At 42.8% G+C, this 121896-nt stretch overlaps 1 protein-coding gene across 2 annotated transcripts; it reads right to left on the bottom strand.

Moving 5' to 3' along the window:
• Positions 1–2136: 2136 nt before the first annotated feature.
• Positions 2137–103418, bottom strand: Agpat4 (1-acylglycerol-3-phosphate O-acyltransferase 4). Of its 2 annotated transcripts, none has more exons than XM_003466380.5 (9): positions 103228–103418; positions 76363–76629; positions 18425–18594; positions 11507–11668; positions 11164–11317; positions 8949–9051; positions 6067–6142; positions 4752–4950; positions 2137–2666 (listed from the first exon to the last, which is right to left on the bottom strand). In XM_003466380.5, exons 2-9 carry the CDS (start codon positions 76538–76540, stop codon positions 2572–2574), a joined length of 1137 nt encoding a protein of 378 aa, XP_003466428.1. In that variant the 5' UTR covers positions 76541–76629; positions 103228–103418; the 3' UTR covers positions 2137–2571. The 2 variants fall into 2 exon arrangements, with proteins under 2 accessions (XP_003466428.1, XP_005002229.1); XM_005002172.4 differs by lacking the exon at positions 103228–103418 and adding an exon at positions 102669–102828.
• Positions 103419–121896: the final 18478 nt, after the last annotated feature.

Genomic DNA, 121896 nt, shown 5'->3' with positions numbered 1-121896 from the left:
ACCTCTGAGTGACATTTTCTCAAATGACTGACGAGAAAGCTGTCTGGACCTCTGGCACACTACATTTCCTTGAGTTCTAAGGCAATTTTAAAATCCACCAACTTAGCTTTCTTAGCATTCTTTGACCTGGCATCAGAGGCACTAGCAAACAGCCTGTTAGTTTGTTGTCTTGTTTAACAATTCAGGAAAAATGTAGAAAATTCCAGGGCTCTTTTTAAGTCCTAGGTGTTAGGAGTGTGTGTTTTCTGCATCATATGTGTTGGGGACCACAAGTTATAAACTGATGTGGAATCTGTCTGAGGCCTTCTTGGCCTTGCCTTGGCCAGTTTTGGAATGTGGAAATCCCATTTCCTCTTGGTCAGTGAGGCAGTGAAACCTCACAGAGCAGTGAAACTCTGAGATAAAATCTGCTGAGGACAGTACAGGGAAAACTAGTACCCAGGTGTAGGGATCAATCTTGACTCGTTTCCTTTATGATGTTAAACTTGCCAATTTAATCAGTACCATGCTGTTCCAGGAAAAGCACCTTACCCCTCCCCCTGCACTGTGACTGGGCAGGAGGCCAGGGACTCACGGCAAGGGTCTCTGATAACTGGTGCTCTGGAAAGTCTCTCCCGTGGTGTGAGAAATGACAAGGAGAAGAATGACACATTTTTTACCACCACCAGGTAATTGATGAACATTTTTGAAGACTGGTAACATGGAGACAGCTTTCTAGTCCTTCATCTCTTTTATTTGGTGCTTTAGGATTCTCAAAGTATGTCTCAGTTGTTGTGACAACACAAGAGGTGGCCTGAGAGATAGGATGACTTGCCTCAATCTTTCTGCAGAACTGTGTGGGTGAACTGTGTGCCTTGGCTAAGACTGGCCCTCCAGCATCCTTGCTCTGGACCTAGAACCCAACGGCAGTTCTCCAAGCACTCACGCAACACTTGCACTTTTGAGGGCACTCCCAGTGTGAGAAAGTCACAGCCAGGCTTTTGCCTGTGGATCTCTGTACTCTGGGCCCCAGGCAGGTGAGTAGATGTGCTAGGCTTGTTGCCACCATGCTAGTGTGTGTACACTCAGGTTTTCTGATGCTTTCCAACAAGCAAGCTGAACTATGTTCCTTTTCTACTTTTGTAGATTCAAATTCATTTGTATCAGTGATACATTATTACCCCTTAACTAGAGAGCGTTCTAACCCTCTCTTGCAAACTGACTCATCTAGGTCTGTCATGCTTGGTAAATGCTCAGTGGAACAAACAGCTGAGAACATGACTGAGTGAGATGTGCTTTTGGTGGGCTGATGGGCAAACTCCATAGCTAAACAGGACATTTGTGCTAAGCAATGTGTAACTTCATGTGGAGAGCAAGATACCTGCTCACTGTCATCAGCATATCAGCCTACGAGGACACACTGCCAGGTTTTAGTTAACATCACTGCCCTTTTTTCCCTCCTTGCTTTGAATCTGGCCTCACTGGTGACCACCATCTACAGAATTTCTACCCAGTGACCCAGCAGAACTCTTTAATGATGCAACATGAGAGCCAAGTGGGGGATCAAAAGCAGACAGAATCCCAGGAAACCTGTGACAAGGATTGGGTTCCTTGGCAGCTGCACCACAACCTGGTGCTGGGGAAGGGAGAGATAGCTTTATCAGTGACCTTGTGCTTGTTTTGAGGAATCCAGTTTCTTCCATTACTGCTGAGCTAAACAGGAGGTACGAGACCATCTCACAAATTGCTACAGAATGTGCAGGCTTTCTTTTTCTGCTTTAGTTTCAAGATCAGCTTCAGGAGTTGGGTGGATCTTCAGGACTTAAGTGACGGACTCTGTTTTGGTGAGAGAACACGAGCTGCCTTTGGATTACCCTTCGTGGTATCACAGGGAAGCATTCAGCTGTCTCCCAGCACCTGCCCCTGCCTGCCTGCTGATTCTGCCTTCTACTACTGAGGGGATCTCACATCCAGTTCTTGTAGGAGCATCACCATGTTACCATGCCCACTAATAGCCAGCATGTGGGGGTCCCTTGTCCCAGGCTTCCAATAGTCCCTGCCATGAGGTTGGCCCATCACTGCTACCTTCTGGAATGCCCGAGCACAGGGCAGAGGGTGATGGGAGGGTCAGTGGTCGGTCTATATATACACCACAGATGACCAGACAAACACTTTAATTTGTTTTTGTAGGCATAATTTAGTCATCTTACCTAAAGCACTTTTCACTCTGGCAATCAAGGGTTACAGAAGACAGCACCAAAGGGTGACAGGGAGCATGTCCCTCCTGTTCTCCAGCCCTGCCCTCCCTTGCAGCCACATAACTCTTTGCACTGTCACAGGGCCAGGCTCACACAGCTATCCCGTGCACGTGCACACACACACGTGCAACTGAAAAGAAAACCACCACCCACTAAATCACACGGGAAAAAGATTTAAGAGTGTCTTCCTCCCCGTTTGATTCTGAGACCAAACTCCGTGGCTGGAAAGGCCGTGACTTCCACATCCCCAGCCTCCATTACTGTGTCCTGCTGAGAAGGCTATGCAGAGCCACCAGTTCCCCAAGGTTCCCTTTGGAGGTGACATACACCCAAGTCAGTCACTCTGCTTGTGTCTGTTGTCACTGTTACCATAGGCAGAGCCCTTGTCGATTTCTGTCACGCCGATCATCCATCGAACTCCCATAGAGGCTGCAGAAACAAGGGAAGAGTAGAATTAGGGTTCTGAGCATGATCCAGGGCCACAGCTGCTTACAGGGGCCTCTAAGATTCCTTTGGTGCCAGCCCATCCGGACACAAAGGACTCTTCTGCAAATCCCCAATGCACAGTTACAGAGCACCTGAAGGGAACTTAGATTGGGAACATACCACAAGCCTAGAAGGACAAGAGTTCTGGTGTCTTATCAAGGACACACAAGATCTAAACACTGGCAATGAGCATTACAGCATGGAGTGAAGTACTGAGCCTCACGGAGTGCCTTTGATCCAAGGACATGGCCTACGACAGAGAAGGTGCCAGTCCCATGCAGAATGCCAGTGAAGCACCAGGAAGCAGGAAAATGGGACTGCTATGCAGAAGTTGCTATGGGAGCTACTCCCTCTGGAGAGGGCAGGCTTGGTGAGCTCCTTGGCTGGGACCATGTGTTAACCATGCTGGAGCCCATACAGGGGCCGTGCAACCACCATTTATGATAAATGTTTAATGATGGACAGGTAAGTGAATGAAGTCTCCCAAATCATTAGCATCAGGCTCTGTAAACCATCACTCATCACCTGGAGCAGACTGGGACAGGAAGCCAAGCTTAGGGGAGTGGGCACACAGAGCCAAAAGGTTGATTAAAGTGAGAAGGCTTCTGCTTGAGGCCACATCTGGAGAGGCTAGAACATGAGCCCCGTCCTAGTCCTAGAACTCCCAGATAAGACCTCATGAGCAGAGGAAATAATGATCCTGCAGGGAATAAAGAGGTGAGTGAAACATGGACTCCTGCTCAAAATGTATGAGGAATGAGAGAAAGCCATTTAGGTGCAAATCAGTGAGTCTCAGGTTAGAGAGTGATACAGCACGGGTATACAGGACTGGAGAGACAGCTCAGGCCTTATAGCGGGGGGACAGGATGGGGGTGGGGGGTGGGAGGGAGGCCTGATCATTCCTGTCTCTGGTAAATGAGATGCCTTCCTCTCCATCCTCTACATTTTTTCCTTACAAGGAGTAGGTTTTGTTTTAAGTTTTATAATGTTAAAATGTATCTCCTATGTTTCAAAAGACTATAGTGGGGCCTATTATAGGGATGAGAACCAGGTTGCCTGTTGCAACTATGGAGTCTAGAATTGGTTACCTTGACACAGGAGGCAGGTTTATGTCTTATGATGTATTTAGGTGGTCACACTTGATTAGCAGGGAAAATCAAGTTAAGAAAACTCTACCAACATGGCTTTACCTATGCATAGATGTTTGAGACGAACAGTGTATACCAAGCTGTCAGGAACGGTTCTCTCCAGGGACTGCGTCCCAGGCAGCTACACCCTGGGATGCTTTCCATTTTGTGTATTTTTGTATGGCTTAGGTCTCAAACAATAAGCACAGAGCATCTTTGTGTTTCTCAGGAGTAGCTGCAGAACACACACAAGGCTGTGCATTCCTGGACTCTACCATACCACATCACGGAAAAGCAAATAGACTACCCATTCTCCAAAGCCCCAGGAGAAGACCCTGTCCCCGGAGGACATTCAGCTCCATCTACTTTAGTTCCATTAAGCACTGAACAGCAGAGGAGCTGTGACCCAAGAGCCCTGCCTCACAGAGAAGCAGCGATGTGCACACAGGCTCAGTGTGCAGAGGAAACAGCAGTGGTGGGAAACACTGCCAAACAAAGCCACTGTGGGCAACAGACACAGATTACTGAGCATCCCTATCTCATGTCAGACTGCTTAGTCATGAGGGAAAAGGCACTTTAGCGGAAGGCGAGACCTGAAGCCCCTGGGGCTCCAGTTAGGGTTTCCTGTGACAGGAAGTGATCAGAAGAATGTCTGTCTGCAGAGAATGAGAGGGACTCTGACTGGGAAGAAGGGTATAATTACTTTGTTGCCATCCTAAGGAATGTCCAGAAACTGCAGTTTTGGGCAGAAGCTGCATGAGCAGACCCTGCAATTCTTCCAGTCCAGGTACCTATGACTCCTCTGGGAGTTCACTGGTCTACACAGAACTTGGACTTATCTCTGCTCTCCCCATGCCGGGCAGAGGTATGGCCCCACTTTTGAGTCTCACCCTCCACTCACCCATGCAGAAGACAATGATGAAGCTGGCCAGTGTCACAGAGGAGCCACTGCTGACCATGCTGACCAGGAACCGGAAGAAGGGGTACAGCAACAGGGAAGCCCAGAACAGCCAGTTGAGCAGCGCCCAGGGCCGCCGGGGAGGGACTTTGGGGGTTTCTGGGAAGATTCCTGTCCTGTAGTATTCTTCTTGAAAGGCATCCTAGGAACAAAGAAGAGACATCACACTACACTCTGGAGGACCATCTGGAGGCCCCACTTTTTCTTGAAAGAGCTCCGCGACTCATGGTGCCACTCTGGCTCCAGCAGAACCTTAGAGGAAGTACTTTGCAGGTAGCCGCCATTGTCCTCAGTGTGCTTGGCTGTCTCCTTCCTACAGGTCACATAGAGAAGCTGCTACCCTGGCACTAAGTGCAGAAGGGAGAAGCCCAGGCCATATCTACCTGACTGTGTAGGTGCCGGACCTGAGCCAGGCTGTCAAACAGGATGGTGATGCTTCCCAAACCAGGTATAGGAGAATGAGCTGAAATGCAGCAGTGCATCTGGCCCGAAGCTGGTACCCCAATGAGTGGCCTACCGGGACCCAGCCCAGGACACACACTGCACTGTCATTCAAGCTTTGAACACACACATCCCTGGCCATTCCCATTCGCCTGTTCCTATCTGCTGCTCTGGAGCTTCCTAGGGACCTGGCCTTCAAGGTTGCTCAGGTGATGAAGGATTGAGGGCTCACAGCTTGTTGCCCTCAGGTGGAGACAGAGCATGCTCAGGACTAATCCTTCCAAAGGTGTGTGCCTTTGGAGAGAGAAATCAGTGAATGCCAAGGCCCTGCTCCAGAGAAGGAAAAATCAGGGACCCCTGTGGACATGGACCACAAATGGGCTCAAGATGAACCAAGAGCCTGTGATCCTCATAGGGCTCCATCCTGGTGATGTTTTGAGATCATACCGGCAACTAAACTGTTGAAAGAGAAAAAATTAAGACTATATCGATTGCAAAAGACAGCTCTCACATCACGGGCGCATTCTGCCTTAGGGCCACCAGCAGAAAAACAGAGTGCTGCTAGGTCATTAGTTCCCTTTTGCTCTACCCACTCATAAAATAGCTTCATCCTTTCCTTAAAGCCCCTGTAAAAATGTATATTTCTATGCTCTTTGCCCTACTGCCAAGTAGAGCATTTGCCGCAGGATTGCCAGTAATTGGATCCATGAGATCTCCCCGATGAAAAAGGCTTGTTGCCATGCTCAGTCCCTAGTGGCCACGTGGTACATTCACAGCTGTGGCATGAAAGGGATTCCTGAGGCCCTGGTACACCCACCTTCTCCTGATAGAGCTTGTGGAGCCAGACTGAGCACTGGTCATCATCATCTGGGATGTCTTCCATCGGAATCCGCCTGCAAAGGCAGAGGACAGCTAGCAGAGGAGATCATACTGGACACCCAGACAGTGTTGGCTGTCCTGGGGTTTTATCTAGGTAGCCTAAACAGTGTACATGGGGAAAGTAGTTGGGTAGAAAGAAGCCAAAATGCGACAGGCCTCGGCAAGGACAGGCAAGAGCTTGATGCAGTGACACAAAGACGTGGTTGATTCCATGTCTGATTCCACCTTCATTCCCAACCAATGGAAAGGACCCCAAATCTGACAGCCAAAGAAGAGCATGATGTCTCAGTTTCCATGAGACAATATATACAGAATCCATACCATATGATCAACAACTCCAGCGAGTATTTACAGTGTTAAATTTACTGCACCAAAAGACACATTATCATCACTCCTTAAAATGTCCCTCTGGCCTCACATGCACACATCGCTTCACTCTTGCCATTTGCTGAAGCGGTTCCAGAATCCTCCTCCTGAAGTATCTTTGGTTGCATTGTCATGTTTTCCTCAACGTCTTGACTCGATTGAAAATATTTACTTGTCATAATCGTTTTGACTTTGAGGAACTTCCAGAAGTTGCATGGTGCAAAATCTAGTGACTGAGGTAGACGAGAACGTGCCGTAATGTTTTTCTAGCTTGCTTTCCTGTCGGATGGCACTGCATTTTCTTTATTACACCTCATAAAGACACTCAAAAAGGAGACCTTTCAAAATTGCTTCAGAAAGTGGCAAGAACAATAGGGCAAGTGAGTTTGGCAACGGGGAGTATCTTGATTAATAGCAATGTGTCTTCTATTGTAATAATTTTTTGTTTTTTGATCCCGGGGATTGAACTCATGACCTTTTTAATAGCACAAATCAAAAAATACTCAAGCAAGAAGGAAAATGTGCTCAGCGATAGATTAAAATAATTAAGTGAACACCATTGTAGATTTCTGGATATTGCTATATTAATGAAAATTTAAAAATTGTCGATGCCACATATTGTAAGCTGATATGTCACTGAACAGAGTATGTGGACACCTTTTCACCTCAATAAATTCAATAGAACTGCTTTTGTCCACAGAAAAGTCTATCAGTCATGACTTTCCATGAGTCATTTCACTCCCCACTGTGCCCAGAAATGTCTTGGGAAGAAGAAACACTTTTAGAATTTACTCCCCACACTACAGATAATAGACTTGTGGCATTTCATTTTGTAACATTATAATGGGCTTCACTATTAGAATAATAGCTTCCTTCTGAGGCAGTATTCCACAGAGGTAAGGTTTTCACATAATTAAAACATATCTCACAAGATCCTCTGGAAATATTCTTTCACCTTTTTTGTCTCTTTATATATTTATTTCTAGGACTGTTTTTTATTTTGCTCTTTCTCATCTACCTTTGATTTGCAAATCACATGTTTCATAGAAAAAGAAACACCTGAAAATCATTTGAATGGTGGAAACTTAGGGGATTTTTCTCTTTTCTATAATTTACTTGCTACTATTACCTTGATTTTTTAATACTTTGTATTGGGGTATAATACATAGGGAAGAATGTTTCCATCACCTTAAATGGGTCACCATAAGAAAACCAGTGTCGAGCGGCAGAGGTGATCCTCCTCCGAGGCTATGACAGTGAACTGGCTTCACTCTAATTCCCACTATGCTCCAGAGCTGCAGTTACTGAAGAAAATTGTGTTGTGCAGGTAAAATAATCCTGCCCATTGCCAGCTCTAGCTGGCTACTGTGTGGGGCTTCTGCCAAGCGCTAAAGAAACTCGGTGGGGGGGGGCACTTCACCCCCGGGAGGACTCCTTTTCTCCTGGTCTGCCTTGCAATTAAGTAATAAGGCAGCTCATCAACCACACCATCAGAAAATAGCAGTAGCGATGATCTATGTATATTTGGGGGGTATAGGAAAGCCAGTCGTATTTCCAGGTAGGAAGCAATTTAAACTCAAGCTGTCAATTCACTAAAACATCCCTCAGCAAAGTCTAAACATCTTTAATAGCCCAGTGTGAAAGATCAGCCACTGATTCTTCCCTGTGCAATGGGTTACTTTAGCATCTGTAGGATCTTTAAGAAGTTGTGTACCACTTGACTGGTTCTCTGTGAGTATTTCAGGGCTCTCAGCCTTTAAAACTGGCCTGCAGTACAAGAATGCAGTCCCATGCCTGACCTCTGTCAGACTGCATTTTAATACATAATCACTGATTTATAACGTGTGCCATAATCTTTGTGCTTTATCGTGGACATCGTTCAATTCTGTTTCCCACTAATCTTGGTGACATTTTGGAGACTAGGTGTTATACTAACTATGTAAACCAGTGAAAAGAATGGGCTTACCTAATATCTTTGGGAAATGTTTTCAAGAAAATTGGGATTAGCCTGGAAAGAGACTTAAGTGAGCTACTGCAAAAGTGTTCTTCACTTGCTCCTTGTAAGTTACGTATGCTGTTATTTGTGTGTCTTTTTATAGAAAAGACTCATCTTTTAAGGTGTTAATAAAGTAATCACTATACAATCAACCTTCAAATGATTGATTATAAAATATTTCCAACTGTAAAAGTGTTCTTTCCTTTGTTCAACCTGAGCCCTGTGACATGAACGAGCTGGTAAAAGAGAGTCAGAGGATTGGGAAGGAGGAGTCTTCCGCAGATTATTTCTAAGAGTTGGATGTGTCTCTTGAGTTTATAATATAAATATAGACTGTAAACAAGCTCCTTGCAAAATAGACTCTAAAATGCTAACTAGATGCTTGTGGAAGGAGGTCTCCAAGTTTTTTTTCTGATTTATTTCCTTAGAAATGAGTTCTTTCTGGAAAAGAAACTTACCTAACATAACAATCAGCATGGTATTTCTTTCCATTTAGGACTCCCAGCAGCGTTGGGTTTTCATTATTTCTGAAATTGAGTGTACAGTCATATACAGCTGGAACTATAAAAATAAGACAAACACAAAGCAGTATATAGCTGGTGAACCCAAGTCTGTTCTGTAGATACACATACTGGAAGACATAATCATGTCACTAGTGGCTTGTCTGAGTGGCTCAATTATAGATTTCTTCTTCATGCTTTTCTATATTCTTCAGATGGTCTACACTGAGCATGTATCAGCTTCTATAACCAGAAGACCCCACTATTGCCTAGTAATAGAAACCAGAATAGTTACTGAGTTCAGATCAGTTTTAGAAGAAGATTATAATATTGGATCTAGATGCATGACAGCAATGATTTGTAGCTGTTTAATATGCAGCCTATCATATTCAACAAATGCTAATATTTAAACAAACATAGATAGGAAACAAATTAATCGAAACTATATGATGCAAGGATGTGTCTAAGTTACAGAAATACAGCACTCTCTAATGCTTATTTCCCCTAGAAAAACAAAACAGCTGCAAACATGGGATAAGTTACTATTAAGTCCTTAAGGTACTGAATTATAGCCCATAGAAACACAGCTGAGGCAACTATCTGTGACTTTAATGGTTCTACTCAGCGGTGAGTTAATCTGTCAGTATGATGGACGTTATGCCAAAGTCACTGCTGTAGCCCCAGGCCCTGGCTCATACTCAAGAGGTGTTTATTGGATCAAAGAATGGAAGGTTACACTGCACACTAAGGAGTGAGTGGAGCATACAAATACACCGTGGAAGTCTGCTGATGTCCAGGACAGGCGTGGGCAGTAGAAAAACTGGAGTTTTGGAGTTAGGCAGAGTGTGGATGCAATGGCCACCTTCTCCCAGTGGGGAGGGGTTGCTCAGGCAGGCAGCTGAGCCCTACAAGCCTGACTCCTGGAGAGTGGGTTCGTGGTGCCTTCGCCATACAGTGGCACTTACTAAGAGCTCAGCACATAGTAGCATGGGCCTGCCTTTCAATGAGAGCTGCGTGTGATATAGTTATTATCAACAAAAGGAAGGAGTGGGGACTTATAGGAAAGATGGAAATGTATTTGGTCCAGATGGGAATATGAAGAACCAAGATTCCAAAATGATAAAATTGCTATCCATTTTCTTCCTGCCGCTGACCCCACGTAGAATTTGCAGGTCATTATCCTTGCTGCTGGCAGAGGGTCCCTGGCAGAGGACACAAGACCTGGCCTGGGCACAAGTACCAAGCCTGCTCTACCTAGCCTAGAGAGGTTGGACTGCCCAAGGGCAGAGGTGCCAGGGTAGGCAACACCGCAGATTGTAACACCGCAGAATGCCCTAAGTGCTGGTCTCAGGCCTGGGGAAGTGTGCGGACTCTTGACATTTGCTCCATGAAGAAGAGAGAAGACATCAAGACAAGGCTGTGAACTGGTGGCATGAGGCCAGGGGCCATGTCTTGGCCGAGGCCCAGCCTTGCCACCTCTCCCCACAGGATGGAGCCCAGCCTCTCCTGAACACACCTGAGGAAGGGTAACACTGAGGACGCCTGAGGAAGGCTAGCACTGCACCTCTCTAGAGGCTCTAGAAGCTGTGTCCAGGCCCAGGGGTTGGGGTGCAGCCCCCTTCAAGAGCCCAGAAAGCTAGGAGTGTGAACTTGAGAGCAGGGGTACAAGGGAAGATAAGGAACATTGTTTTAAGCTAAAAAAAAAGATTAAAAGGAGCCAAAGAAGCACATAACAGGTGGCCAGAGGCAAATTGTTGCTGTTATTTTCTTGTAACCTACAGAGATTTAGGACTCCAAAATCACTGGTCAGCAGCCACAGACCACAAGTCCAGTTCATCATTTGCAGGCAGCTGATGGCAGCAGATTGGCAAAAAGTGCCCCTAAAGTCTCAGAGGGGATCCCTCGATCTACATTCCTGTGGCCAGACTGACCCCAAAGACCCTATTGGCCAGGGGGCCTCCAAGAATACAGTGCATACCGTGCAGCCCTGCAGTGCCCCTGATGAACAGCAGAGGGCAGTGTCTGTTGGCATGTACCTGGCCTAATCCCAGATTCTGAATCGACTTGGAGGCCCAGTTTAAGAGTAACTCCTAGTTTCTGGGCAAAGAAAGAGAAAAGCCTACAGCTCAGAAGGTGCAAGAAGCAGAAGCACAGGGACAGTCATCATCCTTACCTACGCCTCTCAAGCACTTCACAGTGATGGCAAAGCCTTTGGTGCGTGGCAGCAGATGGTGCTTCAGGCTGGGCAACCCCTTGGCTTGGGCCACCTGCATGCTGATCTGGTGCTTCTTCTCTGTGAACCGTGTGCCCTCACAGTGGATCAGGAACTGGAAGGCAGAAAGTGACAGTCACACAGAGACCCTGAGATCACACGCAACCTTGGTCACAGAGGGTTGTACAGTCACACACACCCTGGGGTCACATACAGTTGTACGTCACACACAGTTCCGTGTTCACCCATACACACACACGGTCCCACAGGAGGTGGTAGGGCGTGCTGCTCTTGAAGTACATACAAGGTACTTCTCGGGGTAATCCCGGAGGTGCAGCAGACTCTTGGCGACTGTCTGACGATCTTGTTCCCACTTGCGTGTACAGAAGATCATTTCTGTGAAGTACCACATCCAACCAATTATTGGGACATAAGCCAGCTCCTTCTTGGCTAAGACTTTGGAGTTCTGAAAGAAAGGAAGCAGTCAGGTGTTTGTGAAGGTGACGAGAGGGTCACTTCCTATGGCTGTTGGAGACCTTAGTGGAAAAGAGTAAATGGTCACAAAGGCTGTAGGGATCGTTCAGAACATAGACCTTCCCACTGTGACACTGGACCCTCCCTACCATGCCAACTGGGTGTCAAGGGTTTGCTCATTGCTGAGCTCCAGTAGGTATCTAAGGTGGCACAAGGTATGAAGTGCCCACCTCAATCCCAGACTGGACTTGCCAATGGACTTGAAGCCCTTCATTTTGTAGATGATCAAACTGAGTAACTTTCACAGAATTACATATTGAATGGCTAACAGCTAGAAAAGCCGAAAACTTTAACTAGCTGTTTGTCTGAGACACCACATCAGTGACCCTGGAGGCACTGAGCAGACAAATTAGATATAAAATAATTTTCATTGAAGAACTAGCTTATTTGTCTGGTAGATTGAAAGTATTTTTAAAATTCTGTAGACTTGTACACATTCCAAAAATCACGGCACAGGAGTTAAAAGACCCTCTAGGGAGGAGTGTCACACTTTCCAAAGTGGTAGTCCCTGGACTGGGCACAGAACAGGTCTCATACAGCTGGTCGTAGTTGTCTGGAGGTAGACAAGCACTCACAAGTGTATTTTCTGTGCATTTCTTAGTTGTGTTTCTTCCCCCACAAGACTAAGGTGGGTTTTAATGATTGGCTTTTGATGACCACTGCGGAAGGGAAAGAGGTTCCACATGTGATGTGGAATCTTGGTATAAACCCGAAAGAAGGGACTGCAGAAGTCCAGATGGGCACACCTGCCCTACCTGCCTGCTGTGAGCGCAGCTTCCCTGGCCCATGGCCACTGTTTCTCACTTTTGTATTGCCTGTGGCTGTTACAGAGAAACTGCATAGTTGTGATGGAGATGGTGTAGCCACAACGGCCAGAATAGTCTTTTTTTTTTTTTTTTTTTTTTTTGGAGCATTATGGAGATAAAGTTTGTTAACCTTTGATTTAGAGCCATTAAAATTTTTTTCTATGAATACTTAATGGCTTGGGAAATGCTTACTGTATTAACACTAAATTTCCTACAGATCTGGAGCAAAAGTTGTCTATAGCATGAATATGACTGTATGAAAAAAAAAATAGTAAATCAGAGAAAAATAATAGCTGTTGTTGCTGGGCAGTCAGATTATAATCTATTGTGTTAGATTTTCCGGTTTTTATCAGAAAAATAATAAGCAATTGACATCAGCATGTTTTCACCATTTGCTTTGGTAGCACAACTGACATTTTGGATCAAAAATGATCTTTCTGTCTCTGATGATGAAAAGGAATAGAAATTTCTGTTTTACATTGAAGTTTACCTTTCAACCTCAAAATTCTAAACATCATCAATAGGCTAGATATCAAGATTGGTTAATATTAGTAAGAAATTTGTTAAAATATTAAAGTAGAAACTTTTGCCTTACAGAGCATAGAATTTCGTGTCTTTCTTGCCTTGGCAAGACTTTACAGGAAGCGTTGGAATCAGACAGTTTGCTTTTAGCAAGATTCTTACATGAGCCAGCTGTGTAACTTTGGTCAAGATAGCTAACCTTCCTGAGCTTTGGTGTTCTCGGTATATTATAAGGAAAATAATACTTATAGTGTTCTCATAGAAATCTCTTAGCATATGGTAAGCTACCAAAGCACAGAGTTAAGATATTTACACAAAAGCATTCAGTAGCTTATAGCCAACATCATCACCACCGGGCAGGTGGGATGTCTGGAAGCCTCTTTCCACTTAGCTCGTTTCCCAAGCACAACAGCATCAACAGATCATATTTACCCAAGTACCACCAAATAGGCACTATAGCAAGATTTACGTAAGTGAACTCATCATGACTAATTTACTAGAAACTACTATTAAAATGTGCTTATCGTCCTCTAGGTAAATGATCAGCAAAGTATAAACATCATGTCTCTCTGAGACCAATCAAAGGTTTCTATGTGTGGTAGCAATGGTTTTGACAAAACCTACCAATTTCACTGATTCTGGATTTACTTTGCAGGTAGACCTAACAGACTACTGGTAAGTTAGACATTTATACAGATCCATTTGGACAGAAATATCTAGAAAATCTGCAGTACAGTGTCATCTGCCACCACAAAGGACTGAATGTCTTGTCTAACCATTTTCTGGTTGTTGTAGGGTCACTGTTGTCATAGTATGTCCCACAGTAAAATACATGTGACACTTCTGAGAGCAGAGAGAGAAAGAGACAGAGAGACAGAGACAGAGACAGAAACACAGAGAGAGACAGAGAGACAGAGACAACAGAAACAGAGACAGAGACAGAGAGACAGAAATAGCATTCAGGGAAGAATGACAGGGCTGCTTGGTCCACCCAGTGAAGTAAACAGAGCCAGGCCCTCCCATCATTCAGAATATCCAAGCCTACGAGCCAGGAAGCCAGTGCCTCAGCCAGCAGGGCGGCTCCAGTTGAGAACCCTTTTGGTGGTAGGAAAAACTATTTGCGGGGATCTATCTGGTGTCTTCAGCCCTGAGACTCCACAGCCTCTGAGTGAAGTGATCAGAACAAAAGGATTTTCTCCATTGTGGTCACTGCCAAGTGGGAAGATGGAAATATTCACTGCCAGTGTCAGGCAGCCCCTGTGCAACCTGGTTTCTATGATTTTTACCCCACTGGTGCACTTGCAAGGAAGGCGCTTATGCCGCTGAGCTAAATCGCTGGCCCTTTTATTTGATTTTTAAAACAGGATCTTACTACTGGGCAGGCCAGTCTGGCCTTCAGCTCACTATGTAGCTAGATAGACTTCAAGCTTGCAGCGACCCTCAGCCTCCTGAGTGCTAGGATTACAGGTGTGCACCACTACATCTGGCTCTTTCCTGGCTTTGAAATGGTCATTCCTAAAAGTTTATTAGTTTGGCCACTATTTGAGCCATTGTATGGGTTCACCCGTGGCCATTTATTTCTATAAATATTTGAAATGTGGTATTTTAAGTGGAACTTTGAAATCGGGTATAATAGTTGTTAAAAATAAGCAGGCTAAAAAGTCCATACTTAACAACATCCTTTCATGTTTCTCCCAACTACAGCTAGAGGCAAAGTCTCTAGCTAGAGTGGAGAATGTTAAGTCTGGGGGAGACTGACTATACTGCATAGCCTGATCACTGCAGGGGATCAGCAAGTCAGCCAGCAGTCCAGCTTTTGTTTCCACTCTCTACTTGAGCTCTTTAACCTCAGATTGCACTGTCTGCAAAGATGTTTAGTGAGGACCACACTAAGCCAGGCATAGTGCAGGCACTAGGACAGAGGGTGGATGGGATGATCCATGTCCTGAGGTATTCAGAGTCTAGCGACCAAAGAAAGTGAAAGGTACAGATTTCTGTTACATCCTTGCCCCATCCCTAGGGAACCAATCTTGAGTAGATGCTCTGCCTTGCAAGTGAGTTGCACACACACAAGAAGACCTAAGGGAACCAGCAGTGGTAGTGAACTTATGGTGCGCCTATCACAGTGGGTTGTTCATATCATTGAAAGCTCTAAATTGTTCACCATCTCTGAAGAGTGTCTCTGAAGTCTAAGGGCCTAGCCAGAGTACAGTGGTGCTCAAATGGACCAGGTATGTGCATGCCTCTGTGTGTGTGTGTGTGTGTGTGTGTGTGTGTGTGTGTGTGTACCTGTGTGCATCAAAAGGTGAGACTTCCTTTGTGCCAAATAGGGCAGCTGAACGTGAGCCAGTTTTGCTAACATTGCATTACCTTCTCAGGCTTTGTCCTCTAATGCTCCGAAGAAAATGCTGTAGACTCTATGCTACCAGAAAAATCTCAAGAGAGCCCCCAAACAAAATGAACTCTGTTCCACAGTTAGTCACAGCCACAGGGGAAATGTACAAACCCAACATAAAACAAAGGTGCTCTCTAAGAATCCGTCTCTCTGGGACTGGAAGTAACCATATATCATTCATCAAAGTCTGGCCGAAAGCACAGAGCTCTGTGGCTCTGATAGCATCTTACCATGTAGCCGACTCCCTCCCCTCACCAAGCCCCAAACCAGCCTTTGTTGGTGAACAGATATGCAGAGGGGGAAGCAGGAGCATTTGGGGATCCACAAGAAGGCTGTGGCCAGCAGGAAATTCATCACACCTGACTTTCGTATGGAAATGGTGGTGGTCAGGACAAAACAGATGGAGAGGAGCTCCCTCACAAGCGTACCCCACCCATCTGAGTGCCTGGCCCAGCTTCCTTTGGGTGTCCTCAGGTCTGAGCAGATGGGAGGACAGGCAAAGGGTTACAGGATGGGTGGGAAACAAAGCTCCCCAAGGGCAAAGGTAACCTGGGTTTTTTCCCTGTGCATGGACCAACAAGACCACAGGAGTTTGCTGAATATCTGCAGCAGCGCAGGTGAGGGACAGCTCAGAGGGAGCAGAGCTTTTCCGTGTCAGGAGCAATGTGCTGAGGGCCAGGAGGTGGCTCCCTGTTTGGTATTGCTGCAAGCCAGCCTGGTTTACCTGGTCAGGGAGGGGCAACTTTGTTTTGTTAAACACACTGCCCTCAGCTTTTTGCAATGAAGGAAGAGACCCTGGTGAAAAAGAAGACCTGCTACATAAACTCCACTTCCGGGCCTATGCGGGCTGGAAGCCAGGTAAGGTACTGACATCTACATGCTTCCCTGTGTGCTCCACCTGGTAAGGTCCTATGGCTTGTCCCTAATGCAACTCCCCTCCTCGGAGGTAGAAGGGAGCTAGAAAACTTGTCCCTTTGTAGTTAGCCTGTCATTTCTTGTTCTCAGTGTGTCATGAGATCTAGACCCCAGTTTTTCTTCCCAGCTCTATCTGGGGGTGTGGTGAATGAAGCTTTGGAATCACTCATGAGCTGCTGTCCCAGGGTAAATCACTTCTCAGTGGAGGCTCTTTTCTTTTTAAAAGGTGATTGATAATGTATAAGAATTAGAAATGACACAGTGAGGGACAGGCCACCCACATGCTCAGGGCTCGCAGCTACAAGGACTGAGCAAGAGTCTGAAGCTGCCTTGCAGCCCGGAAGCTGCCACAGGGACTCCTACCTTGCAACTATACAGGTCTGCAGGCCTGAGCAGGAATGTCACAGAAAACAGGGACTACCACCTGCCTCTGTACTGCACCCGGGATGCCAGAGACCCTGGCAAGCCAGAAGGTGAGTTCTGTGACAGCTCTGTTCTAGCATGTCGGGCACTGTGTGCATTCCCCAGAGCAGAATTGCCTCTGTTACTAATAATGTGTGTCTGCAACCAGTGGGATCAGTGACCATAACACTTTAAGGGGTGATCTTGCCTCAGAGAGAACATAAGCCAGAATATAAATAAGACCTCTTATCTGAGGTGCTAAGACAGAAGAAGATAGGTACAGTAGCTCTCCCTTATCCATGGTTTAAGGCATCTGTGGTCTGGAAACATGGAATGGAAAATCCAGAAATAAATAGTTCATAGATATTTAATAACTTTTATTATAATGTACCATTATAATTATTCATTCTGTTAGTTATCATTGTTAATTACTTCATGTGCTTAACTTATAGATTAGACTTTATCATGGATATTAATGTTTAGAGAAAACATAACACATATACAGTTCAGAATAATCTGTGGTTTCAGACACACTCAGAATGTCTTTGAATTCACTCTAAGGATAAAGGGAAATATTGTGTTAGACTTTTTGATTTTGTTCTGCAAATATATTTGAACACACACACAGATTTAAAAAAAAAAAAAAAAAAAAAAAAAAAAAAAAACACCACTGGAATTGCGGATAGGATAGTAAAGGCAAAAGGTTCTCTTCACCTGCCTGGAGGAACCAGACCACTGACCGCTCTAGCCCCATCTGTCCTCTGTGATCTTAATCTTCTAGCTCCTCAATGCCATGATTTCATCTTCAAGGACTACCACAAGCAGGTGCGAGGTGAGCGGAGCCATCTTGCCTGCCTGTAAGGGAATGTTTCCCGTTTCCCAGTCTCTAAGTTCTGGTGCAAACTGCTAGGGCCCTTCCTGCCTGAGGCTGTATACCCTGTGGCTTCCTCATCAAGGGCAACAACTGAGTGCCCTTGATGAGTTCAACTCACTTGTGTGATACGGGCTCAACTGTGATATGCCTTGATGTGTCAAAAATGGCAAAGGTCAACTGAGGAGACCGAGCTCCAAAGGCCTGCAAGCTATGTGCAAGAAGTCAAACTGACTGGGGAGCAAAAGAATTTAATATTAATTCTAAATTCAGTGATTCAAACTTCCTCACTTATGGATATAACTTTCAAGCCTATGGCTATCAAAATTCAGAGGTGAATTGTGCCTGCTAGCCAAGCAAGCAGTACAGTAATTAAGAGTACGAGACCATGTCAAACTAGACAAGCTGAAATCCAATTACAGCTCTAGGACCCTGAGCAGAAATTCAGACTCTCTATAACTAGTATTTTAAAGGCAAAAGTAGTATATCATCTAGGTACTCCTAAATGTTTCTGTAAAGACTAAATAACTACATAAAATAGATGGTTAGGTAATAATAGTTGAATACCTCTTGCAAATGTTTCTAAGATGTTAATCCTGACCCTAAGCAAGAATGTAAAGCAGTTTTAAAGAACATTTCATTTTGTAAAACAACAACACAAAACTCTGCTGATTCTTCTGCAAATTCTGAATGATCAAGAGCTAAAAAAAAAAAAAGGCAACTTAGAGCCCTGACTCTCAGAAATGAGCGAGGCACCCGAATGCACCTGTCACTTACCCCTAAGATTCCAAGGCGCTCGGACAGGCTCCAGCCACAAAGAAAGTCGATTTCAAACTTGTGGTTCAGAATCACGATGGCATTTTCCTTTCCATACTTGGGGTAGGCATGCGGGTCTGTGTAGATGGTGCACTCTGTGCCTGACCACCACTCCAGCAACATCACCAGCTCTGGAAAAAACCACAGCAACAGGCAGACAGGTGTTTATCTCACCAGCCTGCGATCTCAGGTCAGTTCTTCTGGGCCATAGTGGGAGGGAGCAGTTTTTAGGGTAAAGGTCTGGGTTATTTAGGCCCGGACTCCAAAGCATGAAAGGACTTAGAAGCAAAAGGAACAATGAAAAACATTCCAAGGGATAAGTGGAAGCTTTGAGACAGCCAGTGACTAACATTCCTTGGTTCAGTACCTGGGGAGAAAATACATCACAAAGTCTAAATCCACCGAGCATCTGTGCCCTTGGGTTGACAGAGCTTGGCAAGGCAGTGTGAGGTGATATGGAAATGACTAATTGGTATACTTATAAACTCCATCAAAGAACACTAAGTGCCTGCTTTTTCTCCCCCTTGATGACAGTGGGGGACACCAGGTCTCATGGAGGATCACACTGTGGTAGTGTAAGTCGAAGCACTGGAAGGTCAAGAGTACATCAGAGTCATCATTCTGAAGGGTGCACTAAAACTACTCTCAAGGAGCACATTCTCTGAAGGAGCCTGGGGACGGGCAAAAAGACCCTTTGAGTATATTCTTCTGTGATGCCTCTAGTCTGACTGGAACTCTCCTACCTGGTGGCCACAGGAAAAACTCATACTGCGAAAATTGTCCAGAAATACAGCTGAAGGTTGCTGATCATGTAGCATCCAAAATGGATTTTGGCTGCTCTTGGAACTGGATGTGAACACCAGAACCCTCTGGAAGTCCATGATCCAGCTTCCAAGCATTGGCACCAGGGACCATGGACAAGCCAACCCCAAAAGCTACAACATGCTGGCCTCTGAAGTAGGGTTTCCTCATGGGGTTGGAGAAACTGCAGTGTGGGCACTTTGGACATGGCACGCAGTAAGCTCCCACAAATTGAGAGTATTTGTATCGTTCCAAACAAAACCGCCCTCCTTCTGTCCTAGAAGTGAGTGATAAGATGTGTCTGCCTACGCCTGGTTATCTCACTGGGTAATGATTTTGGTGGCAACTAGAAATGGCAAGTCAGGAACAAAGAGTCTGGGAAGAGGAGAAGGGGCTAGAACACAACATGCAGCCAATCAAGGCAGCTGATGAAGGGATCTGTCATCCCCACTGGGTGAGCAGAGGATCCTAGCACTGCACGAATTTCTTCTAAGAACCAGGACGGGTAGGAACCACCTACTTCATTATTGGTACATGGAAGTCAGGGACTCAAAGCTGAGTGGCTTGTGTGAACTACATTTCCAATGTACCTTAGCCCATGGTTTAATGTCTCCATGCTCTTCCTCCCTGCTGTAAGCCAGTTTGCATCTCCACCACACACAGCACTCTCCCTAAAGGCTCCATTAGGTCTTGTGAATACAGCAAGAGATTGTCTCCTCCATCATAGACCACAGGCGCCATGTGACTGGGCTCCAACATTTTGCAAGAACTTGCACACTGGTGCTTTTGAACAACTGCTGTATGTTTACCTAGCTGTTTTGACAGTGGATACCAAGGACTCAGATTAGAACCTTGTCCTCTTACAGAATGCTGCCAAGAGCAGGACAGATCAACAATCCCAAAACAGTGTGACAAAGAGGAGAAAGATCTGTCAGGGCATTATTGCAGAATGTCACGCTCAGGGAGCTGAGAGTCAGACCCAGGCAGGTGCCATACCTATTTGGGTCACACATTGTCCTGAGACGTTAGTATGTTTCCCAGTGTCCCCTTGTCTGTAAAGTAGGGATAGCACGTGTACAAAGCACCCAGAAGGATATCAAGCATGAGTAGGTAATCAATGAATAGCCAGCTTTTATTACTACTGTATACATGGCAACTTTATCATACCCAAAGCTCTGTGACTGCAGAAGGTGGGCTGGGAGAAGATAGAGACTCATGGAGAGTCCTGCAGACAACTCTGCAGAGTTTGATGGGTGCTTTCATCCTAAACGCAATGAACAGCATTGGAGTATCCATGAGCAGACCTGCATTAGCATCCAATTTGTATTTTGAAACATTACTCAACCTGAGCTGGGGTCAGGTTGGTACAGGGAAATCAGAAGCAGGAAGGCCAGTCAAGAGCGGACCTGGCAGCTCAGTGGCGGGACAGTGGCTAGACGAGGTGGGTAGTAGTGAATAAGGCCAAATTCTCACTCATCGAAACAGGCTGCTAACCGTCGCTGAGCTCCAAACCTCACTGGTTAGAAGAGCTTCATACCCCTCCCTTCATTCCCTCTTTCTTTCTTTCTTTTCTTTTCTTTTCTTTTTTTCTGTCTGTCTCCTATAAGTTTTCCAGATCTTTTAATCCCAAGAAGCATAATTATATAGTCTCATTGTAAAAAAATTCAGTGAACCCAGAAGAATATAGAAAGAAATGCAATACTCTCTTTGACAGCTTTGAAAGGTGGCAGCTGTTAAACCCAACTGCATTTCCCAGGCTCCTTTTCTCGTATGTCTTGGGTAGAGGGCACCACACTGATGGAGGTCTGGGAAGTGGAAGGGAAGGAGTTTTGTAGAAGGTTTGTAGTTCACACAGGCTGTTACTGATCTGGTGGTTCATGGCTTACATGCATGTAAAACAGCTGCCTGGCCTGCAGCTGCTTTTCTTTCCCTAGATTCTTCATTAGCTTCTCTGACTTCCATGTCGGGTTCCTGGCCACGACACTTACTGCATCAGTGCCACATTCGATACCAAGGCCGGATCCCCACCATCCTCATCAGTGCCAGATGCAACAAGAACCGAAGCACGTTTGAGCCCATTCTCATGGGCTCCACCTCATGCTTTCAGGCTCTAACCCCTTGCTCTACCTTGATTTATGTCCCTCACCCTTCTTGACTACCTGCCCTTTGGACTCCAAGCTCCAGCACCTGATGCAGCAGGACAGCCTTACGAAGCTCCCTGATAAGCCCCTGATAAGTCCCTACAGAAACTCCCTTGATAAGGCCAGTTTCTTGGGACCAACCCTTATGTAGCTGTGCATACGCCATGCACTTGCAGTGACTCTGCCTCTGGGCTGAACCTGACTGAGATATTTCCTCCTTACCGTCCCACCTTCTCCCTTCCTCTGGGTTAACCATTAAGAACAGTGCAACTAGGGCCAGGGATTTAGCTCAGCAGCACAAGCGCCTGCTTTGCAGCTGTGGGGTCGTGAGTTTGATCCCCAGTACCAAAAACAAAAAGAACAGTGCAAGTGTGAACATTTTGGAACAAAATCTCTAATCCTCTTCTTAGGCACACCCACACACACATACACAACCCCTTTAAGTGTGTTAATGTTTTCAAACAGTGTATTTTAGACCATTCCCTATTGATAGACAGATAATCAGAAAATACTTATTGAACACTCTTACCACTATAGATACTTTATATGTGTTACTGCATTATATACACAATGTGAAACACTGTATTATCCTCCCCACTTGAAAAACAAAAAAAAAAAAAAAAAAAAAAAAGGAGAATTTCCCATTATTTGTTCACCGTATGGAAGTGCCATTTTCAAGTCTAAAGTGGCCAGAATTGCCATGTGGATGGAATCTGGGTGGCTAATTCGTTACAGCCACTCAGAGAGCATCCCAAAAATTGAGACAAGAAAAAAAAAAGTAGTCAGAATGGCCGTTTCATAAAGTCTAATGCAATAGCTACATAGCATTTGGTGGCATGAATGTAACCTGATGTATTCAGCCGTTCTACTGATTATCACTTTTGCTTTTGTTTTTTCTTAAAACAAGGGATCTGTTATAAATAATATTGTAATAAACATCTTTGAAAATATATGACTTTAAATATATTTGTACAAACATTTCTCCAACAGATATACTAGGTGTGGAATTATAAGTTTAAAAATATACAAATTGTAAGTTTCTAGATACTTTCAAATTATCCTTTAAAAATATCTTTCTAAACTACGCTTAAGTCAACAATGTACTAAGAAGTCCTTTTCTTATTTGGTAGATTCACAGTGCAAGCTTTTTTAGGTTGAGACCAAGTGTGTCTTTCTGCCCATGTTCTATTGTGGACAAAGTTCTTGACCTCCTTGAGGCCAGGCCTGCATCTGGTTCATATCTGTTTCCTTTGACCTTGCCCAACTAGCCAACACAGGGCAGGAAGTCAACTTCTGGCTTTGAATGACTCAGCAGCTTTGAATGACTCAGGGGTTTTAGTTCAATGCACCTATGCAAATAATTATGTACAATTTAGAAATACTTTTATGAGTTCAGGTTTCACTTACACTCCTGCAGGGTTGTCAGCAATGCTGCCTGACCTCAGGTTGGGTGCCCTGGGTTCCTGGGGCTGTTGTTAACTCCATCAATGCCAACACAAGTTTCAGCCTGTCCTGCCCACTCTTACCACCCATCCATGGTAGCAGATCTCAAAACTGCTTTCTCCTCTCACCAAATTTCATCATTCCATTATCTTTCAAAGGACACATTAGTTGGAATTTGCAATTTAAATCAGGAAGTTACCAAAAGGCTCTGGAGTGACAGATCCTGACCAGGAACATTAGGCAATTTCTCTAGCTATAATAAAATACTTGAAGTAAATCAACCAAAAGGGGGGAAAACAAAAGGTTTACTTTGGCTGATGGGTCTGTGGTTGGCTGTTGCTTTGGGCCTATGGCAGCAGGTAAGTATGTGTTGGAGCAAAATGGTTTTCCTCATGGTACCCCCAGGAAGCGAGAGGGGAAGAGGGGAAGAGGGAGAGAGATAGAGTAGGGTCCCAACATTCCTTAAATGGGACTTAATGTCCTCCTTTTAAGTCTCACCTCTTAACATTCCTCCACTTCCCATAGTGGACAAGCCTAAATCTCACAGGCCTTTCAGGGACAGGCCAGATCCTAACTGTAGCTAGCACAAGTGAACTTGAGGGGCCTGGAAGAAAGCAGAGCCTCCAGTGTCTACTTGGCGATGAATCACTGGCCAAAAGCTTGGAGTTCAGAGTTCTCCATGGAAAACATCAGGTAACAAGCACTGTAACATCAGAAGCCAGCAATCAATCTCCAAGGGCAAATCCAAGAGAAGCAAAAATAAACCTTTGACCTGAAGCGTTTTGCTTCTTGGTTAGCATCCCGACTAATTAATACTAAAAGCAACCAAAATTTTTACCTAGTAAGAACTGGAGCCATTAGTTGAGCAGTTAATTGAAAAACAATAAGCCTTATAGTGAAATAATTCATCCAATGAAAATTGAAAGAGAGGGGGCAATAAGGGGATGCTCCTATGTACCCACGGCCCTGAAGGGCCCAAGGACTGCAAACGAATTTCCCTGAGAGGAGCTCTCTGGGGAGAAGTGCAGAGAGGAAGCTGGAACAGCAAAGTTCCAGGAGTTGGAGACACACAGATCAAGCACAGAGTCTGTCTGCTGCTCATCGACCCAGGGCCTGCCTGGCGTGTCTACTGAGCACACAGGATCATGCCATCCGGGTCTGTGGTACATATGAAGGGGCCTCACATGGGTGGAAAGCACCTAAAGATGTGGAACTCACAGGGAGTCAGGGTCGCCAGGTCCTCACCCAGAAAGTCTATGGGGGCACAGTCAGGTGCTTCAGGTAAAGACACACACACACACACACACACACACACACACACACACACACCTTGCCTTATGCCAACTGGATCATCCCCTGAAGCTGTTATCCAAGTGGGGACCTGCTGTCCTTAAGACCACCAAATAGAAATGGCAGAGAGGAGACTAAAGAGACAGCCTGAACAATGGAGAAGCATCTGTAGTTCCCTTGATACCATTCCACGGAGTGACACAACTGGAAACTTTTGGTGACCCAGACGTTTTTTTCTTTGCTCATTCTGTGATTCTGACTTTGTGAATGATGCCAACAGCTGTCAAATCCCCTTGGCTGCTAGGTATTTGGTTTCTCTGGGTCCTTGCCTTGTTTAAATGCATGTCAACAGCTTGAATCTACCAAATGTGTAGGTAGAAGAGCCATGGGACATGTTCCCAAGAGCGTGGGGTGGGGGAACCCTGCACCCAGCCTGAGTTTGTAACGTGACCTGGCCAGTCAGCCCTTCCTGAGGACAGGAGTCATGTGCTAGGATTTGCGTGTGAGTCACACAAGGTCAATAGCATCTGATGGTTCATCTTCCTCAGGTCCCTGGGGTTGGCTTTTCTGACTGGGCATCTGGTGTATGTATGACCCGATGTCCTTTCATAACTTTCATTTTTAGGGCTTAGATTAGCCAGATAGCTATCAGTGAGAGACCTTTGTTCCATGACCTAAGAAGGAACCAGGTTGGAGGTACATACCTCCTCCTTCATCTCCAGGACATGGCTCCTCCACCAATTAGGAGGCCTCTCACTCTAGTGCCTAAAATCAGTTTCTTTCAGTGGTGTTGCCCAAGGGAAAGGATTCAAAATGCTCTGTTCAGGACCTCACAGCAGCTGAGCAGATGTGGTGACCAGAGCTGGTGCTCAGCTTTTGTGGCTATTGCCAGCTTGCCAAACCCTTACCAAGAAGGGTGTGGAGCCACTCAGCTTATGATACCTCTGGCTGACCAGTGTGTGTGTGTGTGTGTGTGTGTGTGTGTGTGTGTAGGATTAAGCGATGTCCCAGACTTCACAATGTACATTTTAGCCATGCAGTGCTAAGCTACCTTTCGACTGTTTTTCTTCATCCTCAGGAACATTCCCGTATTACTGGCAGACAGCCTGACACCCTATTCTGTGGGACCCCACTGCCATCCTCCTGCCACTTTATCCTAGATTCAGAATACACTGATACAGAAATGCCTGCATTTGTCAAAGAGGGACTGGTGGGGAATGAGGCACGGTAGACAGGAGAGAAGGGAGGGCTGCCCTCACCGAGTCACCCCCACCTCAGGTCTCCCACAGAACACAGCCTTGCTTGAATTCTTCGTCACATCCTTTACCATATGTGGCCAACTGTATTTTTCCTGTGGCTGCTCCCCAAGTGTGAAGCAGGATGGGGCGGTGAGGTCTATTTCTCCACACAGCACTGCTCCTTGAGGCCACGTCTGGCTCAGGCGCATGGCTGCTGCCTGCTTTGCAAGCTCTAGTAGGTGACCCCATAGAGCGAGTCCCAGTTCCCCCAGTCCTAGCCAGGGAGGAGTGTGTGGACACAGCATGTGACCCTCAGTATAAAACCCCAGACTGTTACCTACTGCTTCATCAGGGACCAATTGAAGGACAAAACCCAGATGGCTACAAAGACATGGCCTGAAGTACAGATTCAGTCCCATTGTATGTGCTCCTATCAGTTTAAAGGAATTAGAGATAAGAAAGAGACCAAAGGAAAGCAGAAGGGAGCGCACTGGTTTCCTTAGTAATAAAGGAGGAAATTGATAGCAACTGTGAACTCATGACCTCCTGGGAGAGCTGCGACCAGTGTCCCTCTTTGACAGATGAGGACAGCGAAACACAGAGAAGTGAGACCACAGTCCATGGCCTCAGACCATGGCTCAGCTCTCGTAAGATTGCTACAGATGCAAAGGAAAGCGGGGAAAGAGGACAGAGGGTGAGAAAGAGGAAGACCAAAGTGGGATGACCACACCTCGGCCACCTGCAACACAGAGGCGAAATATCAACCCAAAGGTTTAGTATGAAGATTAGATATGTTAAAGCAGGGGTCCCCAAACCCTGGCCATGGAACACTACTGGTCAGTGGCCTGTTGGGAATCACTCCCCAAGACTAAGTGACTGCCTGAGCTCCACCTCTGGTCAGATCAGCCGTGACTTCAGATTCTCAGAGGAGCTCAAACCCTACTGTGAGCTATAAATGTGAGGGATCTAGGTTGCATGTTCTTGTGAGAAACTAATGTAAGTAATAATAAAAATAAAGTATACAACAGATGTAATGTGCTTAAATTATCCTACAGCCACCCTGCCCCATCTGTGGAAAAATTGTCTTCCATGAACCTGGACCCTAGTACCAAAAAAAGTTGAAAATCGCTGTGCCAGAGTACTGAAAGCTTTGAACACACGTCCAGCACACAGCCAGTGCCTTTTCCCCCAAATGCTGCTGCTCGTAGCAACAGTGAAACATCCACAACACAAAAGAAATACGAGACAGAGAAACTCAGTCAAGAAAGAAATGGGAAACGCGCACTGATCTGAGGCTGTGATCCTGAACCCTGCTCTCTCCTGCCCCCAGCCTCCACCTCACAGAAGCTAAGGAGCCAAGAACCTAGATCCATGCTGGTCAGGACCCTTGGTTCCAACTTCTCCCTGCAAACCCCAGTGACACTCCACATTTGCAGACCCGTCCCTCTCAGGTATAGGTAGGCAGCAAGGTCCAGGGCCCCTCATCCCCACTGCACTTTCTTGGGTTCCTGTGCACCTGCAGGCTCGGAGAGTTTCTTCTCCTTTCCTTCCCCTCCCCTCCCCTCCCCTCCCCTCCCCTCCCCTCCCCTCCCCTCCCCTCCCCTCCTCTCCTCTCCTTTCTTCTCCTCTCTTTAGCCAAGTTGGTAGAAGTGCTGAAAAAAAAAAAAAAATCTACCAAAAGAGGAGGTGCAGATCCTACAGGTAAGACCTGAAAATCTACAGACTGCTGGTGGGAGCCCTAAAAAACGGAGGGCTCATATGTGGGTCCAGGAGCAGCTTCCCAAGGGAGATGGCATTTTTATCATTCTCTTTATCTAATTTTAATAATGCCACAATTATATAGGTAATTATAGGTTACATTTAATATGATAAGTTTGTGTAATTATATATTTATAATAGCTTTTGATAGTTTGACATACTATCAATAATAAATTAGAAATTAAAACTCTCTTTCTCAGAAGTCTCTAAAATACAAAAAAAGCATAGCTAGAAATATCACAGTGCACGAGCTGATCATTCACCGTAGGAACACAAGGGGCAAATGTTACTGGTTCTCTCCAAGGTCAGAGGCCTGGAAGAGCCAGGCAGCTGTACCCCTTTTTCCCTGGGGCCCATATCGCCACCTGACATCAGTTTGCAAATTATAGTGCCCACTAGATCCAAATGCCTGGGGCCATATAAAAACATTGAAATGAAACCATGTAATGAGACAATTAGTGGGAGCTGAGTAAACAAGAAGGCCTGGCCCCAAGTTGGGTGCCAAGGGTCCTTTACACAAGTGTAAAGCCACATACCCCAGAAGGGCTGTCCCCAGTGAGCCCAGAGAAATGACAAAGGGTGCACAGAAAATCCTATCCATCTCTTGTGATCTGGCGCTTAATGCAGAGTCTTGATTTTCCATCCAAGATTGGCCCCCAAACTGTGGCTCTGTTACAGAACCCCAGTCTCCCTGCCTGCCTTCCCGAAGCAGCTCCACAGGTGGCTGAATGGGACTCCTCACTGCTCTCCACACCCTTACACTCCATCCATCACTTCCTCCCTTTTCCCTATTCTGTCCTCTCTACCAAGCCTGACCCAGCCCCCTGGGCTCCACACATGCTCTTGTGCCTTTAGGACTTGCTCTGAATGACAACCTGCAAGGACATCATGTCTCCCTAACTTCCTAATGCTAAGATTATTTTGCTCATCTGAGGACTCACCGATACTTTATTTTGAGCTATTTCTAGTTGACTCATTATTATATGCATCTTTTTTTCTACATTTTCACCCTCCATTTGCATCTCTGGGGGTAATATCACTTCACAGAGACTGCTTGATCTATCAGAATAAATCAAGTCTTGATGCTGTTCCAGGACATGGAAAATTATTTTAAAATAATGGGAAGTTAGAAGGATCCTCTAGAACTTCAGGCTGGGAAATTCCCATTAGAACCTCAGAGCAAGACTCCAGCTCCTGGCAAGAAACTTCCTGTGTTCTGCCTTCTTAGACCTTGGCTGTCCTGCCTCAGTGTCAGTGTCTCTCTGTGGTTTGGGCAAGTTAAGTGGGAAATGCAGATGCTTGGAAGATCCCAGAATGGAGATGAAAATTTTGCATATAACCCTGGGCTCTCCATTTGGCGTCAGAGGAAGAATACATTGAAGTCTGTTGTTGAACCTTGGCAGCATCAGGAACGTGCTCTATCATCACTGAGCTAACACCCAGTGCTTATTCTTTCATGTGTAAAGCACATACATACAGCCTGTATATACCACACATAGACTGTCTCTAGTATTAACAGATCAGGGAGAAGATTAGGGGAAAAAAAGTCTGAAAAGACTCTGCTTCTCTGCCCCTGTCCTTCCACCCTCTAGAGGTGCTCAGTCTGCAGGATGGGCTCCTGGAAGGGCTTGGAAGGAGGGATCAGCCTGGTGTGTGCTCTGCACCCCATGGTAAACCAGGACCTTGGTTGAGCCTGCAGGGAGGTGATGGGTCCCGATCCACGCCCACCTCTGTTCCTGGCCCCATAGCACATTCCCATGGAGGGAAGCAGGGCGTGGACTCTAAGATAGAAGATGCAATCAGGAGTTAACTCAGAGTGAGTCATGTTAGGGAAATAGCTCTGCCTCTCAGGGAGCTTCCTTCCAGAAGGGTGCGGTCAAGGTGGGGAATGGCTAGGAATGAGGGGGCATGGATAGGAGTGAGGGGGCATGCTCACAGAGATGGGCTGGTGCTCCCACTTCTCTGTCCAGGTGTTCAGTGTGAGAGAGGAGACAATGGTCAGGTCCCCATCACCCCCTGTCATCATTCAGGCTTCTCAAACTCACAGCCAAGAAGGCCGGTCAGGGATCACTAAGTGGTTACGATGTCCAAGCATCTGGGACCCTCCAGATCTTACTCATGAGAGCATCAACCAAGAGACAGTTCAAAGACATAACAACTCACTGCAGTTTGTGGACCTTATCTAAATCCTGATCTAAACACTCTAAATGTTAGAGAAAGACAAGGAGGAGCAGAAGACACTTTGGAAACAACGAGAAATCTGAATATAACATGATATTACAAAAATACTGCTAAGTCCAATAGTTGCAATAACGACATAAAGATGTTCTTATTCTTCATAAAAAATATTCAGTCTGATAGTTGTGATAAAGACATGGTGGCTACATAAGGATGTTCTTATTCTTATAAAACACATCACATAATTCTAGGTGGTATTCCATGACACACAATGTCTGGAATTTACTTTATCAATTGACATCAGTCAATAATTCAGTAACTACTAGTAGGGTGAAATATTTAATTTTTTTTTAATCGGTACCGGGGATCGAACTCATGACTGCCTGCTTGCAAGGCAGGTGCTTCTGCCACTGAGTTAAATCCCCAGCCCCAAGGGTGAAATATTTAAAGTTAAAGCAAATTGCTAGGAATATGGGGAATCCTTACACTACTTTCTCTGCTCTTTTGTATACTTAAATTTTTCTTAATAGAAAAGATAAAAGAAGCAAGTTGCATCTTCCACAGTAGCAATGAGCCCTCAATCGTGGCTCCTACTCTGTTGCCACTTTCTAGGAGCCACAAAGGGAGGCCAAGGTAAAAATCAGATGGATGGAATATTCACACGTAAACTGGAGGCCAAGGCTAGCTATGGATTTCTACCTTTTAATTTATGAAAGATAGGAATATGCAGATGCAGCTTGAAATACTTGCCATACTGTAAGTGATTAAAAGGCCTAAAGTTCCTCAAGCCTCAGCTCTAGGGAGCTCCTTTTCCCCCAGCAGGAACCTGTAGGTCAGTGCTAAAGGACACTGTGTGAAAGCCAGCTGGGTGCTCTTTAGTCATTATCAGTTTGGTCTTCTGACCTTAAATCTTAGAGCAAGCACAGAGCTTGCTAAGTGATTTCTGTCGGGCTTCTAGGTGTTCTTGCGGGGGAGGGAAGGCAGATGTTTCAGCTTCCAGCCTACAGAAGCAAGGTCAGCAACACACCAAGTTAGACAGAATTGACTGGCATGTCGTAAAGTGTGTGCCACTAAGCAATCCACAGCACAGGTCCCACTGCCTCCCTCCCATCCCTTCACACACGGATGCCTCTCTATTTTATGTGGGCTAAATCGTGTACCCCTCAAAATATGGATCAACCCAGCACTTTGCAGAGGTGCTCCACGCCACAGAATCCTTAAGAGTCTTGCCAGCTGAACATTCCCCCAGCTGTGAGAGGAGCACACTTCTGCACCAACAGATCAGGAACTGCTGCAGGAATGCTGTGCAATGGAAATTCCTGAAGGTTCTAACCATTCTGCACATAGACTGGAAGCTCAGGCTTCTGCTGTGGCTCTCTGGTGGTGTCAGAGGGTCTTTCCACAAGGTCTTGCTAATTTGTTCTGTGGCAGGAACGATTTCTTGAGGCAAGGGCTGTGTTCTGAGATGTATATACTTCATTCTGACCCCACTCCCACTCCCACTCCCAGATCTCCAGTACCTGGTAATCTTGGTGAGCACCAGGTCCACATATCCAATGTAAAGATGAAAGAATTCATTCTTAATAGAAGTGACATTTGTGAAGCTGGGGTGTGCACTAGACACATGCACGATATGGATGTGACCATGCTAAAAGTGGAGACACTGTGTTTAACACAGAACTTCCACCAGAGAACCAGGAAACGGTCTGGATATAATTTGTCCTCCAAGGAGTCACATGTTGGAGGCTTGGTCCTCAGTGTGGAAGCATGGAAGTTGGGAACTTTAAAGAGAATCATGTGAGAGGTGGGGAGGCTGTAAAACTTGCTTTTCCTAGTCATGCTTTGGCTCCTTATTTGGGGACGTGATCCCCTTGATGTCACTTTCCATGACATCTTCCCCAGAACAGAGCTGGTGCCAGTGTCATGCCCTTGAACTCCCACAACTGTAAGAAAATCTCTTTTCTTTATCAAGTAATGCAGCATCAAGCATTTTATTATAGTAGTGAAAAAATCTAATATAGGGTACACGATGACAGTATCAAAATTAAATTATAAAACAGATATTAAAAAACAGTGCAGAGATGTTCAAGAGAGGCAACAGAGAAAGACAGACAGACAGAGAGATGGACCCCCAATCCAAGATTCAGGTATCACTTAACTTAAAGAAATGTGCACATTTCTAGAGAAAATATACCCATGAGAAGCCACACCAGTAGTCATTTAAGTTTGTGCCACTGCTTATTAACAGGAATGAAGCCTGAACAGAGCTCCAAGTGGCCTGACTGCCTGGGGACCCTCCTTTAACCTCTGTCACTGCCTCTTTTGTCATTGGTGATATCAGGAACCAGTGTCCTTCCAACTCCCCCTGCTGAGCCTGCAAATGTACTTATCAATCACAGAATGTCATCAGGCTTCACCTGAGAATTAGATTCAGGGGCAAAAACCTGCTGGTCAGCAAATATGACCATCATATTTCTCTTGAGAAACGGATCATTAGCTGCATTCTTTTTTTCATGCATGAGTGTTTCATAAGATTGCTCAATATTAGTTAATCAAAGCCTGGTTAAAATGATAATATATCAAATTTCTTAGACTAAATTTGATGAGACGCTGGAGTGTGGTAGCTGCTGGGAGGTACAAAGAGTCCATGAGAAACACTGTGCAGCTTCTCCTCTGCCTTGGAACTCTCCTGCACCAGCCCTGTACCACATTCCCAAGAAATTTAACTTTCAGAAATGCAGGGTCACCACTTACATCGCCACTACTTCTAATTGTCATCCTGGCACTGTCGTCCTTCCTCTCTGTCTCCTACTCTCCTTTCCACTTGTAGAATTGCTCCTGCTGACTCCTGATGACCTTCTCTCTGGTCTCTGCCTCAGTGTCACCCGCTCCTCACACTCTACCTTACGTCTTGCTGCCACCCGAGCCCTGTCACACACACCACTGACTGCCCCCCGAGGCAAGGTAACTACCCTCAGCCCAGCTCACTCTCTGGCTCCCCTCCTTGCTACTGCACGTCTGCAGCTGACCTCCAGCTGAACTGCCCACTGTGCCTTTCCTGGCTGTGCATTTTACCTGAGCTTATCTCATGGCCTGGAAGATTCTTGATTTCTATGTGTTGCATGTCCAGATCTTTTCTGTAGCCTGTTTGAGTTCAGATAAGGTTACTCCCCTTACCTCTGGTAGAAATAAATTCTCTCTTTTTTCTCTTCAAAATCCTTCAGGAGAGATAAAGAATTGTACATTGAAATCAAATCCAGTATTGAATTCTCGTCCCATTATTTACTAAGTTTGTGTGTCACTAACATAACTGGACCTCAATGTCATCTATGAAATGGAGCTCTGTAACACCATTCCAAGGATCATGAACATTAAGACTGACATCTGTCGAGTGCTGGTCAGTCAGTCACCTTTGTCCCTGAATCGCTCTCCACCTTCTCTACTTTCTCACATGCTGGTTATGGGCCTGGGTTTTCGGTGGTTGTTTTTCTCCTACTGTGTGGTAGGCATGTAGTCCTTAAAGTGTGAGGGGTGTCTTGTCCATTTTGTCATTGTTGCTGACTGCAGCACTCAGAGCAGAGTTTGCACACAACAAATGCTCAGTGATGGCATGAATTGCTTGGCTAAGAGAAAACTGAATAAAACCCAGAACATCTCAAAAAATCAGCTAAGGATGGTGCAGTCCTAAAGCCCTTTAAAAAATCTTTTTAAAGCCAAGCATGGTGGTGCTCTCCAATGATCCCAACACTTGAGAGCCTGAGGCAGAACGATCACTGTGAGTACAAAGCCAGCCTGCGCTACATAAGCGAGTTCAAGATCAGTCTACACTACATAGTGAGAACTTGTCTAAAAAAAAAAAAAAAAAAAAATTTAAGAAATTACTAACCATTTTAGTGCACTTAAAGCAAAGTTTTAAGTGTGCATTAAAATCTTGGATTTAAGTTTTTATCTGTTTAATATTTTCTCTTGTCTTCACTGGAATATAATTAGGCATATTTTCATAATTCAAATTCATTACTTAGAGAAATATACACCCTCATACACTTACATATTCATCATTATTTTGAAAAAAATAAGATATTAAAAGATACACAACTACCACAATAACTCTTAGGGGCAGAAATATAAAAGAGAACTATCTTGAAATTTTTTTTTTAATCTTTTCTTCCCATGAGACATGGCTTCCTTTTCTTATCTCAGGCTGAGAGGTCTGAGGATAATTAATTTGGTCTTTTTTTCCCATCGAAGACCAACTTCTTCAATAAAGCACTGTTTAATTAAGAAGGGTAATGGATAAATTGTTCATCAGCTGACAGTCAAGATCCTATGTTAATGTCAATCTTCTTTAGTGAAATATTTTACTAAGGTTTTTCAACAAAGCAGTATTTTCTTCCAGTTAAGGTTATTAGATAAAATACAAAGTACCTGATTAAATTTAAATTCTAATTAAAGTACAAATTATTTTTCAGCATAAAGCTTCTATACAATATTAAAAAAAAAACCATACTAAACTGTGAGCAAAATTTGAATATTTGAGACAAATGCTAAAGCATTACAGTGTTCTTGTTATTTGCCTGAAATTCATATATAGCTGGGCATCCTGAATTGATTTGTTAGGTCTGGCACTTGGAGCCCATAGCAGTTCCACGGTAGTCATGGCAACAGGCAATGCAGTGGCATAAGGAGGTAGCTTGGGAGGAAAGGGAAAGCATCCTCTCAGGGTGAAGAGGCCTTGACCCATGAGCAGACTTTACAAGGGGCTTCACAGACATCATTTTGCTCCATAGCTTCTGGCCAACAGGCACCAATATGCTACCTTAGAGATGACAAATGGAGGTGCCATGGCTTTCTCAAGGTCACAGTGGTTGTATTCACCTGCACTACCCCAAGGCCTGCTGGTTGAAGTGACAGTCCTCTTGCTGTGCTGGCCTCATCTGTATGCAAAGCACATGCTTTCTAGAAGCTCAACAGTCTAAACAGTAAATCTGGGCTGTGATTATACCACAGCCTGAAGGTCCCTGGGTGGTCATTTTTCACGGGGATAATCTAAGTTTGCTATAACCAGGTTAGGATGCCTGGGAGTGGACACAGAGACTGTGCTGCTAAACTCCCATTGCTCAGCACTCCTGAGGGCACCCAGGCAGAGAACAGGAGGGGACTGTCCTTGGTCATCCCACTTGGCTGTGTGTGCCAAGGACCAGGCTACATCAGCCCAGGCTCCTGGCTGGCATAGCAATGACCCGGAGGGACAGGTCACACAGCTCAGTGCCACCTCCACAACCAGGGAAAGGACACCATGGCGCTGGAGGAGCAGGGAAGGAGGAGGGAACCTAAAAAAGAGGGGAGGAAGGTGAAGCAACGCTTTTCATGCATACTGTGTCCAGCAGTGCGTGAGACTCATCGCACACAGTCACTCATGTCTTTACCCCAGAGTCACCCTTTAGGGTTACTTTTCCTATTATTTGCAGAGTGTTAGTGACTTGCCTGAGGTCACAGAAAGGAAAGGATCCACGGTCTTTGTGTTTCCATACTGTGGATCCAGGTGGTTGGGATCAAGGCCTGTCCAGCACAGCCCCTTTGTGCCTCTGCACCCTGTCTGCACCTCCATCAACCTCTTCTTCCCTCCCTCCTGAGTCCCTTTCTTTCACCTCCTTATCTCCTTTACTCTGTCCTCACCTACTGCATGCCCAAGCTCTCACTGCCGCCCAGAGAAGACCAATCTGAACTCAAAGTGAAGTTCCCTTAAGAATATGCTTTTGTAATTCCGTGTGGTGGTGCATGCCTCTAACTCTAGCCCTCTGGGAGGCTGGGACAAGAGGATCACAAGTTTAAAATCAGTCTGAGAGACCTAGCAAGACTTTGTTCCAAAAATGTAAGTAATTTAAAAGGTCTGGGGGTGCACAAAGGCTGATGGTGGGTAGCTCAGCATGAAGGTCCAGGGATCAATCCCTAGGACTGCAGAAAAGAAAAAACAAATTTGCTTTTGTTTTCAATAAAATGCTTATTCTGTGCAATTCTGCTCCAAATAATATTTTGTCAACAGTGAGGTACCCACAGTTCATTCTTCCTGCAAGGTGCATCTTACTATTAATGGCGTATTTTACTTTATTTGGCACATTGCCTTTCCTCCCTTAGAGACATATAATATAGATAACAGCTTTTAATCAGTGACATCTAAAGATGAAATATGGGATTTTTAAAAAAACCAAGGTAGTCTTTTATGCATTAGTAAGCTTTCCATAGCTGTGACTAAACACCTGGAATAGTTAACTTAAAGGAGTAAATGTTTATTTTGGTTCATAGTTTTGAAAGTTTCAGTCCATGGGCAGTTGATTCCATTGCTGTGGGCCTGAGTTGAGGCAGCGAATCTTGGCAGAAGGGCCTGGTAGAGAAAACTGCTTACCTCATGGGAGCCAAGAAAGAGAGAGGGAGAGAGAATGAGAATGAGTAAGATACACCCCTCAAAGGCTAATTCACAGTGACCTACTTTCTCCAACTGTGCCCCAAGCAGCAGAAAGAAAGAGGGGCAAACATCTTAGGCATCGTCATCCCAATTCTGGTAGCTCCAGAAGTGGGTGAAACTAGGACCAGACAAGACTAAAGGTGTGTATATATTTTCCTCACCTGTCATCATCCTGGAGACACAATTAGATTAAGAACATAATGAAGGATAAATTGCAGCTGTTTGACTCACTTGTAAAATACAGTGATAAGAACTTTGTCAGATTCAGGTTATATGAGCTGGAAGACTGCCTCTACTCCATTCCAGTTGTCAAAGATGGAGCTTCAAGGAAGAGTTATTATTACTGGGACAAAAATAAGCCACTATCATAGGAGGTCATCATTGCCTTGGCAGGCTAAGATGCAGCAGTCAAGACAGTGTGGTTATTGACCACACCACATTCTAGAATGATTTTAGAGAAATTTTTTTCCCAGTGGTACTTTCAGTTCTTGATTTCTTTCCCTTCATTCTCATTAGGAAAGTACCATCTGATGCCCATACCATGGATGGGCACTGGTGTTCTTGGATTTATAGACTGCCTCAATTCCAAATGAGAACTTTTTATTTCCACACACATTAAAGATGGGGTTGTGTCATTGTTTGACCCTCTCTGCTGTTCATAATTCAGCTGGTTCATCACTCTTTGGAAGGCTGTCTGTCTCTGTGCTTCTGGCTACCTTTACTATCTTCTCCTGTTATCTTGATGTTCTTTGGTTTCACTACTGCATGTCCAAGTATGTTTAAAAACATTTTCCCCATGGATTTCACAGAGCTTCTTGAATTGTTGGATTTTTATCATTCATCAGTTCTAGAAGATTTTCAGCCCTTGCCTCTTCAAATAGTGTCTCTTTCTCCCCAGCTCCTTCTTCTGGAAAGACATACGCAATCTCTTTTGCCAATTAAAAAAATATTGTTCATCTCTGAATTTATGATGTTCTTTCCTGATTTATCTTTGCAGTTCACTAACATTCAGTGTAGCTCTGTTCAAACTTACATTAAGCCCATATATGGAGTTTTTAAAATAAGTAGGTTTTTTTTTTCCTTATGGGCTCTTGTGGTTTATCTAAAAGCCTCCTAGATCACTTGCTATTGCTTCTTTTTCCTAACAGGTGCCACATACCCAGTCCAAGATGATTCTAAAATAACTCTGTAGCGGGGAGTGTTCAAAACACTGGTGACAGCAGTGTGGACTTGTATCATCGTCAGCTCAGCTCAAAAGCAGTATAAACTTCCTTATAGAAGCTCTGAGCCTGAATGTGTGTTCACTCTGGTTGATGTTCCTGTTGAGGTTTTAGCCATCCAGGGTCCCCATTCTGTGAAGGAAGAATATCTTAAAGCCTTTATGTCTCCTTTGTATGTTGCTGGAAATACTGATAATCAAATTTGACTGGTTTAAGATACATCCTCAAAAGCACTTCTAATGCTTTAATCCCCCAGGCTTCTATCTTGCCAAGGTTTCCTTACTATCTTGTTAGCTTTAGTATTTTTTGAGATGTGAAAACATATTATATACAGTATTTTTGGTTGCTTACGGAGGGTTGTACAAAGTACCCTCCTTCAGTTCCATACTGATGGAAATGAAAACGAACTCTGCTTTAAAGGTAGTTAACTGGTACAAATTCTCTATGATGATTGTGATTATTATGAATATCTAAAACGTATCAATAAAATCTAATTTTATAAAGAAGTAGTTAACTTTAGAACCCTTAATTGCCCAGATGTAAAGTCGTTTATTATTATTTACAGCTGCGCTGTCCAATGTGGCAGCTGCACTGTACAGCTACTGATCATCCAAACTGTGGCTCATGCAAAGTGAGGTATGACAGAAGTGCAGAGGACGTGCTGAGTTATGAAGATTTAGAAAAAAACGCAAATCATTTCACTAATAAGCTTTGGAATGGATACATTTTGAAATCTAATGTTAATAGATTGTGTTAACAACATGTTATTCAAATCGATCTCACCTATTTATTTGAAATTTTATGTTACCAGAATATTAAAAATAATCCCTGTGATTTGCTTTATATTTCTTCTAATGAACAGCAGCAACTTAAAGCTACTTGGCAAGGACCCTCTCTGAGGACCCCGTGTCTCCTTTATCAGCCTTGCCAAATGTGGTCACCTTTGCTTTGCTTTGTATTTTGGTGGGAGTAGTGGAGAGAGAGAGCTTCCTCCACCACACTGCTACTTGAGAGGAGAAACAGACTTTGCTCATCTCTGTGTGCCTAGTATGCAGCAGGAGATCTGCACACAATCGAGGAATTACTTGATGAGTTTCCATGGATGATGTGAAAGAGCCTTTTAGAGAGAGAAACACACCTCCTTACTTCTGACCACCCTTATGGGAACTTTCTAGGTAGATTCTTGCACCCTTTTACTTACTTGCCCCGGAAGAGGCAGACTAATTCACAAATTGGTCAATGTGGTGAGGTTAGATTGGCGTTCTGGGCTTGACTCTGCACGACAAACGTAAGTGTGCCCTTATTGGGTGGGGGATTGCTGCCCTGGGTCAGACCTCCCTGGCACTGGATAGACAAAAGTGTTTGGCCTGGGTTTGGGGATAAAAAGCTTACTTAGGCTCCCACTCAGCTATCACCTTCAATTGGGCTTTATCAGCAATCAGACGAAATTTTGGGCACTACCTTCTATGCCTTTGGTTAATTTCTCAAATTGTTCAGAAAAATATCTGAGAATACTATTAATTGATACCCTCTTGGGTATTTCAACATTATCTCAATACAAAACTGAATACAGTTTTCTTTTCTCTGAAAGAATAAACACAGTTTAATATAACATCAGAAACATTGCTCAGGATTTGAAGTAAATTTCCCCTTAAACACAGAACCAAGTTGAAGGCAAGACACTGATTACTATTTTCTAACTATTACTATTTTCTAAGATTCTAACTTTCCATCTTCCCAAATGAAAAGGAAGTAGAACTAGCAATCCTGGGAACTCCCCAGCAGGACAACAGCTGGATGAGAATACAACTTGTGCCATTAACACCTTTTAAACAAGCACTCATGTTGTATCCTGCAATGAATACACAGTCATTCCAAGCTTTCAAGACATGTAGAAATATAGAAAAAGTCCTTGCTAATCAAAATCAGCAGCTTATGCAATAGCCAAGCCTTTTTCAAAGTCCAAAGCATTTCCTTGACTGTACTCAGTGCAACCCTTGACTCAAAAAATGTACGTGTGCAGTAAAAACAACCTTCATAGACTCTCTATAGACAGAAGGAGAAAAGAAAGACTGAGGTTCTAAAGGCATCAGACTGTGTAATGCCTGGGCCATTTTAACTGTTCTGAAGAGGAGCAAATTCAAGGAAGGAACTCTTGGAAAACCATTCTCTTTCTGGGATCCAAAGCACTCTTGCCTAGAAACTTGAGATGCATGGGGAGCTTATCACCCTCCGGGGACTTGCTGACACAGGCAATCATTACAAACTGTCTGGCTTTTGGCAGATGCCACAGCCAGCAGTGAAGTAGCTGGTTGACCCTCCAGCATTTGGCAGCAAGTCTTGAGTATGAAAGCTCTCCAGATCTGCACCAGTTTTAACTTTCCCCCAAACGTTTTGATACTGTTAAAAGCTCTCCTCGATCTCGGCATGACTCATGCAGCTGCCACACTTGACATTCAAGAGCCCTTAAAGGGTTAGAATTGTAGAAATAACACAACTTAATGGCCCTTAACGATACCACAATCACAAGACAGAAAGCCAACCCTGACCCCTTCCTAGAGTGATTTGGCTCATTATCTCAAAGCTCTGTCTTTCTAGGAGAAGAAAAATGCAGCTGTTAAGACACAAGAAGAGGGGGCTGGGGATTTAGCTCAGCGGCATAAGCACCTGCCTTGCAAGCAGGCAGTCGTGAGTTCGATCCCCGGTACCGATAAAAAAGAAAAAGACAAAAAGAAAAAAGAAAAAAGACACAAGAAGAAAGAAGCTGGATGCCAAATGCCAAACATTTGACAACATTCAATGCAGCATCAGAAAACTTCAGCACCTGGAGAGTTGGGAGGCTGGAGGGGCGTGGGGAGGAAGACTGTCTTGGGAGCTAAGAGCACAGAGTGATTGAAAAGTAAGGAGAAGGTGATTTTGTCAAATGACACAGAGAAGTGGCATTAAATGAGACACAGTGCTCTGAGGAGGTGTTATGGATTAAGAACTGGTGGGCAACTTAACACCAGCTGGATTACATCAGCATGGCACTGAGCGAAGATGCTCCACCTGAGGAAAGTTGCCAGGATAAATAGGTGGAGAAGAAGCGAAGTGTTGAGGGTTGAGGCGTTAAGGAGGCATTGTGGGTTCTCCTACGAGTTGCTGTCTGAGCTGTTGGTTCTCCTGGAGAAGCTTTGGTCCTCACATGGAGCATTGCTTCCTGGCTCCTGAGGGGAAGACGTGTGCCGCTTGGTCTCCAGGATGAACTCGTCATGCTGCTTCCTGGCATGTACCCGACTGTGCTTGTCGTTGGAGGAGCTCGGGGGTCCGTGTCGCTGAGGACAGCTGTGGTGTCTTTCAGGATAGCCTGGTCTTTGTTGTGAGTGTGACTTCTCAGCTCCAGTGCAGGACCCTCATCCCACTAACACAGCTCCTTCATCCTGCTGGCATAGACTTTCTGGCTTCCACCGCTGACCCTTGGGTCTTCCCGGCACGCATCCATAAAAGAGACTGGCGTAAGTCCTTCTTGTGGGCTCTGGACCTCCAGTTGAACTCGTGGAAGGCATTGTCCTGAGCTCTGAGTTTTTATCTGAACTCATGTGGGACATTGCCGTGAGGTTTAGGCTCTTGACTAAATAATCTATGTCTTTGGTATTGCGGATAGATTACCTATATTTTCCTGTGTTAACTCCCGGAGACCATTTTAAAAATATTATAAACTCCATGTCCTGAACCTAATTGTTCTCTGTGTACAACCCCTGACTACAACAGGAGGGGTTAATTAAACTAGGGAAGGTCAGCCTGGGAGTGGACAAACTTGGGTCCCAAAGAAGTTAAAAGCAGCCGAGTTAGGATAAAAACCAGAGTTAAGCCATATTCAGTTAAATTGCTAAGACTAGTAGCAAGAAGAGAACAAGCTGGAGAATGAGTAGCAAGCCTGATGTCTGCAGAGTGACATCGAGACCTGAGCAGCATACATTACCACTGTCCCAACCATGAGGACCCCAGCTTTGTGAAGGAAACAGACCCTGTGCTCTCAGAAATTCTATTCTCATGGAGAGACCATGATGCAAGGGCTGGTGGCAGAGTGTTTTACAGGAAAACATCATCTGTCAGGGGAAGGGACAGTTTGAGAGGGATGTTGGGGGTGGCATCTGCGAGCAGACTGAGGAGGCATCAGAGGAAGGGCCTGCAGCAGTAGGACAGAAAAGGCAGGACACGCTAGGCGCATTTCAGGTGCTGTAAGAAATGACAAAAGACTGAAGCCCTCGGGGGAGGTAAGAGGTCCTTGCAGAACCCAGCAGGGACTTTGAGTTTTCCTACAGATGCAGTGTGGAGTCACAAAAGGATTCAGCACAAAACGAGACATGTTTTTAAAAATAGTGCAAGATGGGCATGATAGGAAATGTAAAGCTTTAGAATGCAAAAGGGTAAATGTCTATGTGCCCGGGCTGCCTCCTGGATGACGGTGAGGCAGAGTCAGCACAGCGAGAGGTACTTGTGAATGAACAAAAGACTTCCCTGCAATCCCAGCACAGCAACAGGTTTTTGCTGCACAAGTCACTCCTGGAAAAGCTATCACACTCGATCAAGTACGTACAGACACACAGTTTCCCAAACTCTCTTCCACAGAACTGGATCCAGTAACAGTTCCCCAGGTGCCACTAATAAATGTTTGGGAGATTGGTCATTTGTAAAAAAGCAAGATAAAGCCAGGCCTTCCTCAGTGGGCTTCTCAGAATATGTTCAGTGCTGATGAGCAGTGAATGTAAATCCTAACCTTATACTTCTAGGGATAGTAAAACCTAGAATTCTACTAGAGAATGTGGGGTGTGCTGTTCTGGGGTGTTTTTTGATGATGTATATACACTTACTCATTCTTGTTAATTGCAATTCTGTGCCATGTCCTCTTAGGGAGTATTTTCAAGGTCCAAATCTAGTTGGTCCCTCACTGAAAATTCTTCTACAATGACAATAATTCTTCTCCAACTCCCAGTCCATCTAGGTCTAATCAGCAGCTTTCCATCTTCCTGTTGCAGTGCACAACCTGGACAGATTGTGCGCTGACTCATGCACCAGAATTTCAGGACCAGCATTTACATCTCTGACACCTGGCCTGAGGTGTGTGTCTGGGCATCTTCACATGCTTTCTACTCTTGAATCGAGCGGTCACCTTGTAGTAGCTCCCAAAGGCAAGATGGTTGTGGGGTGGAGGCAGGAGGAAGTGGGAGGAGAGTCTGGGAGTGTGTGTGGCTACCTGTCTTGCTTTTTGGGGAGCTCATGTCTAAGGGCACAGCTGACATCCAGTGCCGGGAATCAAATTGCTCACCAGGCTGAGAAATGTCACCATCTGGAAAGCCTGTTGATTGATTGAAGTGTTGTCTTGGCCTTACTGTCAACAGGAATGAAAAATTAAAACAGGGCAAGCCCAAATTGCCTGGCTCTATTTTAATGCTTGCAGTTTTAGGTGTTTTCAGATGGACCTGATTTAAAATGCTTCGATTTAGGATTGATGATGGTGTAACAGCAATACACAGCCCAGACTGGGCTTGGACTGTGAATCTGGATTTTCTCCCTGTGTGGTCCATACTGTCTGGCAAAGCTGGACAGTTCCATCAGCCCTGAATCACAGAGAAACAAGTGACACTCCACTATGCTCTGGTGCTGAGCTGGAATGTTGTAGATTACGTGCAGTAAATGAATTTTCAACTAATGATAATTTCAATTTATGGGGGATTTATGGTACATGACCACAATGGAAACTGGAAGCACTGACACCTATTTTCTCTTTCTAAATCCCCAAATTTTTTCAGTCTCTCATGTTTTGCTATTCCCTTTATTTTCTTTCTTTTTTAAAAAGTTTATCAGTACAGTTCAGGTATACATAGTGACCACATTCATGATAGTGAATTTGTATCTGTATAAGGTACATCTTTTTTTTAAAAATTGTACTGAAATCAAACTCACAACCTCTCACTTGCCAGGCAGGTGCTATGCCACTGAGCTAAATCCCCAGCCCCGACATGGTACATCTTGATTCCATTTCCCCCACTTCTCATCCAGTCTTTTCAAATCTCTTCCCCTCCCAGTTCACAAAGCCCAGTTTTCATTTTATGCTTCTTTTCTCATGTTTTCTTTTCCTTACTTCCTTTCTCTTTTCCCTAATTCTTTTTCCCTTTTGAACAGTTTCTTCCTATTTCCCAATATCTATTGTGCATTTATGTTCTTATTTACATTTTCAGTTTCTCACAATGCAATACTTACATACATGTGTCCGACTTCTTTCACTTATGGTTATGTTAAGGTCCATCCATTTAGCTACAAATGTCTCAATTTTGTCTTTCTTTAAGCCCGAGTAATACTGTTACCAAAAAAAAAAAAGGTGTTTTTATTCATTCACTGGTGGGCGGGCCCTAGAGTTGGTTTCAAGATTTAGCTATTATGAACTGTGCCACTAGAAATATGGCAATCATCAAGAAATCAACCAATAACAAAGCCAGCAGCTCTGCAAGGGGAGAAAAGAAGCGTTCTCCACTGTTGGTGGGGGTGTGGACTGGTGTAACTACTGTGCAAATCAATGTGGAGATTCTTCAAAACAGGATTAGAGGTTCCATTTGACTCAGTTATTCCCTTTCTGGGTTCCCTTTGATTTTTTTTTTTTTCATATTTTAAACTATTTCCCTTAACTCTTTTATAATAAAGAATTGAATGTGCCCATATAGTACCTACTGATATGCTTATTGAAGGGTTTTATGTTTTTTATTCTCAATTTTGAAAGTAGATAAGTAAAATAATTTATTTCTAAATATAACAAAAACTTCTAGATTATACTGCTGTTGTTTTATCTAGATATAATTGTCAAGTAGTCTCAAATGGGCCTCAGCTGAGTGTGGTTTTGTGCTCCTTATCCTCTCTGTGGGGACATTTAAGTTGTGCATGGAACATATTCCAGCTGTCATAGCTTGAGGAGGAGATGCTTAGGTGTGGGGGCCAGGAAAGGTGCTGAACATTCATGCCACAGTACACAGAATGGCCCTGAATGACAAAGCATCCTCCAGCCCCAAATGTCCGCTGTCCTACCACTGGGAAAAATTTAGCCACTGACTATGAAAAGGACAAAGCATGGTGGGCCACATGGCCTTTGAGGTTGAATCTAGATGCATGATCACTCAGTCTGCGTCTGCATCCTGGTTCTACTACCTCACAGGAGTAAGTCTTTGGATAAGTTACCATGTTTCAGTTTCCTCGTCTGCAAATTTTAAATAAAGGAACAGATGCAAAGGACTTAGGAGAGTGTCTGGAGTTCTTTGTGCATGGTGACATTTCCTCTGTGTCCTTGCAAAGCTTGTTAGTGTTATCAGGGAAGCCGACCTGGAACTTTTCTGTTTTATCACATGAATGCAACATTATAGAATTTGTTCATGGTATACCTTGTTTATATTAGCCAAAATTCCATATCTGAAACTGTAGACAATTCTCCCGCAGACATGCACCAGAATTGCTGCTTATATGCATTCTCCCTCTGGAGTCCTAGAATTTATTTTGGAGATTTGTGGTGCAGTGAGCCTTTGAGAAAGATTGTCTACATTCATTCTAAGCACTTTGCATTGACTTTTATAGAGTATCTGGGTAAAAAAGCCAAGCTTAATAATGCATGTTTTAAAAGGACTCTAGGGGGCTGGGGATTTAGCTCAGCGGCATAAGCGCCTGCTTTGCAAGCAGGCAGTCATGAGTTCAATCCCTGGTACAGATAAAAAAAGAAAAAGACCAAAAAAAAAAGGACTCTAGTTGCTAACTGTGGAGAAATACAAAAACTATTAATTAGCTTTTTAGTCCTTTTCTGTATGAAGGACCCTTGGCATCGGGTGTGTAAAGGCATAAACTCCTCTTGCTGCTCTGCAGCACGCAAAGCCAACCTGCCTTGATCATCTCACTCACACCTGGCTTGTCCTACCCTCTCTTCCTCTACTTCTGTCACTGTCCGAAGCACAGGCCAAGAAGCCCAACATCAAAGGCACAGATCCACGTGAGCACTGTGGCAGGGTTTCAGCCAGGGCTAGTATGATGGTAACGGTATAAGTTTCTTAGACCAGGCTAATGGTACCCAGGGACTTAATCACAGATGAAAGTGTGGTGGTGTTATCTTTTAGATCTAAAATGATCCCCAAAACTCTCATATTCTCACAGGCAGGGTTTCTGGAAAGTGATTGGATCATGGGGGTGCTACACTCAAGTGCAAATTAATCCATTAAAGAGCTCAGTGGCTGAGTGTGCTGTTAGGAGGTTAAGGCCAGCTAGGGGTGGCTCCCTGGGGCTCCCTCCCCATCTCTTCTTTTGTCTTGTATTGCTTTCTGGCCATCATGATCATGAGCAGCTGTCCTCTGCCCAGCCTTTCTATCGTGCCAGTTCTGCCTTGGACACAGCAGATCATGGAATGAAAGCATGAGCCAAAAATAAACCTTTCCTTCTTTAACTGGTGGGTGTCAGGTATTGTGTTTCTAATAACAAAAGTGACTAAGACATGCAGCAAAGGGATCTTTGCACATGTGCCTTTATAGGCACATATTCATATGGAGCACTATATGCACATACATCAGTTCTCATGACAGTCTGAATAACACCACCACTCACAAGGGGCCCCTGATGACAGTGGCAGGCTGGGTGGGTGGTGCCCACACCATCAATACCAGCTGGCTCCCGCCACTTGCCCTTCCTACCCAAACTCCTGCAATACACTAATGCGTGTAAAGATTTCATACGTGGGCAGGGGGTTTAGCTCAGCAGTGTAAGTGCCTGTTTGGCAAACACGAGGTCATGAGTTCAATCCCAGCATCCAAAAAAAAAAAAAAAAAGACCTGATGCTCTGGGCCTCCTAGAGTACCAGCTGTCCCCTTCAACTCCTTTGAATATGACCAGAGTGACATAGGAGTAAGGAGAAGGGGACAGTAAAAGGCAGTGAAGTTTGTTTCTAAGGGAACTAACTTGATTGACTTGGAAATCAACCAGCGGATTGGTGAGATGGGCTTTGGATGTGTTGGGGTGGGCCATGAAGGTATGACCTTGGGTTCTATATCTTGTCCTGCTTCCCAGAAGCCTCTACCTAAACAGCTTTGCTCCACTACCCCCTTCCCTGATGATGCTCCTGCCTTGGAGCTAGCTGAGCATGCACAGATTCATTCCTTTGAAACTGTAAGCCAAATTAAACTTGTTTAACTGTTGTTATTTTGTTGTTGTTGTTTTGAGACAGGGTCTCGCTATGTAGCTCAGGCTAGCCTCAAACCCACAGCAATCCTCCTACCTCAGCCTCCCAAGTGCTGGGATTACAAGTGTGCACCACCACACCCAGCTAAACTTCTGTAAGTCATGAATTTTGGGTATTAATTGTGTCGAACAACAGAAAAGCTGACTAACACACTAACTTTGCATTAGGGTGAGTTTAGGTCAGATGGGAAAGGAAGAAACAGACTTCAGTCAAGAAGGAGAACTTGAGGGATGCCACAGTAGTGCTTCCTAGCAGTGGGGCCCAGCCTGGGCAAGAAAAACTGGGTGTCACTTGCATGAGAAAACCACGGGAGAAGAGTCTGTGCCGATACATTTACCTCTCACAGAGAAAACAGCCAGTAAGTGTTATTATGTTAGGTTAAGGTCTACGTGTCAAGCATTACAGAAAGGGATTTACAAGGCAGGAAATAACGGAGTGGCCTGTCTGGACTCAGTGTTTCATCTTAAATAACAGGTCATTTCATCTCCACATAACCGCAGAGAGACTTTTATCATTCCTAGAAAGCCCTGCCCCCTGCTCATCTCCTGCCAGTGTCTGATAGTGCTGGTCTAGGCACAGGGACACCACGTATTGTATGCAGGCACATACCTCAGTGCAGTGTGGTCTCATTTTCTGATTGCTGAAGCTCACTTTCCAGAGAATCAAGTGCGTGCTTTCTCTTACATGGCTCCTTTTTTGCATGGGTAGAATGAGCAACACTATGGTCCCTTTCTTTCCCCAGAAAATGAATCAGGGACAACAATGAAATCTATGGCTTGGTGGCAGAGCATTTGCCCAGCATGATCCAAGCTCTGATTTTTATATCCACCACCACAAAACAAAACAAAAACCTAATCAGTTGGGTAGGGGGACAAATAGGCTCCGTGCCTGAATCCAAACAAGGATCCAACTATTCCAGGAGCCATCAGGGACATGTAGTGCATCGCCATCAGTGGCTCTGGTTTCTGAGAGGTTATTCTACCTGGCCGTTATTCCTCATCTGCCCAAACTCAATGGCACAGCACTCCTCTACTGCCTCACTTGAGAATAGTGGGTCCCTGCCATGGGTGGGTTCCCACTGACACTGAGGTGACACATCCCCAGGGGGCTACAGGTTGCAGAGCTATTCGTTGAGATCTTCCCGAGAGAAGCAACAGGAAGCACTGGGGCTTCCTGCTTGTACATCAGTCATGGAGGTGGCAGCTTAGCCAAGAGGACGATGTCATAAATCAAGCTGTGTGGCAAAGGAAATCTCATCCCATTGATCAACTCAGGTTCCTCTGCAATATTGATCATCCAGGTCCTTTCTGGAGCAAATCAACTGGCAGAAGGCTGAGGACTGAGATTTTTCAGGGAAGACTTAATTTTGTACCTAATCAGATAAGGCGAAGGTTAAGAAGTCATTAATGGAAAATGACAATTTTCCCTGGAACTGGATTAATGAGCACTAGAATCCCAACGGAGATGTTAAAGCACCTGAAGGAAAGGAAATTACAGGAACCAAGTGACTTTCTTTTTGGGTCTTATTTTCATTCAAAGAGCACTTCAGTTTAAAAATAGAACATGGAAATAAGAAAAGTCATTTATAAGAACCAGGAGAGATGATTTTCTGTTTCTTTTATTAGCCACTTCTGGCTTCTAGGCTGCCATCTAAATTTTCCCACAAGCTCCACCTAGAAGGTGACAGAGCCCCTGTACCCCAGATCAGGGCTTCTCATACTCATGTGTGCATCTGTAGCTGTTAACTTGCTTTACTGTAGAGCCTTGGGTCTGGGGAAAGGGGGCTGAGATTCTGCATTTTTACTAATTCCCGGCTGATGCTGAGGTTGACTTCTGGGCAGAGAAAAATGAAACTGCTGGGCCATGTGAGGGCTGGGTCCAGCTGTCTGCTCCTCCACTACCACCCCCATTAGCTCTATTCATTCTTCAGCCAGCCCAAGAGGAAGTCCTCATTAGATGGACTAAACTTTGGCCATTACCTGTAATTCTCTTCCCACTTGCATTGTTCTCACCCTGCGAATCTAAGTTCACAGTGCAACAGAAAATGAACCCCTTAGCACCCAGCTTCAGTTTCTTAGTTGCCTGAGTAATAGTTCCTATTGTAGTTCCTGTTGCTTCTGTCTCCTAGAAACGGCTGGTTACTAGGATGCATATTATAAGAACCAATCAAAGACAGACAAGTATTCTACCTCTATACTTTCCCTTTGCAATTTCATAAAAACCTTCCTCCCTGAGCCTTTGGGGACTGATATTTTGGGAATGATCAGGATCAGTGCCCATTGATGTAAAATAAATCTGCCTCCAAATCCTGGGTGTTATTTTGGTGTTTCTGCTTGCTATTGCAACATAGCTCAGCCTGCCATTCCAGTCTGAGCCACTAAAGATGCCTCATGCATGTTTGCTCTTCCAGGAAGCCCACCTGACCTGGCAATGCTGGGCCAAATAGCCTACGTATACATTCAGGACATCATCCTCTCTGCCACGTCAGATGGTATACATTGGCATCAGTATCCCAAAATTTAACAACTTAGAATAACAATACACATTAACCATCTCTGATAGTTTGTGGAGGTCAGGAATTCAATCTGACATTCCTAAGTCATAGTGGTCTAGCTGGGTCTCCAGGGAGGTAAAGATGTTAGCTAGGGTTTGATAGGGGCCAACACATGTAGACTGTTGCTTTCAGTCCTCTCCTAAAGACCTCTCTGGGACTTCTTGAATGTCCTCACATGTGAAAGTCTTGGTGTTAGCTTCCCCCATTATGAAAGCAGAGACAGAGATAGAGAAAAAACCAGGCAGAAGGCACAGTTTTTATGGCTTCATCTTGGAAGTCACACAGCATCATTTATGCCACTTAATTTAATAAAGGACAATCTCCAAGTCAGGTCTACATTCAAAAGCTGAGAAAATTAGGTTCTGCTTGTTATGGAAGACTATTAATGACACTGCAGGGTTGGGTTACTGAAGAAACCCAGGGTATCTGCACTGAGCTACAGCCTCAGACATTATTTATTTAATTAGTTTACTTAGATTCTTACTAAATTGCTAATGTGCTTAATTCATAATCCTCCTGTCTCAGTTTCACAGAGTGCTGTGATTATAAGTGTGCACCACCAGGCCTGCCTAAAGACATTTTTAAAGTACTATCCTCAATAAATAACAAATAAAGTACTATCCTTAACAGATTATACATTCCAGAGATGGTTGTAACAATATCACATATCCATGATGTTCTTCTAGCCTGTAGCCAGGTGGACTAGTTTCCTCCTCTTGACCTAGGAGAGTAACAGACTTGCTTGGAGCCAGAAGAAAGTGGCAGAAGTAATGGATTATAATTAAGTCTAGATAATAAAAGGGAGCACTCTCTGCTCTATGAGCTGGGACATTTATTCTTGGAACTCTGAACTACTAGCTAAGAAATCTTACTACCTTGAGGCTGCCAGGCCATAAGGATGAGCAGCCTACATGGATAAATGGCTTCATATGACAGCCCTAGTTGAGATTCCAGTCAACAACTGATGTCAGTTGCCAGACCTGTGAACAAAGATATCCCTGTTGATTCCTGCTCCCTGCAGTCTTCCCACTAAGAAATGGGTATCTTGGAGCTGACTCTAGCTTTGCCCACTATGCTGTCATCAGATTCCAGATTCCAGACACATAAAACTCATTAGCATAATAGAATAGTTGGTATCAGCCACTGTGGGCTAATTTGTGATGTAGCATTTAGTAACTGAAACACAGTCTACATTGTCAGTGTCTTTCATGGTCCCTCTTCCCCAGGAGACTGTTAGATAGTAAATATATCTGGGCATTAGGCTATTTCTTACCATTGTGAAAAAAAAACCAGTACCCAGTACAGTGCTTAGCATATAATGCATGCTCAAAACAATGTTTATTAAGTTAAAAGGAGTTGGAGAAATGTTTGAAGGAGAGGTCCACTGGTTTGAAGTCACACAACAGAGTTACTATTGTCTATTGAACCAGCTGGTCAACCTCTCTCCCTATCCCTTGTGGAGCATTTTGTTTATTTTTAACTGACCCTTCCTATGACCTTCTAAATTCATGCTGAAAGTCTTTTTTCAGAGACTCTGCTGCTTCACACAGACTTGCATACTATTAACATAAACACACAGTAATAATGATCTTAAAGCCAGTCATGACCTTAAAGCTAAAGACACAGTTAATGCAGATTCTATTACAGCCTCAGCCTGTTGAGTTGACTTCATGTTCTCAATTCTAAATACCCAAAGTAGAAAATACATTCTAAAACTTAAATTTTTCTCAATTGCTTTCAGATGAACTTAATGCATCTAATCTTCACAGTAGTAAGTTCAAACAAAAGGGACTGTCCGTTCACAAACTTGGCCTATCTTTCCATATAAATGCAAAATATGTGTGAAATGTGAGGAAATGATTCCTGAGTGCAGACAGTGTCACTGCTGATTCTTAGAATGTTGCTCAGTTGCTCTGATGCCTGATTTGTTTTATTGTATTTAATAATCATAAAAGCCTCTAGTTAATAGTCACATAACCAATTTTATAACCAGCTCCTCCTTTGCGGTTCATACTTCTTCTCCTATCCAAAGTTTCCCTTTCCGGGCATATTTACCTTCAGCTGAGGAAAATGACTTAGAAACAGCACTCAGTTCTCATTACCTCATTATCATCTCATGATTAAGTTTAATTCTGCTAAATTTTACCACTGCTAATTAAATCTTAAAAGGCAAACAAAATGTCAATCAAAACTGATCTACAGTTACTTGTCATCAGGTGCTTTTTAAAAGTTCCCTCCAATTCAGAGTGTAAGTGCCCTAGTGTTCAGCCTGGTAGACACAAACAGTATATCAAGAGGCAAAAGAGGAACACTTTAAAATCAAACGTGCTTGGCTGAAGTCGAGACAGGAAGTTCTTCCCCAGAATTAAGCACACACTTTCAGGGTAGCAAAGCTTAGTGATTCTTTACCCCACCCCTGTACTGCTTTGTAATTATTACTGAGTCAGCTATAAGGATAATTTCAGTTGTAGTTAAAAAGAAAAAGGAAACACAATCATCCCCAAATTAGAAAGATTACCAACTTTTAAACCTGGTATGAATGATTACATGACGCTATGGATTAAAAAGTACTTCAGAGAAGCAGGGATGAATCGGGGCTTGACCTCATTGCTGACGATGGATTAGGATTTTGTCCAGCTGTGGGCACTCTGTGTGTGGCTCTAGGGCAGTGATGGCAAACTTTTTAGTGCTCTGAATTATACAAACATCCCACTATGGCATGCGCACATGCTACAGATTTCCCACCACTGAAACAAAAGTTTGAGAAGCACAATGATGTCAACTTGCTCAGAGTCAAACAAATAATTGACTGGTACAACTGACCTTCAGATGTATACCTTCCACCATCCCATCTTTAAATGTGCACCTTCCACCATTCCATCCTAAAATATGTACCTTCCACTGTCCCATTCTAAAACGCATACCTTCTACCATCCCATCCTAAAATGCAACCCTTTCATCTCGGACCATCCATCTCTCCTGACTGCCCCCACAGATAAGTGGGATACGCACGTCCTTGACCATGGGTCCTGTGCCAAGCAGCTCCAGTTTACTCAGGGAAACTCAGGCAGTGAAGCCAAGTGTTTAAAATCAGTCTATGAGGGTAGTGAGGGCAACCACAGGCTCTTTCACTTGCATGTTCTGGAGCTGAGGTTCACCTTTTGCATCAGTGTCGTGTAGGACCTCAGGCAATATCAAGAGGAAAAAGAGGGACATTTTAAAGTCAGAAAGAAATACTCCCCAAGAGAGTGCAGAGAGCATCTAAAGCAAGTATCATTGCGAATTTAAAATGCGTTTATTTTAATTTTACTTAAGGAACTCCCAGCTACACTGGAAGATTAATACTTGGTTTTAAAGTAAGAAGCAATAGTATTTTCAGGGGAGAGAGAGAGAGAAGGGAACATAAAATGTTCTACTGGCACATCATAAAAAAATCAAAACATTAAGTTGAAGGGAAATTGATTTGGAGAAATGGATTAGAGGGAAAAAAACATTGTAAGAGTTGAAATTACAATAATAATCACAGTAAATGTGCTTACATAAAACCTATTCCTTTCGAGTCTTACTTTCAGAGTTGTTTCTTCTAAAATAGGAGATTAAGGAGATGGAGGAGTCGGTCAGTGATACAGTGTACCTAGTATGCATGAGACTTTGGGTTGCATCCCCAGCACTGCAAAATTAGTTAATTAAAAGAGTACATTGACTTAGTTCTTCCAGACTTCCAGGTCCAGGACAGAATAGACATACTGGTCCTGTTCCACTAAAGCCCACCAAAAACCATGGGCATCAATTTAAAAAATGAACATTCCCTGTGGAATTGTCCTCTTGTGTATTTATCATCTTTCACACATTGGCTTTTCTTTTCTTTTCTGTCCTCTTTTCTTTTCTTTCTCTCTCACTCTCTCTCTCTCTCTTTCTTTCTGTCCTTCCTTAAAGTCTTTGTGCTCTAATACTCAATGAAACACATGCATACACATTCATGTATTCTAGTGTGAATAAACACCAGTCAGTATCAACACCTGCAGGTTTAGGAGTTTTTTTCCTCTTTATTTTTTTCACTATGTAATATTCATAAAATTTAATACAAAACCCAGTAAAGCACATTACTATCCCTGTCTCTGTCAAATATGAATTCACTGAAAACAAAAGTAACAAAAACGTTTGCAATGAGCTACTTGTTTAAAACAATAGCTACCATTCATCACTTAGATTTTCATTCAGAGATACAGAAAAATGAAAGTATAAAAAAGAAGTGCAAACAAGTATGTGTGTTCAAAAGAAAACATTTTGGTGCTGACTGATTTAAATAAAGAACTCTTTCCCAAGTATTTATGTGAGGCACAATAAAACAATATAAATTCCATTAATTCATAATTTATAGCAATTCAAGCAAAAGCAAGGATGAAAGGCATAGCTGCTCCACAGGGAAGCTTTATTAATAATCAGATGACATGATGTCATCAGAACCACCAGTAGGGCACATGAGTAGGGTGAGTGACCCACATCCTAGGGAATTCCCAAAACCATCATCAAGCCCTCCTGGGAATTACAGGGAAAGCACAATGTAACCAACAGGCAAGGCTTGCCTAGCTCAGGAAACAGAAACGTAAAGCAAAGGGAGAAAGTTGAGGCGCAATGCCCAGCAGTCACATTCTACTGTGGCGCTCGAACTCAGGATATTCCTCACCAAACAGAAATGTGACGTATGGAAGCAGTGCCTTCCCTCCAGAGCCCTCTGAGGAACAGCGATGCTGAAAGTCACAACTTGACACCCAGAAATTTAGCTGGGCACAAAGGCACACATGTATAATTCCAGCTACTCTGAAGGCAGAGGCAGGAGAATTGCAAATCCGAGGTCAGCGTAGGTAATTTCCTGAAACTCCCTCAGATAATAATGAATACACGAAAGAGGTCCAAAGATCTACTGACTTCCGGAAAAGAGGACTTCCAGAACTGCTTAAGTAAGAGGAGAGAATAATGGGCTGAAAAGTGTACGTGAAGTGAAGGAAGGATCTTGAGGGGAATTAACGGCAATGTGTCTTCTACTGTAATAAAATTTTTTAATTTAAATAACACCTCATATGCCTTCATTTGTCTGCCTGACCCCTACAACAATATCTGACTTAAGTAGGTGTTCAACAAATGCTTGAGGAAGAAATGAATGAAGTCAATCAAGGTGCACATATATGTGGTGGGTCAGGTACTAGATGAACCCCAAGGCCATGTGTGGCTATCATACAGGGAGCTGGACACTGTAGTTAAGGCAAGAAATAGTGAAGACCCATATGGGTAAACCCTGGAGCTCCTGTGCAATCCTAGGGAGGCAGAAACCAGACCCAGCCGATCCAGCCTGGGCCACATCTCCCTGACCACTGATCACAGTGCCTCAGAGGGGAGATTCATTTCCTTGTCTCCTGTACACCTCCCTACATATGCATTGCAAGCCCTCTGTCCATGCTATTTCTGAATCACTGAGCCTCAGGGGAGCTGTCGGAGGCTTATTTAATTCCAAGGCCCGCAAGATCGCATCCAGTGCCCAGGGGAGCCATCAGAATGTCGCCTGAGTATGTGCCTGCACATAAGCCTTCAAAACTGCACTGCAGGCTTTCCTGGCTTTCCAGCCTGGCCTGCAGGAGGAAGATGAGGGCAACAGGGCCATCCTGTCGCCAACTGCCAGTCCACTCTCCATCCATTCTGACACTCAATTTCTTTCCTAGTGAGGCTATCAACTATGCTTTTGATGTAACACTTCAAACAGAGTTAAACCCCCCAAAGGGGCTATCTCACTGCCTCTTATTCCTGCAGATTGGAGTGCAATTATATTACCCATTATTAAATGTGTCTTCACAATTTGGCAAAATGCACTAATTATCTTATTTACTTTATGATTCCACTCCTACATAACCCAGAGCACTGATTTTTAATCTGTTGCTTGGTTGTAAATGCTTTCACAGAATTAGCTTCCCGCCCATCTGTGGGTTGGAAATGTTTTCACACTATAATGGCAGTATTTGTGCAGAATCGCAAGCTCCAGAGGTCACGGTTCAGTCACTGTCTTTGATTTCTACATCCCTGAACTTTTGGGGCACACATTCATATGAGCAATATGGGGCTGCGAGTTCAGTGTAGTTCAGCTCTCCAGTACCACACCTAAGAATCTTGGTTGTTTACTACGAGTGTTTCTCAAGTCTGTCTATCTTGGGTATATTATAAGAAAAATTCATGTCTCAAAAACAGTGTGATGATGGCATCACAAAGACCTATAGAAGCACTGAAATATTGGTAGCACATGAATAAACCCACACAGCAATGACCTACTTTATTTTGATTAGGTTCCCCAAACCATTCAATGTGGAAAATAGTCTTCAAAATGTGGTGTTTAAGCAAACTAGATGATCTTCATAGGCAAAAGGTAGAATTTGGATTTCTACCTCACTATATATATATATATATATATATATATATATATATATATAAAATTTTTAAAAGTGAGACCCAAATGTAAGAAAGAGTGACAGCTACAAAAGTCTAAAAAGAGAAAATGGAAATAACTTCACAGCACATAAAATGCCAAAATAATAAAATAGATAAATTTAAATCAAAATTTAACAATTTGATGTATCAAAAGATATGCAAGAAAATAAAGACAGCTCCCAATGAGAGCCAATATTGTAAAACATGTATCTAATAAGGATCTGAATATACTACGGGAAATACATATGGAAATTTTACGACTCAAAGCAAAAGGGCAAACTACACAATTCAAACATTAACGATGGACAAGAAAAGTATCCAAATGCTTAAAAGTCCTGTAAAAATACGTGGAAAGTTACAGTCATTAAGGGAAATGCAAATCAAAACCACTAGGAATCACTTACCCACTAAAATGGTGATTATTGTATTTTTATTTTATTTATTTATTTTTGGTGATAATTTTAAAATGCAAAAAGTAAAGTGTTGGCCTCACACTTTGTAGGTGAGTATATAACACAGTCACCACTGTAGAAAAGTTCGTGTATCCCTAGAGTCAAATATAGAATCACCACATGAGTAAGCAAGAAAAAAAATATTTAATAAGGTATTTTTGAATCTCAAAGAATCCAGCACATACTTGAAATACTGGGATCGGGATCTTTTACCAGCTAAGATGGCAGAATGATATCCCCCACCCTCAAAAACAACAAAACCCAAGGTCGCTGCAGGTAGCTCAGACTCTCAAACCACCAAATCACTATCATTTCTCCATTCTAGGCAGATACAGTTTCTCTTTCATTGCTAATACAGCATGACCTCTCAACCTACACCCATAACTGGGGAGAGGGGCCATGCCTCTGTTCCTCTGTGATCTCACATACACTCCTGAGAAGGGCTGCTGACATTTCTCCTGCCCAGAGCTGGACGCTGCTCTCAGGCACACACGCCTGTCTCAGCTGCTCCATGTCCAGTTGACACAGATTAAAGAAAGCAAACAAAAAATGCCATTCAGCCACAGCCAAATTAGAGAGGCTGCCAAGAGCTCCCTCCCAGTGACTTAACAAGGCTCCTTCATGGTCTCACAAAGAAGACTGTAACAGTTTTAGAGACAAACACAAGTTGGTGATATCTCTGTTTCAAGAACAGTTCTGACTCCCCACTGGGGTTGGGGGTTGGGTGGGCATAAATGACCCTGAAGCAATGGACTGGTGTCCTTGAAGGAAGAGCAGTCACACTCTGCAGCTCTCTCGTCCCCTCATTCAACATCTGCTGCAAAGCCTCTTTCGGGTCCAGAGGGCAGACAACCTCAGCACCTCCTTCTCCAGGCTCCATTTAGCCAGCATGGAGAGAGGTGTCCACCAGTCATCCATTCCCTACTTAGTCTCTGCCAGCGCACAAAAGCTGATCAGACAGCATCTGGCCCAACTTCCCAGCCTCTGTCTTACTTTCTATTCTGGCTGCCTCCTGCCTGCCTCGTGCTGCTCAGCTCACCTCTTCCCTCCTGCTGACACTGACCTCCTGTAGCACTTGTTCCTCATGGTCAGGTTTTCCTGTCCTGTTATACTTCCCTTTGAGTCGTGTCCTCCCTTGGGCCTGATTCAGCCATGAAAGATGAGCTCACAGAATGAGACATGCTGAGGAAGAGACTGAGAGAACTCAGGTGTGGGGACACAAAGGGACACATAGTAATCCCACTTGGAAGGCAAGTCGAGGCTGAGAAGCATAACTTCAGTACAGAAACGGCTCCATCACCTGAGTCCAGCACTTACAGTTTGGTGCACGGTAGCAGCAGGTGCTCAGGGTGTGACTTGTGAACTGAGATAAATGTTTGCGTTTTAGAAAACATCCTTGGGTGTCAGGTAGAGGCTGCATGAGGAAGGCTACTGTGGAGCTGGCTCCTCAAACCTTATTGCAATGTCACAATTGCCTTTCCCTGCACCCTGGAGGGTCCTCTGCAAAATCCAGTAATCTCTGGTGTCTTGGAACAGCTGATGCCATTTGCTTTTTATAAGAGAACCACCTGCTCAGGGTGGACAGGTGGCCTGCATGAGATTATTCTAACCTGGACCTTATCCACAGAGACAGTGTACACAGCACTGGGCTGCAAAATAGTCAACAATTAGCTTGGGGATAGGGGTAAGAATTTACAGCCTTGTTGATCTCCATGATGTAAATGTGTCCATCAAGGTTGATGAGCAGCTATCAATATGAAATCACTGAATGGAAACTTGGGAAGAAATGTACAGTACACACTGTCCAATAGCGTTTCTACCGATCAGAAACAATAGCTATCAATAACCTGGAGAGTCAACTTCCTAAGAAGTGGTGCATTTCCAGCATCATCTTTGATCAGCTGGCTTACTATTCATTTATAATGTCTGTTTTTGATAACTGACTTAGAAAACCCTTGACACTGATCACTTGGCTCTGATGAATGGCCCAAGCTGATGCTGGCACATTCCTGGATGTCAGGATAGCCTGTGAGTCCACTGGGCCAGGTGCCAGAGCTAGTAAACCCTGTTCTTCTTGGTAGCAGAGAGGAAGGCGGTGAGAGCTGGCAGCTGCTAGTGGCCAGGCTTTGTGGAGAGGCAAAGAATCAGGGCGTCTGTCTGCACTGAGCAGCCACGTGGCACAGAGAATATTCTGCCAGCAATCCAGGTTCTGAGGCCAAGGATGCCTCAACTCACCACTGGACCCAGCCCAGAGCTAATAAATCCCTGATGCTGGCTGAGCTCATTTGGCCATGCTGCCAAGTGTCGTGGCCCAACAAGCTGCCCCTTTTTCTCTTACTCAAAGCCTGGCTAAAGATAGGCCCCTTCCGAAGACTTCCTGCCCTGTCCAGGTTAGTTATTTGGCTTTCCCTCTGAAATTTTTCAATACTTAATGGGGTCTAATCAAAATACATGGCAAACGTTTAAATTAAAAAAAATGTTTACAATAAAAGACACATTCTCATTAATCCCTCTCACTTTGAGCAAACTTATGCCACTGTTCTTGCCACTTTCTAAAGCAGAGGAGGGATCTTGCTGGTACTGAGAGACTGAATCTAATATACCTTACAATGCAACACTGGATTAACCAAAGCATTTATAGAGGGTTTTTTCTTCCTTCAAAATCAACTAGGATCCAGGTGTGGTGGTGAACACCTGTAATCTTAGTAAAACTCAGGATAGTCGCAAGTTTGAGGCCAACCTGAGCTACATACTGAGTTCAAGGCCAGCTTCAATTACATAGTGAGAACCTGTCTCAAAACACCAAAAAAAAAAAAAAAAAAAAAAAAAAAAAAAAAAAGCCAGGCATGGTGGCACATGCCTGTAATTCCAGCACTCAGGAGGCTGAGGCAAGAAGGTTACTGAGAGTTTGAGGCCAGCCTGAACTACATAGTGAGACTCTCTCACAAACAAACACCTCCAAACCCCCAAAAATCCCCACCCAAAAAAACAGCTGGAGAGTGTAGCCCAGGCTGGTCTTGAACTTGTGGCAATACTTTCCACTAGTTTCTCCCCTCCTTTCTAGAGACCTACTGGGGTAGGATCAAAGAAGGGACATCTCACAGTGTGTGCAAACTTTTCAACTCCTACCTGGGCCCAAAATAAGGTGGAATAAAAGAAAATACAAAAGCCCATTTTCCCATTAGTACTCCCTCTGCTTTGGAACATGTTTTATGAAAACTATTTACTCCTCCCTTCAAATTCTGCTATTTGAATTCTAATTCTAGTATGTTGAAATGAAAATCTATAGTTAATGCAGTCAACTTCAAGTATTTTTGATTATTTAAAAATTAATAAATATACACCACAAGCATGTGAATTTTATACATGTAAAATTTGTATTTTATATACTTTATAAAATGTATAAAATTATTGACTCCTGACGACAGAAATAGATATTATCAAAAACAAAACAAACAAAAGACAAATAGGAGCCCTAAGGTTTTCTTTCTGTATCAGAGAGCTTGCCTTGTTTACCTCCTGTGAATACCACCCGCCCTAAAGACTGCACAGAATTGTCTTATCAAGTTACAAGCAGCCAAAGTCAAAACTACAACCTCATTTGAAAGCCAGTAATTTAAGTCACAAGTGAACTTGACTCTTCCAAAAACAAATGGGCACCTTGGTTGAAAATTATTTATAAACCATACCAACAACTAAGATACTTTACTTGAAGCCCAGTACCTATTGTACAATCTGATATCACATCCGTATTTTTAAGTTTGCTGTTTTGTTATTGTACATGTTTGAAACTTGGAGGATTTGAGGTTTTATTTAAATGTAAAATTATTTGTCACATCAAGGGTCATAGACTCACAGTAGAAGAATATGCACATAACATGTCCTATATACAGATGTAAACATACTTAAGATACAGAAATAAATGTTATGATCAACAAATCTTGCAACAACATGGTTACATACTCTTTTTAAGAATTTAAAAACCCACAGGGCATGGTGGTGTTTGCCTGTAATCCCAGCACTCAGGAGCTTAGGCAGGAAGGTGGATTGCTATGAATTCAAGGCCAGCAATCTTGGTTACTTTTCTCTTGTTGCTGGGACAAAATGCCTGACATCCAAAATGAAGGAAGGAAATATTTAGTTAGCTCAGGCTGTGGAGATTTCAGTCCATACTCGGCTGGCTCTAAGGCAGGGTGGCGTGGCAGAGGGCAACAGTTCATGACAGCGGAAGACAGCAAATACAACAAGGGCTAACAGGGAGGAATGCTGAAAGAAGACTCTTTCTTTCCCTTACCTGTATGTAGGCTACTCACCCAAAAGCCCAGCATTGGACCATGAATTAATTCTAAAAGCCTGCCTTCAGGACTGCATGAGGCTTTGGGGTGACATTCAGACACAAACCATAACAGCTACACAGCAAGACTGTCTCTCAAAAAAACCAAAAACAGCAAAAAAAAATCTTAAAAACCCAATGTCTTTGTTTATTAGTTCCTTTGACTAATCCAGCTTTGTTAAGGTGAGATCATTTAAATATTTAATATACTACCTGCTTTGGAGCCAGCTGATTACGTTGATACAACGACCAGGTCTATCAACCACATAACCTGGATATTACTGGATAAATTGAGCTAATTAATATATAAATCATCAGCTCTCAATCTCAATATCCTTTTCTGCCAGATAATAAGGTGTTGGCATTTAGGATTAATTTTGTAATAAGCATTGTGTGAACAGGTTCATCTCACAAAGAAGTAGGCCAGAGTATCACTATGGGAAGAGAACACAGTGTACGGCCATACCACCCTGAACGCGCCAGATCTCGTCTGATCTCGGAAGCTAAGCAGGGTCAGGCCTGGTTAGTACTTGGATGGGGGGAAGAGAACACAGTACTTCTGAGCTGAGCTTGATAAATCACAGTGAAAAATCCAGGAGTGCCTGGGACAGAACAACTTCTTGGGTGAGGTGTCTGCATTTCATACACTTTTTCACAAAAAAGCAAGTAGGATGAGAAAGGATTGGTTGCCCTTTTTTGGTCAGTCACAGAAATTGTCCATAAACAGATTGGAGCACTGCACCCTGGGTGGGCAATGCCTCACTGCTTCTGCATAGCTGTCCCTCTCCTTCCCTGGTAGACCTCCCGTTAGATCTAAAGGACAATTTCCATTCCATTGTGCCTAGGTGGGCTGCTCTGGTGACCAGCCAGAGTAATTTTGGAGTATTGGTTGGTGTGTTTGAAGAGATAAAATCGATGCCAGCTGGAAATGCAAAGAGAAGCAATATAAGAAGCCGCCCAGCCCTCACTGTGCTGGCCAGCATCTGTGTGGTGACCCTAGCTAGACCTGCAGGATAGCTGCCTCCACCTGAGAATCTCCATTTGGTCCATCACCTTCCTCCATGTCCACTGCCACCAGCCACACTTCATTTGCTCAGGTTCCTGACTCTACAAGGTAGGAAAAAGGATTTCTGTGCCTGGTTCATTCACAAAAGCAAGGTATTTTAGTGCTAGAGTTTCCTGTTTCTCATAGGACTAGAGAAATAAATCGATCAGAAGAGAGGAAAGAGAAAGGCCTATGGCACTAATGTGTGTTATCTACCAGTGAGCCGGACTCACTTTGGACTTCACTTCTACAGTGGAGGAAGAAAAGGCTTAGAAAGCAGGCTGGTTAATGTCCTGCGGCCACTGTCACCGAATCCTGGAACTTGGGGACTAAACAGCAGAAAGATATTATTTCCTGGCTCTAGAGTACTGAAGTCTGAGATTGAGGGCCTGAGGCAGAATCTGTTTCTCTCTCCTGGATTCTGGTTGCCTGTAATGGTTGATATGTTGTATCAATTTGAAAAGTTTAGAAGTTTAATGAAGCAACCCATTATGGGCTCATAGTCCTCATTTTGTAAATAAACATCCTCATCCTGTGTGTGAAGAGGGCGTGGAGACAATGAGAGTGTGACACCCACCCGAGGGCAGGGAGGCTGCTTACAGTATAAAGAAGGATAAAGACACTGGCTCTCCTCCCCTTTTGCTCTGGTTGCTTCTCTGTCTTCTTTCACCTTGAACTGTTGCCCCTGTGCCATGCCACCCTGCTTTGGAGCCAGCTGATTACGAACTAAAACTTCCACAAATTCTGAGCTAAATAAATGTTTCCTTCCCTAATTTGAGGTGTCAAGTATTTTTTCTCAGCAACAAGAGAAAAGTAACTAAGACATAGCCACAGTGGTTTTTTTGTTGTTGTTGTTGTTATAGGTGACATTTCCTATGTCTTCAAACAGCTTCCTCTATGTGTGTGTTTATCTGTGTTTCTTTCTTCTTTTCGTGAGTATAAACAGTGCATCAGATTAGGACCCGGGCTGGGGATTTAGCTCAGTGGCATAAGCGCCTGCTTTGCAAAAAGAAAAAGCCAAAAAAAAAAAAAAAAAAAAAAAAGATAACAGATTAGGACCCACCCTAAGACTTCATCTTAACTTGGTCATCTGCAAAGACCATGTTCATAGGCACTGGGCTTAGATTATGACATTTCAAAGGAGGAGACACTTCAGCCTATAATGCTGAGCATCTAGCTCTGAGTGCCTTTTTCTCAGTTCCTCTTCATAGAATTGCTGCAATATTTGCGATGACAGTTGAGTGTGTCTGTCACCGCTGGCCTCAGGGCCTCTTTCATACCCAGTTTAGAAGAGGCAGTCAGTGGGCTAAACACTGGCTGTGAATGAATGTTACCAGACTTTGTGCTCTCCTTTCCTATTCCCTTCCATAGGCTTCTAAATTTAGATCTTTTTTGGTATTTGGGTTTTATTCCTTTTTTCTAATTTATAAAATACATGATCCTTGCATTAAGTGAGACATACAGAAAATACCGACTTTTTAAAAATCATCTCTAATTATAATTCCTATCAACAGCATTTTGATAAATTTACTTCCAGACTATATCTACAAAATTGGTATTAGATTATATCAATAGTTTTGTGTTATGCTATTGTGTTAATATTATATTTAGGTGTATAATGTGGTTCAAGGAAAGACTGACCCAGCTGGCTATTTTTCTATAAAAGATTTTGTGTGAACAGTTTTTTTTCAAAAAACAAATTAAGAATTTCTCAAGGTACATTTTGTGCAGTGTTGCTCAGGGCAAGACAAAAACAAATCTTAATGTGAACTCATGTTCACAATGCTTGGAATTCCTGATGGATAAATGCATGAAGCCCATCAAAAGGCTGAGTGGCACTGGCTCTGGACCCCTGCTGGGCACCACTGTATTCATGCCACTTTCCTACTTATTCCTACTGCAGCCTCATGGCACACAGGTAGGTGGCTGTGATTTGACTGTGTCCCTCAAATCTTCATGCTTGAGAAAGTTTCCATATTCATATGTTAATGATATTTGGAGGTAACTGGGATTAGATGAGTTCACAAAGGAGGGTGGGTTTCCCAAGACAGCCATAAAAAATGGGCTGGGAATGTAGATCAGTGTGATCTGGGTGAAAGACCTGAGTTCAGTTCCCAGTACTGCAGGAGATAGTCACACACACACACACACACACACACAGAGAGAGAGAGAGAGAGAGAGAGAGAGAGAGAGAGGGCAACTCTTACTCCACTGCACCACGTGATACTTACTTCTATGTCATGATGTACATGATACAGTGTGAAGGCTTCACCAGGTACAGATCCTGAGCTCTTGGGCTTTAAGTCTCTAGGACAGTGAATTAAATAAACCTCTATTCTTTGTAAATTTCCCAGCTTATGGTATTCCATTATAGCAACAGAAAATGGACTAAGGCAAGGATTGTGACAACATTTGACAATTCTATTTCCTTTTGAGGCCTGGCTGCCTATACACATTGGATTGGCTCCTAGAGGATGCCAGCATGTCTTTACTCCATGAGAATACCTTTCCTCCTCCTGCCGACATGTCATGGCTCCCTCATTCTTTCATGCCTGGCTGGCTTGGGATGCTGCTTCAGTGGGAAATTGTTCACAACCACACATGGGCCTGGGCTGTCCCTTCCTCTGCATTCCTGGTGCCACTAATCCAGCTTTATCTCACTGCTCTTGAATGGCCTGGTGCCATGGGTCTCTCCACCAGACTGAGGCTCACAGGGAGAGTGGCTTCAGCTCCTTCTGTACCTCTGTGTTCCTGTGATCCCTATGGCCTGCCCCTTGGGATGAACTCAGGAGCAGGGTTGCTAAAGAACACCTGCCGAGCTGGGGCAATGATTCTGTGGGTCACTGGGGGCTGGGACAGTGATTAGCATGCTGAATCTGATCCCAGGAGGTGCTTGCTCAATTAGTATCAGCCATGGGTGCTAAGAGAAAAACCTGCGGAGCATAGTTCATTTCAAAATGTAATATGAGAGATAGATCTTGAAATCTCAGCTGTCCCCTTATTTATTATGAGGTCTTAGACTTGCCACTCAAGTTTGCTGAGCCTCTATTAACCACTCCACAAAATGAGGAATTTGCTGTGCAGAGCAGGTGTGTGGCTGCAAGGATAATGCATATGGAAGGTTTAGCACAATGCTGGCTCAATGGTCAACACCTGATAAACTGCACAGCCCGGATAACAATTACAACTGCAAAGAGCTACCAATTCTGATCATGTACCTGCATATCCCTGTGTAGGGTCCTTTTGGAGGCACTAGGTTTTTAAGCCTGTCACTTAACTACCATTGCCAGTCAGACTTTGGGTTGCCCTCAGCAGGACTGGGGACACGCTAGAGGGAGGGGTGCTGCAGTCAAGCCCTTCTTGATCCCAGTCAAAGCTCCATCACCTTTTGTGTGACCCTTCAAAATGTGCATGGGGCCTTGAACTCCAGTTGGTCTGATTATATTCACCAAAGCCTCTGCCCAACAGCTGCAGTGAAGATACAGAGCACTGGCTTGAGTGACTCACATGCCAGTCTACAGCCAGGCACTGGACCCTTGTCTGGAAAGGTCATCACCACATAGGAACTGATAAAGAGGAACTTTATCAGATTTTTATCAGAACTTTATCAGATTTTAGATCTTCAAAAAAGATGCTCCCATTTTAGACTGTGACTCCAAAAACAGAGGCACCAGCCAGTACTGTCAAACGGGCCATTTCAGCAGACTCGGAGACAGCCTGGACTAAGTGCTCTATTTAAGAAAGATCTGTTTTGACTCTTGGAGGTAAAGTAACTATTGTGACAAGTGAAGGAGTCCCAATGTGCTTGGTACTGAAAGACTGACAACTCTGCTTGGATCAGGAGGTGCGAAGGCAGTCCCTTCCACTAAGGATCCCAGAGGAGAGACAGACAGAGCTGAATGCAGAATGAGCTGGACACTGCTCCATTCCTAAGTTCATTCAGGAGTTGACAGTGCCACAGGGACTCTGGCTGGAGGGATCACAGCCTTCTTCCCAACTGTACCCCAGCCCTACCTTACATTCTTATTTAAGGAGACACCCATTGTGGCTCTCTCCTCATGGTGGACACAGTTCTGTCACCCCTGCTTGTCTTCATTCCATGCAGGGACAGTGACCTCAACCCTGGAGGAAACTGATCCACGCTAGGAGGGCTCTTTCTGCTCACGCTGCTTCTGGGGTAGCTGTGGCTCTGGGACATATTCTTGCCAGCCTGGTCATAGACAGCTTGCCTTTGAAAAGTGGGACAGAAAAGTTCAGGGGGCTCCTAGGACAGATATGACCTGAACTGCAGTGTTAGGAGCAGAAGTGAGTCTGTGACACATCTGGAATCACCCTCCTCACCTCCACCTATATCAAACCCTCTCCAGCCAGTCCTCTGCTTGGAGCGAGGGGCCACCCCAGGGTAACTGAGGGACAGTGGCTGACACCTTGTCCCCTAAATCCCTTTCCTTCCTTGCCTAGACTCATAAGAGAAGACATGCTCCCTTTTCCAGTCATCTCAAGGTCCGGCTCCCTGTCCTCTACTGGCTCAGCATCTTACCTAGTCTTGGCTTCTACCTTCCTGGCCTTGGGTTAATTCATGCCAAGAAAAAAAACCCAACGTATCCCAAATGTGGACGTTAGAAAATGGAAGCATGTTTCAAAATCATATTCTACTTCAGGATAGACCTGGGCTAAAGAAAGTTTCTTCCATTTTGATGAGAGACAAAAGAAGGGAAAAATACACGAAGCAGCCAAACAAGTACTTTGGGAGATGGCCTTGCCTTCAGCCTAAGCAGCCAGTCAGTATGGGGAAAAGCCTGCAGTCTGGCACACCAGATTTAGTGGGTCACAGGGAAGGCGGGCACCCCAGAAGGGGGAAGTGATGTCTCTAATGAAGTCTACGAAAGGCGCCTGTTTTTCTGGCTGGGTCTGATTGTGGAAGCCATTGTGGTAGGATCGTTCCCTGGTGCAAATGGCAACCTTGAGTGTGGTCCTCGTCAGCCCAGATGGAAAGCAGGATGGCGAGCCTGTAGTCTAAGTGGTCACTGCAGAGCACTGCATGGAGCACCAGGCCCTACAGGTGAAGGCAGAAGTTGGATTTGGAGCCTGCCTAAGTCTCAGCTGGGCCTGGCTACACAGGGTGGTCCCACCTGAGGCAGAACAGCAGCCCTGGGCCATCATGGAGACCGTATCTGACACTGCAGGTCCTCCCAGTCTCCTGTTCCAGAAGTCAAGTCTCTTTCTTCCTCTCGCTCCTGGCAAGAGCTCCAAGAGCACATGCTAGATGGACCCTCAACTCTCACTGAGGGGCTCACCCAGAGCCTGGCTCCAACCCCTGTGTGGACAGACCTGGGACTCCACAGATGGTGAGGCTGAGTTCTAGGAAAGAGATTCCCAGAGTTCCACATTGTTCTGTGGCTAGAGTTGGGTGTACTCCTCCCCTTGCTCTACCTGGAACGGTGTGAATGTGGGAACTGTCTCCCTACTGGCCATTCCAACAGGGAGACAGTGAATGGAAGAGGAACCCCAGGAGTGTCTCTCAGCTAACTCACTTGGCAAGCATGATGCCATCACCACCCTTCTCCTACCTCTCAGAGTCAGAAAGGCAGGTAGATAGAGCTAGAGGGTCAGATTAATTGGTATAAACTTCTGATGCAGAATTCAAACATCAGTGACCCAAAATCTGTCCTGGTTGGGAGCAGAGGTGGTGACACTTCTATTACCCTGCCTCATGGGAGTTCCCCAGATCATCATTTAAAACATTGTTTTGTTTCACAATTATTTGAAAATGCATTATTGCAAAATGTATGCAATAATTCTTCACTTAATAACTCTTCACTTAATCAAGAGTGAAGATAAAATTCAAATTCAGGCCTTTCTAGTGGGTCCCAGCAGGTCAGTAGCTGTATCTAAAGACAGAGCTGACATTGGGGGGAAGCTGATGGGTCTGCTGGCCTCTGAACTGGACCAGCCTATGCAGGGTCACTTTATAGTGCAAACAGTGGCAACAACAGCCCTAGTGGGGAAACAGAAGGAGGACTCTGGTTATGCTGTGTTCTGATCCATGTACCAGAGGCTGCTCTCCTTCCTCCAGCTACACCTCATTAGATCTAAAGGCCCGTCCAATGACACAGGTCATGAAGAATAAGAACATGAACAGAGTCATACTCGAGGGACTGGTCCCTTACCCAGAGGAGGGAACAAAGCCTCAAGTCCTCCATCTAGCCAGAAGACTACACTTTCTCACAGTCCCACTGGAAGGTCCTAGCTGGGGGGAAAGTCTGCTTTTCTAAGCAGAACAGTAGATTCCCACTCTCTGATTTCAGCCCCACTCTGGTACCAGAACACCTTGGAATTCAGTGCCTTTTGGCACCATGGAGCTCTCTTATCCTCCCCTATGCGTAGCCTTTGCTAAGGCTGTTACTGACAAGTACCCAAGCCCTATTCTCCTTCCAGATAGAACCACAGGCTTGCTAGCCACTGCCCGCTACCCAGCTCCCTGCAAGGGTCCATTATTATTCCAGCAGCAAAGCCCACATCTGTTGCAAAGTGTTGCTGTAAGTGGCTATTTGAAGCTTGCATTTCTTTCCACCCTCAAACACTTCCGATCAGCTTTACTACAAATGCAATAACCTCCTGAGAAGAGCGAGTATGGGGAAGGGGAAATAAACAGCTCCCCAAGAGCGAAAGTGACAAAAATAAAAATCTTTCATTAGAACAATATTGGAGTCTTAGTCACTTATATTCCATTATCTTCACTTCAAATACAGTTGACTTTTTAGAATATACCTGTCCACATAATAAGCCATAATGGCAAGAAAAACAAAGATACCTTTGCCTGCCTTTCTTACTCTCCCTCCTCTGTCAGTAAAAGTTCTAATCTTCATCCCAAACTGCATGTGCTTTGAATATTTATAAAGCACTTTTGTCCACAGCATTTCATTTTGCCTTTTCAGCCAGCCATTGTGACGGCTCCTAGCCTTTGGACTCGGAGGTTTCTGTGGTTTGTCCATGGTGGAACACACAGCCAGTTAGTAGGTGGGCATGCTGTCACAGTCTGCATTCTAGTACCTCAAATTCTGCCCCCCACCAATGTGGCCTTGCCCATGAGAGAAAGGCCATGGAGCTGTGAATCAGTCAGGGTCAGAGACGGGAGGCTTTAGGCAGCTCAGACTCTTGGAGTGGGTGGACAGCAGCTGTGAATTTAGAAGCAAAGCACCAGAGCTTGAGGACAGGGCTGGGCAATTTCATCTTGTCTTATTGATCTGTCCTTTCCAGAATATTAATGACATCTGTAGCCTTTCCCAGCTCCTACTTTTCTTTTTGTTTGTCTAATCCTGACATTAAAAACCTCTCTTAGTCTGTCTGATTTCTTTAAAACTCATGGCGGTTAGGAGGAAAAAAAGACATCAGTGTGCACACCTGCACAGTAGGAAGGTGATAAAATTCTGCCTTCACCCTACTTCTTGTTACTGTCTTCTTCACCTTATAGTAGCTTGCTCCATCTTTGCCCTTCTCACTAGGGAGTCTAACTCTGACTAAACAGCTCTTTTCTGCAAAAAGCAAAGCAAAAATAAGACAAATATTCCCTAAAAGACAGCCATGTCGACTCAATTTTCAAATTCTTACTTAGGATATCGATCTTTGCCACTAGAGCAACTGTGTCTTTCCTATGCTTTGTCTCTATTTGTCACTGACATCATAGTAGCCTTTGGAACACAGGCTCCATCAGGCCAGAGCTGGTGACTTTGCACGCACCGACGTACTGCAGCAAAAGGCACTAATCACACACTTAATGTAGGAAGAGACAATGACATAGCTGTTGGTGAAACGTGACTAGGGTGATGCACAGATCTGCATCTCAAAGAAATCATTTATTCTGCCTTTTTCTCAGAAAATCAGCTGCAACTGATTTTCAGTGATTTATATGCTAGAAGACACAATTAAACTCCATGAACAGTTTTTATCTGAACTCAGGGAGAAGAGGAGAGGTAAACTGAATGGAATCTCGAAACCGCAAGGCCTCTCTTCTTCAAGCTGTTTACTAGCCCACGAATTGTAGCCTGTGAAATCACAGGGCCAAGAAAGCTTCCTAAACATTCTTTTTACATGGCTTTGGTGGCTGTGAAACAAGCAGAGTGTAAGGTAATCTGTCAGTCACAGAGAGCATGGAAAAAGGGCAGCTCTGCCCTCTCATGCCTGCTGGGCTACCAGACAGGGGAAAGCCTGGAGATGGACACAAGTCCTACTTTGCAGTGACCCAGCACAAGGAGATATCCATGACCAAAACAAGCCTGGATCACCCTCCCCTCCCGATACGTTTTTCCCCCAGGGGCCAGGATCGACCTTTCCTTCCTCCTTTAGATGCTTCCTGCTACGGCTGGACTTGGCTGGACTGGAAGCCACAGTCAGCTGCCTGTGGGAAAGCAGGTGCAGAGAGTAATCAGGCACACCCGAAGGGCTTCTGCTAGAGAGGCAGGCACCTGAATGGAGAGGTCTGTAGCTCAGCAAGTTTGGACTGCTTGCCCTTTGCAGCATCCTGTCCTAAAATGCCGACCTCTTATATGGTCATTTTTTTTTTTTTTCCACCAGAGTCAGTATGGATTGTATGGTCAATTTTTGGGTTTCATGGAATTTGTTCTAATTTAATTAATCTGTAATGATAAATGTTCACCTTGCTTTCTAAATTTGTTACCCATCTTAATTTTGACTAGAAACAAGTAGGCTAAAGCACCCTCAGAAAAATATCTACATGATCCTACATAACCTAGTTTATGTTAAGCACCAACCGAAAGCAAACTATAATATTATAGGAAGTCTGATTCTGAATCTTATTTCTTACTTTTTAACTCAAAATGAGAAAGCTGATTCTTAAGCATTTGCTTAAACGTTGGATAGGGGCTATGACAGTGCAAATATATGTGATTTTTCAAAATGGAAACTGACAGGTTTTGGAGATTTCCCAAAGTGAATGCAAGTTGTATAAATACAAGTTTCAATGCAAACTGCAACCAGCATTGCTTTGTTAAATCTAATTCCACATAAATAGAAACCTGCTGCCAGAGTATAAAAAGGTGTTTAAAATTGCAAGGTTAATCGCAGTTATCTCCTCTCCCTTCATGATGCAAACTCTCTTCCTTCAGACAGCTACTGTTCCAATTTCTGTCCTGTTCAGACAATTTTTTGCTTTTCTGTACCACTGACCATGTCTACACACTGGAGAATGAGACTATATTCCTGATGAAGAAAAGTACATTAACGTACTAGACTAAATGGGTCTTTTTATATATACAATAAGGTACAGACAAATAGACTAAATATATTTGTTGATAATCATAGCTCAGCCTTATAGTTTTATGAACATTCTCAAGACCTATAAAATTCTATAAGATGAAATAAGTCTTGTACTCAAACCGTATCAGGAAGAGTATCAGACCTATATGCAGGCTCTGAGTTGGCAAAAGTCATTATGGATAACATGTTTGTCACTTTTTTCCCTTAAAGTGAGTATTTTAAAAGTTTTTTAAAAAGACCCACAAAAGATAATGTGATTGTAAGATGGCTGACTAACGGTGCCGATATGCTTCTCAGCATCCCCCCACAAAAGACCAAACCGTGGAAAACCAACAGTTATTTCACTAAAGTGAGGGAGAACAGGGAAATGCAGTGGGGATGTGGCAGGGATGTCACAGAGCAGAGGCACAATAGCCTTATAAAGAAGGGAAGAATGCACACAGCATCTATTATGCTCCTCTCCAGTGGAGATTATCCCTAAAGCAAAAGGGACTTTGTTCAGTAGGAAAATGGTAAACATGCCCACCCCAAAGTTCTCACTAATGCAAGATACATGAAGCACCTGCTGTACTTCTGTGGGCCCTAGACCCTGTCCAGGAACTGCTGAGTTACCACTCGCCACACTGCTCTGGAGAAAGTGCCCAGTCACGCTATGCTCTGCCCTCTCCTGCTCCTGCTGCACAGGATCACCTTGAGACCCGTCCACCTGAGGGGAGCCACTGTGAGCCAGTTGAGTGGTTCTCCTACCTCCATATCAAGGAAGCAGCTTACAGCCAGCTCTGAATGGCCTGGCCCACAAAGACCCGCTGAGAAGTAGACAGATGGCCCTATAGGGCCCTACTCACTGACCCTCATCCCTTAGGAGAAACTGGATGGCTTGTCATGGGAAGCTCAACAAATCGATGTCCTGGGAAATAATCAGGCCGCCTTGCTCACCATCCTGTGGCCCAAGAAACAGTGGCACAGCTATCCCTGCTTGATTTACGTAGGCCCCAGAAGGAAGCCTGCCCTGAGCAGGCTGGAAATTTACAAGCCTGCAAAGACACCTGGCACAGTAATAGTTACCTCACTTGGGCCCATCAGTGTGGTGGCTCTCCCCACCTGGTGGCTCTCACACACTAACATGCACCCACCCATCTGCACCAGTTGCCTCTCACCTGTATGGGCTCAACATACCCACCGTGGGCCACACTGTATGCAGAGCAGCTGGTGAATCTGTCCCAAGTAACAGACCTGCATCTCAGCTAGTGGAGCAGTCTCACACATCTCCACAGCCTAGACCCTGATGAAGCACTACTGCACCCATCTAGAATCAAAGCCAGGCAAGCCTACTTAGTCTGCACTCTGGTACATATGGCCAAGAGAAAGTCCCTTAGCGTGAAACCTATCCCACAAAATTCGTTAAGGCAACTGATCCATCAGATGTGCAAGTATCAGTATAGGAACACAAGAAGCATGGAAAAGCAAGGCAATATGATACCTCAAAAGAAACACAGCAACTCTTTAACAACAACCACAAAAGAAATCAATGAATTGCCTTCAAAGAATTCAAGATAATGAGTATAAAGGAACTCAATGAGATACAGGAGAACACAGACATAATACAATTTAGGAAAGCAGTTTATGATTTCAGTGATAAATTTAGCAAAGAGATAGGTACCACATAAAAAAAAGTACCAAAAAGCTTTCTTGAAGGAGTCATACATCTTTCCAAGACAAGCAAAAACTATAAAAATTCACCACCACCAAACTGGCCATACAAGAAATCATTCAAGGGGTCCTAATTAGAAGCAAAATGATGATACCCATCATCATGAGCACACAAAAATTTACTAAACTCACTAGTAGAACAGATTTATAAAAGAAAAAGGGAAAATCAAACCTTACCAATGCAGTAAACCAACAAACACAAAAATGAAGAGAGAGGAGAAAGGAACAAAGAATTGACAAAACAATCAAAAAAAAAAAAAAACAAGACTGTGTATTTATTTATCAGTATAAAACACTTCAATGTGAATTGGTTAAATTTCTCAAGAAAAAAGACACCACAGTATGCTGCCTAAACAAACCCTATTTCACTATTAAAGATATACATATACTAAAATTAAAGGCACTAAGAAAGATATACTAAGCAAAAGGAAACTAAAAGAAGCAGGTATAGCTACAGTTAAATAGAGTTAAAGTTGAAAGCCATATAAAGAAATTAAGAAGGCTACTATATAATGAAAAGTGGATCAATTCAGTAAGAAAAAGTAAATATGTATATGCATCCATCACTGGAGCTCTCAATTATAGGAAGAACACATTACTAGATCTAAAGTGAGAGATCAAACAAAGCACTGAAGTAAAACTCCAGTATAGACATTTACAGAACATTCCATTCAACAGCTGCAGAATATACTTTCTACTAATCAGTACATGGAATATTTTCCAGGTTAGACCACATGTTAGGCCATGAGAGAAATCTCAACACACTGAAAAAAATCTGAATTACATTTATCTTGCCTGAAAATAATAGAATATACCTAGAAATCAACAAGAGGGATTTTAGAAATGAACCATATACTCTTGACAGATCAATGCACTAATGAAGAAATAAAAGAGAAATTTAAAAATTCCTTGAAGTAAAGTGGACAAACAATGTACCAAAACTTAGAATACAGACAAGTAGGACCAAGAAGAAAATTTAGAGGAAAAAAAGGTCCTACATCCTCAAAATGTAGGAAACTTTCAAATAAACAATCTAATGGTGCAACTCAAGGAACTAGAAAACAAATCAAGCTTAAAATTAAAGAACAGAAATAACAAGGATCACCATAGAAATAAATAAAATAGAGACTTAATAATACCAAATATAAATGAAACAAACAGTTGGTTTTTGAAGAAACACAATTGGTATAATTTTAGCTAGAATAACTAAGAATAACCATGGATTGGAAAATTAATGTTGTTAAAATGTCCATATTATTCAAAGCGAATCATAGATTCAATGCAAATGTTATGTCTATCAAATAAAAAAAGTTCTTCACAGAAACAGAAGAAAAACAAAAACAATCAAACAAAACAAAACAAAAAAGCTCCGGCAATTTGTATGGATTCAAAAAAGCCTTCCATAGCTGAAGCAAAACTAAACAAAAGAACAAAGCTAGAGGCTTCAAAACATAGTACAATGCTATAGAAACCAAAACAGTACAGTACTGGCAGAAGAGCAAACATGGCAAAGAAACGGAATAGAGAACCCAGTCTACGTATTTGTAGCCTACTGAGGTTTAGACAAAGGCAGTAAGGGCATAGTCTGCAAAAGAATGAAGCTAGAATCCTATCACTCATCATATGCAATCAACTCAACATGGATCACATTTAAATGTAAGACTTGAAACTATGAAGCATGAGGGAGAAGCTTTAGGGTATTAGTCTGGGCAAACCTTTTTTTTACGTGATCCCAAAAGCACAACTAGCAAAAATGACAAATGATATTATATAAAACTTAACAGCCTCAATACAGCAAAAGAAACAATCAACAAACAACACAGATGACCTACAGAATGAAAAATGTTTTTGCAAATTATTTACCTGACAAAGGATTACTGTACAGGGTATTGAGAACTCAACAAAATAAGAATAAGAATCCAATTTAAAAAATGGGCAAGGTGCCGGGCGTGGTGGCTCACCCCTGTAATCCTAGCACTCGGGAGGCTGAGGCAAGAGGATTGTTCCAAGTTAGAGACCAGCCTGGGCTACAAAGTGAGCTCAAGGCCAGCCTGAACTGCATAGAGAGACCCTGTCTCAAAAAGACAACAACAAAAAAAAAAATGGGCAAGTGACCTGAAAAGGCATTTTCCAAAAGAAGATATACAAATTTTTAAAAAGTATACAAGAAAAAACCCCTCAACATTAATACTCACCAGGGAAATAAGAACAAAAATAATGCTATCATCTAATCCCAATTAGAATAGTTATTAGCAAAGAGACAAATAAGTAATAAGTAATAAATAATATTTATTATAATAAATAACAAATAAATTATAAATAAATAATAAATAAAGAGAAACTGTCAATACAGTGTCAACAAAAATATGAATTACTACAGCCATTGCAGAAAGCAGTATGTAGGTCCCTTGAAAAGTTAGAAATAAAATCACGACATAATCCAGCAATCCTCCTACTGGGTATATATATCCAAAGGAAGCAAACTCAGTATGCTGAAGAGACTTGCACGTTTTCTTACAGCACTGTTCATGACAGCCAAAATATGGATGGATCAACCTAAGTGCCCTCTGATAGATGAATGGATGAAAAATATACATACAGAGTGGAATAATACTCAGCTATTAAAAATAATAAGATTTGCAGCAACACGAATGGAAGTGGAGGACAGCAGGCTAAATGTAATAAGCTAGGCACAGAAAGACAAATACCACGTATCTTCCCTTATATGTGGGAACCGCAGAGTTAATCCTGCAGGAGTAAACTGTCAACTAGTGGTTACTAGAACTGAGAAGAGCATGGAGGCAGTGGAAAAGAGAAAGAATAGAACAGGAATACAGTAGTGGGAGTGGAATCACTCCTAACGTCCCATAGCACGGTAGGCTAACTATGACAACAATTAGTTGTCAACAAAAGAGCTTACAGAGAGGATTTTGAATGTTTCCAACACAAAAGAGCAATGTTTGAGATATCACACTATAAGTATGTATAATTATGTGCCAATTAAAAATAAAAAGTATAGATAAAATAAGAACTGGGGCTGGAGGTTTAGCTCAGCGGCATAAGCGCCTGCCTTGCAAGCAGGCAGTCGTGAGTTTGATCCCCGGTACCGATAAAAAGGAAAAAGATTAAAAAAAAAAATTTAAAAAAAAAAAAAAATAAATAAAATAAAATAAGAACTAATTGAATCAGCAGTAACCATTTGCATAATTGTAAAAGGTATCGTTTTGATTCAAATTCAAATTTGATTGCTTCTTTTAAAGCTTCTCAGAAAGATGTCAATAACTTTAGATTCTTGGCCTAGTCTAAAGTAACAGGATTTTTTAAATTGCTTAATTTAAAAAAGCTCATATTTGAAATACACCTATACCCACATATATAGTAGCTATTGATACAGTATATCTTCTTCTTTCAAGAATAGGTATAAGCTTTAAGGCCAGTCAACAGCAATAGCACAACACATCTCCAGATATCCCTACACACTGATTCATCTTTTTCCAATTGTTGAAACTCAGCCCAGTCAAATTAGTCATGTTTAAAATAGCTTAGCTTAAACATACACATGTGTGCACGCACACATGCATACACAGACACACATGCCAGTGTGTATAAAAGTGGAGAAATCTGAGTAGGCTTGGTAGGTTGTATTAATGTCACTTTCCTGTTTGGAATATTGTACTCTAGTTTATGTAAGATGTTGCCATTGGGGAAAAAGTAAATGAAAGTTATATGGGATTTCATTGTGTTGTTTCTTACAGTTGCACATGAATCCACAGTTACCTCAAAAGAAAAAAAATTGAAAAAAAAAAATCAAACAAGGAAACAATACAGTATATGCCATTTAGCTTTAAGATTATATTTGTATTTGGTCTCTAGCATTCCAACACAGTGTGTATGTGTTGTGTATCTACACACACACACACACACACACACACAGAGATTCATATGCACACATGTGCACACGAGAGCCACAGACACATATTTCTATATAGACAACTAAGAAACCATTACTTATTTCTGAAGAGGAGAACTAGAGAAGCAGTTGCAGAATGCATATTTACTTTCCTCTAGAGACCCTTTTGTATTCTGCATTTTGAGCTACCATCATTTGTCATTTAAAAATAATTCTTGGAGAGTGACGAAAACCTAGACATTTCAAACACAGAGCAAAGAACAACGAAAGAAATGGCAGCTTAGCACAGAACGAAAGGCTCGTGAACAGGTGCACAAGTGTGCCACATGTCAGCAGCAAAGAAGAACATGCAGGAGTGGACAAGGGTCTTACGGCTGGAGATGCAATAAGACAGTCTGCAGTTGATCTTCCGGAAGAGCTGCTTGTTAATGGGCCAGAGAACCAGCGTGAAGAGCTGGATGATGTTCACAATCAGCCCCGAGGCGATGAAGACATAGAAGAAGATCAAGTGGCACAGGAACTGAGACTTCAGCAACGCAATGAGGTCCATGGCGTGCGGGTGCTTTTGTTCAAAAATAAATAAATATCCGCAGTAGAATATGTCCAGAAGGAAGAAAGATCCAGGGCTCAGAAAAGTGTCTAGAACACAAACAAATGTCAAACATTAGCAAAAATATGATGTGCTTTTAAAGCGGGAACAAAGTGCTCTTAAAAGAAAAATTTATGCTTGAGGTTAAACTCATTGTCTGTTGGTTGATTTATTTCTATTTGGCAAACACTGATACAGTGCTTACTTTCTGTTAGGTACAGTCTATTCCTCCCTTTAATTCTCTGAGCACCCCCTGCAGTCACTACTGTTAGGGCAAATGGGGGAATGGAGGCCAGAGGAGGCGAAGCAATGGAGTCATGGTCTTCAGGCTCCCAGCTAACCTGGGTCTGTGTTCCAACCGCCATGTCTCCGCAGGCCTTGCCTTCCATTGCATCGGCCCGCTCCTCAGCTCCTCTTCATCTATCTTCCTCCACTTGCTCTTCTCCAGACCTCAGTTCAATCCCCACTTCCAGCAGGACTTCCTTGGACTCAGACCTCATATTAGGAGGGTCTCAGCTGGACCAGACGCCACCCAGAAGGCCCCCACACAATACACCTTGTTGCATTTCGGTATTGCAGCTGAATGCTTGGCCTTAGCACCGACTGTCAGCTTCAGTGTGATTATACTTAAGATTGGTAATCTTAAGTACCTTGGAACTGCCATCAGTATATGGCTGGAGCTCACTTATTTTTTTAAAGCGGGAACAAAGTGCTCTTAAAAGAAAAATTTATGCTTGAGGTTAAACTCATTGTCTGTTGGTTGATTTATTTCTATTTGGCAAACACTGATACAGTGCAATACTAGTGATTTTACCTTAAGTACCTTGGAACTGCCATCAGTATATGGCTGGAGCTCACTTATTTTTTAATATTTTTAGAATGATTTGATGAAGACAATCAAGGCCTGAACTGTCCAAGTTAGCAAAAGCAAAGAATTATTAAGCAAATAAAATTTACCCTTCCCCCCTCCACACACTACACACACACACACACACACGCATGCATGCACACATGCACACACACATGCACATGCACACACCTTAGCAGTCCTAACATCAGAAAGGAACTCAACACACACAGAGCAGCCAGACTCATGGTCCTGTAATCAGCCTCCAACACCAAATAGAAGAAAACAACTTCCTGATTTAGGAAATAAAGACCTTGAGTGGAGTAAAAGGCAGGATTAAATAAGTTAATGAAAACCTGGTGGAAGCACAGCAGGCTGCTTCTCCTGGAAGCAAAAGTTATTCAAACTACCCCAGAAAGAGCACAAATTCTAGGACAAACTTTTAACAGTAACAGTTGACAAACCCTCTATTGTTACAATCTTCATTTTTAAAAATCTTAATTAGTGAGGCCAAAAAATGATCTAGTGATAGCTTCATGCCTATTATATGTAACTAAGAGTCCCCTGAAGATGAGTATTATCATTCCCCGTGAGATGAATAGTATTAGCCAATTTTTCAGAATAAGAAATCAAAGCAACTCCTAGGTTGGGGGACTTGTTTTTGCTTAGTGCACTTGAGAACTGATCTTGGGCTCAGCTTTAAGTTCAAATCACTCTCCTGCACCTGATGAGCTGTCGTGCTTCTAAGGAGGGTGTTTTTTTGGGCTCAGAGCTCCATTTTGCAAAGCAACCAGAAATGACCAGAAAAACAAAAGATAATGTGGCCAGCAGTGATATTCATGTGCAAAGTACGCCCAAGGTGGGGAAGACGGAACTTGCCCCTCAGTTATCTGTGTTGTTTGGAGATGGTCACAGTTAAGAAGACAGTCACAAGAGGCACATTCACCCTTGCTCAGACTACCTGTAAGGAGGAAGGGAATGCCATGCAGTCTTTGGCTGTCGGCTTAGTGTAGCTGAGACTCCATTCTCTAGGCCCAAAAAGCTTTGTTCTCTGGCACAAACACAGTCCCTGCAGGGTCAGTGATCACATCTCAGGCCCTCCCCAGGCAGTGCTTCCTCAGACATTTCTGGCTGTGAAACTCCTTTCTTGGCTTCTACACACCCAGGCTTTCTCTGAGGAACAGGCATGACGCCGGCAGTCACTTTCCACGCACTTGTCTTTAGCAGCCACATAAACAGGAGTGATTCATTTGGTCACAGTCTGGCAGGCACTGCAGTCTCATTTTGAATATGCCTATAACTTCTTCATTGTCCCTGGATTAACCACTAACAACTTCAAGACAATCTAGCCACAAGACTCTGATTCTTTATGGGATTTCTGGGGTTTAGGGTTTGTAAAATATGTGATAAATCCTTTGCTTTGCTGATTTAACAGTAAGAAAAGGAAATCAACTGACACCAGAGATTCAAGGATTCAATGCCGCCTTCCTCGGTGTCCAGTTCAGTATTAGGGTATTATAGGGGGGAATTAAGATTTTTTTTTGCAAAATTTTAAGGCCCATCATGATCTCAGGTAAAACCCTCACTAGTATTGCAATGCCATCTAACACTAAATCAGTGATGTGTAAGGGAACATGGATAAGTCTCATGAGGGATTGGACAGACAAATCTTGATTTTATCACTTCCAAAGTGTATGACCTCCCAAGTGTCCTCACATCCTTGGTGTGGAAGCTGGCACAGGTCTGAAGCTCTGGGTTGTCTGAGTTTTAAGCACTACTCTATATCCCATGATACACTTTAATTAGAATTCTAAAGAATGTGTGAATGGTTTTAAATTTTGTGAAATTTAAACTGATTGCTACAGTTTGGATGCAGTTTATACCTCAAGGCTTCATGTGTTGGAGGTCTGTCCTCAGTGTGGTGATGTGGAGATGGTAGAATCTTTCAGAGGTGTGTCTAGGGGAAGGTGGGTAAGTCACTGGGACATTAATCTTGAAAGGGATTAATGCTGGTCTCATGGTATGAGTGTTATTTCTCAGAAAAGCACATCGTTAGAAATTTCATTCCACCTAGCAATTCCCCTTCTAAAGTATCTTCCTGAAAGACTTAAAGATCTTATATTACAATAACACATGCATACCAATGTTTACACCAGCACAACTCACAGTAAATAAATCTAGGAAGCAGCTATATAAACAGAAGAATGGATAAAGAAATTGCAGAGTACTACTCTGCCATAATAGAGAAGGATAAACTTGAGTCATTTGTAGGAAAGTGGATGCTCCTTGAGATCGTAAAATAAAACACGCAAACTTAAATGTTGCATGCTTTCTGTTATACAAGAAACCCAAAAAACAAATAATAGATCAGAGGAAATAGGGAGACAGATCTTTTGAAAGTGGGAGGGACACATAAGAAAGGAGAAGGGGAAGAAGACAAAAAAAGTTAAGATGTGTTATGTACATGTATCAACTTCGAATGAGGAACGTATTCATTATGCAGTGCAAACATGTACTAATAATAATAGCTGAGAGAGAGAGAGAGAAGAAACAAAAAATGATGCAAGTTTATTAAATAATTTAACAGACTTTAGGACTCTTTGTTTATTTTTTTTAATTTTTTTTAAGATGAGTTTTTTTTTTTAAGATGAGTTTTCACTAAGTAGTTCAGACTGGAATCGAACTCACTATGTAACCCAGGGTGGCCTTGAACGCACAGTAATCCTCCTGCCCAATGTCCTGAGAGCTGGGATTGCAGGTGTGCACCACCACATACAGCTTATTTAACAGTAAGATTCGTTATTATGGCCAAATTATATAAAGAGTGTCCGTTGGATAAATACTTGATGTGCCTTAAATTTACCCTTGATAAAAGTTTAGGCAACCGGCCTTCCCATTTTGAATAAAGGGAAGCTCTCTTTTCTCATATGGCAATTAGCCAGTGCAGTGTCAGGCCAAGAAAAGATGGTGTATCTGATGGTGATGAAAATAGCTAAGAAAAAATATTTTTAAATACTTTGCCTACTTCTCTTTCAGCAACAAAGTTATGGGGGGAATCTTTCCAGCAAATTCACCTTAAAAGGACATTACATGAGGAATGTTTTGCTATTTCTGAGAATATCAGACCAGTAACTTACGAAATTTATAAATCAACCACTGACTATAAAGCTGTTTCCATCTCTTATGTTAACGAACAAAGTTTCTTATAACCAAGAGCAACGATGAAGAACTCTTGTGCTCGAAAAACCCAAACTGCCCCTGCCTGTGACTCATTTTTGGTATTAGAAACCAGCACAGTAGGGGTCTGCACATCGATGAGCTCTGAAGTGCCATTCAGCCTTTTCCCAAAAGTCATCCATGACTTTGAGAATGGCCTGCTGGCTGTCAAGTGCAGGACATCAACCCTGCTCAGCACCCCTGCCAAGAGGTTCACACCGTGCCACAGGCTGAGAGGCCAAAACAGGCCATCCATAGAGGCAGACAGGGGAGACGCACTGAGGCTTAGGGACAGAGGAAGATTATCATTGGGTGGCACGTCCCAGACAAAAGACAACCCAGTGTATGAAGGTGACATATAGAAGGAAATGCTAAAACATGTAAACACTTTAAAAAGAAATCACAGAGAATAGGAAAAATGCCAGAATACTCAATTTGTATACATTATCTAAATTTTCCAAAAATTAGAGTCTGACTCCTAAGTTTAATATATATATATACGTTTAATATACATATTATTGAATACTATCGGATTGGTGTTTTAAATATTGACAGAGAGAAACTGTCACTAGCATAAAGAAGAACAATTTATTCCAAATTATCTTATCTCCCAAGTACTGATAGTTTAGTGGAATTTGAATTTAACTGACGGTTTGACAAAATCCCTGATAGTCCGTGAGGACATGTTGAAGAACTGCTGACTATGAGCCTATGTTATATTAGTTCATAGTTGTTTGAAAAATAAAGAATTGCCACTAATGTTGGGAGAATATTAGAATATATTAAGTGAAAAAAAAGTTCACCAGGAAGCATGATTCTGCACTGTAAAATAATAATGTGTCTAACATACACGTCCACACCCACTTATACTGTGTATCCATAGCTATCTATTAAATTCTGATGATGGCATTATGGTGCGTTTCTTATTTCTTCCCTGTGCTTCTTCCATTCTTTTCTGTGATGAGAAGCTCTGCCGCCTGCGGGCACAGAACTAGATGGGCTGCATTTTCCAGCCCTCCTGGAAATCAGATGTGTATAGATGGGAAGACAGAAAGCTAGACAAAGGGGAGGTGCTTGAAGAAAACTACACTACTGCTTAACTGTCCGGAAGGACCGCAGTGGTGAGCAGCCGGCCAGCAACAGACAGGAGAGATTCTGACACATGAAGGAACCCCAGAGGCCCCAGCGGACACGGCACTGGCTGAGAGCTCAGGGTGCTGTGGGGGATCACTGAGGGTCAGCGGTTCAGACCACAAATATAACCTCAGCTCTTTTCCACCTGTGGAAACTGCTTAACTTCCCCAGCCCTCAGTCTCTTCATCTGTAACATAAGAAAGACACCACCAGCATGAGGTATCTATGATGATCAAGTAGAAAAACGTATTTAAAACACTACGGTGCCTGCAGTGGGGAGCATCTGGAAACAGGGCAGTTCCTCTCATTCAAAAGAAAATATGAAGACAAGGAGAAACTAAGATATGCCCCCTGACATTTCTGAGAAAGCCAGTGAGGTATAAACTGACTCTTTTACCTCTCACTAAATATCCGGATGCTGGCCCTTCTCTGATGTACTCTGAGCATATTGGGGGTGACTTGCCTTGTGTTTTCATTCTGAACTATACTTGCTGCCAGTGACTCAGAACAGGGAAACAATGCGCATACATACATGCACAAACACAGGCGTGGAGCCTGTGGGTCATAGGACTCTGAAATGTGCTGTGGACAGTGACACAGATGTTACCACATGCTGCCCAGCCTATGCTGGAGGAAACACAAGCAAATTTTTCAAAAGTTCAGAATACACCCAGGAGAGAATTCAAACTGCGTTCTTCTCTAGATAGATACACAAGAGTTGTCAGCTTAAACCATTAAGAGAAACTTGGTCACATATTCTGCCTTGTTTAATGTTCTGCAATTATTAAATAAGCAGGAACTTTAGTTACACTCAAGAAGAGGGGCTAAATGCAAAATAGGATTAACTGTTAATACTTGCTTTTAAAGATTGATTGATTTATCAGTTTTTCTCACATTATAGCACTCATCCAGGTCAGGGCTGTGAAAGGTAAAACTTTCTTCCAAAGAAATCAGTCTAAGAATTGCTAAAATAATACCCATGCCAATTCAGCATCATCATTAAAATCTAAACCATTCCTTATTGCTCAGGCTGGGCCTGAACTTGTGATTCTCCTGCCTCAGCCAAGCAGAATGTTGGGCTCATAGGTATGTGCCAACACGCCTAACTTACATTTTCATTTCGATATTAAATACACCCTCATTATGACACATATTCTGCCTTATTCAATGTCCTACAATGATTAAATAAACAAAATAAGCAACATAAAGGTTAGAAAATTATACAGGCAGAATAACTAAGTATAGAACATCTTGTTCAAAATCAAGTATAGAAAGAAAACTGAAAGCCTAATTCAAATACTAACAACAGTTATGATTGTACACAGCTCCCAAACACATGAACACACACATGCACATGTGTGAACATGCATAGCACACACGCACACACCCTCTGACACATATGCAAGTCAGTCACCTGGAAGCTAGGCCTGGCCTAAAATTACCATGTGACCAATTTTGCTCAGGAAGATAAGCCCATCGATCCCTCAGGGCTGGCTTTAGCTTTTCATGTATTCTTCCTCTGTGGTGTTAAGGGATCCAATCCCACCTCCACTCCCCAACTCCCACCTACAGAGAAGGTTCTCAGGTGGCCCAGGGTAACCAGATAAAAAAAGGAAAGAAAAACCAGACAGCAGGCAGAGAGTCACGGCTCTAGTGGGGCTAGCTGGCAAATTCTGCTTCTAGACCAGCTTGGGGTATGTTGGGCAGAGAATAGCCAGAGACAGCAGTGCCCCGGAGAAAAAGGGGGGGTCACTCCAGGAGAGGTGAGTAAGGTGGTTTTCTGGGTACCGAATATTCAGATCACTGGCTCCATTTTAGGTTGGATCAATTTAGCCAGACTCCAGCAAGACAGCTGTGAACCTGTACAACCTGCACAAGTCACTTAGCCTTTAGCACTTAGTTCTGACAAACAGGCTAAGTTTAGTTTCTGGCTTCTTTGCAGTTGCATTGGCCTAAGGCCAAAAACAAAAGAACAGAGAAAGCTTTCTAGGCTGAAGTTAACTATCATCAGGATCATCACTAACTAAAATATTCCTCAATTAAAAAGTCATCATAGGCTAATGGTTTGGCAGAAGCTTATACAAAATTAGCTTATTTAAAAATTTTATAGAACAGTACTTTTTCCAAGATCCCTGTATAGTACATGATGTCCATAAAACAAATGAAGCTCTGAAGAAGCCATAAATCATCCTCAGCCCTTTCATTATGTTCTCTAACAGGCCTTAGTTCCTTTCCAAAATTTAACTGTAAGATAAAAACTTCAGTGTAGAGGAAAGCAGTGCTCCTAAGCTTACATTTATTTAATAGTCGACTCTGGATAGCTCCTCAGAGAAAAACAAACGCTACAGTTTTTATCTATGGAAATCAAGACTCAGAGGCAAACACAGAGGCATAATCTAGGTAACTTTTTCTGACATAAGAAAAAATTAAATGGAAAAAATTGAAACTAGGTTTACTCTAAGGCCTTTTGGATCCTTAATTTCTATAAGATAAAACTACTGATAGTTACACATCACAGGATTTTTGAATAATTACCAGTAATTCAGATTCAGTACAATAAATGTTTCTTATACATGCCTCATCAATCATCACCAATGGGAGGAATCCATGCTTGTGTCGTAGGTGAGGAAACTGAGGTTTAGTCAGACTTAGTCAGGTGCAAAGGTTAAACAGTGGGGAAATATGGGAGCCATGCATGCCGCATCTAGTCTCATGGTTTTAACCACGGCTGTGCTCCCTTTAGAGGAGACCAGACTGTCACCATAACCTTTAGCCCTCATGGAGTCACTCTGCATTTTAGTTCATGGTATCACTACTGAAGACTGGGGTGATGGTGAGTTACTAAGCCACCAGCTTAAACCAGTCTTGTAACAGCCCCCATCTCTATACCCTCATCCAGCTTTTCCTAGGGCCTAGAAGACTCTGATCTCTGTGTTTGTACAGTGTGACAGGACCAGATGGCTAGTTGCATTTCCAAAAACCAAAAGGGTATGAGTCATTTCAAAGAGCATATAATTTTTTTTCTGTACTGTGGCTTGAATTCAGGGATATCCTACCACTGAGCAACATCACCAGTCTCTCTCTCTCCCCCCTCCCCCCTCTCTCCCTCTCTCCCTCTCTCCCTCTCTCTGTCGCTCTCTCTACCTTTCTCTCTTTCTCTTTATTTTTTAGACAAGGTCTTTCTAAATTGTCCAGTCTGGCCTCAACAATTCTCCTGCCTCAGCCTCCCAAGTAGCTGAGATTTCAGGCATGCACCACTGCATCCAGTTGAAGGTATATTTTTAAAGTATATTCAACTTAAGTAAGCTTCTGAAAGATTTTTATCATGTCTTAATGAAAACTATACCATAAAACCAAAACCCAACATGAAATAAGAAAATTAATTTTAAATATGAGTAACATGTCCACATATTTCTGCTTTTAAAAATTCTGATTAACATATTCTGATTAATACTGAAATGTTTTCAGATATGGAAGGAAAACAGATGTATGCTGAGTTGAAATTGTTGCTGTGATCTTTGTCACAATGACAGATACCATACATCTTGTTGTGGTACCATCGTGAGTTGGGTCACAAACCTAAGAAGGCTGTGGGCTGGAGGTTTAGCTCAGCGGCATAAGCGCCTGACTTGCAAGCAGGCAGTCGTGAGTTCGATCCCCGGTACCGATAAAAAGGAAAAAGACCAAAAAAAAAAAAAAAAAAAAAAAACCTAAGAAGACTGGAAGTACCTGCAGGCAGAGGCAGTAGGCAGGCAGCAATCCCTTGGGAAGCAAAGTGGCCTGAGATCTTCTGGCCTCAAAAGCAAGAATAAGGGCCATGGCTTTACCACCAGCTGGGGCCAAAAACCAGAAGAGAGGGCTTGATTTTCCATAGAATGGACCTCCACTGCTCCTCCCATCACCATGGCAACAGAGGTGGACCTGGCAGCTCTCCCCCCACTTCTGTCTTCCCCACTGGAGCTGCAGAGGGAGAGCATTTGTAGAGAGTGAGCCCTCTTTGCTACCTCTGTGACCTGGGTTAAACTGCTGGTCCCTGCTGAGCCTCAGTCTACACATCTGTTGTCAGGAGGTTACAATCCTTGGTCCCAGGACTAAACACACCAATGCCCAGCAAAGCCTCACAGTGCCTCCTCCCTCCAGCCCCTGCCTTTCCTCCACCTCTTGCTGCCCATCTCTTGCTCCCAGCTCCAGGTTAAGCATCCCTCATTTGAAAATTCCAAATCCAAAGCATTTTAAGAAGTACCAAGGTAATACCCTAAGAGGAAAATTCTACCCTTGGGAACTATTTCCTGCACAAAATTTAAAATTAAAAGGAGAAATTGAAGGGTGAGTAGGGGAATGGGTGGAAAAAGTGATATCATATACAAATACAAAGTCACTATGATGAATGTGATCATTTTGTGTATCCAAAATGTACCAATAAAATCTAATGAAAAAAAATGAGCTTCAAGCCAAAAACACGCAAATAAATAAATAAAATTTACAACATTGCTTAAAGCTGGGTGTGGTTGTACACACTTGTAATCCCTGTTCAGAGGCAGGAAGATTATAAATTTGAGCCCAGCCTGGGCAACTTAGTGAGACCTTGTCTCAAAATTAAAAGGGTGTGGGTGTTGGGGACTTGTGAAGGTTCTTAGTTCAAGCCTCATTGCCACAAAAAATATAAAATTACAGTTAACCTATTTGTGTAACATACACAGAACATTAAATGAATTTCATATTTAGACTTGATGTCCCCCAGATATCTCATTATGCATACACAAATATTTCAAAATCTGAAACATTCTGGCCCCAGCCATTTCAGGTGAGGGACTTTCATTTTACATCATCTTCTCTTACTAAGATTTCTCCACTTCTGGCTCTAATGATGGGTTTGCAAATTTGTTTGTTAGTTTGTTTTTGTAAGACTTCCCCCATCGGCCCTCCTCTGCTTTTTTCTGGCATCCACACAACTCCAGGTTGGCCCTGAGCTGAAGTGATGCACAAGACCCTCAATGCCCACTTGCAAGTTGCAGTGAAGAGATTAGGGCACCATTTCCACCCCAAACAGAGGAAGTTCAAAGTCCTGGGTCTTGAGGTAATAACCATTCACCACTCCCTAACACAAATCTCACTGGAGAAATGAATTGTGCATACAATATGGGCTTGGTTTCTACCTTGTGGAAGAGAAATTAAAAACTAATGTCTATGAGACTAAGATTCTCTTAACTTCTGAATATACCAGATTTCCTGATCTCTAGGAAACACAAATAAGCTGAGAAGGCTTCCAGCATGAGAGATAAGCTATCTCAGAAAGACCAGAAGAAGTGATAATAACTGGAATTCAGGGGCTGGTAACAAACCATGCTTCCATGAGAGTCCTACAAACCAGCTAACTAACTGCACACTGGGAAATGTTCTATGGGTTGGGAGCTAATCTTGCCCTGCCAGGAGCTACCTGGGCTAGAGACCTCCTTAGGATCCAGGGCATTGTAGTAGTGGAATAAATAGGTCCAGACAGGGAGGGCCCAGTAGTTAGTGCTGGGGCATCTGAGTTTGACTAATGACTATGTGTGTGTTTCCTACCAGGTTGTCCACTAGACCTCTAGAAATTTCAGCTTCTTCATCTGCTAAACAGAAATAATGCCAGAGACACCGAGCCTACAAAGTGGCAGGAGACAGCATCGAGGAGAGAGGTGGGCAGGAACTCTGCAGGGCAGGCACTTTGGCCTCTGTTACCAGTCTCCATTTTATGGCTCAGAAAAATGGCAAATGGGAGCCAGCTGTGTATGGTTCATACATGTAACCCCAGCTCTCTGGGAAGCTGAGAAAGAAGATCACAAGTCTGAGCCCAGTCTGGACAACTAGAAGAGATCCTGTCTCAAATAAAAAAAAAAAAAAAAAGTGAGTGGGGTAGGGAATAGCTTAGAGCAAAAGCCCTAGGTTCCGTCCCTAGTATGGAGGAGAGAAATGTGGCCACTTGTCCATGTTTCCTAGTGTTTCTGCCTCATGGATACTAATACACCTTCACACCTGGGGGCTAGGCACAGCAGAGATTGGGGAGCACTGAGCTGAATGCTCCGTCATGATAACAGGAGCTCAGTCACATAGAGCAGTCCAGCGAGGGTGCTCAGATGATCTAGCTTTGGGGGAAATAAGCAAGTGGCCTTTGTTTTTCTTCTGTGTTTCAGGTATCGATATCTGGACACTGTTCTCTCCTCGTCTCTGGTCCTGAAGTGCCCTTGACCTTTGTGTTCTTGGAGACTCTTGTCATTCATTGACAATCATTATTTTCTTATGCATGTGGAGACTGGGAGATCAATAGCTAAAAATTTTTCAAGTATTTTTTAAATTTTCATACAGGGATACCAAATGAACCCAGGCAATTTTCCTGACTTGATTCAGGCGTAATGGACCTGAAACAAGACTTATTAGAAATCAAATGCACTCAAATGCTTTTCTAGCATGAATCATTTATTAAAGACAGAATTGCTAGCTGTGAGTGCTTAAAATAAGTTGACTTACAGTACCCCTGTTTTGGGGCAGCTCTGAAATACAGCCACATCTGAAGTACTCAGATGTCAAGAGTGCTTCTAGGGTAATTGTGGGCTGGCTATTCCTTGAGATGTTTCATTAATGACAGCAATGAAGAAATATGAAGCAGGGCCTTCTCTCTGACTTTTCTTATCTCAGTTGTAAAGATGCTTGGTGAAGCAGTGATGTTTCACCAATTTCTAAGTAGAATACACACATCCATTCATTTATCAGTTGATAAATTTATTCATTCATTAGGTGGTTTATTCTTAAAGTTACCCATTCATTCATTAAATTAAAAACCCACTGGTTCACATTAAATTAGAGCTTTACACACGGCATTGCATCAGACTTCAGAGTTTTACAGAGCTTCTCTCTAGGATCTAAGAGGGTAAGCCTATGTCCAAAGAGCTACAGCACTTATTGAGGAATAAATACATCCACCTCTGGATGAACTCCCACCCCTTCTACTGCTACAGAATAAACAGATGCTAAATAAATGTTGACTCTCTCTGAATTTCTGGATGACTTAATACAATTCAATCTCAATTCCCCTAGTTCTCAAAAAGAACTGCAAAAGTTCTTTTTCATGACAACAAGCACAGGGCCAATGACTCCTCTGTTTATTATGCTTGCAGAAACCACACAGATAAATCCACATGATTGCTTGCTAACCCTTCACATTGGGTAAACACCATGAAGAGTTCTCTTCCTACCAACACCCGAATTGCATGGGCCAATACATCAAACTGACATGCAAATAACTAAAATGAAAGCAAATTGCCTACTTAAAACCCAGTAGAGGAGCTCAGATGTTGGTGGAGGAACACAGTTGACTTTTTTTCTTTTTCTTTTCTTTTTCTGAGTTAATAAAAGATTAACACAGAATGTAGTAAGGTAATAATATATATTAAAATACAAATCTGGTAAAAGCAAAGGAAAATTGAAACTATGCTCCAATCCAAGGATGTTTCCATCTATATTTTGCTTTTTTGTCATATTCACAAATATATAATTTGTAAGTTTCTGTCCTGTTATAATTTTCTTTCTATACTCCATGCTGTGTCTGTGAAATTTAGGTCCAGTCATTTTAAGTGCAACAGTCATTTTTATGACTCTATTTAAAATTAATATATTCTCAGCTGGGGTAGCGGTACACATCCATAATCCCAGCACTCCAGGAAGTTGAGGTAAGAGGATCAAAAATTCAAGCCCCGCCTGGGTAACTTGGTGCTTAGCAAGACCCTGTCTCAAATTTTAAAAAGGGATGGGGATGTAGCTGAGAGTGGAAGGCCTTATATCCAATTCCAAGTATCACACACACACATACAAATATATTCATAAATTGATAAGTCACATTGGTCTTATTTCTAATATTTGTTGCTAATATAGGCAATGCAATAATGAACTTTGAGATTGGAGCTGTTGCATCATTCTGACATATACACATCCAACCGTACTACATATTAACAAATGGCTTTTCAAAATGCTTGGACAGAATTAATGCTCCTGATGACTGTTTTGTATCAGTGAGACAATAGGAATTCTTCATTTTCTTCTTTATGCTTCTCTGTGTCTTCTAATGATGACACCAAGATTATTCTCCACTTGCTTAATACATTTAAGTTAAAAAGAACTCAAATTTTACACCGCAGTTTTTAGATTAAACAGTGATGTTCATATACATCACTGGATATGTAAAAGCTCTGTGGTGTATTACTGTACTTATTTTACAGTTAAGGAAATAGAAGCTCAGGAAAGTTTTATTTTTCATCTTGTCACTAACCAATTCTGTCCCCTACCCTCTCTGAGCCTTGTTTTTTCTCTGTCACTCCCATCAAACTAACTCCCAAAACTATTCAGAGCACAAAATAAAGAGTGCTGACTGAAAACATTAAGAAAGGATGAAGAGACGTTGTTGTGTACACACGCACACACAATTCACTCAACAGTTATGGAGGACCTACTGTCACTGACTGGCTTGCTTTGTGGTTTTGTTATTTATATCTCTGTCTTTACACTCTTCTGTTCACCGGATGAAATAACTAAGGATTGAAGAATAAAGGGAAAAAATGAATTCTTAGAAAACCTCAAAGTTGTGCTTGCTTCACCAGCATATATACAAAACCTCAAGGTACCATTCCATTTGGTCCTTGGGGAAAGCAGCAAGATTTAGCAAATCCTTAAGTTTGCTAAGGCGACTTAGGACTTACTCCTTTAATCCTTGGATCTAAGCTTTAATAGCAGTTTAATTCTCAAAGATCGGTAAATACCGACTCAAATGAGAAAACCAAAAATCAACTCAATACTAAGGGTGAGTGTATTCTGCCAGCAAACCTCTCTGATCACAGGACCTTCTCACTTCTAAAAGAGCCAGCCCTGGTTGGACAGAGGCACTGTGAGCCCCACACTGCTGAGTCCCACAGCGTCCTCACACTGCCAAGAAACACCCTCAAACCACTGGACCCACCCAGCAAACCTCACCACTCTGAGCCTGGTACTGGTACAGAATTACTCGTTGTCACCAGCAGACTCACCTGGCATGGGTGGGTGGAGTCCCTGCAATAAGCCTGTATCATTACTGCCACAGGGTCACAGGGTGGACCAATGGCACTTGTCACAAGTAATTTCATCCTTTCCTGAGACATCTACTCATAAACTTCTGCTTCACTGATTTTGCCATGGAGCTGAATAACACAAGGACTTGAGCTTCCACATTCTCAGAGAAGGTTTGGGAACTGAATGAAAAATACTGGCTCTGGTTCCTCAGATAATATGAGTTACCACATAACCCCAAACTCCTGAAGACCTACCCGAGAGAAATGAAGCATATGTGTTCAGAAGAGCTTATACACCCATGTTCAACACAGCATTACCTATAGTAGTCAAAGACACAACAGTCTAAGCGTTCTCAATTGATGAAAGGTGGTCCATCCTGAAGCGGAATAGTCTTCAGCCACAAAAAAGAGATGAATTACTAACACATGCTACAACATAAATGAACTTCAAAAACATGTTAGGGGAAGGAGAATCAGTCACAGAAGACTATATATAGTCATATATATATATATATATATATATATATATATATATATAGAGAGAGAGAGAGAGAGAGAGAGAGAGAGAATAGGCACATCTAGAGAGAGGAAGTAGACTGGTGGCTGTCCAGGTGTTCAGGCCTGGAAGATGGGAGGGGTGGGAATGACTGTGTGTATCATCTTGCTTCTTTTCTCTTCCTTCCTTCCTTCCTTCCTTCCTTCCTTCCTTCCTTCCTTCCTTCCCTCCTTCCTTCCTTCCTTCCATTCTAGTTTGAACCCAGGGTCTTCACCCACTGAGCTACAGCCTGTCTTTTTGTGAGACATCACACGTGCAGTCCTCCTGCCTCAGCCTCTCAGTGTTGGGACTGGAGGTGTGCAGCATTGTCACTGGATGGAGTTTCATTTTGAAGTGACAAAAATGATTCAATATAGACACTGGTGGTAGGTGCAGCTGTGAATATACTAAATGGCACTGAACTATGCATTTTAAAGAGTGAATTTCATGGTATGTAAATCATATTCCCAAGAAGCTAGCAAAAGAAAAGCAACGAAGGGAACACTAGCCTTATACACCGCGTGAGCACAGTCAGCTTTCAGCCCACATAGTAAAGTGGCCAGAGAAGCGTGGTGGCATATTGTTTAGACAAAAGGAAATGAATGTGTCTTTGGAGCAGAAAGAACCCAGGGAATTTCAGTCTGCAGGAAAAAGGCACGCCCCCTCACAAGGCTGTGAAGTGAGGCCCAGCCAAGGACTGCTAAGTCCCTTTGGAAGGAAAAGGCCTCCTCCTAAACTGACCTAGGCTGGACCATAAGGGAAGCAGGATGGAACCTCACCTTGATCCACAGCACAGCCCATGGGTAAAGGCGGCCAGGAATATTAAGAACTGGCTAACATCCCATGCACTCCAGACAGTCTCAAAAAGCTAGGAAACATCAACCAGAGGCGTGTGCCACCACAGCCACTGCCAACATTAAGAGTTACCAGGCTTTGTGCAGAGTCAGAGATCTCTGTTGAATCAAAGATTGTTTTATCCATTCACAGAGAGTTGCTTTGAACACCTGAGAAGAAATACTCTGTCGATACTCATTACCAGTGGCGTCCCCACAGATACTGGGAGAGAGGCAGGTCCCATAGGTGCTAGACTCTCCAGGATTACATGTGGATGTGATCTCAGTGCTCAGGCATGTAAGAGAACCTGCACTGGAATTCACTTCTTTTGGTCGCCAGCTAGAGCAGGGCTGACCAAGCCTCCCGATGGTGTTCGCTGGCTCGCCTTGGCCTCAGCAGCCCACATACAGCAGACACCAAGAGAAAGACTTTGAGGCAAGATTTGAAGAATTGCCAAGAGCTTGGCTGAGCTAATGAAATCAGTGGGGAGATAAGTGATTGAGAGCAAAGAAGTGGATTCATCAGGAGGCAGCACTGACATTTGTACATACGCTGGCTGGGAGATAAATTAACCAGTGAGAGGAGGGTCACAAACTGGTGTTCCCATTTCACCAGGTTTAGATTTGGGAGACTTGCCATATTCCCAAAAGTTGATCTACAGCACTGAAATCTAACCACTTGTTGCCCTGTCTCACCACCAGCAACGTTAGCCAGTGTGAGAGAGAGAGGCAGCTGTCCTGGGGCTTCATCTAAGCTTTTGCTGTGAACACATGTCTGAGTGGAATGCTGGGGATGGAGATAAAGTAGAAAGAAAATTAGATGAATTCCAAAGAGTTCCAAATATCCTTCACTAGATGGGTGAATAAACAAAATGTGGGATATCCACTGCTCAGAACTGTGAGGTGTGAATAAACATACAGTGAATGTTTATATTAAAAAATTAAAATGTATTAATGTGAAAGACATACTGGGATTAATTCTACTCAAAACATTCCCTCTTACTCTGAAAACTGTTATCCTATCATTCTTGCCACTTTCTGAAGCAGTTCTGGGAGTCTTCTTTCAATGGCTTTCTTTTGTGACTGCCCTAATGTTCTAAATTGATTCAAAATCAAATAAAAACATTAGAGCATGCTCTTGTCCACCTTATTCTCTGGATCTGGCATTGTGCAGCTTCTGGCCTTTCCCCAAAGTTAAAATGATTGTGAAAGATAAACATTTTGAATTGATTCAGGACATCAAGGCAGCCACAACTAAAGACATTCATGAGAGAGGACTTTCAGAGCTGCTTTAGAAAGTGGCAGAATGACGGGATGAGTGTGTTCAAGGTAAAGGGAACATTTTGAAGGGGAATTAAGGGCAATGTGTCTTTTACAATGATAAGTTTTAAAATTTGAACACTGACCTATTTTTGAACATATGCAAGAAGTCAACCTCTGGTCCGTACGAAATACAGATGAGCCTCAAAAATATTATGCTAAAAAAGTGCTAAATGAATGAAGCCATCTATAAAATAGTAATATAAGGGGTTATTCCATTGATACGCAATGCCTATAAAAGGGAAATTTTGGAAACAAAAAAGATCGCTGATTATCTAAGACCAGATATTTAAGGGAGGGCCAATTGCAGGAGTATGAAGGCCTTTCGGGCCACAAAATGATTCTCAGTTGAGGTGTGTCATAGTAACCAGACACATATTTTACCAAAACCCATTGCACTGTACACTTAAGTGGATTTTATAAAATGCCAATTCTCTCATTAAATGTCTTAAAAGATTAAATGAACAAAGGGGAAGAAAGAAATTTTAAAACATTGAAATCTCAACATCAAAAGAAATGGCAGAAGAGATTTTTGGAAAAGAGAAGTCAAAAAAATTTTTTTCACAGAAATAAAAAAGGAAGGTGGACAAGAAAAAATAGTACAAAGATATGAAGTAGAAACTAAAAGAAACAAGCAGGTCTGTCTTCTGTCTTTTAGTGGAAATGAACACAACCTCACTATGAACCCACCTGGCCTCTCAATCCTGACTTCATTGTCATATACACAGGAGGTTTCTGTGCAGTCTAATTTTTACACAAAAATAATATCCTTCTTTTGGCATTTTCTCAAAATGCCTAATAATAGTAACAAAGACATGCAACAGGTTAACTCATCATGATCTAGTTTTTTGGTGTCTGTAAGCTGGCTCCAGAAATACTTGGGGACAACCAAGCCCTACATCCTAGAATAAAGCATTTACACTTCTCAGCTTTTTTTTTTTTTTTTTTTTTTTTTTTTTTTTTTTGGTAGCACAGAGAATTGAACCCAGAGCCTTGTGTTTGCAAGGCAAGAGCTCTACCACTAAGCCACATCCCCAACTCCTTCTTGACTTTTTGAAAACAAGGATTTTTACTTGCCCCAACCTTAAGATATTTTCCCAATGTCCCTATGAGATCTCAAAGATGGAGAACACAGGGTCAGATACAAAAGTGTAAGTTCTTTCTGTTCTTTAAAAAGTGACTTGCCTTGGACAGAACAACAGAAATAATTCAAAATGGCAGGAGTTCCACTTTTGCAGTGTTCTGTCCTTTCCCACATGAAAACGATTTTCTGCAAACAGGGTTAGCAGATTCTCCACATATCTGAAAGTATCCAAATGCTGTTGCAAGAATTTTTAAAGTCATATTCTCTGAATACTCAAGCCTTTTGATGGAAATTCTACAATGTACATTTTTATTTATGTCTTGAGTCACTAAGACAGCCAAAATACAGAAAGGGATTTTTTCAGAAGAATTAAGTTGACACATAAAATCATTAATCTCTCATACTCACTGGGGACAACAGTAATCTTAGTTGGTGAGACATCAAGTAAGACTTTACTTGGACTCTGGTACCTTTATATATTGTGAAATGATTATTAGTTCCCCCAACCCCCTGAGAAACCCCATCCACAGAGATCTATTCTTCAGGCTAAGTTTTGGTAAAATTCATTGGAAAATTTAATCATACAGCTGGATGTAAATTATTTCAGCACAAACTTTTAAAAATGTTATTTTTGATTGGCAAATAAAAACTGTATACATTTATGGCATACAACATAATGTTTTATGATTTGTTATATTGTGAAAATGATTTACTGAACTTAGCTAACAGCCAACACTTCATATACCTATCATTTATGGTAATAATATTCAAAATCTGCCCTTTTAGCAATGTTCAAATATAAAGGATGTTATTCACAATGTCCCACAATAGCTCTCAGAATGTTTGAACGTTTAACAGCAGGAGATCATCTTTTGATATTGGGATGGCATTAATGCAACCCTGGCTGTCCATAGTGCCAAGTCTGGGTCACTGGTGACAACATGTAGATTTTGTGCAGCTGCCCTGCCTTGCAGTCCTGCTTTTGCAAAGCTGACCAGAGTTGGGGAAGACTGTAGCCAGTCCATACCTGATCAGCACACATGAAATATTTATAAATCCTAGACTCAGAGCAGGATAGGATGAACAGTTTATGGGACCTGGTCAAAATGAGACCAGGAGGCTCCTTTTCCAAAAGCTGTTAAAAATTATTAGAGTAGCCAGGTGTGCTGGTTCACGCCTGTAATCCCAGCACTTGGGAGGCACAGGCGGGGGAGATAAACTGTGAGTTTAAAGCCAGCTTTGGCTACATAGAGAGTTCAAGGCCATCTTGAACTATGGTGATACTGTTTCAGAACAAACAAAAAACAAACAAAAAAAAAACTCCCAGAGCAAAGTTTTACGGAATGAGTCCTAATTGACTACACAGTTCGTATTTGCATAAAGCTGCTTGCAGTCAATGACATCCTGACCTCACTCACTGAGAAGCTCCTCAAATCTGTCTAATAATTGCCTGAAAATAAGCACATGTCATCTGGAAAGGGTCTTTATGAAAGGTGAGCGGTTATGGAATTCCAAGATCCTCCAGAGTTGGGGAGCTTAAGTCCTAAACTGAAGGGGCAGGGGTGATTCGGCTATTAAGTTGACCTCCAATGCAAGAAGCACCCTAGACAGAAAAAAAGGGAGAAAGGGAAAGGCTTGCAACACGTTGGGGTGGGGACATGCTAGGAGGCAGGAGAGCAGCTGGCAGGGCCTCGGTGGTGGGCACGCTGGCTCCAGTGGCTGCTCAGGAAGTGGAGAATTGATTCCGCAGATAGGAGCAGAGGTGGGCAGTACAATAAGCAGCTCTGAATTTCCTTTTGATATGTTAATGTGTTCTATGGGAGGGAGTCTACTTAATGGATTTTGCTTAGGTGTAGCTCGCCTGCCCAGTTGGATCACCTGGCCATGTTCTGTTCCCAGAATCTCACCCATCAACCCAGCAAACTTTGCTATAAGGCACTAACTATTTCAACACTGTATGGTTATGCATCTGCTTTTCATTTAGGTTATTATTTTCCATTTCCTATTTAAAACAGTAACAAATGTTAAGCTTACAAATTGCTACTTTGGTTGGGACCCCAGTCTTTCTAGGCTGAGTCTGTAGGTGTCAGTCCTGAGAAATGGGTTTGCATTGCAACAGAATGGAACCCAATGGAATGTCTGAGAACAGCAGTTGTATATGGGAATTTCCATTTCTTAGCTGTGAGAAATTTTGTTTTTGGGGGGAGAAATGGGCTATTTCTGAAACATTACTTGTTATCAGGATTACGGATGGGGGAACTACTGTGGCATCTAACTATGATGGCATCTAATCAATATATACCAGGATCCTCTTAAACATCCTGCCTGCCATAGACAGCCCCACAGCAAAGAATTACTTGTCCCAAATGTCACCAGTGAAGAGATTGAGAAATGCTGCTGTCAAGGAATCTCACCCTGGGAAAACCGGCTGGGAGGTCAGACAGACAAGCAAACCTGATTACCTAAGCTCTGGGGCCCATCTTTCTCCAGGATGCAGCACCCCTCAGTGCTAGCTCCATCATTCTGTACTAAAAACAAGGCCATTGAAAACCTCATGCCATCACTAAGAACCCAGTACAGAAATTAGGATAGGGATGCATATTCCTCAAACAAAGGACTAATATCTAGAATATATAAAGAACTCAGAAAAATTAGACCATCCCAAATAAAAGACCTAATCAGAAAATAGGCAAGTGAAAAGAATAGACACGTCTCAGAAGTACAAATTCCCCCCACTCCCATAAAATTCAGCATCCCTGGCCATTAGAAAATAGGAGGGTTACTGTGAGCTTGAGGACAGCCTGAACTACATCGTGAGATCCTGTCTCAAAAAATAAAAAATAAAACCAATTTCATCTTATACCAGAAAGAATGGCAGTCATCAAGAAAGCAAATAATAACAAGCTAGCATGGCTTTGATGAAAAAGAAATCCTCCTACATTGTCAGTGACAATGTGAACTAGTACAGTCATCATGGAAATCAGTACGGAGTTTTTTGCAAGAATTAAAATCAGATATTCCACTTGACCCAGCTATTCCCATTCCAAAAGAGCTTCCCAAAAGAGCTAATGATATCATATTACAGTAATATATACAAACCAAAGTTTATAGCAGCACAATTCATAATAGCTAACCCCTGGAAGCAGACTGTATAGCCATCAAAAGACAAACGGATAAACAAAGTGTGGTGTCCATATATAATGAAATAAAGTATAAATTTGAGACTCTTGTAGGAAAATGGATGCACCTGGAAAATATAATGCTAAGTGTATTGGATGGTATCCATCATTTGAGGAAGACAAAGTATAAATAGAGAGTAAAATGAAATACAGACTGAAGACAAGGAGTACGTCTTTTGCAAATGAGAAAGGGTCCAAGAGACAGAAGGCAAAAGGGGAGAGAAAGGGAAGTAAAAAGATTTGAGATGTGTCATGTACATTTACCAAATACCCACAAATGCTGGACATGGTGGTGCACGCCTATAATTCCAGCACTCAGGGGGCTGAGGTACGAGGATCACTGTGAGTTTACGGCCAACCTGGACTACAGAGTGAGTTTGAGGTCAAGCTAGACTATATAATGAGACGCTGTCTCAAAAAGACAAAAACAAAACAAAAAAATACCCATTAAAAAAATAAACATTATACATCATAAACATGAACTAAAAATAATAACAATAATAATGGGGAAGGGGGATCTAGAGACGAGGGAGGGAGGCAGGGAGGCGAATGGGGATTTAAAAAGAATGAGGATGCGTTATGCACATGTCCCTGAAATGAATACAAACTATGTTGCAAATATGTACTAAGAAAAATTTTTAAAAGCTGGAGCTGCAAAGAAATAATTGCCATCTAGCTTAACGATGCATGTGGAAGAGTGAGAGTCTCATGAAGGATGAGTGGAGTGCAGGGGGGATGCTGGGCAAACAGACGGGGACAAGAATTGCTATGGGAGCTGTATACACATTTGGAAAAAGAAGCTCTTGTTGCATGTCCTTTAAACCTGGACTTCATCTGGGCTGAAAAAGAGAGTAAAGAGGAGAAAAGAGCCAGGATGACTTACAGCTGGGATCCAGGCAAAGATGATAGAAGACTGAATTGACTGTACATTGCTGTCTGCAGCATCCTGGGAAGATGTGCTTGGTTCTTTAAAATTTCATCAGCCTAGGTTAACCTCAGCCCACAGAGAATTGACTATTCACAAGGAGCCAATGGAGATGGGAAACAGGCCAAATTTCACTTTGGGATTAATTCATTTCTCCCATTTGCATTTCAAAGATTATCTGAGATAAGCCACGGCAGTATCTTTTTAGATAATAATTTGCATGTAAACTTGGTGAGGGAAATCAACCAAAAGTTGAAAGCAAGCCAGAATTCCACCTGCCCACAGACTTTGGATGTAGGAAGGGCAGGTGCTGAGGGTATCTTGAGTCCAGCTACTCAGTGAGGGTCAATCCTCAGGTCAGCACTGGATTCTGAGAATAGTGCACACTTAATTTATTTTGTATAATCCATTGTCATTCAGATACTGTCATCACAGGGCCCTTTCTTTTTCCCCATTGGCCAAAGCCAACACTCCATGAAAGCCGTACAGTTTGTCTCTTAAACACTGCTTTTAGTTTTTCTCCAAATTCTGAAATACTCTTTCTGTATTTCCCTAGCTCTTGAAAACTAAGAAGAACGTGTAAAAGAAGGTCTCTATGCTAGAGCTCTATTCGCTACTTTAAGAACATTCCCCATACATCTACTCTGTACATGGCTCTGCACTTCGCACTGAGGGACAGACTGTAGGATGCACCCCAGATGTGAAGATGTGGTGTCTCAGAACCAGGGCTCTGGAAAGCAATGGTTTGGGTTCAAATCTCAGCTCTGCTAATTATTATGAGTTTAATTGAGTTAGTAATCTTGCTAATCTTGGCTTTCTCTACCTATAAAATGAAAAGCTGCAATAGCTTTTACATGCCAGTTCACTATGTTGATAAAATGAATTAATAACTGTAAAGTCAGGTAACAGATTGACAGTGAGGGAGCCCTCACTAGAGTCGGCACATTACTCTACAAGCTGGAGTTAATTTAGAGCATTGGTAGGAAGCATAAGGATGACATTTTATTGGTGAATTTTGAGTTCTGTCTGCTAAATTTCTAACTCGTTTAAAGTCTAAGTCTGGATTTCAGTTTTTGAATTCCAGTTTAAAAAAAAAAAAAGTGGACTAGGAAGGATTCTGCCTTTTACTCTAATAGTCTTTCTTATCTTAATTTTTTAAAAAATCAGTCTTTGAGTCTACATCTGCTTCTTGTTCCTTCGGCCAATCCTGAGAATACCTCTTTTATTTCTCAACTAAGGGTAGGTTTATCCCTGCTGGGAACAAGAATCTTGACCTGGGATCTGCTACAAATGACTTCGCCTTCCTTTCTGGGCCTTCTTTCCTTATAAATTTCAGGATTTCTGGCTCTGCTTTCATTTTCTGCAGCTGTATGTCACCTACAAGGCACAACTGGTTAGTGCATGTTAAACGAGAACAGACAGCACTTTACACTCTCCCACCAGCTGCAGGACCCACGACAGAGCCTTGCAGTGATGGTCAAGGCAGTAAAGGGTTCACACTCTGCAAGATCTCTTCCTTAGTATCACCCCAGCCAGCCTCCTTCAAGGACTCAGAATTCACAGCCACAGCTCCATTTACCTTCCCCCATCAAGGCTATTAGTCTCTATTTCAGTCTCTATCTGAATATCAGCAAGTGTATTTTGATTGGTCTTCACTGTTACCAAGTGATTCCTGCTACTTCCCCCCTGAATTCCATCCCATTAACCATTTTGCTATGAAGCGCCTAAGTCTGGTAAGTCAAGAGTTCTCAAGCAGCACACACTGTCTGTTTGCCTTGAAAGGTCATGTGGTAAATCTACATCCTTGAGATCAGTTTGCAGGTTGGAAAAATAGTGACTTAGCATAACTGCTTTCCAGAATTCTATAAACCTCAGAACCTACTTTCCATCCATTTCTCTGCATGTACTAACATGTGCTTTTCAAAGTGGGGATCACATGCTTGTTGACGATACCGTATTCATCTGTGCTCTGCACCCCTTCAGCAGCTCTCATGCTTTTTGTTCCTTTTAGCTCTAGTTTTGTGCTACGCCTTTTTTTTTTTTTTTTTTTTTTTTTTTTTTTTTTTTTGTCTTTTTCCTTTTTATTGGTACCGGGAATCGAACTCACAACTGCCTGCTTGCAAGGCAGGCGCTTATGCCGCTGAGCTAAATCCCCAGGCCCCTATTATCCCTATTCTCAGATAACTTTTGTATCACAAGTCGTTAAGACCTTTTGCCCTGTAGTGAGTTTTTAAGACGTAGATAACAGCATATTTAGATAAGGATCTGGGCAAAGAAGATCCCCCTAAAACCACCCCTTCTTCCTGCTGCCACAAGGCAGGCTTATGCTGAGGTTTCTAAGCGATGCTTTGGGCTTTAGTAGCCAAGGTATTGTGAAGACTGTAAGACCTTCATAGACCTTGTTGCAGACAATTTTAGGAATTAAGATTGGCATTAGTACTGATCTCTGTTAAAGAGGTAATTTTGGTAATTGGGGATGCCTATCAATAGAACAGAGTCCATTATCAAACATTTCCTCCAAAGTACTGACTAAAAGTATCAACTGAAGTGATCATTGACACTTGTTAATTAAGCCCATTTGGAATATGCCTTTCTAGGAGATGTATTGATTCTCATTATGTTTTCTGCTTATTACTAAATAGATGATAATTTTCTCTCATTTCATACTGTCTTTTCCCCTGAAAATCAAGGCTTTCTCTCCTCATAGAGAACACGAACAATATTCAACGGTTTTAACTTTGAATTCATGATTTTTGAGCCTGATGCCCCTGTCTCCCTTGTCCCTGCACACAATAAATCCCATACCCACTATGCACACTTACACACAGACACACACTTTCTCCCTTCTCTCCAGATACACTTTTTCCTAGCTGAGGATGGCTGACTAATAACCACAGATGGGCACAACATTTCGTAGTTTTGCAAAGAGAAAGTCCAGCAACCCTGGCCTTCATGACGGCCAGTGGTGCTGGCGATGCAAGGATAATGCACAAAAAATGAGACATAGACTGCTACAGGGTAGTTACATCCATTAGTCATGCTAAGTGAGCTTCCATTTGGTGCTAAATTAAGTTTAGACTAGAGCAAAGTTTAGACTAGAGCAAAAACCATCTTATAAGTGTTTAGACTTGTAGGCAAACGAGGCTGATAACATGTACTTAGGGGGTGAATTCTTAAGCACTCTCTAAAACTTTATTTCAAGGCTTGCTCACTCTCTGTAAAGAATTAAGTGTTCTTTCCCTCTTAACTAGATTGGAGTACCTTATCTTGAAAAGTGTTTAGATTTTTTAAAGAAAAAAAAAAAAAGACACTGAAGACTTCCCAAAATATCAAAGTACCCCTTTTTAAAAATTTCTAGGAGATGGAGAAATTCGTAGGCCAAAATTAAGTAAATAAAGAGGCAATTTCAAGTGCCTGTTTCCTTGACAACTCCCCTCCCCCAGCCTTCCTGTGATAGGGAAAAACCAAAATGAAAGTGAGGAGGGGTAGCCGCCAAGCCCGCCGGAGCCCGGCAAGCCCAAGCCATAGCAGACTCAAGAAGGAAATACAGATAAACCAGTTTAGATCGGGGTTGCATTTGGGGTAGTATTTTTTGGTGGTTGCCATAGAAACGCCAGGGGACAGAAAAACGTGTTGCACGACACAAAAGAGAGCAATATGTACCACGAATCTTCTCCCTAGGTTGGTCTATGGCAGAGAATGCTTTGCCTCAAGGAGGGGTTGCAGAGCACCAGTCGGAGCTGCCTGCAGCCCCGAAGGGCGCTCAGCGGCCGCACAAAGCAAGGGTCCCTCGGTGGCCCCGAAGCCACCGGGGCCCTGCGCCCCCCGCGCGTCCCGCCCGGCGCCCACCCCGCAGGGTCCGAGGGAGACGCAGGCGGGAGCCGGAGGAAGCCGGAGCCGGCCACACCCAGGGAAGGTGCCTGGAGACGGCACCGAGGCACCTACCTCTTTCCTGGCAGCCCTTGGCACATGGACTTAGGAGCCAGAGACTGAACGCGAGCAGACTGGGGTTCAGAAATTGCCACTACTTTACAGGAGCTGTAAGTCAGCCAACACTGGAAAGAAAAAGCCTGACTCCACCCAAGGGGTGGACCCTACGGGAAGAAAAAAGTGGTCCTCGGCTGACGTCTCTCCCCACCCATGTCACTTCCTTTTAAAGCTACGATTTACCAGCCGCAGGGAGGGCAGCTCGGACCCGTGTAACCTGAGTCACTCCCTCCCCTTCCCGAGACCCTGAGCCTCGCCTTCCCATCGCGTCTGAGCTCTGGCTGGGGAAGCTGCCACCGTGGAAAACAAAGCCCGCCAAGTGGCCTTGTCGCGGTCCCCCCTTTCCAAACCCTGTTGCATCCCCGCGCCCAAAAGGCTCTTTCAACCCCAGACTCCTGCCCCTCTGCTCTGGGACCTGGAAATTGTCCTCAGTTGACTCATATTTAATTCACCAAATAGAAGATCAATTTGTTTGATAAAACGATCACGCTCTTCAAAACCAAAACAAAATCTTTACCTCTGTCCTCCGTGGTGCTGGCAGATTGCGTCCACTTGGAAAAACCCGAAAGCCCCTTCCACAAGCTAATGCTAAACACTGGAAAGACTTAGATGTTAATAGCCGGGTGAAGGAAGCTCCCGGCTGACGCGTTTTCTCTCTCCAAACCCAGGCACCGAGGTTGGTTCCCACCGCATGTGCGCACACACGCAGGCACACACGCACTTGCACGTGGTATTTGCACGCGGTGAGAGACGGGGTTGAGCAGACCTTTTAATAAAGTGGAGACATCACAACTTCAAAAAGGAGCAGGCTGTGAAACTACAGGAGCGCCGGGTCTCCAACATTCCTAGAAAATTCAGTCTCAGGGTGGTTAAAGGTGGATGCCCTTCAGACACCCACTGTTGCACCCAGTGTAAGGAGCGATATTTGAGCATGTTCTTAAGACTCCCGTTTTCACTTGATTCTTTAGGTGCTTATCATCTATAGGGGAATTCAGATCTGCTGACGAATAGCTGAAGCACTTTGCAGAATTATTAAGAGTTACGAAAGCACCCCACTGTGCAGAGAGGGTGGACAGAGCTCCTTGGCTGTGATGAGTTGGAGGGGCCCCTCGAATAATTCAGGAAATAAGGCTTGGACTGGCCCCTAGGACAGGTGGCATTTAGGTCATGCAGGATGGGGAAAAGGAGGACAAAGAAGGAATGAGGAGGGGACAGAGAGCATTGCAGGCACACACACAAAAGAAGTGTTGGAACTGAAAACCCATTTGTGGTTTATTTTAATACCCATGTGAAAATAAATCTGACCATCTAGTAATGCTGATAAAGAAAACTGATGAGAAATTTCTTGCAACCAAGGCAATTTTGCAAAGTTCTCTCTCATAATCTTTCACATTACATTGTGTATAATCTCATCGTGAGGGGAAATATGAAAGAATTGGTTTTCAAGCTACTTTTCACATACACTGTTTCTCACAATTGAATTTTGAATGGGAATTTATTTCAAAATCTAATAATTGCATATTTTGCATATATTTATTTGGAGTATAGCCAATGACCTAATGAAAACAATATAAAATTTAAAATTTTGACAATTGTAACTCTCATAAAAAATATTATGCTAACTATTGTTAATGCTTTGCCTATTTAGTCAGTATTGCTCAGAGTCCCAATTATCTCAAAAACATAGATGAAAAAATAAGAGAAAAGATTTAAAATTTTTATTTTTACTTATTTTTATTTTTGGTACTGGGGATTGAACTCATGACCTTGCACTTGCCAGGCAGACACTTATGCCACTGAGCTAACTCCCAGACCCTAAAATTTTTAAATTATAACTTTCATGGATTAAATCCTATGCTTGAAAAAAGTAATCTACATATTTTATAGCACCTTACTTTGCTATTCTGTTTTAACAAAGAATTATAAACATTTCCAGATCATAATCTAATTATCAACTAAAATACAAGTAAGACATGGACATTGCCCCAAAAGACTTGAAGTCTTAGAAGACAAGAGACTGATAAAAAAAAAAAAATGAGATAAGATGGAGGCAATAGATGACATCTATACAAAGTTCAGAGATGGTCAAGAGAATGGAGAAAAGGAGGGACTGTGTTTGCATAGTTTCTTAGCTTGCAGCAGACTAAAAAAGGTGAAGGTGAACAGTGTATCCATCAGCAAGATGGAAAGAAATAAACACTGTAAAGAAGTAATGCCAGAGGCTGGGCATGGTGGTCTAAAATCTGAAAAACAAAAAAACTCAAATCTAAATGTGACATATATTTCAGATAAAGGATATCAATTTAACTAAAAACAAATTTAGACAGAGACATGACATGAATTGTCCATGCAGAAATGAAGGGTAAATAACTAACAACAATAACAACTAAAAGATACAACCTCACATAAAAATACATCTACAAGGAGAGATAGCGTTTCCTTTGCTACTGCTGTCAAACATTAAAGCTACTACAAAGCATCCTATGAACGGGGGGCCATGTGAGGGGCCCTTTCCTCTCTTGGTGGGAACAGTGAATTTATAGTCTCTGGAATTTCATTAAATAAATTTTACAAGGCTTTAAAGTGTTCATACTCCTTAAGCCAATAATTTGACTCATTACAATTTATACCAGAGAAATAAAGATAAATTTAAAGATTTTGACATGTGTGCATTCACTGGAGTTATTTATAACAACAAAGACTAGAAACCATTTCATGTCTGAAGTCATAGGGAAGCTCTGTATCAGCAGTGTCATATAATGGACCACTCTACAGAAATTCCAGGTGCTATTTTTAAAAGATGGAGAAATTCCCATGATGTAGTAAATGGAAAGGGAACTAAGCTATATAAAAAAGTAATTTCTTATTACAGCTATACAAATATGCATCATGTATATATTGGTTGAGTGAGTGTCCCCCAAATTCCTGTCTACCTAGAACCTCAGAAAGTAACTTTATTTGGAAACATGGTCTTTGCAGATACAGTTAAGATGAGGGTGCACTGGATGTGGGGGTTCCTAGACTTCATGACAAGGAGAGATTATAAAGACACATTCAGAGAATAAGGCTCGGTGATGTTGGGGGCAGTGACTCAATTGGTGTATCTCCTAGTCAATGGCACAAGAGACTGCAGCAGCCACCACAAGACACAGGGCTACAAGTTACAAGGCACAAGGTTCTTCTTCCACAAGGAGCCCACCCTGCTGACACTTTCATTTAATACTCCTAATTGCTAGAAAAATAAACTTCTGTTGTTTGAGGCACAGGCTCTGTGGTCATTCATTATGGATCTCAACAAATTAGTACAATGTGTAAAATGGTCATTAAAATCTTCACAATGATTGCTTCTGGGGCATGATATAGTTTTGGCTTCTTTACATTTTATCATATTGTGTAAAACTTCCTACATGTATGACTTTTATAATAAGAAGAAAATTATGATTCAAAAACAAGTGATCCAAGATTTCTAAAATCACTGTGTGTTAGAGCAATTTAGGACAGAAGCAAAGAATAATCCTCATGATTAAAAGGTATTAAATCCCAAAGATGAGAGTGTGTTGAGTCCTCTGCAGACGTAGAATTCTGTGTATATCAGAAATGTTTTTCTGTCTGGTTACTTTGTCTCTTTGTTGAGACGAAATACCTCACATCCGAAATGAAGCAAGGAGTTTATTTAGCTTACAGCTTTTGTTGACTACCCATACTCAGCCGGCTCCAAGGAAGGTTGGCATGGCTGAGGGGCAGCCATTCATGGCATCTGCAAGCAACAGGAGGGACCAGGGAGGGGGCTGGGGATTTAGCTCAGTGGCGTAAGCGCCTGCCTGGCAGCACTCAGTCGTGAGTGAGAAGGGGAAAGGAGGGAAAAGCACACCTCCTTCCCTTTGCTATCCACCCCAGGTGGGTGTAGCATCCACACTACCAGTCTCAGTGCTAGAAAACGAATCAATCACAAACACTAGATTCAGTGGCCTCTAGGACTATGTGAGGCTTGAGATGCAAACCATAACATTCACCTAAGTTTTGGCTCTTAAAGTGATAAATACCATTTATCTAAAATGTTAACTTATACATCATTTACTGAACTGCTGCATTAGATAATTTAGGTACTCATAGCATTATTTTAAACTCATAATTCTTGTAACACTTTGTTAGCCAGATAGTGTCATTTTTTTGCACATTATTTTCTCTTGCTTTCTGTTGTGATTCCATATAGACAGGCAGATGAATAGTTTAAATTTTTTCTCAATATAAAAATATATATGAAGGGTCAGCCTGTTCCCATGGCCTGTTCACTTAGGTTGCAAGAAAAGAAACCTGCCTGGTGGTCAACCTGTGGTCAGCCTGTTCATGCTTGAGCTACAAGAAAAGAAACTTCCCAGAACTGTTCCAACCACAAAAGTCAACCCTGCCCAGAAGGATTGACGACCTGATGACGACCATGTCACACTCTGTTGCTCGCACCTGACTCACCCCCAAAGCCCCTGAAACCAACCCTTAAAAACCCTTTTCCCAAGCCAAATGGGGGCTGTCTTGGTCTGCAAAAAAGTCTGCCACCCAGCCAATAAAGTTTCTCTCATGCGGTAGAATGTCTCATCTGGTCTTCTGTGGGTTCAGTCCATCAATAAAGATATCAGAGATTTGCAATTATAATTATTCCACTTACACTAAATTAAGAATTGTGACTCCTTAGAGAAGGTGAAGAAAAAATGTAAATAATAAAGTAAAATTTGGTACATAATCATGCATTAATAGTTGTGTATTTCATCTGTGATTCCAGCACTCGAGACGCTGAGGCAGAAGAATCACTGCAAGTCTGAAGCCAGCCTGGGCGTCATGGTGAGCTCAAGGCCATCCTGAACTACAACAGCGAGATCCTGTCTCATAAATAAATAAATTAATTAATTAGTTAATTAATGTTGTATAATTCAATCAAGTCTTTGATTTTTAAAAGTATATAATATATACTGACATATATATCTCAGTATACTGATATATATAGATCAGTATATATACAAATACATTAGGGCTAGGTTCAATACTATATATAATAATGACAACCAAGTCTTAATATATTTGCAGAATGCTTCATTGATCAGCTTTCAATAGATCTTTGTTTAATCCTCAAGTACTGGGAATTGAACCTAATGCCTAACGTTAGGCATTTGAGAAGCACCAAACTACATCCCTATTCTGTTCATTTTGTGGAGGGCAGTGTCTCTCTAAATCACTAAATTACTCAGACTGAATTAGAACTTGCAATCCTTTTGCCTCAGCCTTTCAAAGTGCTGGGATTACAGGTATGTGGCACCACACCTCTTTTTTTCTTTCCTTCCTTTTCTCCTTCTTTCCACTTTCTTCTCCTTAATCCTCCTCTTCCCCCTCTCCCTTTTGTGCTGGGATCAAACCCAAGGCCTCCTCATCTGTTAAGCAAGTGTTCTGCCATGGAGCTATATCCATAGTTCCTCTCAATGTATTTGAATTTTGTCTTAAAAATTATTCACTTAGCTCCTTTTTCTTTTAGATATTGTCAAGTCAGTTCAGCCTGGCTGGAGACAACCTTGAAAAGTCAACCATTCCTTTCTCTTAAATCCAAACAGTGAGCAATCATACAAAGAAGAAGCAAATCTATTATACAAAGAAGAAGCAAATCTATTATCATTGAAGGAATGGAATTCAAATCAAGTAGTACTCAGCTGATTGGCAACACACTGAAAAAGATATGAGTTGCATGATCCAATTTTAAAAGACTAGGTAACGCAATGTTGTTACCTTCAGGGATCCTCAAAATATACCAGGCTTGGCCACTGTTCCATATTGGTAGCCAAAGGCAGAACAGGAGTTTTAATCAGAAAGGGCAGGCTAGGAAGCATAAAGACATTCAAGATCTATCTTTCAGGGACTGACAGAAACCTTGGGGTTTCATAGTAAAGGGAAACAAGGGCAAGGACTTCAGCATCCCAAATCTGAATAATAGCATCTTAAAGGATAAATTCAATAAGGCATGATCTGGACCAGTAGCATCAGCTGGCTTTGAATCATGTGGGGTCTTATTAGAAATGCAGACTCTCTGACTTAGCCCTTGGAATAAGAAATTACATTTAAACATTATCTCCGTAGAGACAGTTTATACCATGAAGTCTGAGAAGCACAATTATTACCAGAATCTGAGATTCTGTAGACTCCAGGTCCTTGGTGACTGAACACAGAATTGGACAAGACAGGCAAAAAAGTAGCAAGCTTTTGTATTTATTAAAGGCAAGAAAAGAAGTATGTTCTGCAAAATAGCGGCAGGCCATTGTGAGAGAACACAGTAGCCATCAGGCTAATGGCAGAGTCTTCTCTATTCCTCATGCTTTAGGCTAATGGCCAATCTAGCCTATCCTATCAAGAGCCAGTTTGATTTTTCCCTGGAAGAATTAAAGATAGTACTTCCTGATTGGTTCAAGTTTGAGAACTGTTCTATGCATATGTTTGGAATCTCTGTGATTGAAAGGCCACGCCCACTTGCTCAGCTGGTTTGCTACACCCTCATCTCCTGCCTCATAGTCATCTGGTCCCTCAGAACAGGGCATCTCAGGATCCCCTGAGACACCAGAATCCTCGGATACTCCAAGTGCTTTATGGCATGGCACGTGCATCTAACTCATGTACTTCCTTCCGTATACTTTAAATTACCTCTAGGTTACTTATAATCCCTAACATAATATAAATGTTGTATAAAAAGGTGTTACAAGAAAAGAAGCCTTGTACAGACACAATTATTTTTCCAAATATTTTCTATTTGGTCGAACCATTGGATTGAGGACTCATTCATAAAAGGCCACTTATTTTTAGTCCAAATCTATCATTTTATACACAATGAAAGGAGAGAGCCCAGGTAGGGCAACTGCTTATTTGTCCACAGACCCACAACTAACTGGAAACAGGGACAAAATAGACCCACTCACCTCGTAATTCTTTCCACATATCACCTAGGATTTCAACTAAAAAGAAGTCTGAAAAAAAATCTATTAGAATGGAAAATGAGAAGTGAATTTCTACGTAGAGACATGATCACTCTCCGAAGTGTTGTTGTGGGCAGTTCATGTGACAAAACAGATTTTTTTTGAAACTTACCCTAATTGCCCTCCTGTTGGATACTGTATGCTGCCTGGCTTCGGTGTCACTTATTTCTACTAATTGATCACCAGTTGAAGCTTAGACTCCCTTATTGCTTTTTTTGTTTTTTGGTTTTTTTGGAAACAGAGTCTTTCTATGAGTTCAGGTAGTCTTGAACTCATGGCGATCCTCTTGTCTCAGCCTTCCAAGTGCTGAGACTACAGGCATGCGCCACCATATCTGACTGCAGCAAGGATTTAAAAGCTCAGTGACAGGGTCAGCCTTGTCAGAAAAAAAGATAATGTTTCCTTAACAACAGGAACAAAGAGGAGAAAGTAACGGTGGTGACACTGGGAGAGAAGTAACACTTTACTTAAAATGCAGACCTTGAGGACCATTGCACGTAGCTTTAAATGTAGCAAAGACTCAAAGGAACAAGAGGATATTTCAGGGAGTTTTAGAGCAGGAAGTTGTAGTGGTCCAAATCTACCAGAACAGAGTTCAGAAATCTGGAAGCCATGATGGAAACATGACAGCTGGTTTTGAAAGAAAAAAAAAATGCTAGAAATGGTTTGGTCAATCCTGTTTCTCTCTTTCTCTGCTTCTCTCTCTTTCTCTCTCTCCTTCCCTCTCTTCCTTCATTCCTTGTTTCACTACACAGTGCTGAGAATGGAAGCCAAGGTCTCACACATATGCAAAAGAGCTTTCCACTGAGCCTTGCTTCTGGTCCAGAAGACCACATTCTTTACCTCCACAGTGCCATGATAATATTCACTTTTTCTTCTTTGGGGTGATTTTTTTTTTTTTTAGACAGGTTTTCACTAAGCAGTTCAGGCTGGCCTTTAAACTTTCCAACTTTGGCCAGAGAAGAAATGCAAGCAAGTGACACAATGAAGCAGAGGAGAAACAAACATGCCTCAAGAAAGACAAAGGGAAGGCCCAGGCACCTTCGCTATCTGACAAGCAGACACTGCTTTCCAGCAGAAGAACCACGAGCTTGGGTGTGCGGTGAGATGTCCAGGTCCTCTTCTGGTCTTGAGCTGGGGACCTTCCAAGTGGACATCGACATTATTCTTTAGCTGGTAGCAGCTGTTTCTCTTCTTGGCCGTGCTGACGGGGCTTCCACCAAACACGTCTCTCCTGGACCACATCGGTGGAGCTGGTGCCCTTTGGGCATTTCCCTCGTTGCTGAGCTTTGCTTTGGAATTTTGCAACTTCTACCAGATTGATTCTATCGGTTGGGAAGCATAGTTTCTTGGCCTTTTCACTTCCTCATTCCTTGTGCCCTGGACATCTTCACAACCTGACAACTGTACTCCTGTGCTACAGATGGAGCCTGAGAGCTCTTGAACTGACTTGGTGTGGTGCATCCATCCCAAACACAATAGAGTTTGGTCCTGGCCTTGACAGAGGACAAGTGGCTCTTTGATGGGTTTACACATGATAAGACCTGATCTTTCCACGACTACTTGCCTCTTTTAACTATTTGGAACTGCTGCTTAGTCATACGTTTTCCACAAGCTGGTATTCGGTCACCTTTCTTCTGGGCTCTCAGGCTGTGGTCCTTAGTACCTTTAGAAGGTAGTGCTCAAGACTCACGCTGCCAGCAAGGTGGCAGAGGGGGAATTTCCTAAGGGCTTTTTCAGATCAATTTTTACTAAAATGAAACTAGAGGTATGAGTTATTTGTTTCTAACAGAAACATTTTGGTGGATTCCTTAACAACCTACTATTGGCTAAATTGTGAAAAAACATGTCTAGAACAATTCTGTAATTGGGCCCAGAGGGAGAAAATGAATTGAGAATTTCAAAAATTAAATTTAGAAAGAAAATATGCCTTTTCTTTCCTTACCCTCATCAGTCTCTGCCCCCTCCATCCTTTCTTTGTAATCAAGCATCGTTTCCCCTTTTTATAGAATATTTTTCAATGCAATTGTCTCCTGAGAAGAGAAAGACTTCATGGTATACCAGGCATAACAGAAAAATGCAGTGAAAGTTTTAATTTATAAAGTTACAGAAAAGAAACATTGCCGTCAGTCTCCCTCAAAATACCCCCCTTTCCTTTAAACACACTCATGCCACTTTCTGAAGCAGCTCTGGAGGTGGTCTTCCCTGAGTGTCTTTAGTTGTACTGTCATGGCTGCCCTGATGTCCTGAACTGACTCCAAACTATCTTTCATGGTCATTTTGACTTTGAAAAAGCTGGAGGTTGCTTGGTGCTAGATACAGTGAATAAGATGGATGAGCGCATGCTGTGTTTTTATTAATCAGTGTGAAAGCAAGTACATTTAATCCAGGTACTTAGAAAGCAGGAGGATCACTGTAAGTTCAAGGCCAGCCTAGGCAATATGGTAAATTCAAGACCAGTTTGAACTCTGCAGTGAGATCTTGTCTCAAAAAAAAAAAAAAAAAGTCTATGAGCCTGCCTTTCTGTTGGTTGGCACTTAACAGCAGAATTTACCATATTTTTTTTAAGTCAAACTTTGTCAAGATCTTCATGGAAGAGGTCTTTCATGACTTCTTTGAAAAGTGGCAATAACAATGGAATAAATATTTTGAAGTGAGTTGGAGTATTTTAAGGGTGATTAATGGAAATGTGTCTTACTGTAATAATTATTTAAAATTTAAACATTCACTGTTTTGATCATATCTCCTGTAATAAGGTCACTAGCTGGAAAACAACAACAATAAAAAGCATTTTCTCAGAAGGGAGTAAAAGTGTAAGGATTAGAAAAGAAGAAATAAAATAACAATTATTTACTAAAAACAAACATAAAAATCCCCAAAGAATCAACAGAAATTTATTGGAATTAATAAATGCATTTAACAAAATTGACATACCAAACTGATGGCCTCTGCATGTCACCAGAAATTGCACTTTCCAAGGTGCCATATGTGTGATCCCCTGTGCCTTCTGCCCTAGGACTCACCGCCCCTGGAACTAGTGGCTTCATGCCCAGAGTGTAGCTGAGGATGTGGCAGAAGCAATGCTGTGTGACCCCAGGGCTCTGTTAGGGAAGGCCAAGCAATTCCTTGGGGGTTTGACCTCCTTGGATTTCCCAAGGTCACTCTTGGTGCTCTCCCTTTCTGTCAAGCATACCAGATGCCCTGCACTGAAGTTTGTGAACAGTCCCCACAAAGTCTAGTCTGTGACTCTATGAAGCTCAAGTAATCAACATGTGCCCCAGAGGGTCCTGCCTGGCCAGCTGAGTTACTAGCAGCTCACTCTCTGAGCTGAGCCCCAGACATCCTGGAGCAGACCAGAGGCCTTCTGTCTGCACTTGGTCTAAATTGTTGATCTACAATGGCATGATAAAATCACCAGGGAGTTTGCAGTGGGTAAGTAAAACATACATGACTAATAAGGAATTAGAAAAATAAAGTTTAAAAATATGCACAGTAGCATAAAACATCTCAATGCTAAAGGATTAATCTTAATGAAAAAGTATGTAAGATCTTTACAAAGAAACTATAAAACTCACCTAAAAGAAACTAAAAAAGCATTAAATAAATAGAAGAATGTATTAAGGAACTCAGGTTCAAATATTTCTGTAGAGATGTATTTTTTCCTAAGTTGCAAATCTGCTAAAAAAAAAAAAATCAGACTCACAAGCTGATTCTTACACTTATATAGAAATGCAAAAAGCCAAGCACAGACAAGAATGAGGCAGGCGCGCCCACCTTTTCAGATGCCAAGGCCACGAGCATGTGTCATTGAGATGCACTGATTGAGATGGTGCAAGAGTAGAAAACGGATCAATGATACAGAACAGAAGGTCCAGAAATAAACCTATATACTTATGATTGATGATGAAGATTCACTGTAGAGCAGTTGAGAAAGAACAGTCAGGAAAAAAGGAAAGAAAGAAAAGAAACTGTACTAAGTCAACTGGATAACCACTCAGGAAGATTAAAATGTGATTCCTTCTCATACCATACATGCAAGTTTTTTGTAGGTGCATTATTTAAATATGAAGGTTAAAATAACAAGGGATCTTGAAAACAAAACAGAAAACTATTTTCATATGACTTTGGGGTACAGAAAGTTTGCTTACAGTGAATTCAAAAAGCATTAACTTTTTAAAGGAAAAGACTGAGAAACTGGATTATGTTAATTAAAGTGAAGAAAATCTGGCCATCAAAAGGTACTATTGAGAGTCTAAAGGCCAACTACAGAGTTCAAGAAGATATTTGTAAAATGTGTGACTTGCAAAGAGCTGTATCAAAAATGTATTGAAAAATCTTTCAAATCAGTAAGAAATGCCAATTTTATAGAAATCGTTGAAAACTTGGGCAGGTGTCTCACAAAAGAAGATATCTCAGCCACCAGCAAATGTTCAAAAAAATGGCCAATCTCACCAGCTTTCATTTGTCAAGATGGTAGACTTAGGAAAGACGAAACATACAAAGTGGTGCTAAGAGAATGGAGCAACTGGACTGCATTCTCGTGATGGGAGGGGAAGAGCTGCCATCACTTTGGAAAGTCATGGAGCATGTTCTGATAATGTTTTCTGTAGTATACCCCATGCATTATCTAATCCTCCTCCTCCTCCTTCTCCATTTTCATTGCTTTGATTTATGAAAAGAGCTTCAGGAAGAGTGTTATGGGGAGGTATGGCACAAAATATAATTTGCTTTTGTTGAAAGAATCTTGGTAGCTCCTTCCCCTGCTACAAATGGTCTGTTTTGTCTTCTTTTTCTCTATTAAAAGGAAGTATTTGATTGTATTAGTTACTTTTCCTCATTGCTGAAACAAAATACCCAACACTCAAAGTTAAAGGAGGAAAGGTTTATTTGGTTCACAGTTTGTAGAGGTTTTATGGTAGGCTGGCATCAAGGCAGGGTGGCACAGTGGAGGGAGAAATAGTTTGTGGCAGCAGAAGCTAGAAGACACCAAACAAATGTACTACAAGTGACAAGCCTCTTGTGTCCCCTATATCTTATCATTCTAGAGTCAGATAGGCCTTAATCCTAGTGCCCTTAGTTCTAGCACTGCACCGTGAATCCATTCCAGTGTCACACACTCTAGATCCAGCCACCTCGTAGAAGTTCAACTTATGGCAGTATGAGACTTTGGGGGGACATCTAGATACAAGCCATAGGACCTGTAGTTCAGTATTTTTTTAATGCCTTTACTACTTAAGACCACCTCCTGAAGACTGGTTTCACGAATATTGCCAAGAACCAGTCATATGATCCAGTGAGGAAGGGGTCCTGTGGTGCTGATCAGGTGGCACCAAAGGATTGGCTGGCACGTGGAGCTTGGGCATAAAAAAACCCAGAGGGACCGCAAGTGAGTTCAGCGATTTTGGGTGAGCAAATGGGGGTGGGGGAATGAACCTGATGGGTTTTTCCTATGTGCATTCTTCTGAGTCAGCATGGTGCTAGACAGTGCCTCCCTTCAGCGCTGACTTCCCCCCTCTTCTCCCAACCAAAAGCTGAACCTCCCACTTTCCACATGCGAGCCATTGCTCCCCCTGTCAGCTGTCAATATATCATTCTGCCCTCCTTCAACTCCACCCTCTGTCAAAACCAAATAAAAGCACACGATTTTCTTTGTTTTCCTCAGAGGACCTTGTGTCTCTTTGGCAGCCCTCCTGTGCCTGGAATCAAGGCCTCTTCCTTTCCCCATTTTCTCTTTTAACTTTCTCTTGTGTTAGAGTACCAAATAGATGGTGCCATGACTCAAGTGGGATGATTGTGAGGCTCACAAGGATTACGCCCAGTTCAAGTCTCCTTCCCCTGTGGACCTATCCTCCTATTTTTCCTCTTCTCTACACTTCTGCCATTGCTGTTATTGATATAGGGGAATGAGATCCCCAACCTACTGTATCCGCGAGTTTGTGTTCCCTAAAACTGATGAATGAATTTTAGGAACAACGGAGGTGAGGAGTAGAATATATTTATTCAGAGAAAGAAAGCTTCTGTCTGGAGATAGAAGGTTTTCCCAGACTCTGTCTTTCCCAAGCATTTTATAGAGTGAAACCAGGGGTTCAAGGTGGGGAAGACTGGGAACTCACAAAGCAGATGGGCATAAGGTGGAACATAACTATAGTCAGCCAGTAAGATCAATAGTTTAGGTAAAATTGATTACATCTGGGGACAAATAGGGGACAATGGGGAAGCGAGCCAGGCAGAAAGCGAGCATTCTTAGCAGTGACTCTTCCCTAGGGACTGGAATGGTGACTCCTGATTTCAAGGTAATCCAGACTTAATCCCTAAGGCTTATACTTAAGGGTGTGGTTGCATTTGTTTTGCCTTCTGTCTTGAGACCTGGCCCACAGCAAGAGGTGTGTGTCCCCTCCCAGTCATCAGATATCTGGCTTCCTCGAGGGGCTAGCCCTGTCTGATTGCCTATAATATTTTTAACTGGCTCAGCTGCCTGTGACATTACTAGCCTCTGTCCACCACTGGCCTCTTCCATCCTTGCAGGTCCAGCCAGGTGAACCAACTCTCGCTTCAGGGTTCCTGTCTCATAAACCACAGCACCACGTCAGAACTTCCCCCACTTTTTTTTTCTCTTATCCTACTGGACCTTGCCCTCCAGGGCTACTCTCCAATCCTTCTTGTGATGGTGATGATTGCTGGCCTGAGTGTGAGGCTTTCATTCTTCCTCTCTTGCACTCCCTACTGGGCGATGACTCCTTCAGGGAGTGCGACTCAGCATGTTTGCTCATTGGCTAACTTCCAATTCAGTCAACATGGACAAGGTTCCTTCTCATTCAGTAAAGCACACTCCTCTCAGCTGCTTGTTGCACCACTTAGGGGAGCTCGTCCTAAAAGGGGATATAAAGCGCTGCTGTCTTGTCTTTTACTGCCAAAGTTCATGTCCAGCCTACTCTGTAGATACATCAGTGGCCACTGGGAAGCACTTTTGGATATCCTCTGGGACCTTGACAATTTTTGATACCATAACAGCAAATGATCTGAGATTTCATACTTTCAGGGTTTTTTTTTTGTGCTTCAGGCACATCCTAACCTACTTCGACCCTGTACAGAGACACAGGTTCTTCGGGCTGACCCTATCATGCCCAAATCCCCTCCCCCTGAAACCCTTTCTCCTGCCAATCCTGTAGATCCCATTGATAATGCTCCATCAGCACTTGCCTCTCTGCCCTATCCCCAAGATCCATCCTGTCCTCCCTTCTTTCACAGCCTCCCACCTCTCCTCCTGTCTTCTCTTTATCTTTGCCTTCCTTACTTCCTCCTGCCATCTCTCCCTCCCTTCTGGAGCTGCCTCCAGCCCAGCCCTCTACTGTCCCTCCACCCATTGCTTGGTGTCACGCGGCCAAGCACCACCCAGATCTCCTCTTCCCCACTTCCTCTGTCCTCCACTGCGCTTGCTCTGCCCGAACTCTCCTTCCTCTCCATGATGTGGCAGATGCTGAAAGGCTAGTTTGGGTACCTGTCCCCTTCTCCATTTCTGATCTCTTTCATATCTCCTCCTGTGTAGGTGCCTTTGATGCTGACCCTTTTACCTTTACCAAACAGCTTAAATTTGTCTTTCAGTCATATGATTTGACCTACAAAGATATTCATATTATTTTATCATCCACTCTCACTCTCTCTGGAGCAAAAAGTGGGCCTCTGGCAGGTTGGACAGGTGGCAGCTGATGAAAGACACAAATTAGACCAGTGGGGTCACTGCTCTTCCCAATTTGGATCCCAATGGGATTTTTAACACAATGTGGATGGTTCTAAACAAATACCTTGAATGTTGGAGTATATCCTGATAGGACTCCACCAAATTTCCTGAAATCAGCTTAATTACCACAAGACTCATAAATTAACTCAAAGACAGAACAAAAATCCCACAGAACTTACGTCTCATCTGATGGAGGCTTTTATTAAATTTACAGATGTTAGAGCTGACTTGCCTGAGGAGGTTATTCTCCTTAATTCTTTGTTTCTCAGGTATCCTCAGATATTCAGACTAAATTCTAGTGGCCCACTTCGGCCCTCAAACCCCTTGTAATAAACTGTTAGATATGGTGTTCTGTGTCTTTAATAATAGAAAGACTCAAAAGAAACAGGAGGTTATTGTAAAACTTAAAATCCAAGCTAAACTCCAGGGCCAATATTTGGCTGGGGCACTTGGGGTTCAACACAAGTCACAACCTGTTGACAAGCCCAGGACCTGAGCCCTTCCAGGACTAGGCTTCAAGTGCAACAAAGAAGGATAATGAGCAGGAGCATGCCCTGACCTGAGGACATCACTGGGGCTCTGCCGTATCTGTAAGCTGGAGGGTCACCGGAAAATTGAGTATCCACTCCACCAGAGATCGGGTAAGTCATCAACTTCCCCACCCGCACAGGATTCTAAGCCACTGTTGCCCCGTTCGGATTTTGCACTGACTCACTTGATTGGATTCACTGCTGATGTCTGATGGGGCTCGGGGCCTCAGCTCCCACCAAGGTGACTCTCTCACAGTCCGAAGTCTCACTGGATGTCTCACATGTCTTGGTTACTTTTCTCTCATTGCTAGGATAACACTTAACATGAAGGAAGGAAAGGTTTATTTCTTACAGTTTTTGGAAGTTTCAGTCCATAATCAGCTGGCTCCCAGTGGCATGGCACTGGGGCAGCACTTCAAGGCAGCAGCCAGTGCAAAAGCGGAGAAAACAAGCCTCTTTTCCTGGCTTATTCTGTATACAGCACCACCCCCCCTTAGGGTGGGTGTAGCACTCACAAAATCTCCTTGCCCTCCTTTGCCCTGGATGAGGATATTTACAAAGTAAGAAACCTGGCTCTCTGCTGAGTCTCTTAGTTAAACTTCTAAACTTCTCAAGTTGACACACTGTATCAACCATAATGCTCAGGTAAAACCCTTTCTTTTCTTATCAACACAGGGGCCACATTTAGTGTTTTACCTGAATGTTCAGGCTTGTTTGTGGCCCACAGTTCTGTACTGGGAGTTAATGGCCAACCATTGCAACCTCTTCAGATGGAACCCATGTCTTGCAAGTTCCAGACTCTCCTTTTCATACATAACTTTCTTGTTATCCGAGTCTACCCTGCTCCTCTGATAGGCAGGGACTTTTCCTAAAACTCAATTTCTTTTTCACCTTCTCCCTACCTACAGCCCTCATTCTCTAAACTCACTCACCTTGCGTTAAGGTTTCAGAACCTCCTCTCCTCCCTCCTTGCTGGTCCCACTGTTTGAGACACTCCCAGTCTCACCCATGCAACTCATGCCTCTCTAATATTTATTTGCCTCCTTGTGTCCCACAATATTCTATTGTCCCAAACACCAACAGGGTCTTAAGCCACTGTGTATTAATGAACAGGTCTTTCAAAAGCACACCCTTTCTATACAATACTACAATTTTTCCTGTCCTCAAACCCAATGGGACCATTTTAGTTCAAGACCTCAGAGCCATAAATAATGCTATTATGCCTATATACCCAGTAGTCCCAAACCTCTACACTATGCTCTCCCATGTTCCCCCTCCTACTACTCATTTTATGGCCCTGGACCTCAAAGATGCCTTCTTCACTATTCCCTTACGTTCAGATTGCCAAGATCTCTTTGCATTTACATGGACAGACCCAGACACTCTCTGATCTCAGCAGCTCAGCTGGACAGTGCTACCTCAGGGATTCAGAGACCATTCTTACTTCTTAAGCCAGGCGTTAGCTACTGACCTTACGGCTCTTAGCCTCAGACCCAGTATTCTCCTTCATAGACCTCCTCTTAGGCTCGTCCCCTCATGCTATGACTATGTGACATACAGCTATTCTCAGCTTGCTCTCCAGTTGTGGACACCAAATTTTGGTCACTAAGGCCTAAATAGCTTCTCCAAATGTCAAATACCTGGGTCTCACCCTTATACCTATCACTGGCTCAATAACCACTAATCATAAAGTGATCCTTAGGGACCCTCAGGAGCTTATAACCAAGCAACAGGTTTTATCCTTTCTGGGTCTAGCTAATTTCTTCCACCTTTGGATTCCTAAGTTTGCCACTTTAGCTCAACCTTTCCACTGAACCTGTAAGGGTCCACTAACAGAGGCCCTAGGTCCAACAAGGCCTATACATGCTCCTTTCCATAGATTAAAGGAGGTCCTCTTAAGAGTCCTTGCTCCCATACTCCCAAACTCAGCCTTTCATTCTATACACTGTCTCCCAAGACCATAATGCTATGGGGATTCTAAGACTCCAAAAAGAACCCTCTTTTCAGATAGTGACATACATCTCAAAACAGCTTGATAACACTTTGTGTGGCTGGCCTCCTTGCCTCTGAGCCTTCACTGAAGTGGCAATACTGACAGAAGAGGCAAAAAAGTTCACACTAGATCAGATCAGTAAGGTTTACTCACTTCATCGACTAACAGACTTAATCTCACATGAAGCATTCCCTGATTTGATGACTGCTTCTCATCTACCACAGGTCCATTTAGCCCTCATATAAGACCCTGCCATTATCATTTCCATTAGTGATACCCTTAACCCAGCCACACTCCTTCCCCACCTATAAGGGGGCCCCAGGTCATGACTGTGTTGAGGTTTTGCAGATGACTCCTACCTCCTTCTCTCATATCCACAGCGATCCTCTTCCCATGGTTAATGACACCTGGTTCATAAATGAGATTTCCACAAATATAGCTAATCACAGAATATACCATAGTTAATAGATCACAAACCATAGAGGTCAACCAATTATATCCTGGGACCTCGTCACAAAAGGCAGAACTCATAGTGTTCACACAAGCAAAAGACAAAAACATAAACATACACTGACTCAAAGTATGAATTCAGTATCTTACACTCTCATGCTTCCATCTGGCAGGAGAGGGGTCTCATTAGTGTGTAGGGCACACCTATCATTTGTGGGCCTCTTATCTTAAACTGTTAGAGACAGAACAGCTCCCAGCCCGGACTGTAGCCATTCATTGCAAAGGACACTGAAGTTCCACCGATTCTGTGGCTCAGGATAATGCTTTTGTAGACACACAGGCCAAACTGGCCACACAGCAGCTGTATCTGTCCCACCTGCTCCCATTAGTCCCAGACTCCTTGCCACTACCCAGGTATCCACTGGAACAGTTACTCCTCCCTCACAAGCCAAGTTATACACAAAATACTCAGGGATGGATTTTCCAGGGGTCTGAACTGGTATTAGCAGATCAATAAGCCTCTAACATCATTATGAGCTTACAGAACTGCTTCCATGTAGGATCAAAAGCCTTATACAGTCTCATCTCTAGTAGTTTCACATCCCTCTTTAAGAAACACTATTCACCAGGTCACACACAACTGTCAGCTGTGTGCTAAGACCTTTCCTCAAGGGCATCTTCCATCCTGCCTTCTTTCCTATGTACCAGTTTAGCAGATACATTCCAAATTAGGACTGGCAAATAGACTTTATCCAAATGCCTTGACGAAAATGTTCACATTTTTTCTTACCTTTGTCTGTATTTTGGGGGGGTATATAGAAACCTTTCGTATGTCCAGGGAGACAGTTGATGTAGTTGCTAAGGCCCTATTACAAGACATCACATCCAGATTTGGGCTGCCACAGAGTATTCAGTCTGACAATGGCCTGGCCTTCATCTCTCGGATCACCCAGCAGGTACCTGCAAGTCTATACATCATGTGACATTTACACCTCCCATATCACTCACAGTCATCAGGGAAGGTGGAAAAAGTGAACAGACTCATTGAGACACATCTCACAAAACTTACTCTAGAACTACATCGACATCAGCCTCAGCTTCTTCTTTTGGTTCCAACCAAAGACACTTCCTTGGGCTCCTACCTTCCTGAGCACCTTGTGAACTCATGTGTGGCAGACTATTCTTATTCATAATTTACCTGCCTCCCAAGACCTTCCTCCTTTGGTAGATTGTATTCCAATTCTTACTTTCTTCTGTCATTTACTGTGCAAACATGCAAATCATTGTCTCCCACAACCCTCTGAAGGAGTCAAACCAGACCCTCCAGTATCTCTGGGAAACTTAATTTACCACAAAGCTCCTAAGTCCACAGGGTTACAGTCTAAGTGGGGTGGATCTTACTTGATCTACCTCACAACTCCGACAGCAGTCAAGATTGCTGGTTTGCAATTCTGGTTCCATGTCACTTAGA

The sequence above is a fragment of the Cavia porcellus genome, unplaced genomic scaffold (genome assembly GCF_034190915.1).
Source record: "Cavia porcellus strain 051 isolate PalLab524CR breed Dunkin Hartley unplaced genomic scaffold, mCavPor4.1 scaffold_22, whole genome shotgun sequence".
Classification (NCBI taxonomy): domain Eukaryota; kingdom Metazoa; phylum Chordata; class Mammalia; order Rodentia; family Caviidae; genus Cavia; species Cavia porcellus.
This window is presented reverse-complemented; position numbering and strand designations above follow the sequence as displayed.

What these genes read in the sequence shown, in the direction of transcription:
- Agpat4 (XM_003466380.5), bottom strand. Translation starts at nt 76,540, where the DNA reads ATGGACCTCATTGCGTTGCTGAAGTCTCAGTTCCTGTGCCACTTGATC. An exon ending in ATTACCCCGAGAAGTACCTT is followed by an intron (nt 11,318 to 11,506) that starts GTATGTACTTCA and finishes TCTGCCTTCCAG; the next exon opens with TTCCTGATCCACTGTGAGGG. An exon ending in GAAGTGCTTGAGAGGCGTAG is followed by an intron (nt 9,052 to 11,163) that starts GTAAGGATGATG and finishes TTATTTTTATAG; the next exon opens with TTCCAGCTGTATATGACTGT.